At 47.2% G+C, this 144179-nt stretch overlaps 2 protein-coding genes across 4 annotated transcripts; both read right to left on the bottom strand.

Moving 5' to 3' along the window:
• Window positions 1–71400: 71400 nt before the first annotated feature.
• NIT2 (nitrilase family member 2) lies at window positions 71401–109823 on the bottom strand. Of its 3 annotated transcripts, XM_073565214.1 has the most exons (10): window positions 109668–109823; window positions 105206–105324; window positions 97714–97834; window positions 97028–97116; window positions 95738–95831; window positions 90095–90169; window positions 79184–79262; window positions 74144–74242; window positions 73725–73780; window positions 71401–72006 (listed from the first exon to the last, which is right to left on the bottom strand). In XM_073565214.1, exons 1-10 carry the CDS (start codon window positions 109729–109731, stop codon window positions 71921–71923), a joined length of 882 nt encoding a protein of 293 aa, XP_073421315.1. In that variant the 5' UTR covers window positions 109732–109823; the 3' UTR covers window positions 71401–71920. The 3 variants fall into 3 exon arrangements, with proteins under 3 accessions (XP_073421315.1, XP_073421316.1, XP_073421322.1); XM_073565215.1 differs by lacking the exon at window positions 90095–90169; XM_073565221.1 differs by lacking the exons at window positions 71401–72006; window positions 73725–73780; window positions 74144–74242 and adding an exon at window positions 74341–74478.
• Window positions 109824–131274: 21451 nt separating this feature from the next.
• TBC1D23 (TBC1 domain family member 23) lies at window positions 131275–144173 on the bottom strand. Its single transcript, XM_073565213.1, has 14 exons — window positions 144137–144173; window positions 144003–144049; window positions 143131–143234; window positions 142916–143032; window positions 142019–142111; window positions 141763–141933; window positions 140835–140877; window positions 140647–140756; window positions 140356–140498; window positions 136975–137019; window positions 134654–134742; window positions 133517–133652; window positions 133228–133422; window positions 131275–131448 (listed from the first exon to the last, which is right to left on the bottom strand). The coding sequence occupies exons 1-14, from the start codon at window positions 144160–144162 to the stop codon at window positions 131367–131369; spliced, it is 1401 nt and encodes a 466-aa protein (XP_073421314.1). The 5' UTR covers window positions 144163–144173; the 3' UTR covers window positions 131275–131366.
• Between the last annotated feature and the right edge of the window lie 6 nt (window positions 144174–144179).

The following is a 144179-nucleotide window of genomic DNA, read 5'->3' as shown; positions in this document are numbered from 1 at the left end:
ACCAGAAAGAAAGGGCTCCCTACCACTGGCTTTTAAACGCCGATATCCCTTTGAGGACACCTTGGTGAACAGATGGGATAAAGCCCCAAAATTGGACACAACGGTGGCTAAAGCATCCAAAAAATCGGCTATCCCCTTTGACGACATGGCTTCCTTTAAAGATCCACTGGACAAAAAGGCAGATTCCTACCTGAAAGGGATATGGGAAATGTCGGCTGGCGCCCTAAAGCCGGCGGTAGCGACTACCTGCACAGTCAGATCTATAATGGTCTGGCTGGACCAGCTTGAATCACAGTTAGAAGATGGGCCTCGAGAGAGTCCATCCCAAAGACCCTCCCTACCATCCAGAATGCTGCAGCCTTTTTAGCCGATGCATCAGCAGATTCGGCAAGGATGGCGGCCAAAGCCGCAGGCCTATCAAATGCAGCCCGAAGGGCTATATGGCTGAAGTGCTGGCCCGGAGATATCCAGGCCAGATCCCGTCTTTGCTCCATCCCGTGTGAGGGAGAATATCTCTTCGGTCCAGTTCTAGATGAACTTTTGGAGAAAGCCGGGGACGATAAAAAGAAATTCCCTACCCTGCCAACCCCTTCCTATAGGCGTCCCTTCACTAGGAAGAGATTTTTCTGTAGAAGGTCATCCAAAGACCAAGGCAGATGGGAAGATAAGAGGAGGAAAGGTACCGGGTTTATGTTTGGAGGGGGATGCCAGGAAGGATCATCCCGTGAGACCAAAAAGCCTCCCCAATAACTAGCGGCTCCGGTGGGAGGTAGATTATCTGCCTTCTACCCAGCCTGGTCACTGATTTCAAACAGTAACTGGATACTGAGGTTGGTAGCCTCAGGTCTACGGCTAGAATTTTCCTGTACCCCCCGGAACAGTTTTAAGGTCACCCCTCTCAGGTCTTCCATACCGGAACAAGCTGCCCTAGAGACCGAAATCCATGACCTATGCTATAAAAAGGTCCTGAGACTCCTGATAGAGGTACCGGAGGTGGAGAAGGGCAAAGGCTTCTACTCCCCTCTATTCCTGGTCCGTAAGCCGGATGGCTCTTACAGGACCATAATCAATCTGAAGGCACTCAATAAATTCCTGGTCATTCGCCCATTTAAAATGGAAACGATTAATTCCACAATAAAGTTACTGTTTGAAAACTGCTTTATGGTGGTGTTGGATTTAAAGGACACCTATTACCATATACCATCCATGCGTCTCATCAGCGTTTCCTCAGAGTGGCAGTTCATTTGGAGGGGTCGGTACAGCATTTCCAATATGTCGCCCTTCCCTTTGGTATTGCAGTCGCCCCCCGTGTGTTCACTAAAGTTATAGCAGAGGTTATGGCCCATCTGCGCGAAGCAGATATCCTGGTAATCTCCTACCTGGATGACTTCCTTATTGTAGGCAAAACACCAGACGATTGTCTGGATCAATTGCAAAAAGCAAAGTCGGCTCTGGAACGGTTAGGATAGCTACATTAAAAAGTCCCGTCTACAGCCCATGAGAATTCAGCAGTTCTTGCGCCTAATCCTAGATTTGCAAAATCAGGAGTGTCATCTGCCACCCGAAAAATTAATTTGCCTACGTTATCGGGTCTGGAACGTCTCCAATAACCCCAACATGTCCCTCAGGAAAGCAATGTCTCAATGTCTCTCCTAGGTTCCCTCTCGTCCTGCATACCTGTGGTCCAGTGGGCCCAGTTCCATAAAAGGGTTCTACAGGGCGAGGTTTTACTTCATCAAAAAATCCTGGGGGGTTACCTCGAAGGCCAGTTGACTTTGTCCCAACATACTATAAAATCCCTTGGTTGGTGGCTAGAGGAAAACAATTTAGCCAGAGGGGTGCCCTGGGAATATAACATAACCCGTGTACTCACCATGGACGCAAGCCCTACTGGTTGGGGGGCCCACATGGGGGAGGTCTTAGTCCTGGACCTATGAGATCACCATCAGGTGGAAATGTCCTCAAACCTAAAAGAGCTAACAGCCGTAGAGCAGGCGGTTAAAAGCCTTCTTGCGTATCTACAGGGTCACCAAGTTCGAATATTCTCCGACAATCTGGTCACCGTGGCTTACATCAATCACCAAGGTGGGACTCGTTCCAGACCCCTAATGAATGTAGCAGAGCGGCTGTTCCAACTGGCAGAGCAACATCTTCTGTCTTTAACAGCTCTGCACATAAAAGGAAGAGAAAACACAACGGCGGACTTCCAAAGCCACGACCTTCTAAGACAAGGGGAATGGTCCTTAAAGACCTCCATCTTCGACCTGATCCACAAAAATGGGGGCAGCCAGAAGTGGACCTTTTCGCCACAAGGGAGAATAGGAAAGTGTCTCAGTTTTGCTCTCTAAGTCCCACAGAAGGCCCTCTGGCAGTAGATGCTCTTCTGATGGGACTTCCGGCTAGCATATGCCTTCCCTCCCCTGTCTCTACTACCCCTGGTGATGAGGAAAGTCAGGAAGGACAAGGCGAAGGTTATAGTGATCGCCCGGTTTTGGCCCAGGAGGGCATGGTTCTCATGCCTCAGGACCATGTCGGTGTCCGACCCATGGTTCCTTCCAGACATCCCAGATCTCCTATCCCTGGGCCCAGTCTACCATCCTCAGGTGGCTGGCCTACATCTGACGGTGTGGATTTTGAACGGTCACTGCTAAAGGAGAAAGGTTTCTCCCCAGACTTAATGAACACCCTGCTTAAGAGCAGAAAGCCGATCACAACCAAAATCTATGTTAGGATCTGGAAAAGATTTCTTCAGAACTCTGGGATAGTAGCAGGACAGTTCACACCGATAGCGCAGAACCTAGAGTTCTTACAAAGAGGTCTGGACATGGGGCTCTCCACCAGCACCCTTAAAGTACAAGTGTCAGCCTTAGGGGCCCTTTTTAACTGCAACATCACCAGTAACTATTGGATCAGTAGTTTAATTAAGGCAACAGGCAGGTTTATGCCATGGGATCTAAACCTAGTCCTCACGGCCATGACAGTGTGGCGCCCCCAGGAGTATGGTCGCCACAATGGCATTACCTTCCTCCAGGGAGGGTGATGTCATGCTTGGAAGCAATGAAGGATCTCTCTCGCATTTAATCTATACTTGCAACACAGTTCCACTCCAGGCCAGTAGGGGGAACTCTGAACCTGACTTGAGGGGAGGAGTGCCCTCCGAGGGCCAAGAGGAAGGAGTGAGAAGTTAGCGTGAGGAGGGTGAAGAGTGCAGACGTGAGGAAGAGATGCGGACATCGAGCAGCGAGGGGAGGCTCATCTCCATCGAGAGCGCATTATCTGGAGCCTGGTCTCCATGGTTGTATGGATACTAATGGTCCAGCAACAGACACCAGTGGAGTAGTAGGCTGTAAATGCACTACTCCCATCTAAGACTTGAGGGCACCACAGCAACTTGGATAGTGAGCCGGGACTTAGGAGCAAGGATTCCCCGACGCAGGCTACAGCTGTATGCCGTGCAAGTATAGTTCTTGGGAACATGTGACAGGAGGAACTCCAGTGTAACTCGGTACTGGGAGTACTTCACTCAAGTAAGCGCTAGGAAGGAGACTGCACAGCCCATCTGCTGAGAGAGAATCCCTGAGTTGCTTCCAGGTTAACCTGCTCCGGTACCATCTGTAACCAGGACCCTGAACTGCATTTATCAAGTAAAGGTACAGAAATTGCATATCGCTGTGTCTTGTCTGCTTCCTACCCTGCCGGCACTGCTACATCCCCGTGCCAACCACCACTACACTGCCCTGGGACTACAGCTCCACCTGTGGGGAGCTTCAACATCTTTGCTGCACCACATCACCAGTCCCAGAGGATCTGCATGCAGCGTCGGCTTAACATCTCAATTGCCGAACACCACAGGTGGCGTCTCAAACTATTCATTTAATCCACTAAATTCCACCGTTCAATTTCCCCTATTAATTGGGCGCCCAGGGCCACGGACCGGGTCACCGCTGCGGTGACACATCTCGCTGATACCGGCCCGGTACCGAGTACCCCACAGCCCTGGGAGGGCGACCCAACTTGGCGTCACAAACAGGATTACGGAGCCCGGTATCCCCGGGTCCTGTGTACCTTAGACTATGTTTGTGCCTTAGACTATGTTGGCGCCATCGCCGCCATTGCCGCGCTGCTTGGCGCGCGCAGGAAAGCAAAAGAGGCGGGCCTTCATGGGCGGAGCCCCTCAGAGTGCAAAAAGCAGTGAGGTCCCGCGCGGGACGAGGGAAAAGCGCATGAGACGTAGGAGGAGCTGAGGCCTAGAGCCCGGAGCATCGGGCCTGCGAAGCAGCCGCCGGTAAGCTCACACAACCCCCGGCCCTGGCTAACGTTAACTGGGGGGGAAGAGAATGTCTGCGCCACGCAGCAATGCAGCGGCGGATGCCGCCACCAACCGCTCAGCGCCGCAAGATGATGGATCCAATGTGGCTGCGGCTCCGATAGCGCCCACTGCAGCGGTCCCCATAATGCCGCTGTCCATGCCCTACCTTCCAGGAGCAGCCTGGCTGCCGCAGTATTCAGGGGAGTCACATACCCTGAGTGAATTCAAAGAGAGACTGTGTAGCTTGTTTGAAGTACACCCTTTATCTGAAAGTCAGAAAGTGAACATCTTTATTGGACAGCTAACAGGTGCAGCGCAGAGAGAAGTAAAAGCCTGGCAGGACACTGACAAAGAGACTGTTAAGAAAATCCTGGCTAAGCTATGGAGCACCTTTGACACACGCACTGCCGCAGAGATCAAGATGAGGTTCTTTGGATGTAAACAGAAAGCGCAGGACAGTATAAGGGACTATGCTCTTAACCTGCAGGAGGCGCTGCGAGCAGTTAAGCAAATTGATCCTGATAGTGTGAAGGAAGAAGATAAACTGTTAAAGGAGCAGTTCATTGAGGGACTCCTATCCAGTACCCACCGGGGACAACTGCGCATCATAACCCTGCAAAACCCTGATCTGGACTTTGCTGATTTTAAGGACAGGGCTATTCGGGTACTGCAGGAACCCACTGTCAGTCGTCCAGCACTTCCCTGGCGCCCAGCGATCACCTACCACCAGGAAGCAACCTCTTTCCCTTCCATCCCTGTGGAGGCTGATGCCCACACTCTGGATAAAGACCCAGCTGAAGATCTACGTCTACAGGTCCAGGAGTTGACCAAAGGATGGCTGCCCTTACTAAAACTGTGCAGTCCTTGCAGGTATCCTCCAAGGAGAAGATCCAGCTTGCCTCCAGTCCAGAGGATGTCCCGTGGCTCCGAAAGAAGAGGATTCCGCCACTCCGAGGGAGAACCAATGATCGCTATGACCCGGACGGATGTCCCATCTGTCGTAACTGCCGCAGGACAGGCCACATCGCCAGGTTCTGTCATTTAAACGAGCAACCCCTGGGGCAGAGGGCCAACCTGCAGGAATAGGATCACCAGGCCCAAAGAACTCGAGAGCCAAGTATATTGGAGGGAGACCAGTCCTTCCAGTGGTGATTGATGGCATCCCCATGAACGCTTTGCTTGACACTGGCTCCCAGGTGACCACTATGCCCTATATCCATTATAAGAGGTATTGGGCTGATTCTAAACTCACCCGTGGCCCAGCTGATGAACTGACAGTAGTTGCCAGTAATGGTCAGTCTTTACCACAAGTGGGATGTAAAGAAATTACTGTTAAAGTGGGGAGGGTGGAGTTGAAATCTCAAGGTCTGATAGTTGTGGATATTGATCGACGTGAATGTAATTCCATGATGACTCTTGGCACAAATGTAATTGAAAATTGTCTTTCCGAGGTTATTGTCTTGTTGCAACAGGTGGCTGAGACTGCTGGTTCCGGTGAACAACGAGTCCTGCAGAAGAAGATCAAGGCCCTGATGCAAAGGCAACAGGTAGAACTCTCTGGTGGAGAAATTGGCAGTGTCAGAGTGAGTGATGCTTTCCCCATTGAAATACCCCCCAGATGTGAAATGTTGATTTGGTGTCGGGCAGCTATAGGCCTCAGAGGAAAAGATTACCAGGCATTGGTAGAACCAGTATATTCTGACAGCAGGCCCACTGTTCTGACAGCCAGAGGGGTGGTTGATGTACGTAAAGGGAAAGTACCTACAGTTGAGGCCAAAAGTATTGACAACCCTGCAATTTGGTCAGATAATACTCAGTTTCTAACTGAAAATGATTGCAATCACAAATTCTTTGGTATTATTATCTTCATTTAATTTGTCTTAAATGAAAAAAACACAAAAGAGAATGAAGCAAAAAGCAAAGCATTGATCATTTCACACAAAACTCCAAAAATGGGCCAGACAAAAGTATTGGCACCCTCAGCCTAATACTTGGTTGCACAACCTTTAGCTAAAATAACTGCGACCAACCACTTCTGGTAACCATCAATGAGTTTCTTACAATGCTCTGCTGGAATTTTAGAACATTCTTCTTTGGCAAACTGCTCCAGGTCCCTGATTTTAGAAGGGTGCCTTCTCCAAACTGCCATTTTTAGATCTCTCCTCAGGTGTTCTATGGGATTCAGGTCTGGACTCATTGCTGGCCACCTTAGAAGTCTCCAGTGCTTTCTCTCAAACCATTTTCTAGTGCTTTTTGAAGTGTGTTTTGGGTCATTGTCCTGCTGGAAGACCCATGACCTCTGAGGGAGACCCAGCTTTCTCACACTGGGCCCTACATTATGCTGCAAAATTTGTTGGTAGTCTTCAGACTTCATAATGCCATGCACACAGTCAAGCAGAACAGTGCCAGAGGCAGCAAAGCAACCCCAAAACATCAGGGAACCTCCGCCATGTTTGACTGTAGGGACCGTGTTTTTTTCTTTCAATGCCTCTTTTTTCTCCTGTAAACTCTATGTTGATGCCTTTGCCCAAAAAGCTCTACTTTTGTCTCATCTGACCAGAGAACATTCTTCCAAAACGTTTTAGGCTTTTTCAGGTAAGTTTTGGCAAACTCCAGCCTGGCTTTTTTATGTCTCGGGGTAAGAAGTGGGGTCTTCCTGGGTCTCCTACCATACAGTCCCTTTTCATTCAGACGCCAATGGATAGTACGGGTTGACACTGTTGTACCCTCGGACTGCAGGGTAGCTTGAACTTGTTTGGATGTTAGTTGAGGTTCTTTATCCAACATCTGCACAATCTTGCGCTGAAATCTCTTGTCAATTTTTCTTTTCCGTCCACATCTAGGGAGGTTAGCCACAGTGCCATGAGCTTTAAACTTCTTGATGACACTGCGCACGGTAGACACAAGAACATTCAGGTCTTTGGAGATGGACTTGTAGCCTTGAGATTGCTCATGCTTCCTCACAATTTGGTTTCTCAAGTCCTCAGACAGTTCTTTGGTCTTCTTTCTTTTCTCCATGCTCAATGTGGTACACACAAGGACACAGGACAGAGGTTGAGTCAACTTTAATCCATGTCAACTGGCTCCAAGTGTGATTTAGTTATTGCCAACACCTGTTAAGTGCCACAGGTAAGTTAAAGGTGCTGATAATTACACAAATTAGAGAAGCATCACATGATTTTTCAAACAGTGCCAATACTTTTGTCCACCCTCTTTTTTATGTTTGGTGTGGAATTATATCCAATTTGGCTTTAGGACAATTCTTTTTGTGTTTTTTCATTTAAGACAAATTAAATGAAGATAATAATAACAAAGAATTTGTGTTTGCAATCATTTTCAGGAAGAAACTGAGTATTATCTGACAAAATTGCAGGGGTGTCAATACCTTTGGCCACAACTGTATACGCCTTTTGAATTGTGGGGAGGAGGTGGCCACAATACCCCGGTACGCCACAGTTGCTAAGCTGCTCACTGTCAGTAATAATGCAATGCAGGCAGCAGAGCCCTTGGTCTCATCCGTCCAGGTGGAGGACAATGGCTCTGGAAAGCAGCTAGAGGAGTGGTGCCAGCAACTGCAGGTGGGGACTGACTCTACACCTTCATACCAGAAAAATGGGGTTTACAGGGTGACCCAGGAATATGAGTGGGTATTCAGTAAACACCCCCTAGATTTTGAGAAGGCAAAAGGGGTTCAACATCATATCCCCACTGGAGATCTTCCACCCATAAAAGAAAGGTACCGACCTATACCCCCAACACAATACCAATGTGCTAAAGGGATGTTGAGAGAGATGAAGGAAACAGGGGTCATCAGAGACAGTTGTAGCCCCTGGGAACTCCAATAGTTTTTGTAAAAAAAAAGGATGGTACCATGAGAATGTGTGTTGATTACAGGAAAAGTAACAGCATTACACATAAAGATGCCTACCCATTACCCAGAATTGAAGAGTCATTAGCTGCACTTAAAACTGCTAATTACTTTTCCACCTTGGATCTCACCAGTGGGTATTGGCAGGTTCCCGTGGCAGAGACTGACAAGGAGAAAACAGCATTTACCAACCCGATGGGTCTCTGTGAGTTCAACTATATGCCATTCAGGCTCTGCACCGCCCCAGGAACATTTCAATGACTGATGGAGTGCTGCCTGGGACACATGAACTTTGAGACAGTCCTGTTGTACATTGATGATGTCATTGTTTTCTCCAAGACTTATGAAGACCATCTGGAGCACCTGGCTGAGGTGTATGAAGCCTTGTCCAACTTTGGCCTGAAGGTGAAGCCTTCCAAATGCCACCTCCTGAAGCCCAAGGTACAGTACCTCGGTCATGTGGTCAGTGCAGAAGGTGTGGCACCAGATCCTGACAAGGTCACAGTTATCCGGGACTGGCCGAAACCCAGGAACCTCCATGAAGTACGCCAGTTCCTCGGACTGGTAGGCTACTACCGAAGATTCATCAAAGGCTTTACTGAAATAGCCACTCCGATGCAAAATCAGTCCAAGAAAGCCAAACAGAAAAATTCCACCTTTGAATGGACTGAGGAGTTGGAGAAATCCTTCACTCGATTGAAGATGGCTCTCACAGGTGATGAAGTTCTGGCCTACCCAGATTATGACAAACCCTTTGTGTTGTACACTGATGCCAGCAACGTGGGACTAGGAGCAGTGCTGTCACAGGTACAGAATGGAAAAGAAAGAGTGATCTCCTATGCCAGTAGGAAGCTGCGTCCCACTGAAAGGAACCCTGACAACTACAGATCCTTCAGGCTGGAGTTCATTGCCATAGTCTGGGCTGTTACTGAAAGATTCAAGCATTACCTAGCTTCAGCCAAGTTTACTATCTTCACGGACAACAACCCGTTGACTCACTTGGAAACTACCAAGCTACGTGCACTGGAGCAGCGATGGATGGCTCAGCTGTCTAACTATGAATTTACCATCAAGTACCGAGCAGGGCACAAGAATGCCAATGCTGATGCGCTGTCCAGAATGCCTAATCTGCCAGATGCAGGAGAAGACCCAGAGGTTCTTGAAGAAATCGAGTTACCTCCCTTCCACCGGCCAATTGCGGCCCAGCGTGCTCAAGGAGTGAGAAACAGATGGTCTGGCTTGAAAGAGGTCACCCTAAATCCATTGCCCCATCATGATTGGGCAGAAACTCAGGATAATGACCCCACAGTCCGCCTGGTGAAGGAGCTACTGTCACAAGCTGACTCACGCCCAGAGTCGGCTGCTCCTGAAGAAACCCAGCAGTTGTGGAAGGAAAGAGGCCAGCTGTTCATCTATGAAGGAAAGCTGTGTCGGAGGAGTATCAATGCCCGCACTCATGAGCTGGTCTGGCAGGTGATAGTCCCAAAGAGAGAGGCATCAATGGTCTTGGAAGCACACCACAATGGAGCTGGACACTTCGGATGGAAGAAGTTGGAAGCATTGCTCCATGAGAGGTTCTACTGGGCTGGTATGAGGAAAGCCATTGAGTGTGGACAATGTAACCTGCGCAGAAAGGATCGAAACAGACAGAGAGCTCCTCTGCAGCCAATAGTAACCAAACAGCCACTCGGGTTGGTAGCCCTGGACCATGTGAAGCTGGTTCCAAGCTGGTCAGGCTACATCTATGCTCTTACCATTGAGAACCACTACTCAAGATTCCTGGTAGTTGTGCCTGTCAAAAATTCAAACAGCCAGGACAACAGCCAGAGCATTCCAACAGCACTTCTGTAGACCACATGGCTATCCTGAGCAAGTGCTTACAGATCAAGGTCCCGCTTTTGAGGCAGAAGTGTTCCAGGAATTCTGTAACTTGTACGGTTGTAAGAAGATCAGGACAACTCCGTACCATCTACAGACCAATGGCATGTGTGAGAAGATGAACCAGTTGGTGGTCGACCTGCTGAAGACCTTGCCTTCGGAGGAGAGGAATCTGTGGCCAGAAAAGTTGCCAGATCTGGTAGACCTCTACAACCACATTCCTGTGAATTCAACCAGCTGCACTCCAGCCTACCTAATGAGAGCGAGGCCTGGTAAACTGCCTATTGATTTGGACATGGGAGTCCTTACACCTGAGGTGACGTCGCCAGATGCTGACTGGGACACAGAGAGGCAGCAACAGTACAGAAGAATACAAGAGTGTGTGGAGAAGAGTCTAGCTCAGACAAGGCAAAAACAAGAAAGGCACTACAACCAGCATGCACCTGCGGTCCCCTTGTTACCAGGAGATCAAGTCCTCAAGAGGAAAAGAAGGCTGCATAAATTGGATGACCAATGGGAAGCTGAACCCTATACCATTCTACCCTCAAACTTTGACAATACGAAGGTGTGCCTTATTAGTAAAGATGGAGGAGAAACCTCAGCAGCAATATCAAGAGATCATTTGAAATTATGCCCTGACCAATTAAAAGAAAGAATGGAAGAACAAGATAACATCCAACCCATAGAAGAGGAAAAGGTCAGCAGTCAGCACCATACTTGGAGAATTCCCTGCAAATTGGACTAAAATAAATGATGCCATACTGGTGCCAGTGTTGACATTTCCCCAACTGGTAGTACAAGAAGAAGTGAGTCCAGAGAACTCTGAAAATCAGGAAGTTCTAGCAGCAGATGCTGCACCAGCAGTGGAGTCAGAGAACCCTCGCCCTGCCAGTAGTGAATCTGTCGTGCCCACAGTGACTCTAAGAGCTAGTAGACGCATACTACCGAGTTTACACGCAACACCAGTAGCTAGGACTAGACAAACAGTTCAGTCCACAACCACACCAGTATTACACAGATCTACCCGTACCACACAAGGTATACCACCCATTAGATTCCGCATAAAAAGTAATATGACTGTTAAGCAGTTACTTATTTACATACATTTTAAGTTTTGTGCCTACAGGTAATCTGTAAGAGTTTCCTTTGAATTTTCCAGTTTTTTACCTTGTTTCATGGACACTGAACCACAGGACTGTGTGAGTGGTCAAAAACTTTCCATGTAAATAATTCAACGTTTGCCCAGGAATGTACCATGGACATTGATGTTGGACTTATCATCAATGGACTATTTTTGTAGCTCTTGGCTTTTGTTAATTTTTTGTTTTACAAATCTTGTACAATTATAATTGTTCATATTGTGTACATGTTTTTATATGTTTTTTTCATCAGCCCAGGAGTGCTGACTTGCACTAGGGGGGAATGTGGCGCCCCCAGGAGTATGGTCACAACAATGGCATTGCCTTCCTCCAGGGAGGGTGATGTCATGCTTGGAAGCAATGAAGGGTCTCTCTCGCAGTTAATCTATACATGCAACACAGTTCCACTCCAGGCCAGCAGGGGGAACTCTGAACCTGACTTGAGGGGAGGAGTGCCCTCTGAGAGCCAAGAGGAAGGAGTGAGAAGTTAGCATGAGGAGGGTGAAGAGTGCAGACGTGAGGAAAAGGTGCGGACAGCGAGGGAAGGCTCATCTCCATCGAGAGCGCATTATCTGGAGCCTGGTCTCCATGGTTGTATGGATACTAATGGTCCAGCAACAGACACCAGTGGAGTAGTAGGCTGTAAATGCACTACTCCCATCTAAGACTTGAGGGCACCACAGCAACTTGGATAGTGAGCCGGGACTTAGGAGCGAGGAGTCCCCGACGCAGGCTACAGCTGTCTGCCGTGCAAGTATAGTTCTTGGGAACATCTGACAGGAGGAACTCCAGTGTAACTCGGTACTGGGAGTACTTCACTCAAGTAAGCGCTAGGAAGGAGACTGCACAGCCCATCTGCTGAGAGAGAATCCCTGAGTTGCTTCCAGGCTAATCTGCTCCGGTACCATCTGTAACCAGGACCCTGCACTGCATTTATCAAGTAAAGGTACAGAAATTGCATATTGCTGTGTCTTGTCTGCTTCCTACCCTGTCAGCACTGCTACATCCCCGTGTCAACCACCACTACACTGCCCTGGGACTACAGTTCCACCTGTGGAGAGCTGCAACATCTTTGCTGCACCACACCACCAGTCCCAGAGGATCTGCATGCAGCGTCGGCTTAACATCTCAATTGCCGAACACCACAGGTGGTGTCACAAACTATTCATTTAATCCACTACATTCCACCATTCAATTTCCTCTATTGATTGGGCGCCCAGGGCCACGGACTGGGTCACCACTGCCGTGACACATCCCGCTGATACCGGCCCGGTACCGAGTACCCCACAGCCCTGGGAGGGCGACCCAACAGAGGCCCCATTTGAACCTATTTCATCAGCCTCTACAAAAAATCTGTCTCTTAAAGTGGCCTTTCTGGTAGCGCTGACGTCAGCCCGTATAGTAAGTAACATCCAGGCGTTATCTAGACTTCCTCCTTACATACAATTCAGGGACGACAGGGTAATACTTACACTTGATCCAGCATACTTGCCTAAGGTAGCCTCCAGTTTCCGTAGAACACAGGAGATAGTCCTTCCATCCTTCCTCCCTAATCCAATGAACGAAAAGGAAAGAACACTACACACTCTAGACGTTAGGAGATGTCTCCTGGAATACCTGGCAGGTACCGATCCCTGGAAAAAAGATAATGCCTTGTTTATCTCCTATCAGGGCACTAGGAAGGGCCTTAGGGTTTCAAAAAGCTCGCTAGCTAGGTGGATTAGGGAGGCCATTTCGTTAGCATACACCTCAAAGGGCAGGACGGCCCCTGGCAAGCTGAGGGCGCATTATACCAGAGCCATGGCAACCTCATGGGCGGAGAGATCGGAAGTCTCGATCGACCAAATATGTAAGGCAGCTACCTGGTCCTCTCCGAGCACCTTCTACAACCGTTATAGACTAGACCTGGGTGCTTCCTCAGACTTTTCCTTTGGTGTAAGGGTTCTGCAGGCTGTAGTCCCTCCCTAAGTAATTATTACTCTCTGTAATTCTCTCAGGTGGTGCTGTCATGGACGACCGAAAAAAGTCTTAGTTACTCACCGGTTAACGGTATTTTTCGGAGTCCATGACAGCACCCGTAGATTTCCTCCCTTTTATTTAGTTTGGTTGTGCACTTCTTCCTCTTATATGTACACTGGTAGTAAATAGTTGAGTAAAGTATGGTACATAAATTATTCTATTAACCTTGGTGGTCCTCTTGTGCTCTGTAAACCAACTGATGCGTGGGAGAGGTGCCGCCCTCATGTATCTGTAGGATTTCCTGTTCCTGAAGGGCGGATCCCCTCTCTCAGGTGGTGCTGTCATGGACTCCAAAAAATACCGTTAACTGGTGAGTAACTAAGACTTTCACAAGAAATGGTCCTTAAAGGGGTTGTCCGGGCTTTTCACATAATCTCAGTACATATCTGGGCTGCAGAATTATGACAATAAGTAGTTTACTTTCTGTCACTAGTTTGGATGGTTTTCTAGATATTCTGAACAGAACGTCCAAGGGGGAGTGTGTTCTGGCATTGAAATGAGAACTAGTCGTAACCTCCTACTCTACTCCAAACATGCCCTCTATAGCAACAACCCCACCCTCCATAGCTACAGGCCCTCCGTGTCCACATGAAGAAGCCCTCATCACACAGTAACAAATCCTCCCCCTCTAGCAGCCTCACTGCAGAGAGCAGCTGCTCCTCCCCCAGATACATGCTGAACAGTGATCTATGGAAAGTGAAAGTAGTGAGGAGGGAAAATCGTCCTGTATCGTCTTTCTTTAAAGGGAATCTGTCACCCTTTTTTTGGCTTTGCAGCTGCTGGCATAGACATCGGGGGCTTATCTACAGCATTCTGTAATGCTGTAGCTAAGCCTCCGATGAAACCTGAAAGAGAAGAAAAACACGTTATATTATAATCACCGACGTGGGCGGTCCGGTCCGATGGGTGTCGCCGTCCCATCCGGCGCCTCCCTTCTTCATGCGATGACGTCCTCTTCTCCCATCCTGTAATGGCTCCGGCACAGGCGTCGGGAGAGGTCTGGCACCTGCGCACTGCAGAATTCTGCTCTGCCCTCAACAGGGCAGAGCAATGCGCCTGCGCCGGAGCCATTTCAGGACGGGAGAAGAGGACGTCATCGCATGAAGAAGGAAGGCGCCGGACCGGACCGCAACTCCCATCGGACCGGACCGCCCACCTCGGTAAGTATAATATAGCGTGTTTTTCTTCTCTTTCAGGTTACATCGGGGGCTTATCTACAGCATTACAGAATGCTGTAGATAAGCCCCCGATGTCTATGCCGGCAGCTAATAGGGGATAAAAAGGGTGACAGATCCCCTTTAAGGAAAGAAGACCCAGATCTCCAGTGTCAGTGTCTGAGAGTGACTCTTTTAAGATGGTTTCAGATTCATCGCATTCATCTTCGTCATTTTCAGAGGCCCGGTCAGGCCTTCCTGCTTCTCGCTTGACCAATTGGACCGGCTAGTAAAGATGGTCAATAATACTATGGGTATTGTAGACCCCCGGCCAGAGTGGTCCATGCAGGACGTGATGTTTAGGGGTCTGGATCGTAAAGTTTGCAGATCTTTTCCCCTGAACGATAAGATCAGTTCACTGATGGTGCGTGAATGGTAGAAGACTGAGAAGAAAGGTTCTCTGCCTCCAGCCTTCAAGAGAAGATACCCGTTCAAGGAATTAGCCTCATCCTCTTGGGATAAAGCCCCGAAGCTAGACGCAGCAGTTGCTAAGGCATCCAGGAAGGCCTCACTACCATTTGAGGATATGGGGAATTTAAAGGACCCGTTGGACAGGAAAGCAGAAGTCTTTCTAAAGGGCTCCTGGGAAACATCAGTGGGGTCCCTTAGGCCAGCAGTGGTGGCCATCTGCACAGCCAGGTCATTAGTGGTCTGGTTAGACCGGTTGGAGGAGCAACTTAAGGAAAAGGCTTCTAGAGACAGTATCCTATCTTCCCTCCCCATGATTCAGGGGGATGCTGCTTTTTTATTGGACGCATCAGCAGCAAGAGCTGCATCCCTTTCTAATGCTGCACGCAGGGCCCTATGGCTGAAGTGTTGGCCGGGGGACAACCAGGCCAGATCAAAGTTATGCAGTATCCCTTGTGAAGGAGTACATCTGTTTGGGCCAGTATTGGATGAGCTCTTTGAGAAAGCAGGGAACAGCAAGAAGTTGTTCCCTAGCTTAGCGGGTTCTTCAAATAGGCGTGACTTCAGCAGGAGGTGGTCCAGCCATAGGAGGTCAGCTAGGGATAAAATTAAATGGGACAGCAACAAAAACAAAGGTAGAGGATATATGTTCGGTTCCTTCCAGGATCCAGGAAGAAATTTTGGACAGTGCGTGGATTCATGATGTCATCAGCACGGGACTTAAGTTTGAGTTCCAGAAAATACCTCACGGCAGATTTATGTTCACTCGCATTCATTCTTCACCAGCAGAACAACAGGCGTTGGAGTTGGAGGTCCAAGAACTGCAACAGAAGGCAGTCTTGATTAAACGTTCATGCGTCAGAGAGGTAAGGGGTTCTATTCCCCCCCTTCCTGATTAAGAAACCAGACGGTTGCTTTCAGACCATTATTAACTTGAGGAGTCTGAATAGATTCTTGTTGGTCCATTCCTTTAAAATGGAGTTGGTGAGGTCAGCAATAAAACTGCTCTTTAAGGATTGCTTCATGGTAGTATTAGATCTTAAGGATGCTTACTATCACATTCCGATACATGCAGATTACCAGCAGTATCTTAGAATGGCAGTATCACTGGAGGGTGTGATAAATCATTTCCAGTTTAGAGCCCTTCTGTTTGGCCTTGCCATTGCTCCTCGGGTATTTAAGTAATCGCAGAGGTTATGGCGCATCTTCTGGAGCATGACATCCTGGTGGCCCCTAACTGGATGACTTTTTGATTGTGCACCATTCAGTCCAGCACTGCACTACTCAACTGGAGGGGGTAATGTCTGTTCTAGAGAAATCGTTATTTTTATTAATATCAAGAAGTCACGTTTGCAGCCCTTGGAGGTTCCTGGGTCTCGTCCTGGACTCTGGGGTTCAGGAATGTCGGCTACCAGTGTAGGGGGTAGACTGACCTATGGACCTGTCTGATGAAGAAGGAAAATGTAACCTGTGATGTGTACAATGCTTTATTCTGACTTGAATGCATATGTGTGGGACAACAGCTAGAATTGGGGAAAGATGGTGTAGTACCGGGTTTTGGCCACTAGATGGAGACAAAGGACAGTGAGTAAAGGAACCTAACAGCAGCTTAAGGCTAGGATACGCATGGTGAACGGAATTACAGGACTGGAAAGGGGATTTCCAGGATGAGGAGATAAAAGGAAGGAGAGTTCCAGGGGCAGGACAGACACCCAGGAGGAGACAGAAGAGAGAAGAGCTCAGGGGAAGACAGAGGGAGGACGAGCTCAGGAAAGACAGAGGCGAGAGTTGGATACTCAGAGAGGGGGGTAGCCCTGAGAGGACAGCTGCAGGTCAGAAAGGCGCTGACTAAAGGAGGCCTGGTGTACCAGACAGCTGGACACTGAAGGAGCAGTAAGTGTCGCAGCGGGCAGACTTGGTTGGGGGAACACTGTGGCCGTGGGCCTAACAGCAGCCACGGTGGAACAACCCAGGAGTCTTCGCCAAACAAGAGCAGGAGGAGGTGACAGGTACCCGGGCCTAGGAGCAGAGCTGTCGTGTTTGCTGTGGATGTCAAGAGGACACCCAATAAAGTTGGACCTCATTGAACAAATTTCTGCGTCTTTCGTTAGTCTGTCTCGCGGCCAAAAGGGACCACCTCCCAGTTGGCACACGTGCTACAAGTGGCGTAGTCAGCAGTATCATCACCGCCCAATACACCAACGCCAGCGGTGAGACCGCGCTGAAGATTTAAAGGACCTGAGTTGAACAGGTTGAAGATTGTGCCTGAGTGGATTACAATTTAGGACTGTGATTGACCTTGCTGAGAGAAACCCTGAAAGAGACTTTGCGCACCTCCAGAAATGGCGACTGTCGGGATAGAGGAGGTTGACGCTAAATTGAACTACCAGGGGCAGCTATGCCAAATCTGCCCCTGAGGAAGCGTTGTACTACAAGTGACAGCCGCTCCTTCCCACTGAACGCTGGAAAATGGGTCGAGGGGACGGCCAATGCCCCACCCTGGAACAGGAGTGACACCACTTATCAGGCTGGGTGCAGCTGCTTGGCGCCATTGAGCTCCAGAAGAACGGACACGATGAGACGCTGCAGCTGCCGTGGCCGTGGACTGGTGGAGTGGCAATGGCGGCGGGCGGTCGAGGTCCTGGGAGTCACAGCTGGTGTATCGGACACTTACCCGGAAAGAAGATCCCCGGACTGAGCTGGGACTGCCGACACCTGGACCTGCACCGGCCATGCAGAAACGGCCATTGGAGAAGACGTTGTTGATGTGTCCTGCGGAACCCCTGGCCTGGAGGCCGATCCTGCCAGATGGCGGGATGAAGAACAGCAGTGGACACCAGGCGATGGGACCGGAAGCAGCAAAGGACCGGCAGAGCCCTTTCTGTGGGTTATGGCTGGCGACATCAAACCCGTCCAGCGGGAGGAGGCTGGCGGTATCGTGGAAACTCCAGTCACTCCGGGAGCCCGAGTCCCCGGAGGAGCTGCAGAGCAGCTGGAAGGAGGTCGCGGCGCCAGGGAAGGTGAGCGACTCCCCGCCCTAGCCGGCAGCACCACAGGCAGCCCCCACTTTCCCGCCCCGTCTGGACGCTAGGCCCAAAATCACGGATAGTGATTTTCAGCCTCCCCACCCAGCTCCGCCCAGCTCCACCCTGTCATACGTTACCGGCCCAAGGGGGTGCGAGACCTAAGGTCCGCGCTCCTGAGTCTCAGCCTCTCCACCTGGCCTCCCCTTACAGACATCGGCGCCTGACATATCCGCGGCCTATGCTGGGCTGGCTGCCGTCTGCTCGATCGACCCCCCCAGCCTCCTCGCCTGGCTTCTCCCTGTCCCGCGTCTCCGGTGCGGAGCAGGACTGCGGCCTACATGGGGCCGTCGGTCTGGATTGCCGATATCATCGCCCGGAAAAAGAACAAGGAGCGGAAGATCTGGGCAGCCCTCCATGAGAAGGGGGAAGCCGCCATGTCTGTCCCCTGGAGCCATGGGCAGCTCGTATATACCAACATCGAGCGGGGCTACGGGTTTATTAAAGAGGCAGAGACTGGCCACAAAGTCTACCTTAATGTAGCCTCCATTAAACATGGAAGGGCTCTGCAGATGGGGGACTGGGTACCCTTCTATAAGGAGTACTGCCCCCGCAGCTACTATGTGGTAGCTGTAATTGTGTACCCTGAAGAATACAGAACCCCGTGAAGGGGAGGTGGACTCCTGGGTCTCGGGCGCTAAGGACACTCATGACCCAGAGACTGCCAGACATCCCGGGGGCTCCATGGCTGTGGAGTTCCCTTCTGCAGGCAGAGAACATCGGCCGTCAGGAGATGGCCCGGAACACCGTCGATGTTCAGGGACTACCGGGACTGCTGTGCGCCGTTGCGCAGCATGGAGACTGTTCCGTGTCCCCTTAGGGTAAGAAACCCTGTACCTGATGCAGCAGGGATGTGTTAGGGGGGTACTTTCAACAAAGGAGGGGGGCACTCTTGTATTTCAAATGGTTAAAAGGAAAAAATTAATTACTAATGATGGTTAAATAAACATTTAAAGGAAGAGGTAATGAAGCATATTTAACGGAAATAATTTAATTGTTGCTAGAAGAGTTGGTAGAATTGTTATATTGAAAATATATTCAAGACGGAGGTCCAAAATGTGAAGAAGTGGGAAAAAATGCTTGCCAAGTGTTAGGGATGGCGGAACGCACTAAATAAAAATAAAGTGTGTTCGCCGCTCGGGGTCCACCGTGCAGTAGATGTTACACCGCTGCTAGGTAATGACAGACAAGCAATATGGCGGTATAATGCGCATGGGTTAGACTTCACCCGAAGCAAAGTGGGCTCTGTTCACACACAGAGGCGCCGCAACATAAACATACGAAAACGCTGAGCCTGTTAGTATCACAGGCCTCAGGTAAATGCACACACGGTATCAGGTCACAGGAGCAGGACCTAAGACAGAGGAGCTGCGTCCGTCTAGACCTACCGTGTGTGCGGCGTCGCTACTGCGAGCGCCAAGAAGGGCTGCAACTGCAGCGCAGCGTAGGACACTGCCGCAGGACGACACAGCTACAAAGCAGGCGCAATGTCGGACGCTAGCGCAGAGGTGCGGTGTGCACAGTGGCTTAAGGCTTGCCACTGACTGGCGCTGATTGCTGAACTAATTCTCTATCCACATGCGTAATATCAGAGGGAAGGGGTTTCTTAATAAGTCAGTCACTAGAATCATACATCCGTCACCATTCACACATAGCAAGTATAGTTTATACTAGCGCATGGCCGAGCGGCCATGCACGCTTTTTATAGCCGTGCGGGACCTTCCAGATCTCCGAGATGGACCAATGAGATCTGGAGCAGGACCTGGGCACATGACTCCCGATCTCCAATGGGAGATCGTCTCATGAGCATGCCCAGTATGAGCACAGAGGAACTTAGTCTCTGGAGCGGTCTGCTGCAAAGTAATCTTCTCTGCAGTAGATAGACAGCAGGAGACCGCAGAATGTGAGGCTCTAGATTCCTGCAGAGCAGACGCAGAAACCTGACGCCTAACACCAAGACTAATCATAAAAAGAAGTGGTAAGATGGTTTGTAATTTGGAACAGACAGTGGTCCACAGGTCAGGTCCTAGGTGGGAAGGTACCCAAAACGGAGAAGGGGAAGAGGGTGACCTGGTAGGCCAGAGCCTCTGTCATTCCGCCTCTAGAGTGGAGCGCAGTTCTGAAAAGAGAAAAAAGTGGGGGAGAGCACCCGTTGAGGAGTCCGGGTGGTCCGACCCCAATGAATGGAAACTGTCATAGAGGCGTACAAGCCTGCAGGTAGCCGTCTGCTACTCGGAGCTTAATTGCTCCTGGCTCTGCCAAGCATCCCGTGTAGAGCTAAAGAGCTCCGGGCTCTGCTCGGCAACCGGCCACACAGACAAAAAAGGAAGTGGGGAAGACAAAATTAAGGATACGGGAATGTCGGGCATGACAATGTTCAAAGGAAGGGGGTATGTAGGGGTGGACTTACCTATGGACCTGTCTGATGAAGAAGGAAAATGTAACCTGTGATGTGTACAATGCTTTATTCTGACTTGAATGCAAACGTGTGGGACAACAGATAGAATTGGGGAAAGATGGTGTAGTACCGGGTTATGGCCATTAGATGAAGTCAAAGGATAGTGAGTAAAGGAACCTATCAGCAGCTTAAGGCTAGGATACGTAGAGTCATGGTGGGCGGAGTTACGGGACTGTGAAGGGGATTTCCAGGATGTGGAGATAAAAGGAAGGAGAGTCCCAGGGGCAGGGCAGACACCCAGGAGGAGACAGAAGAGAGAAGAGCTCAGGAGAAGATGGAGGGAGGACAAGCTCAGGAAAGACAGAGGAGAGAGACGGATACTCGGAGAGGGGGGGTGGCCCTGAGAGGACAGCTGCAGGTCAGAAAGGCGCTGACTAAAGGAGGCCTGGGGTACCGGATGGCTGGACACTGAAGAAGCAGTAAGTGTCGCAGCGGGCAGACTTGGTTGGGGGAAACGCTGTGGCCGTGGACCTAACGGCAGCCACGGTCCGCCAAACCGGAGCAGGAGAAGGTGACAGGTACCCAGTCCTAGGAGCAGAAGCTGTCGTGTTTGCTGTGGATTATTATTTTTTTATATAGCACCATTGATTCCATGGTGCTGTACATAAGAAGGGGTTACATACAAATTACAGATATCACTTACAGTAAACAAACTTACAATGACAGACTGATACAGTGGGGAGAGGACCCTGCCCTTTTGGGCTTACATGCTACAGGATGGTGGGGAAGGAGACAGTGGGTTGAGGGGTTGCAGCGATATCTCCGGTAGTGGTGAGGAGTTAGTGGGGTCATTGCAGACTGTAGGCTTTCTTGAAGAGGTGGGTTTTCAGGTTCTGTCTGAAGGATCCGAATGTGGTTGATAGTCGGACATGTTGGGGCAAAGAATTCCAGAGGATGGGAGCTATTCGGGAGAAGTCTTGGAGGCGGTTGGGTGAGGAGCGGATAAGTGTGGAGGAGAGAAGGAGGTCTTGGGATGACCGGAGATTACGTGATGGAAGGTATCGGGAGATTAGTTCAGAGACTTATGGGGGAGACAGGTTATAGATGGCCTTGTAGGTCAGTATTAGTAATTTGAACTGGATACGCTGAGGGAATGGAAGCCAGTGAAGAGACTTGCAGAGGGGAGAAGCGAAGGAGTAGCGAGGAGAGAGATGAATTAGTCGGGACAGACTGGAGAGTTGTGAGGGTGTTAGCAGGGAGACCACAAAAAAGGATGTTGTTATTATTATTATTATTTATTATTATAGCGCCATTTATTCCATGGCGCTTTACATGTGAGGAGGGGTATACATAATACATACAAGTACAGTAATCTTAAACAATACAAGTCACGACTGCTACAGAATGAGAGAGGACCCTGGAGGGTCCATCCAAAGGATCCAAAGGATGTTGCAGTAGTTGAGGTGGGAGATGATGAGGGCGTGCACAAGCATTTTATTAGATTGAGGGTTGAGGAAGGGACAGATTCTGGAAATATTTTTGAGCTGGAGGCGACAGGAGGTAGAAAGAGCTTGGATGTGAGGTTTGAAGGACAGGGCAGAGTCAAGGGTTACTCCAAGGCAGCGGACTTCCGGTACTGGGGAAAGCATGATGTCATTAATTGTGATAGATAGGTCAGGTAAGGAAGATCTGTGAGATGGAGGAAAGATGATGAGTTCAGATTTGTCCACATTGAGCTTGAGGAAGCGAGAGGAGAAGAAGGAGGACATGGCTGATAGACACTCTGGGATTCTGGACAGCAGAGAGGTGACGTCTGGGCCAGAGAGGTAGATCTGAGTGTCATCAGCATAAAGGTGGTACTGGAATCCATGGGACTTTGTGTTGACCCAGGCCAAGGGTATAAATTTAGAAGACGAGGGGTCCTAGAACAGAGCCTTGGGGGACTCCAACAGAGAGAGGGTGGGATGAGGAGGTAGTGTGGGAGTGGGAGACGCTGAATGTGCGGTTTGAAAGGTATGAGGAGATCCAGTATAGGGCGAGGTCTTTGATGCCAAAGGAGGCGAGGATCTGTAGTAGGAGGCAGTGGTCAACTGTGTTGAATGCAGAGGACAGGTCTAGAAGCAGGAGTAGAGAGTATTGTCCGTTTGCTTCAGCTGTAAGTAGGTCGTTAGTAATTTTGGTCAGGGCTGTCTCAGTGGAGTGATGGGGGCAGAAACCAGATTGTAGATTGTCAAAGAGCAAGTTAGATGAGAGGTGGGAGGAAAGTTCAGCGTGGACGTGCAGCTCCGGGAGTTTGGAAGCGAATGGGAGCAGTGATATTGGGCGATAGCTGGACATAGCGGTTGGGTCAAGGGTTGGCTTTTTAAGGATAGGCATGATTGTGGCATGTTTAAAAGCAGAAGGGAAGGTATCGGACATTAGCAATAGGTTGAAGAGGTGGGATAGGGATGGGATAAGTGTGGTGGTGAGGTTGGGGAGGAGGTGGGATGGGGTCCAGTGCACAGGTTGTGAGGTGCGATTTGGAGAAGAGGAGATTAAGCTCCCCTTCAGTGATGTTGGAGAGGGAGGTTATGGGGTTTGGGCATTGGTCTGGTATACAAAGGATTGTGGTGGTTGAATAATGAAGACTTGCCTTCGTCGATCTTATTTTTGAAGTGTGTGGCAAAGTCCTCAGCAGAGATGAGGGAGATGGAGGGGGCAGTGGGGGGCAGAGGAGGGAGTTGAAAGTTTTAAATAATTGTTTGGGATTGTAGGATAGGGAAGATAGGAGGGTTATGAAGTAGGCCTGTTTAGCAGAGCTGAGGGCAGACTTGAAAGCGAGTGTTGCCTGTTTGAATGTAGTGAAGTCGTCTTGCGAATCTGTTTTCTTCCAACGCTGCTCTGCAGCCCAGGACACTTGCCGGAGCTTTTTAGTGGTGTTATTGTGCCAGGGTTGTCTGTTGCTACATTGCATTCTGCCATGAACAAGAGGGGCGACCGTGTCAATAGCTGATGCGAGAGTGGAATTGTAGAAAGCAGTGGCACTGTCTGTGTCTTGGAGTGAGCATATGGATGCCAGTGGTAGAATAGAGTCAGAGAGCACGTGGGTGTCTAGGTGTGCAAGGTTTCTGTGGGGGTGCGCATGTTTCTGGACATGGGTGCCAGGAGAGGAGGACAGGGATGAGAAAGTGAGTAGATGGTTGTCAGATAGAGGGAGAGGGGAGGTGGTGAAGTTAGAAAGAGAGCAGAGGCGGGTGAAGATCAGGTCTAATGTATGTCCATCTGTGTGGGTGGCTGAGGAGGACCTCTGAGTAAGTCCAAAGGATGAAGTAAGGGACAGGAGTTTGGAGGCTGCTGACTGAAGGGTATCGGTGGGGATGTTGAAGTCACCCATGATGATAGTGGGGATGTCAGTTGAAAGAAAGTGAAGAAGCCAGGTAGAGAATTGGTCAATGAAGGCAGTGGTCGGGCCTGGAGGTCGGTATATGACGGCCACTTGGAGGTTGGAGGGAGAGTAGATGCAGACAGAGTGGACTTCAAAAGAGGGGAGGATTAGAGAGGGAAGAGGTGGGATTGGGTTAAAGGTGCAGTTGGAAGAAAGGAGAAGATCCACTCCTCCACCGTGTCTGTTGCCAGGGCGAGGAGTGTGGGTGAAGTGGAGGCCGCCATAACACAGCGCAGCAGGGGAGGCGGTGTCAGAGGGTGTCAGCCAGGTTTCTGTGAGGCTGAGAAAGGCAAGATTGCCAGAGAGAAAGTCATGAATCACATGAAGCTTATTGCAGGTGGAGCGGGCATTCCAAAGTGACCCAGAGAGAGGGAGCAGGTGGTTGGGATGTCAATGGGCACGGGTATTAATTTGGAAAGATTGCGGTAGTTTTTATTAGATAGAGAGTGGTAGGAAGGGGTAGTAATGGGGGTTATGAGCTGTGGGGGTCCAGGATTTTGAGATATGTCGCTAGTAGTGAGAAGCAGAGAAAGGGGGAGCAGATGGGAGGAGAGTGGGCAGATTGTTTTAGGTTTCATTAGGTCAGATTTGAGGTTGAGGAGCAGTTCAGCAGAGGAGGTCAGGTGGGGAGGAAAGAGGGAAGGGGAGATGATTATTTCGTTAGAAGGTGCTGGGGTTTGGGGATAGCGAAAGAGAGTGAGAAATAATGGAGCAAACACTGTGAGGGCATATGTAAACATGGTGAAAGGCATAGGAGGGTTAATAGAAAAGCTAGATACAAGTAATAAAAAGTGCTTACTCAGCAGACATACCCAAAAGAGACAGATACATAGTGTGGGGTCCTGCAGGGAGACACGTGCCTGACCCCGCACACGTGCCCCCCTTAGGAGTCATCTAAATATTTAGGACTGAGTAGAGGCTCAGGTGAGAGGGATTGTGGGAACTGATTTGGGATAAATTACCAATTGCCTAGCACACCAGGGGAGGTTACACAATCAAAGGCACAGGGCCTTGCTACATCCATATGCTAGTAACACCTTGCACCTGATAGCATCTCTACTGGCCCCAACATGGATATACAGCAGTAAGTATTGAGTTCAATGCAACAAATGAATTCAGCAAACATTCAGTAGGCACTGTTATATACCATTAAAGGAAATGTTGCAGTAGATGACAGTAAGCAGGGATTGTAGCAGAGATTGTACCTGTGTGAAGAGAGGAGGTGGATGTTAATTCTCAGCCGTTGTAATAACTGCATCTTCACGATACTGTTGCTGCAGTGATACTTATGCTGCAGGGAGACACGTGCCTGACCCCGCACACGTTGACAAGAGGACACCCAATAGGACACCCAAGAGGACTCCCAATAAAGTTGGACTTGATTGAACGAGTTTCTGCGTCTGTCGTCAGTCTGTCTCGCGGCCAAAAGGGACCGCCCCTCCAGTTGGCACATGTACTACACCAGAGTGAAAAGTAGACGGTATTTGTGAACAGGTGCTGAGGGCTGTAAATAATCCATCCATGTCCCTTAGGGGGGGCAATGTCACTTCTGGGCTCACTCATGTCTTGCATTCTGGCGGTTCGCTAGGCCCAATTCCATACTAGGGCCCTGCAGTAGGATGTGTTACATAATGATCGTCAGCTGGGAGGATACCTAGAGAGGAAATGTTTTGTCTCCCTCTACCATACAGTCCCTGCATTGGTGGTTACACTTGTCAAACCATTGTAAAGGAGTTCCCTGGATAAACCACATCTCCCAGGTTGTTACTATGGACGCTATCCCCAGGGGTTGGGGGGCTCATATCGGTGAGGTGAGGGTCCAGGGGGTGTGGACACATTCTGAGCAAGATGCATCATCTAACCTGAAGGAGCTGTTAGCTGTGGAGCTGGCATTAAGAAGGCTCCTTATGTCCCTGCATGGTCGGCATGTCAGAGTGTTCTCAGACAATCAGCTAACTGTGGCCTACATTAACCACCAGGGGTAACCCGATCCAGGTCTTTGATGGAGGTGACAGATCGTCTTTTTCATATGGCCGAAACTCATCTGCTGTCATTAACGTCCCTGAAAGAGAACGTCAAAGCCAATTTTCTAAGCCGCAACATGCTCAGACAGGGGGAATGGGTGTTGAATCAGTCCAATTTCAACCAAATTGTGCAGATGTGGGGGTCCCCGGACATAGATCTTTTCGCAAACAAAAGGAACAGGAAAGTGTGTCAGTTTTGCTCTTTGAACCCCAGAGAAGATCTGCATGCTGTGGATGCTCTCTTAATTCCATAAGACTTCAAGCTTGTCTATGCCTCCCCCCAACAGCCCTGATTCCTGTAGTTCTAAGGAAGATACGGGAAGACAGGGCATGTGTGGTTCTAATAGTTCCATTCTAACCCTGGAGACTGTGGTTTTCCTGGCTAAGAAGGATGTCTGTCACCAACCCGTGGGTGCTTCCGGAGCTCCCAGATCTCCTCTCCCAAGGAGTCAGGCCCAATATTCCATCCATGGCGTGGAACTTGAAAGGGCTCTGCTGAGGGAGAAGGAGTTTTCTCGGGGCCTAGTAGAGACCTTCCTAAAAAGTAGGAAGGCATCCACGACAAGAATATGACCAGAACCGGGAGAAAGTTTGTCAGTCTCGGGGGCGGAGATTGGAGGAAAAGTTAAGATAAACCAGGTGTTGGAGTTACTACACAGGGGTTTGGAGATGGGTCTGGCCAAGAGCATCCTTACAGTTCAGGTGTTGGCATTAGGAGCCCTGTATAATTGTGATCTAGCAGGCTATTACTGGGTATCCAGGTTTATTAGCGCATCGGCTAGATCTAGGCCCATCCCTAAGCAGAAGTTGGTACCGTAGGATTTGAATCTAGTGCTAACAGCATTGACTGAGGCTCCATTCGAACCTATTGAGGTAGCCCCGATAAGAATTCTATCTCTCAAGACAGCCCTTTTAGATGCACTGACATCGGCCCGGAGTGTCAATGACATGCAGGCAATGTCTAGGCAGCCTCCATAAACCCAGTTTAGGGAAGACAGGGTTGTTTTGAAGCCAGATCCCCTGTATCTGCCTAAAGTGGCTTCCAAATTCCACAGACTGCAGGAAATAGTTCTTCCTTCCTTTTGCTCTAACCCTGCCAATCAAAAAGAAAGGAAACTTCATTCATTAGATGTTAGAAGGTGTCGTCTTAGTTACATTTCAGTAACCAACCCTTGGAAGAAGGAAAACTCTGTCTCCTTTCAGGGAGTTAGGAAGTGGCTTAGAGTCTCCAAAAACACCTTAGCTAGGTGGATTAGGAAGGCAATTTCTTTGGCATATTTAAGAAGAAGGATAGGATCGGGGGTACCTCTTTTAAGCCGGGTCCGGAGCTGTTGGGGCCGTCTCCTCAGTTTATCCTTCATCTCCCTGCATGGAGTATATACCTGTTAAAAGTAAACATGTGGCGCCCCCAGGAGTATGGTCGCCACAGTGGCTTTGCCTTCCTCCAGGGGAGGGTAATGCCTGGCTTGGAGGCAATGATGGGTCTCTCTCGCAGTCAATCCTTGCATGCAACACAGTTCCACTCCAGGCCAGCAGGGGGAACTCTGAACCAGGATTGAGGGGAGGAGTGCTCTCTGAGGGCCAAGAGGAAGGAGTGGTCAGTTAGTCTGCGGAGGGTGAAGTGTGCAGACGTGTGGAAGGAGCGCTGAGATCAAGCGGAGAGAACGAGCTCATCTCTGGAGAGAGCGCATGAAATGGAGCCTGGTCTCCACGGTTGTACGGATACTTACGGTCCTGCAACAGATACCAGAGGAGTAGGAGGCTGTAAATGCCCTGCTCCCATCTAAGACTTGAGGGCACAACAGCAGCTTGGATAGTGAGCCAGGACTCAAGAGAGAGGAGTCCCCGAGAAAGGCTACAGCTGTCTGCCGTGCAAGTAAGGTTCTTGGGAACATCTGACAGGAGGAACTTCAGTGTAACTCAGTACTTGGAGTACTTCATTCAAATAAGCACTAGGGAAGGAGACTGCACAGCCCGTCTGCTGAGAGAGAATCCCTGAATTGCTTCCAGGCTAGCCTGCTCCGTTACCATCTGTAATCAGGACCCTGGACTGCAGTTATCAAGTAAAGGTACAGAAATTGCACCCTGCTGTGTCTTGTCTGCTTCCTACCCTTACAGCACTGCTACATCCCCATGCCAACCACCTCTACACTGCCCTGGGACTTTAGCTTCACCTGTGGGGAGCTTTTACATCCTTGCTGCACCCTACCATCAGTCCCAGCAGATCTGCATGCAGCGTCGGCTTAACACCTCCCTTGTCGAGCACCACAGGTGGCGTCACAAACTATTCCATTCCATTAACTACATTCCCCCATTACTTGGGCACCCAGGGCCACGGACCGGGTCACCGCTGCTGTGACACATTCCCCTGACACTGGCCCGGTACCGAGTACCCCACAGCCCTGGGAGGGCGACCCAAATATGTTAACCCTTGCTCTGCCTCCTGTCCGTTACTGCATCCTGCAACTTGCTTACACATACACTGCAAGTGGCACTACAGTTCTGAAGGAAATGAAGACCCACTCTACCCGAGCCGTGGCGACATCCTGGGTGGAAAGGTCGGAGGTATCGATTGAGGACATATGTAAGGCGGTTGCTTGGTCTTCTCAATCCACGTTCTTCAAACATTATAGACTGGATTTGGGTGGCTCCTCCGATATCACATTTGGGAGAAGGGTGCTTGAGGCAGTAGTCCCTCCTTAGATTCTTTACATCTCTGTAATTCACATGTGGTGCTGTCATGGGAGACCGAATAAATGCTTAGCTACTTACCGTTAGCGATGTTTTTCGGAACCCATGACAGCACCCTTATATTCCCTCCCTTTTACGTGTGGGTGAGCACTCTTCTTAGCTTTAAGCTTAAGCATGTATGGAAATGATATTTAGTTTAAAATGTTGTATCTTTTGCTACTATCCTGGGAGGGTCCTCTCATGCTCTGTAATCCAACTGATGCGGGAGAGAGGTGCCATCCTTTTATGTCTGTAGATTTCCTGTCCCTGAAGGGCAGATCCTCTCTCGTGGTGTTGTTATGGGCTCCTAAAAACACCGCTACCGGTAAGTAGCTAAGCATTACCTTTAGTCAGGCCTGTTGTGTAGGTAAATGGTACTTTTCGATTTCATTTATGGTATCGCTAAGTTTGTAATGTGAGGGTGAAAAACATTTGAGACTATCGTTTTAATGGTCAAAATCATTTAATTTTTGTAAACATTCTGACTGTTAAACAATATTAGTTGTATCAATGGTTGTGTAAATTCTTTTATTTTAACACAGAAGCACGCTTTCTATTTTATCATTTGTTGAATGGGTTTTTTTCTTTCAACCCCCCTGACAGTTTTCAAAGCTGCTACGCATATATCTAATTGATATAGGCGAACATTTTTATCTTCAGATTTTGCAATCTATCAGCAGAGCTGGGTAGTTCATCTGGTACCTTTACCCTATACTGATGGCAGGGTTCGAATACTTCTTATAGCCCGGTGATACGGCTCTGGTATCCACCCTGAATTGCACCAGATCTTGGTGGATTGAAGTCCCTGGTCTTTGCTGCTCTAACTGCGCTGCGTGGAGGGCTATAGGTTAGTGTAGTGTCTTTATAAACGCTTCCTAGCTCCCTGCTTGGTGGTGTCTTCTGGCGTAATTGATACTGGTAATGTGTGAGGTCATATGTCTGGCTGAATCAGAGGAGGTAAAATTACCTCAATACATAGGAAGGTAGATAAATAGATAGAGGGTCAGGTAACCAAATGGTTCAATAATTCACAGACATTAAGGGCCAAAAACTACTTCTCCCTAGTGTGCCCTACCAAGACCCTTCCTGACCGCGGAGGTTGGCACCCTAGTTGTTGACGATGTGGCGCCCCCGCTCAACGTCGGCGTCCCTAGTAACGCCCTAGACCTCCCTACATATACAAAAATAGGGGGACACAAAAAATACCCACACTCACACCCACAATGCCGAAAATAGTGGAGAGACAATTATTGTCTCGTGCTAAAAAAAAGTGCTAGGTGCTGTAAACTTATCTGGTAGTATAGGACTGTAAACTTAACTCGTAATAGAGGACTGTAAACTTATCACTGAAAAGGTCCAGAACACAAGTGATTTCAGAATTTGACTCAAATTCCATCTTTTCAAATCTTCCTCAGAGGAGGAAGAAAATTCAGTTAACATGCTGGTGGAAGAGGCTAAAAAAAATTTCTCTACAGAAGATTGGGGGGCACTTCAGTCTTTTATTGGATGCCCCCTGACTGGTGTGCCCCATTGAAAGGGTTAAAAAGCTATAATGTCCCATGTTTTTCCCTATCTCCTCCCTTCCTGCTTGTCACCTATTGGCTCCGCCCTTTTCTCCTCCCTTTGTGCCCCTCTTATAAAGGATGTTCCTGCCTCTCTCCTCACAGCAGTGGGACCTGGAGGCTGCATTGTGCTGCTTGCTGTTGAGAGATGGCTAACAACCTGATGGCGGCAATAAGAGATGGAATCAGGAGGGAAGGTGCTTCCTGGCTTACTAACATCTTGGTTGAGCAGGAAGCCTCCTGTCCTGAGGCACAAGCGACTGTGACCAGCGGTCCACTTGGTGTATCTGTGAGCAGGGTCGGGATGCAGTGACAGACAGGAGGCAGAGCAAGGGCTAACAATTTTAACCGCTTTAATTAAACAGGGGGTTAACTCCTCGCAGGGAGATGAATGGTTAAACGAGGGAATAAACAGTTCAATTGCAAAGGATATGCAGTTAATGAACAAGGTAACTGCAGTTCGTTTGTACCCTTATCGTGTCAGAAGTTCCTCAGACTGCAGATACTACTTGGAAGTCAGTAGCGCCAACAATGGCTGGTGCAGTGCTTCTCCAAGAAGGTCCTGCTGTTAACGGTGGTCCGTCTCAGGCACTTTCCGGTGAGCCTCTAGTCCATAAGCATGTGCGGCCAGAACAAACAAGGCTGCAGCACTATCAGGGTCCAACGTGAGCTGGCAAGTATAAACTGGCAAGGTAGGCTGCAAATGTCTGTCCAGTACTCGGTTTTCTCTACGAGGCACGTTTGCTATACTCACGGTCATGAAGCCCATGGCACCTTGCTCTCAGGCAGTTTCCAAGCACACTGCACTTCTCTCTCTGGAATCCCCACTGGTGACGGCAGGAGTACACGGATGCGGGCCGGTGCAGTCCCGGTGCTCGAAGGATGGAGTACTCCTCTCTCCCTGCTGCGCGCCGCCTGTTCCCGCCAAGACTGACTGCTTCCATGTGCGCTGTGACTGCTGCTGCTTAGCCACACCCCCTGCTTCCAGAGTGCAAAGGTCTATCCGGTCTCTTACACTTTCCCCCGGACAACAGAGGGGACAGCCCCGACAGTTCCAGACGTGGCATAGGACAGGTACCCACATCTTGAGTCTCCTCACATATCATTCCACCAGATTTCATAAGCCCCGCCCGTGACACAGGATAGTTCAGCAGGACCACATTGCGGCTCCATGCTTAGAGGGTAGCAGAGCACCTTTCGTGGGTCCTTGCTTCGTAACACGAGATGTGCTGGGAGGTGGGTGGAGTTGAGATCCATATAAAAGGTTGGGAAGGTTTAGAATTACAGATCAGTCTGGAGGTCAGTCTGACGGGAGGTCAGGCGGGAGAAGGACAGTCAGGAGAGTCTGAGGACGGGTCCGAGAGGAAGGAGATCCCTAGAAGAGGGAGAGAAGAAGGAGTGTTGCAGCTGCCTCAGTGATCTGAGCCTGCTGGCACGGGAAAGAAACAGAAGGAGAAAGGCGTAGAACTGCAACCTAAGCTTCCATAAGAGAAAGAAAGAACAGTACGGAACAGAAGAGTAGGAGAACAGAGAGGAGTTGTGGGTCGGAAGAGGAACCCTGCCTATAGGTTCTCAGCGCAAGGCCGGGGCCCGGTCCCCGAGGTTGTATGGACACTTATGGTTCTGCAGCAGACACCGGTGGAGTAGTTGGCTGTAAATGCACTACTCCCATCTAAGACTTGGGGCACAACAGCAACTGAATAGAGAGCCAGGACTCCGGAGAAGGGAGTCCCCGAGAGAGGCTACAGCTGTCTGCCATACGAGTAGAGTTGTTAGGAACATCTGACAGGAGGAACTTCAGAGTACCATGTGTTGTGAATGGGTCACCGAGGAGGAAAAAAGCAACAAACGCTAAGTCTCAGAAAACCAGAGAGGTTGGTCACTATGCAGACTGCAGAGCCCTCATCTTAACACACAACTAGAAGCAGTAGTGGAGAGAGCCTACGGTGGTCCTAGACGCCTCGTCACAACCGGAGAGCTACATAAGCCTAAAGCAGGAAGAGAGGAAAACTAACTCCCCAGAGCAGACCCCAAAGGAAAGACAGCCCCCCACATGCATTGACGGTGAAGCGAGATGAAAACACAAACAAAGGCAGAAAAATAGGCTGAGCAAACGATGGGGCCAAACTTACTTGAAAGGGCAGGAAAGGAAAGACACTGTCTGCAATCTGCCAAAAACCCTACCAAAAAATAATGTCCAACGCTTCTGATAACAAAATTAACCCTGAAGTCACTAGACTTCTCCCACTATATCAGCACTCTGGAATATTCTGAGACAGAGCAAAAAAGAGGCCAATCTAATAAAGGACAAAAAGGCAAGTTGGCAAATACAGATAAATAAGAGTGGAAATTCAGCACAGCCCAGTCAGGCTGGCTGACCACACAAAAATTGAGATGACCAACAAGAGTAAGTGTGAACATTAGCAAAAAACAAACTTAACTTGAGATGACTGGAGCAGCGCTGAAGTCCAAGACCTGAGAAGCAGACTAATCACCAGCAACAGGATAGGGCATCGGCTGTCTTATATCCAGTCTGATACTCCAGAGATCCAATCACTATCCTCCTCGTCAGGTGGCAGACCATTACCAATTAAACTAACCTCACTACCTCCTGTCACTACCAGAGGGAGAACGGAAGGAGAACTCCCCGCTTGTGGAGCAGAAAATGAGCTCATAACAACCATGGTACTGGAGCTCTTCACACCTTAAGGCACATTAGAGGAGTCCTTCAGGAAAGGTACATGTTGGCTGAGTGTTGGAGAGGAGAATCCTGACTTGCCCGGGAGGTTGATTGAGTCTCTGCCCCGGAGGACACGGCATGGAGGCAGGCACCAGTGTGTACCACGGACTGTGAGTAAAGCTTCGGAACTGCAAGCTCTGGTGTCTTCCATTCATTTGTGCGCTAACACCGTCAGCACCGCTACATCTGGGTACCAGCATTCCTCACACCGCCTGCGCCTATCCTCATCTATTGCAATTAAACTGCCCTGGGGTTACAGCTTCACCTGTGGGGAGCTACACCATCTATGCTGCAACACACCATCAGCCCCAGAGGACCTGCACGCAGCGTTGGCTTAACATCTTGCTTGCCAAACACCACAGGTGGCATTACGAACTATCACATAAACTATATCTCAAACAACCCATTGATTTGGGCGCCCAGGGCCACGGACCGGGTCACCGCCGCTGTGACACCCACATCCCCCTGACACCGGCCCGTTACCGAGTACCCCACAGCCCTGGGAGGGTGACCCAGCTGCAAGCCTCTCGCCTCAAAGGCAAAGCAGCGATGCCCACTCAGTTTAGCCATGCCCCCAGCTCTCACGGCATCTCCCCTCTGACAGACAATGCAGCACTATCATTTTACATCCCCTGCACACCATGTCCCATCTTTCAAACCCCTGCACTCCCTCCCAGCCCTCCTGTTCCAACCTCTACCTGCAATGGGAGGCCAGGCTAGCAGTAGTGCATCCTCTGTTGAGGAGCCTGCCTCTTCTTTGCAGGGACCGGAGATACAGGCACCACACATTTCCCCTGCACACTGTATAACTCCTGCACAGACTGTTTCAGCTAATGCACATGAAATAAACTGCACTGCTGCTATTTCCCCCCCCCCCCACCAACCCCAACACAATTCCTAACCCCTCCTTGCAGGTGCCAATTCTAACACAAAATGTACCTACTATGGGTATAGTGCCTTCTAGTGCTCTCCTTTTGCCAGCTACATCCATGGGCCACATAGTGGCAGGTGCTGGATCCACGGCCCTGACGCCACGCCGTCATGGGTGCTGTAACCGTACTGCCGGGTCCACAGATTTCCTGGAATCTCTTCAGCTCCTGATCATTCTCAGGACATGGCTGTTCCTGCGCAGGCTCCTCTAGCTCATTCCATTCAGTCGGTTCTACAAAGTATCGGTGAGTACCAGTATTCAGGGCTTGGGGTAGGGTGCGGGATTCCTTCCAGCCTTAAAAGTGCTCTTGAGTTAGGGCACTAATTTCCACAAAAAATTTAGGTAACCCCCTTTTGTTAAACCAAAATCCTTGAAAAGATACCCCTACTCATGTTAGCATACATAAGGACGTATTTTTGTGCGGCATCTCCCCACTTGGGTCTCACTTAGATGAAGAGACTTATCAAAATTTGGGCAAACAATTATGTTGATATTTGGTCCCTTGTGTCCTCTGACCAGCACACAGCTGATAAAGAATGCCAACCTGCGGATAGACCTATTTATTGCAAACCGAAAGTCGCTAAAACAATAATTGGTTACAGGTATTTTTCGTCATGGGCCAAAAGCACCCAGAGAGCTGCTCAGAAATGTACATACGAGGGCCGATCCAAAAGTAATCATAATCGGTTATTTCTATTGCACACAGAAATTAAAATAAAATGTTTTCTTCTCTCTTAGGTACCCACTAGTCCAGGAAAAAAAAAATCACTTAAATAGGCCACGATTCCCGGGAGCTACATTCATTTGAATATGAACTGCCAAGGAGTGAACATCAAAATGGAAAAAAACGAGCTCAGAGCTCTCATCAAATACCTCTGCTTGAAAAAATGTCTACCAAAGACATACACAGTGACTTGGTGGAAACATTGGGGGACTCTTCTCCTCCATATTCCACAGTTGCACGCTGGGCCAAGGAATTAAAGCTGGGAAGAACATTGACGGAAGTTGAACATCGCGAAGGACGCCCATCCACGTCCCTCAATGAAGAAAACGTGAAAAAAGTTGAAGAAGTTGTGTTGGCAGATCGAAGAATGACTATCAGGCATGTAGCTGAGGTCACAGGGATCTCATATGGCAGTATTCAAAGAATCCTTGCAAAAGAATTGCATATGAGAAAGGTCTCCACGCGTTAGGTGCCAAAAATGTTAATCGACGAGCAAAAGAAGAAACGAGTTGACATTTCAATAGCAAATCTCGAAAAGTTCCAAGCAGACAAGGAGAATTTTTTGTCACGTTTTTTGACCATGGATGAGACCTGGATCCACCACTTTGATCCCGAAACTAAACAACAATCGATGACATGGGAACGAGCCGACGAACCGACGCCGAAGAAATTCAGTGTCAAGCTCAGCAGGGAAGGTTATGGCGTCCGTTTTTTGGGACGCTGAAGGAATTATTATGGTGGACTATTTGGAGAAGGGAGCCACTATTACGGGCTCCTACTACGCAGAACAAATAAGAAGATTGCGGGAGGCTATCAAGGAGAAAAGGCGTGGCAAACTGCGGGCTGGAGTGCTGTTTCACCAAGATAACGCAGCGGCTCACAAAGCTGCAGTTGCCATGGCTACCATTCAATAAGCGGGCTTTGAACTGGTGGAACACCCCCCCTATTCGCCAGATCTAGCCCCCAGTGACTTCTTTCTCTTTCCTCGGCTCAAGGAACACCTCCGGGGCAAGAAATTTGACGACAATAGCGACGTGATAACCGCCGTTGGGGAGTTTTTTGAGGGTCAAGATCAAGAATTTTTTTCGAAGGGAATTCTAAGTTTAGAAAAGAGATGGACTAAATGTATAGACTTGTTAGGAGACTATGTAGAAGAATAAAAAAATTTTTTGACTATATTCATTGTGTTTATTATTGATTATCATTACTTTTGGATCACCCCTCGTACAGTGGGGGAAGTAAGTATTTGATCCCTTGCTGATTTTGTAAGTTTGCCCACTGACAAACGCATGAACAGTCTATAGTTTTAAGGGTAGGTTAATTTTAACATTGAGAGATAGAATATCAAAAATAAAATCCAGAAAATCACATTGTATAAATTATATAAATTTATTTGCATTTTGCAGTGAAAAATAAGTATTTGATCCCTCTGGCAAACAAGAGATAATGCACAGCAGTCAGATGTTTTTTGTAGCTGATGATGAGGTTTGCGCACATGGTAGGAAGAATTTTGATCCACTCCTCTTTGCAGATCATCTCTAAATCATTAATATTTTGAGGCTGTCACTTGGCAACTCGGAGCTTCATCTCCCTCCATAAGTTTTCTATGGGATTAAGATCTGGAGACTGGCCAGGCAACTCCATGACGTTAATGTGCTTCTTTTTGAGCCACTCCTTTGTTGCCTTGGCTGTATGCATAGGGTCATTGACTTGCTGGAAGTCCCAGCCATGACCCATCTACCATTTTTAGTGTCCTGGCGGAGGGAAAGAAGTTGTCACTCAGGATTTTGTGGTACATAGCTCAATCCATTCTCCCATTTAACAGGTTAACAGCCGCAGGTTAGAGGCATATGTCAGCTGTTCAAAAGAGCTGACACGTGTAGGGAAAGATGTCGGCTCAGCGCCGGAGCCCCCATCAAAGGGAGAGATTCCGACGTGGGTGTATTATTACGCCCAACATCGGAAATGGGTTAATGGTCACTGTACTGAGTGCCACTGTAATAATAGTGCTTCTTAAGTGCCTACTTAACATTTAATATTGTCTCCCAAGTAGTCCCCCATATCATGTTCAGTTCCCTCAAGATACTGTATAATGGGCCCCGCACAGATGTATCTACAATGTATAAGGTCCCCAACCCAATGTATGATGGTCCTCCATTGTTTGATGGCTCTACAGACACACATTTTATATTAAATAAAATAAAAATAAACTGTCATATAATTAACTAATCCAGGATCCTGGCAAGGACCGTGCAGACCAATGTGCCGATACCATAGCTCAGATGCATCCATAGGGTGACAGAGCGCTGGGATTCTGACATCTTGCACGTGCATTGGCACCTTGGCTGTTATGAATGGGTCACCGAGGAGGAGAGCCCAATAGGCTATGCCACCAGAACACCAGAGAGGTTGGTCGCTCAGCGGATTGTAGAGCCCTGATCTTAACAACACAACTAGCAGTAGCCGTGGAGCGTTCCTACATTGCCCTAGACGCCTTGTTACAGCCGGAGGACTAACTAAGCCTAAAAACAGAAAGGTCAAATCTAAACTGCCCCAGAGCAGATCCCCAAAGGAATAGACAGCCCCCAAACATATATTGTCGGTGAGACAAAATAAAGCACAAACACAGAGAGAAAATAGACTGAGTAAATGATGGGGTCCACACTGATGTTATGCGGGGCTTAGGTCGAAGGAGGCTGACAAAACCCGGGCCCCTGCGGAGTCCCTCAAACTAGGGAAAACCCTGTCTGACCCTCAACCCAGGGTTTTTGCTAAAGGTGCAAATGCCTGAGCCTCCAGCCTCTCCTTATCTCCTGCTCAGCCCTAAGCTGAACCCTCCACCCTCCACCCAGTGAGTTGTCAAACCACCAAAACCCACACAGTAATGACAGACAGGGAGAACTCAAACCACACCGCGCCGCAACCACACAGGACAATACTATAATGTGAACAGGGCAAAACAAAGCACAAATATAGGAAGACGAAAAGGTAACAACGGATCATACGACACCAGCTATGAATTTCTCTCTCCAACACCTCCACTCCAGACCGGAACCACTTGGCACAAAACACAAGCTATAATCGGTGACGCCCACAGGCCAGCACGACTATTTAAAGACCGTGGGCGTGACCAAACATCCCACCTGATTTCCAGCTAGATTAACCCCAGATAACCTGAGTAAAATCAAGCCGGCGCCACTGAGGCTATAGTGGACGGAGATGGAACTACCGCTGCCTGCCGGACGCTGTGGTGTGAACAGCGTCCGACATGACAGTACCCCGTCTTCTACGAGGGACCCCAGGGCCCTCAAGACTCATAGGACCCGGCTTGTCCGGATGACGGCGGTGAAAGGAACTGACCAGCCGCTCCGCATGTATGTCTGAGGCTGGAACCCAAGACCTCTCCTCCGGACCATACCCCCGCCAGTGCACCAAATACTGAAGAGTACGGCGCAGTACTCGAGAGTCCACCACTTTGGAGACTTCAAACTCTAAATTGCCATCCACCATGACTGGAGGTGGCATCGGCGTCGTGTCCACAGAGCCTACCACCTTTTTCAATAAAGACCTGTGAAACACGTTGTGTATCTTGTATACCGCAGGAAGCTCCAACCGAAAAGCAACCGGGTTTATGATGGCAGCAATCTTAAAAGGGCCAATAAACCTTGGACCCAATTTCAATGATGGAATTTTGAGTTTTATGTTTTTAGTAGCTAACCACACCCAATCACCCACACACAGGTCCGGACCTGGCACGCGTCTAGAGTCAGCCACACGTTTGTATCTTGCACTCATGCTCAGCAATCGCTGTTTCACCCTCCTCCAGACCGATGATAGTTGAACTCCTAACCGGTCCTCCTCTGGGACGCCCCCAGAGCCCCCCTGATACAAGGTACAAAATTGAGGATGGTGCCCATAAACACAAAAGAACGGAGACTCTCCCGATGATTCTTGGCGGTGATTATTTAATGCGAACTCGGCCAAGGGAAGGAACGTCGACCACTCCTCTTGGTTGTCAGACACAAAACATCGCAAATACTGCTCCAGATTTTGGTTCATGCGCTCAGTTTGACCATTTGACTGCGGATGAAACGCCGACGAATGAGACAACTTGATCCCCAATCGTGAGCAAAAAGCTTTCCAAAACTTCGCCACAAACTGGGTACCCCTATCAGACACTATGTCCGACGGAACTCCGTGCAGTCTGACCACCTCCTGCACAAAGACCTGAGCCAACGTCTTCGCGTTGGGCAAGGAAGGCAACGACACAAAATGCGCCATCTTCGAAAATTGATCAACCACCACCAGGATGACCGTGTTCCCCGCCGAGGCAGGCAAGTCTGTGATAAAGTCCATGGAGATTTCTGTCCATGGCCTACTAGGTATCCCCAGAGGCTGTAGAGTGCCAGCAGGATGGGTTCTGGGCGACTTGGCCCTGGCGCACGTGGTGCAAGCTGTCACGTAGGAAACCACATCCTGCCGGATTTTTGGCCACCAGAAGCGGCGCGATACCAGTTCCAAGGTGCCCCTAACCCCTGGATGACCGGCCAGGACCGAGTCGTGGTGTTCCCCCAACACTTTAAGACGAAGATGAAGGGGTACGAACGACTTATTAGCGGGAAGTCCTGGTGGTACCTCCTCCTGGGCCTCGGCAATCTCCGCCTCTACCTCAGTCGTGAGAGCCGAAACCACTACACCTTCCTGGAGGATGGGTACCGGCTCTTCCCGAGGTTCTCCCCCCCGGAAAACACCTGGACAAGGCATCCGCCTTGGTGTTTTTCGCCCCAGGACGGTAAGTCACCAGAAAGTTAAAACGTGTAAAAAACAATGCCCAGCGAGCCTGCCTGGGAGACAGACGCTTGGCCGACTCCAGATAGAGCAGGTTTTTATGGTCGGTGATGACTGTGACCTGGTGGGCCGCCCCCTCCAAGAAGTGTCACCATTCCTCAAAAGCCAATTTGATGGCCAACAACTCCCTGTTGCCGATGTCGTAATTCCGTTCGGCCGGCGACAGCTTCTTGGAGAAGTAGGCGCATGGACGCAAATTACTCAAGGACGAGCCCTGTGACAGTACTGCCCCCACTCCCACCTCAGACGCATCGACCTCCACCGTAAAAGGTTTAGATACGTCCGGTTGCACCAGAATGGGGGCTGAAGCAAAACGGTTCTTCAGAAGCTCAAATGCACGCACCGCATCCTCAGACCAGATAGCGAGATTGGTACCTTTTTTCGTCATGTCCGTGAGCGGTTTGGCTATAGTAGAGAAATTCTTAATAAACTTCCTATAATAGTTGGTAAACCCAAGGAACCGCTGGAGCGCCTTTAGATTACCAGGCCGTTCCCATCGCAGCACCGCTTGCACCTTCACGGCATCCATTTTAAACCCTGCGGCGGACACAATATATCCCAAAAAAGGCAACTCTTGAACAAAAAACACGCATTTTTCAAGCTTAGCATAGAGCTTATTCTCACGGAGCATCTGTAACACCTGCCTGACATGCTCTAAATGAGTGTCCTGGTCGCTCGAATAAATAAGGATATCATCCAGGTACACAATCACAAATTTCCCCAGCACATGAGCGAATACATCATTTATGAAATGTTGGAACACAGCAGGCGCGGTTGTCAACCCAAATGGCATAACTAGGCTTTCAAAATGACCCTCAGGGGTATTAAATGCCGTCTTCCACTCATCCCCCTGACAGACCCTTATGAGGTTATATGCCCCCCCGAGGTCAAGTTTGGAAAACCACTTCGCACCAGCCACCTGGTTGAACAAATCAGGGATCAGAGGCATCGGGTAGGGATCACGGACCGTAATCTGGTTTAACTCCCGGAAATCCAGACACGGGCGTAACCCCCCCATCTTTCTTCTTAATAAAGAAAAACCCCGCTGCTACAGGTGAGGATGAAGGCCGGATGTGCCCTTTACTTAAACTCTCCGCAATGTAGTCCTTAAGAGCTTGTCTCTCCGGACCAGAAATACTAAACATCCTCGCCTTTGGCAATTTAGCCCCAGGTTTTAACCTAATTTGACAGTCATAGGCTCGATGTGGAGGTAGTTCTGAGCAACCCCTCTCAGAGAATACGTCCGCAAAATCCAGCAATGCCTCCGGAAGGCTGGACTTCACGGCGGACACACATGTGGCCAAGCAATTTTCCTGGCAGAAACTGCTCCACTGGACTATGTCCTGGGTTCTCCAGTCAATCACCGGGTTGTGCTTAGACAACCATGGGAAACCCAGGACTATTTGTGCTGGGAGATTATTGAGTACCTTACATGTAACCCACTCAGAATGTAGGACCCCAATGTGGAGTTTAACCTCAGCTACAAACTCAGTAATCTCCCCCTGTGGGAGGGGAGCGGCATTAATGGTAACCATGCGAATAGGATGAGGGAGTTTTTCGATCTTGAAACCTGCCATGCGTGCAAACTCCTCATCCATGAGATTGGTGGCTGAACCGCTATCCACAAACACTGATATTGGTAGCTCTCTGCCCGCAATAATAACCCTGGCAGGGAGCATACATTGAGATACCATCATGGAGGATATGCATACGCTCAGTTGGGCTTCCTCCATACCCTCTGAGCTTACCAGTTTTCCGCCGGTGCGACTTTCTTTGGTAGCACAGGACAAGCATTTACATAATGATCTCTTTTACCACAGTAAAAACATGCTCCATGCTTCCTGAACCCAGGAACGCGACGCTGCACATGTGATACCCCAGCGATTTGCATAGGTTCCGTGGGCTCATCTGCAGCAACCACACTGGCACCCCTGCTTTCCCCCAGAGGCAGCGTCTCCTGCGCCCCTTGACGCAAACGGCGATCAATACGGATAACCAAACTCATGGCAGATTCTAACGAAGCAGGAGTCTCATACATCAGGAGGGCCTGTTTAACTCTTTCTGAGACCCCATGAATAAACTGACTCCCCAGCGCTGGGTCGTTCCACTGTGTGTCTACTGCCCAACGGCGAAATTCTGAACAATAGTCTTCCGCCATACGTTCCCCCTGACGGAGGGCGCGGATCTTAGATTCTGCTAAAGCCAATCTGTCGGGGTCATCATAAATGAGTCCGAGTGCTGAAAAAACATTCTCAACCGAATGAAATGTAGCAGAGTCGGCTGGTAAGGAAAACGCCCATGCTTGGGGGTCCCCACTCAGTAATGATAACACCAGACCCACCCGCTGAGCCTCATTACCTGAGGAGACCGGGCGCTTGCGAAAGTATAACTTGCAGGCCTCCCGAAAGATGACAAATTTGCTGCGTTCCCCAGAAAATCGTTCAGGCAGCGGAATCTTAGGCTCTGCACCTGCACCAGCAGAAGCCGCTTGTACATTAGCTACAACCAGGCCCTGCTGCTGAACTGCCCCCTTCAACTCGGTGACCTGTACGGACAGCGCCGCCAACTGGCGGTTTATGGAAGTCATGGAATCCATGGAAAAATGTTGGGCCGATTATAATGTTATGCGGGGCTTAGGTCGAAGGAGGCTGACAAAACCCGGGCCCCTGCGGAGTCCCTCAAACTAGGGAAAACCCTGTCTGACCCTCAACCCAGGGTTTTTGCTAAAGGTGCAAATGCCTGAGCCTCCAGCCTCTCCTTATCTCCTGCTCAGCCCTAAGCTGAACCCTCCACCCTCCACCCAGTGAGTTGTCAAACCACCAAAACCCACACAGTAATGACAGACAGGGAGAACTCAAACCACACCGCGCCGCAACCACACAGGACAATACTATAATGTGAACAGGGCAAAACAAAGCACAAATATAGGAAGACGAAAAGGTAACAACGGATCATACGACACCAGCTATGAATTTCTCTCTCCAACACCTCCACTCCAGACCGGAACCACTTGGCACAAAACACAAGCTATAATCGGTGACGCCCACAGGCCAGCACGACTATTTAAAGACCGTGGGCGTGACCAAACATCCCACCTGATTTCCAGCTAGATTAACCCCAGATAACCTGAGTAAAATCAAGCCGGCGCCACTGAGGCTATAGTGGACGGAGATGGAACTACCGCTGCCTGCCGGACGCTGTGGTGTGAACAGCGTCCGACATGACAACTGACTAGATAGGACAGGACAGAAAAGGCACTGTCTACAATCACGCAAAAAACCCTAATAATTCCAACACGACTGATGAACAAAAATACTGAGGTTTAACCCCTTCACCCCCAAGGGTGGTTTGCACGTTCATGACCGGACCAATTTTTACAATTCTGACCACTGTACCTTTATGAGGTCATAACTCTGGAACGCTTCCATGGATCCCGGTGATTCTGACATTGTTTTCTCGTGACATATTGTACTTCATGTTAGTGGTAAAATTTCATTCAAATAACTTGCGTTTATTTGTGAAAAAAACAGAAATTTGGCAAAAATTTTGAAAATTTCGCAATTTTCCAACTTTGAATTTTTATGCCCTTAAATCACAGAGATACGGCACACAAAAAACTTGATAACTAACATTTCCCACATGTTTACTTTACATCAGCACAATTTTGGAACCAAAATTTTTTTTGTTAGGAAGTTATAAGGGTTAAAAGTTGACCAGCGATTTCTCATTTTTACAACACCATTTTATTTTTAGGACCACATCACATTTGAAGCCACTTTGAGGGGTCTATATGATAGAAAATACCCAAAAGTGACACCATTCTAAAAACTGCACCCCTTAAGGTGCTCAAAACCACATTCAAGAAGTTTATTAACCCATTAGGTGCGTCACAGGAATTTTTTTGAATATTTAAAAAGAAACCAGGATGGATGAACACAGAACTTAAGCACATGCTAAAAAGGAAGAAAAAAATGTTTATAAAATGGAAAGAGGGAGGCATATCTAAAGAAGAATATAATGCTGTCTGCAGAACCTGCAGGGCACAAATCAGATTATCTAAAGCTGAAAATGAATTGAGGCTTGCAAGAGATGTCAAAAGCAATAATAAAGGATTTTGGGGATATGTCAAAAGTAAAAGAAAAGTCAAAGATGCTATAGGATTTTTACAGGATGAAAATGATGAAATGGTAAGACAGGATGTTGAGAAGGCTGAACTTTTAAATTCCTATTTTGCATCTGTTTTCTCTCAGAAAGGAAATGTAACATCAACTGTTATTCACTGTCCTATTAAGGGAATAGAAGAATCCAGGATATCTATAAACAGAAAGATAGTGAGGAAACACTTAGCTAGCCTAAATGAATTCAAGTCTCCAGGTCCAGATGAATTACACCCCAGAGTACTGAAGGAGATAGCAGAAGAAATTTTTGAACCCCTCTCTATAATCTTTGAAAATTCTTGGAGAACAGGAGAAGTGCCAGAAGACTGGAGAAGAGCAAATGTTGTTCCTATCTTCAAAAAGGGGAAGAAGGTGGACCCAGGTAACTATAGGCCGGTGAGTCTGACTTCTATACCAGGAAAGATCTTTGAACAAATTATTAAACAACATGTATGTCAATACCTGGATAAGAATGAAGTGATTAAACAGAGTCAGCATGGGTTTGTAACTAATAAGTCATGTCAGACTAACTTAATTTCCTTCTATGACGGTATCACTGATTGGGTGGATCAAGGAAATGCTGTAGATATAGTATATCTTGACTTCAGCAAAGCATTTGACAAAGTCTCTCATACAATCCTTATTGAAAAAATCATTAAGTATGGAATGGACAAGGCAACTGTTAGGTGGATTCATAACTGGCTTAGTGATCGGACCCAAAGAGTGGTCGTAAATGGCTGCACATCCAGTTGGAAGAATGTCTCAAGTGGGGTACCACAGGGCTCTGTCCTGGGCCCTGTATTGTTCAACATCTTTATCAACGATTTAGATGAAGGAATTGAGGGTAAACTGATTAAATTTGCTGATGACACAAAGCTAGGAGGGATAGCTAATACTAGAGAAGAGAGAGAGAGGATTCAAAAAGATTTAAATAAACTGGAGAAGTGGGCAGCAACTAACAGAATGGTTTTTAACAGGGAGAAATGCAAAGTACTACATCTGGGCAATAAAAATGGAAAAAACATATATAGAATGGGAGGAATAGGGCTAAGTGACAGCACATGTGAAAAAGACTTGGGTATACTAATAGATCACAGACTGAATATGAGTCAACAGTGTGATGCAGCAGCAAAAAAGGCAAATGCAATTCTAGGATGTATTAACAGAAGCATACAGTCTAGATCACGTGAAGTCATTATTTCCCTCTACTCCTCTTTGGTCAGACCTCATCTGGAATATTGTGTCCAGTTTTGGGCACCACATTTTAAAAAAGACATCAACAAACTGGAGCAAGTTCAGAAAAGAGCGACCAGAATGGTGACCGGTCTGCAAACCCTGTCTTATGAGGAAAGGTTGCAGGATTTGGGAATGTTTAGTTTGCAAAAGAGAAGACTGAGAGGAGACTTAATAGCTGTCTACAAATATCTAAAGGGCTGTCACATTGTAGAAGGATCAACTTTATTCTCATTTGCACAAGGAAAGACTAGAAGCAATGGGATGAAACTGAATGGGAGGAGACACAGATTAGATATTAGAAAAAACTTTTTGACAGTTAGAGTGATCAATGAGTGGAACAGGCTGCCACGAGAAGTGGTGAGTTCTCCTTCAATGGAAGTCTTCAAACAGAGGCTGGACAGACATCTGACTGGGATGATTTAGCGAATCCTGCTTTGAGCAGGGGGTTGGACCAGATGGCCCAGGAGGTCCCTTCCAACTCTACGATTCTATGATTTTATGATTCTATGATTAAATGAACATCTAACTTTTTTATACAAAAAAATACTTCAGGTTCAATTTTTTTTATTTTACCAAGGGTAACAGGAGAAATTGGACTGCAAAAGTTATTGTGCAATTTGTCCTGAATACGCTGATACCTGATTTGTGGGGGGAACGACTGTTTCGGCGCATGGCAGAGCTCAGAATGGAAGGAGCGCTGTTTGACTTTTTCAATGCAAAATTGGCTGGAATTCAGATCGGACGCCATGTCACGTTTGGAGAGTCCCTGATGTACCTAAACAGTGGAAACCCCCTACAAGTGACCCCATTTTGGAAACTAGACCCCCCAAGGAACTTATCTAGATATGTGGTGAGAACTTTGAACCCACAAGGGCTTTACAGAAGTTTATAACGTACAGCGGTACAATTAAAAAATCATATTTTTTCCACAAAAATGATCTTTTCACCCTCAATTCTTATTTTTCCAAGGGTAACAGCACCCTAAAAGTTATTGTGCAATTTGTCCTGAGTATGCTGATACCCCACATGTGGGGGTAAACCACTATTTGGGCGCATGGCAGAGCTCGGAAGGGAAGCAGCATCATTTGACTTTTTGGCTGGAATTGAGATCGGACATCATGTTGCGATTGGAAAACCCCTGATGTACCAAAACAGTGGAAACCCCCCACAAATGACACCATTTTGGAAACTAGACCCCCTAAGGAACTTATCTAGATGTGTGGTGAGAACTTTGAACCCCCAAGGGCTTCACAGAAGTTTATAACATAAAGCCGTACAATTAAAAAATCATATTTTTTCCACAAAAATGATCTTTTCACCCTCAATTCTTATTTTTCCAAGGGTAACAGCACCCTAAAAGTTATTGTGCAATTTGTCCTGAGTATGCTGATACCCCACATGTGGGGGTAAACCACTATTTGGGCGCATGGCAGAGCTCGGAAGGGAAGCAGCGCCATTTGACGTTTTTGTCTGGAATTGAGATCGGACACCATGTCGCGATTGGAAAACCCCTGATGTACCTAAACAGTGGAAACCCCCCACAAATGACACCATTTTGGAAACTAGACCCCCTAAGGAACTTATCTAGATGTGTGGTGAGAACTTTGAACCCCCAAGGGCTTCACAGAAGTTTATAACATAAAGCCGTACAATTAAAAAATCATATTTTTTCCACAAAAATGATCTTTTCACCCTCAATTCTTATTTTTCCAAGGGTAACAGCACCCTAAAAGTTATTGTGCAATTTGTCCTGAGTACGCTGATACCCCACATGTGGGGGTAAACCACTATTTGGGCGCATGGCAGAGCTCGGAAGGGAAGCAGCGCCATTTGACGTTTTTGGCTGGAATTTGTCATGATCACGTGTGTCAGGACACAGATGTTACCGCAAGGCGGACCCATAACACACGTGACCCTGGATACACCGCCTCCAGTGGGGCGCATTTAAATAATAAAAACGTGCAGGTGGATACGCCGCCTCCACCTGGCGAATTTAGGTATTACACGTTATACATACAATATCTGGAAACACCGCCTCCAGTAAGGCGCATTTAAATAATAAAGGGGGGAACCTGGGTAACTTTAACAATGGTGGGCCCTGCAATAGGGAAAAGGGAATTGGAGACCTCCTGAGCTCCCCTGAGCCAGTGTCCCTGCACTCCTAACGTTCCCTATGCCGGTTTCGCACCGGGCGCCGCACGCGTACCTCAACGCCCTAGCTCGCCCTGACCCTAAACCCTCACTAGGGAATAGGTCGGTGCGGAAACTAATCCCACCACTGCACTAATAACACACATGAGGAAAGAGACAATACAGGGGAAACACCACTTAGCTTTGCTCTGTTGCGTGCGCTCCTAGCAACAGAGCCCTCCACCTGAGTGCATCTTCTCCTCCACCCGGATCCATCACCATAACAGGATCCTTCACCTTAGTGCAACCTTGGAGCAGAGTCCAACACCAGTTGCAGCTGCTTAGAACCAGAGTCCCAAGGATGAGTTCAGCTGCTGACACGAAGTCGAGCATGCTTGAGTCCAGCTCAGCGGCCAAGTCCCACATGGTGAGTGCCACTCTCCATAGTCGCCACTCCACCAGCCCATGCAGATACTTCCCGCTGACACCATCACTGCGACCCCACCACGCCATGCCAGCCCTTCGTCCAGACACCATAGCTGCAACACGTCCCCCCTGGCTAAGCTGCGCAGGACTCCTCACCAGCTCCATCCTTCATCCAGGCTCTCCAAAAACAGAGTGAACACAATCTCACAATATCACAGGCAGTGATTGCACACCTCTTGCACACCTTTATAGGGTGTAACACCTGATACATGATTAAGTGCACAAAACCTAAAGTGCAATATCAAAACCACCACCGGGGACAGTCAAGACACCTTGGAACTTTCCAAAGTAAAAAAAGTTCACCCAGTGATTTAAAACTGTCAGATCACTTCAGATCATGACAGAATTGAGATCGGACACCATGTCGCAATTGGAAAACCCCTGATGTACCTAAACAGTGGAAACCCCCACAAATGACACCATTTTGGAAACTAGACCCCCTAAGGAACTTATCTAGATGTGTGGTGAGAACTTTGAACCCCCAAGGGCTTCACAGAAGTTTATAACATAAAGCCGTACAATTAAAAAATCATATTTTTTCCACAAAAATGATCTTTTCACCCTCAATTCTTATTTTTCCAAGGGTAACAGCACCCTAAAAGTTATTGTGCAATTTGTCCTGAGTATGCTGATACTCCACATGTGGGGGTAAACCACTATTTGGGCGCATGGCAGAGCTCGGAAGGGAAGCAGCGCCATTTGACGTTTTTGTCTGGAATTGAGATCGGACACCATGTCGCGATTGGAAAACCCCTGATGTACCTAAACAGTGGAAACCCCCAACAAATGACCCCATTTTGAAAACTAGACCCCCTAAGGAACTTATCTAGATGTGAGGTGAGCACTTTGAACCCCCCAGTGCTTCACAGAAGTTTATAACGCCCGGGCATGAAAATAAAAAAATCGTATTTTTTCCACAAACATGATCAATTAGTCTCCAATTTTTTCATTTTCCCAAGGGTAACAGGAGAAATTGAACCCCAAAAGTTGTTGTCCAATTTGTCCTGAGTATGCTGACACCCCATATGTGGGAGAAAACTACTGTATGGACACACGTCAGGGCTCGGAAGGGAAGTAGTGACGTTTTGGAATGCAGACATTGATGGAATGGTCTGCGGGTGTCATGTTGCCTTTGGAGAGCCCCTAATGTACCTAAACAGTGGAAACACCCACAAATGACCCCATTTTGGAAACGAGACCCCCTAAGGAACTTATCTAGATGTGTGGTGAGCACTTTGAACCCCCAAGGGCTTCACAGAAGTTTATAATGCCAGGGCATGAAAATAAAAAAATCGTATTTTTTCCACAAACATGATCAATTAGTCCCCAATTTTTTCATTTTCCCAAGGGTAACAGGAGAAATTGGACCCCAAAAGTTGTTGTCCAATTTGTCCTGAGTACGCTGACACCCCATATGTGGGAGAAAACTACTGTATGGACACACGTCAGGGCTCGGAAGGGAAGCAGTGACGTTTTGGAATGCAGACTTTGATGGAATGGTCTGCGGGTGTCATGTGCGTTTGGAGAGCCCCTGATGTACCTAAACTATTGAAACTCCCCACAAGTGACCCCATTTTGGACACTAGACCCCCCCAACGGAACTTATCTAGATGTGTGGTGAGCACTTTGAACCCCCAAGTGCTTCACAGAAGTTTATAACGCTCGGACGTGAAAATAAAAAAATCATTTTTTTCCACAAAAATGATATTTTTGCCCCCAATTTTTTATTTTCCTAAGGGTAACAGGAGAAATTGGACCCCAAAAATTGTTTTGCAATTTGTCCTGAGTAGGCTGATACCCTACATGTGGGGGTAAAGCACTGGTTGGGGGCATGGCAGAGCTTGGAAGGGAAGGAGCACCATATGACTTTTTCAACTCAGAATTGGCTGGAATTGAGATCAGACGCAATGCTGCATTTGGAGAGCCCCTGATGTGCCCAAACAGTGGAAACCCCCAATTCTAACTCCAACCCGAACCCCAACACACCCCTAATCCTAATCTCAGCCCTAACCCTAACCCTAGCCCTAACCCAAACCCTAACCCTAACCCTAACGGAAAAATGGAAATAAATACATTTTTTTTATTTTATTATTTTTCCCTAACTAAGGGGGTGATAACGGGGGGTTTGATTTACTATTTATGGTAGTTTTTATGTTTGGCAGCTGTCGCACGCTAAAAGACGCTTTTTATTTTAAAAATAGTTTTTGCATCACCACATATTGAGAGCTATAATTTTTCCGTATTTTGACCCACCGAGTCATGTGAGGTCTTATTTTTTGCGGGACGAGTTGACGTTTTTATCGGTACCATTTTCGGGCACGTGACATTTTTTGATCGCTTTTTATTCCGATTTTTGGGACGCAGAATGAACAAAAACCAGCGTTTCATGAATTTCTTTTGGGGGAGTGCGTTTACACCGTTCCGCGTGCGGTAAAATTGATAAAGCGGTTTTATTCTTCGGGTCAGTACGGTTACAGCGATACCTCATTTTGTTCGTTTTTTATGTTTTGTCGGTTTTATGCAATGAAAACTATTTTATATAAAAAATAATTATTTTTGCATCGCTTTATTCTGCGAGCTATAACTTTTTTATTTTTTTGCTGATGATGCTGTATGGCAGCTCGTTTTTTGCAGGACAAGATGACGTTTTCAGCGGTACCATGGATATTTATATGCGTCTTTTTGATTGCGCGTTATTACACTTTTTGTTTGGCGGTATGATAATAAATCATTATTTTTTGCTTCGTTTTTTATTTTTATTTTTTAAGGGGTTCGCTAAAGGGGTTAACTAATGGGACAGTTTTATAGGGCGGGCCGTTACGGACGCGGCGATACCTAATATGTGTACTTTTATTGTTTTTTTTTTTATTTTCAAAAAATGAATTTATTGGGGAATATTTTTTTTTTTACTAATTTATTTGGCGATTTTTTTTAAATTATTTTTACACTTTTTTTATTTTTTTTTTACTTTATTACATAGTCCCAGGTGGGACATCCCTGTCCTGTGACAGATCGCTGATCTGTCACATCACAGATCACTGTGACAGATCAGCGATCTGTCACAGGCAGTGCCGAAGGCTTCCTCATGCCTGCGCTTTGCAGGCACTGAGGAAGCCAGCTTCCTGCAGGCCCCCGAAGGCCCCCGTCGCCATCTTGGATCCGGGGGCCTGTAGGGACAGAGCCCCCCGCAGCAGCGCTGCACATTGCGCTGCCGTGGGGGGCTCAGGGAAGCACGGAGGGAGCCCCCTCCCTTCCGATGCTTCCCTTTAACTCCCGGTACACCGCGATCATGTTTGATCACCGTGTGCAAGGGGTTAACGTGTCGGGGTCGGTCCGTGACTGCCCCTGACACATTGTGCCGGGTGTCAGCTGTGATAATCAGCTGACACCCGGCCGCGATCAGCGGCGCGGGTACCGTGGACGGGATAGTACGTCGGATGTCAGGAAGGGGTTAAACAACCTCGCCCCCACTATATCAGCACTCAGGTGTGAACTGGCGGCTAGCAACAGGCTAATACAGCAGGGGACTGAGCAAACAAACACAAGATACAAAAATACAGGACAGGAGCCAGCAGCCCCAGAGGGAGCAAGCTGACCCCTGACAGCAAGGAAAAAACAGATGCAAAGGGTTTAGCAAATGACACTTAGCTGAAAAAATGCAGGATCAGGCAGCAGACAGAAATCCTCAGTAAGCAAAGAAAGGAGTATCACCAGCAGTCACTGAGAGAAGTCTGCTCGCTTATATAGTCCCAGTCACTTCCACTACTCCTCCAATTATCTTCTGCAGCTGTTGGGTTAACATCATGTTGACCAGCACCACTACCAGCAGTATCCACCAGAGGGAGCTCACAACACTCGGCCATGCCATCACCCTGCCATTCTGTAGACCACCACAGGCATAAAGCCACCTGTAGTTTACAGAAAGGAAAGCAGATCATGTCTCCCTGCTCTATCACAGAGCTTAACTATAATGGTGGGCTGTGCAGGCCGATACAGTTGGAGTAGCTCTGGGTGAACCACTCGGTAGCCATGCTACTGACTTAGCCCAACTGTTCTTCCATACACACCCAGAGCAGCGAGCTACTGAACATTTGACCAAGTAAATACATTTGTCATAAAATAAGGCAGCATTTAAATGCTTACCAGTGAGTGGATTTAAAAAATATTTTTTTTAATCAAGATAAACTTAAAATACTACAAGGAACATACAAATATAGGAAATACAACCAGGGGTTTTATGGCAAAGTCCAAAATCTAGTTACAGTGCCTTGTGAAAGTATTCGGCTACCTGGAACTTTTCAACCTTTTCCCACATATGTAAATTTTTGGTGAAGAATCAACAAGTGGAACAAAATTGTGAAGTTGAACGAAATTTATTGGTTATTTTAAATTTTTGTGGAAATTCAAAAACTGAAAAGTGGGGCGTGCAATATCATTCGCCCCTTTACGTTCAGTGCAGGAAACTCACTTCAGAAGTTTATTGTCGATCTCTGAATGATCCAATGTTGTCCTAAATGACTAATGATGATAAATATAATCCACCTGTGTGTAATCAAGTCTCCGTATAAATGCACCTGCTCTGTGATAGTCTCAGCGTTCTGTTTGAAGCACAGAGAGCATCATGAAGAACAAGGAACACAACAGGCAGGTCCGTGATACTGTTGTGGAGAAGTTTAAAGCCGGATTTGGATACAAATTGATTTCCAAAACTTTAAACATCCCAAGGAGCACCGTGCAAGCGATCATATTGAAATGGAAGGAGTATCATACCACTGCAAATCTATCAAGACCCAGCCATCCCTCTAAACTTGACATCTCAAACAAGAAGACTGATCAGAGATGCAGCCGAGAGGTCCATGATCACTCTGGATGAACTGCAGAGATCTACAGCTGAGGTGGAACAGTCTGTCAATAGGATAACAATCAGTCGTACACTGCACAAATCTGGCCTTTATGGAAGAGTGGCAAGAAGAAAGCCATTTCTCATAAATATCCATAAAAAGTGTTGTTTAAAGTTGGCAACAAGCCACCTGGGAGACACACCAAACATGTGGAAGAAGGTGCTCTGGTCAGATAAAACCAAAAATCAAACTTTTTGGCAACAATGCCAATCATGGTTTGGGCCTTTTCTTCAGCAGGGACAGGGAAGATGGTGGTTAAAATTGAGGGGAAGATGGATGGATACAAGTACAGGACTGTTATGATTGAGTCACCGTAGGAGGCAAAAACAGAAATGCAAGCTAAGTCCAGAAAACCAGAGAGGTTGGCAGCTATCGGATTGCAGACCCCTGAACCTATCAACACAACTAGCAGTAGCCGTGGGGGGTTCCTACGATGCCCTAGACCCCTCGATCACAGCCGGAGGACTAGATAGCCTAAAGACAGAAAGGGAAATCTAAACTGCCCCAGAGCAGACCCCAAAGCAAAAGGCAGCCCCCCACATATAATGACAGTGAAGCAAGAAGAAAGAACACAACACAGACAGAAAGATAGACTGAGCAAAGACGGGGTCCAAGCTAACTAGATAGGAAAGGACAGGAAGGCTGCTGTCTGCAATCCGTGAAAAACCCTATGAAAATAAGAGCCAACAGACTGACAGTGAAAAAGGCCCTGAAGACGCTAGGCTTCAAAAAGACTATATCAGTACTCAGGAATATTCTGAAGACAGAGCAACAGGCAAAAGGAGATTCAGCTCACACCAGCAGTGAATGGCAGAATCCAGAAAAGCAAGGCAAACAAAACACAACACAAATGCAAAAAGGCAAAGCAGAAAACTTAGCTTTAGAGGAGCAGGAATCAGACTGGTGTCCTAGAAGTCCACAGAGAAATCACCCGCAGGGCAGAAGGGCGTCGGCAGCCTTATATCCAGTCAGTGACTCCACTCAGCCAGTCATCATCATTAGGCTCAGGTGCCTGATAATCAGGCTCATTACCTTCCTTTACCAGAATAGGGAGTTCACCAGACCTCAGTGACGAAGGGGAAAATGAACTCACAACAGTACCTCCCCCTTGAGGAGGGGTCACCGAACCCTCAACCACGCCACCAGGGCGATCAGGGTGAGCCCGATGAAAGGCACGCACCAATCTTTTGGCATGAATATCAGAGGCAGAGACCCAGGAATTATCCTCCTGACCATAACCCTTCCACTTAACCAAATACTGGAGTCTCCGTCTAGCCAGACGGGAATCCAGTATTTTCTCTACCTCATATTCCATGTTACCTTCAACCAATACAGGGTCCGGAGGTGCCACCCCAGGAACAACTGGTTCAACAAACCTCTTCAACAAGGACTTATGGAACACATTATGGATTTTAAATGTGACAGGAAGAGCCAAACGAAAAGAGACCGGATTAATAATCTCCAAAATCTTGTAAGGTCCAATAAATCTAGGCTTAAACTTAGGAGAAGCCACCTTCATAGCAATATTTTTTGATGATAACCACACCATATCACCAATCTTAAACTGGGGACCAATGGTCCTATGTCGATTGGAAAACCGCTGGGCCTTTTCCTGGGAGAGAGATAACTTATCCACCACTTGGTCCCAGATCTGGTGCATTCTCTCCACCACAGTGTCAGCACCTGGGCAGGCAGAAGGCTCCACCTGCCCTGAAGAAAATGGAGGATGAAACCCAAAGTTACAAAAAAAAGGTGACATCAAAGTGGCAGAACTAGCTCTATTATTTAAAGCAAATTCGGCCAAGGGCAAAAATGAAACCCAATCATCCTGATCAGCGGAAATAAAACATCTCAAATACGACTCCAAGGTCTGGTTTGTTCTCTCTGTCTGCCCATTGGTCTGAGGGTGAAAAGCAGAGGAGAAGGACAACTGAATTCCCAGCTTGGAACAGAAAGTCCTCCAAAATCTAGACACAAACTGAACTCCTCTGTCAGATACAATGTTCTCAGGAATCCCGTGCAAGCGAACCACCTGTTGCAAAAACAGGGGCACCAACTCAGAGGAAGACGGCAACTTAGGGAGTGGTACAAGATGAACCATCTTAGAGAACCTATCACAAATCACCCAAATAACAGTCATTCTTTGAGAGACCGGCATATCAGAGATGAAATCCATTGAAATATGGGTCCATGGCCTCCTGGGGACCGGCAAAGGCATCAACAACCCACTAGAGCGAGAACAAGATTTAGACCGAGAGCCAGTCCCACAGGACTGCACAAAATTCCTGATATCATGAGACAAGGTGGGCCACCAAAAAGAGCGACTCACCAGATCTCTAGTACCAAAAATACCTGGATGACCAGCCAATGCAGAGCAATGAACTTCAGACATCACTCTCTTCTTCCACTGGTCAGGAACATACAACTTCCCACTGGGACAACGCTCAGGTTTGTCCTCCTGGAACTCTTGCAGAGCAAGTCTCAAATCGGGCGAGATGGCAGAAAGAACTACCCCTTCACCTAAGATGGTAGCAGGCTTGGTCACCACAGGAGAATCAGCAAAGAAGCTCCTAGAGAGGGCGTCTGCCTTGACATTCTTAGTTCCAGGAAGAAAAGAGACCACAAAATCAAAACGTGTAAAAAACAAGGCCCACCTAGCCTGTCTAGGGTTCAAGCGTTTAGCCGACTCTAGATAAATCAAATTCTTGTGGTCAGTGAGGACCACAACTTGATGTTTAGCTCCCTCCAACCAATGTCTCCACTCCTCAAATGCCCATTTCATGGCCAACAGTTCCCGATTCCCCACATCATAGTTACGTTCAGATGGAGAGAACTTTCGGGAAAAGAAAGCACAGGGATTCATTTTAGATGTTACAGGATCCTTTTGGGACAAAACAGCTCCTGCACCAATCTCAGAAGCATCCACCTCTACCTGGAACGGGAGTGAGACATCAGGTTGCCGCAAAACCGGGGCGGAGGTAAATCTTCGCTTCAGCTCCTGAAAGGAAGCAACAGCCTCCGGAGACCAATTCAACACATCAGCACCCTTCTTAGTCAGATCAGTCAATGGCTTGGCAATACTAGAAAATTTAGCTATAAATTTCCGATAAAAATTAGCAAAACCCAAAAACTTCTGGAGGGCCTTCAAAGAAGTGGGCTGAACCCAATCATAAATGGCCTGTACCTTGGCCGGATCCATTTCAATAGTTGACGGAGACAAAATAAATCCCAAAAAAGAAATCCTCTGTACTCCAAAAAGGCATTTCGATCCTTTGACATACAGGGAATTCTCCCTCAAGATCCGGAACACAGTCCGAATATGTTCCACATGAGAATCCCAATCCTTGGAGAAGATCAAAATATCATCCAGATAGATAATCAAAAATTTATCGACAAAGTCTCGGAAAATATCGTTCATGAAGCACTGGAAGACAGAAGGGGCATTAGTGAGCCCAAAAGGCATCACCAGGTACTCAAAATGTCCCTCCGGAGTATTAAACGCCGTCTTCCATTCATCCCCCTGCTTAATGCGGATAAGATTATACGCCCCCCTGAGGTCAAGCTTGGTAAACCAGCAAGCACCTCTAACTCTAGAGAATAGATCCGAAATCAGGGGTAACGGATACTGATATTTAATAGTAATTTTGTTGAGGGCACGATAATCAGTACAAGGCCTTAAAGAACCATCCTTTTTGGCCACAAAAAAAAAACCGGCACCTAAGGGTGAAGAGGATGGTCTAATATGACCCTTCTCCAACGCCTCCTTAATATAGGACCGCATAGCCTCGTGCTCGGGTACAGATAAATTGAAGAGCCGACCCTTGGGAAATTTACACCCCGGGCTCAGTTCAATTGCACAGTCATAACTCCTATGAGGAGGCAAGGACGCAGACTCATTCTCACTAAATACATCATAAAAGTCCGCCAAATAGTCAGGAACATCATGCGACTGAGGAGAGGTGGAAAAAACCAGAGCCTCACTAAAGGCACACCGACAACCCCAACTCACCACAGACACAGATTTCCAATCCAAAACTGGATTATGAATTTGCAACCAGGGAAACCCCAGAACAACGGCATCATGCAGACCATGCAACACCAAAAATCTGCAATTTTCTTGATGGTCTGGGGCGACCCGCATGACCACCTGGGTCCAAAACTGAGGTTTATTTTTCGCCAAAGGAGTAGCATCAATCCCCCTCAAAGGGATAGGCGTCTGCAGAGGTGTCATCGGAAATCCACAACGTTTAGCAAAATCAAAGTCCATTAGGTTTAGCGCTGCTCCCGAATCCACAAAAGCCTTGGCGGAAAATGTGGACAGGGAGCAGATCAGAGTAATTGCCAGAAGAAACTTAGGTTGAACACCACCAACAGAAAACGTGTGTGCAAAGCGTTTCTCTCGTTTAGGACAAACAGAAATAATATTCGAGGCATCTCCACAGAAAAAGCACAGCTTATTACGCCTTCTGAACTCCTGACGTTGCGCCTTAGACAAAACTCTATCTCATTGCATAGGTTCAGACGTCTGTTCAACCGGTGGCAACACCTCTCATGCAATCCTGCGTTCACGTAAACGCCGATCAACCTGAATGGCTAATGACATAGAATCGTCCAGACCAGAGGGAACAGGAAATCCCACCATAGTATCTTTTACAGCTTCTGACAAACCGTTCCGAAAGAGAGCAGCCAAGGCATTATCATTCCAGGTAGTAAGGACCGCCCACTTTCGGAACTTTTGACAGTACAACTCTGCAGAATCTCGACCCTGGTTCAATGCCAACAGGGTCTTTTCAGCCTGATCAACAGCATTAGGTTCGTCATACAACAACCCCAAGGCTTGAAAGAATGCGTTCACATTAGTCAGAATAGGATCATCTGGTTTCAAAGAAAACGCCCAATCCTGGGGATCGCCACGCAGCAAAGAGATGACAATTTTAACCTGCTGCGCGGAGGTCCCTGACGAGTTAGGCTTCAAGGCAAAAAATAATTTACAATTATTTTTGAAACTCAAAAATTTAGATCGATCCCCAAAAAATACATCAGGTATAGGGATCTTTGGTTCAACAGCATGTGAACGAGCAAGGTAGGCGGAAATTCCCCGCACTTCCGCAGCGAGCTGCTCCACACGATCAGACAATTGTTTTATCTCTATTGAGAGGAAAAAAAAAATTCCCCCTACGGCCTCAGAGATATAGAGGAAAGAATATACACACTCTTTTTTTTTTTTTTTTTTTTTTAAACACAATTCTTTCCTGCTATTGAGTACCCTAGGATCTGCGGTATGGCGGGTGATTCTGTTATGATTGAGTCACCGTAGGAGGCAAAAACAGAAATGCAAGCTAAGTCCAGAAAACCAGAGAGGTTGGCAGCTATCGGATTGCAGACCCCTGAACCTATCAACACAACTAGCAGTAGCCGTGGGGGGTTCCTACGATGCCCTAGACCCCTCGATCACAGCCGGAGGACTAGATAGCCTAAAGACAGAAAGGGAAATCTAAACTGCCCCAGAGCAGACCCCAAAGCAAAAGGCAGCCCCCCACATATAATGACAGTGAAGCAAGAAGAAAGAACACAACACAGACAGAAAGATAGACTGAGCAAAGACGGGGCCCAAGCTAACTAGATAGGAAAGGACAGGAAGGCTGCTGTCTGCAATCCGTGAAAAACCCTATGAAAATAAGAGCCAACAGACTGACAGTGAAAAAGGCCCTGAAGACGCTAGGCTTCAAAAAGACTATATCAGTACTCAGGAATATTCTGAAGACAGAGCAACAGGCAAAAGGAGATTCAGCTCACCCCAGCAGGGAATGGCAGAATCCAGAAAAGCAAGGCAAACAAAACACAACACAAATGCAAAAAGGCAAAGCAGAAAACTTAGCTTTAGAGGAGCAGGAATCAGACTGGTGTCCTAGAAGTCCACAGAGAAATCACCCGCAGGGCAGAAGGGCGTCGGCAGCCTTATATCCAGTCAGTGACTCCACTCAGCCAGTCATCATCATTAGGCTCAGGTGCCTGATAATCAGGCTCATTACCTTCCTTTACCAGAATAGGGAGTTCACCAGACCTCAGTGACGAAGGGGAAAATGAACTCACAACACAGGACCATTCTTGAAGAAAACCTGTTGGAGTCTGCAAAAGACCAGAGACTGGGACGGAGATTTGTCTTCCAACAAGACAATGATCCCAAACATAAAGCAAAATCTACAATGGAATGGTTTACAAATAAACGTATCCAGGTGATAGAATGGCCAAGTCAAAGTCCAGACCTGAATCCAATCGAGAATCTGTGGAAAGAGCTGAAAACTGGTGTTCACAAACGATCTCCATCAAACTTCACTGAGCTCGAGCTGTTTGCCAAGGAAGAATGGGCAAGAATTTTAGTTTCTCGATGTACAAAACTGATAGAGACATTCCCCAAGCGACTTGCAGCTGTTATCGCAGCAAAAGGTGGCGCAACAAAGTATTAAGTTAAAGGGGCCAAATAATATTGCACGCTCCTTCTTGTCGCGACTAGACATGATCAGAAGAACTAAAGGGGAAGGGTGCAAGAGAAGAAATCAATTTTATTTACCATGTAGTGAAGGAAGCAAACACTTGTACCTGATGGAACCCCAACAATTCAGCCGATACAGAGGACAGCAGCGCTCAAACCAGCAATATTAAACTTGAGGACAATCTCCTTAATTAAAGGCATTTCGGAACGACAATGTTATTAACTATGTTAGAAAGGAATATGCACCTTAATAATCTAATATATAAAGCTCAATGTGGGTGTGTATGTATGTATGTCCGGGATTGGCATCCGCACCGTCGCAGCTACAGCCACAAAATTTGGCACAATCACACGTCTGGACCCCGAGAGCGTCCTAGGCTATGTTGTGAGGCAAAATTTTAACCCCACGTGTTCCAATTCACCAAACAATTTTGCCCCTATCTACATAATGGGGAAAAAGTGAAAGGAAACGTGTTGGAGGCAAATTGACAGCTGCCAGATGTGAACAAGGGGGACTTAAAGAATGAGAGCGATGGCGCCAAAGAGTATATACCGTACAGTTGCTAAGGTGGGGCCCTGACATGGGATACTCACCACACACGGGGATATGTACACACACACAAAATGCGCCACACACTACCACGTGCTTCAACACATATACCACCCTCAGCACCAGTGGCGAATTAAGTGGACCATGGGCCCGGGGCTGTTCATAAAACCTGGGCCCCAGTACCCCCCTTCCCAGGAAAACATTTTCTGTTAAAATTTTGTGGCTCTTCTCACAAAAACACTGCATATGCTGATTTTTAGGTATACAAATTGTAACATTTATTAGACCATAAAAACAAAGAAAAATTACTTAATTCTCACAAGAAATTGTATTGTATGGTCAAACAATATAAATAGTATTAAATATTCCTCAAAATCAACAGTCAAAATATATAATGTGGTATATACTGGCCTGTATTTCTTAAGTGCAATGAGCACAGGCAACAATTTCTTAATGGACTAGAAACTCGGATTTTTTTTGACACTGAAGATCATAAACTGCTCACAGACTTTTTCGGCGACATTTTTTGGTGCTAAAGTCGTTGATGATTTCTGAGAGGTCTAGACTCTTCAAAAGCTCTTATTCAATGCTCATTAAAGAGAGATGATTGAGTCTGTCTTGTCCCATTTGACTCCTCAACTCATTTTTAATTCGTTTAAGTTTTGAAAAGGATCTCTCACCTGTGCAGTTTGAAACCATCATGCATAAATACAGCTAGCTGAGCGCTGCGGTCCCCGTGCGGGAATTGACAGCCGTACTGACCGCAGCACTTGGTTTGCTGCTGGTCCGTACGGAAAACCCGCCACCATTCCGCCACGTGTGGACATGGCCTAAAAAGACGTTGCACATAAGCTGTAGGCCTACGGCCAATACGCACAAAATCGCCCAACGTGAACCTGGCCATAGGGGACGTGATGTGAGGACCTGAATGGGTTACGTTACATAATGCGTGCAGTGCACTGCTCACTGGTCCGAGGCTGTTCCTAAAGTCTGGGCACCCGGCACCCCTCTTGACCAAGGCCCCCCCTGCCCACCCCCCCATGCCCCCCACATCCACATAAAGTAGGTGAGAGAAAGATGTGGTAGGCAACTAAGGGCTAAAACACGTGTGCCGGCGATCAAGGACGGAGGCCCAGATGTTATGCGGTGTACTCTTAGAGGGTAATCATCAATAGGCAGGAAATGTACATTCAGTTTATAATATTTAATGAGCAATCAACATAGGGCTAAAATACATGTATAACAAAGAGTGTTTTTCCCCACATCCACGAGTCAGTCATGACATACCTCCGCCCCACCCTGCTGCGACTTACCCCCAAGTTCAGAGAGGTGAGGAACAGGCAGTGCTGCTGCTGCTGCAACACTATCCACCAGGCACCAGAGAGTTCTTCTTCCTCCTGTGATACACGGCGTCGGCTGGGCTGTCGCTGTATCTATGGACACCAACGAAGGGGAGGGAACAGAGGAGTCGCTGCCAGAGTGTGAGTGGCCAGTGTCACTCTGATGCAGCCACGTGATGCCAGTTGCTGGCCGGAATGAGCGCGGACGCTGCGGAGAGGGGAGGAGGATCAGGTGACTGAGCTAGCCATTCAGCGCAGCGCAGCCGCCGACAATTGCCGCGACACGCGACTACTGGGGGAAGCCAAAATTGCGCTGCGGGGCACCTGGGCCCCAAAAAAACCTTGTGCCCCGGGGCGACCGCCCCATCCGCCCCTATTAAGATCCGCACTGCTCAGCACACATTTCACCACACATACACCAACCTCGCCACATAAAAGTTGAAACTCAAAAGTCGCCACTCAAAACTCGCCACGCTGTCCCAGAGCTGTTTAAAAGATGAAAAATGAGCTGTGAGTTTTCTTTGTAGCCAGTTGTGGTAACTGAGGCCTATTATTCTTATAATTTCTATGGTGTTATTGTCCTTCTGTAAAGCTGGAAATAACGCAATTTATTACCGTGCCAACACAGACCACCCTCTGACACAGACTGCAGGGGGAGCCCCGTATCACACAGGATAGGATTAGATACACGGCTCAGCAGTCAGTATCACACAGGATAGGATTAGATACACAGCTCAGCAGTCAGTATCACGCAGGAGAGGATTAGACACATGGTTCAGCGGGCAGTATCACACAGGATAGGATTAGATATGCAGCTCAGCACACAGTATCACACAGAATAGTATTAGGTACATGGCTCAGCAGTCAGTATCACACAGGATAGGGATAGATACACAGCTCTGCAGACGGTATCACACAGGATAGGATTAGATATGCAGCTCAGCACACAGTATCACACAGAATAGGATTAGATACACAGCTCAGCAGTCAGTAACACACAGGATAGGATTAGATGCACGGTTTTTATGTGCAATATAATCATTATAATTTGTTATAACTAACCACAGTGGGTTACTATGCCCAGGCAACGCCGGGCTCTTCAGCTAGTAATAAATAAATTGGATTTTCCGTGATGCATTTACACAATACAGTACATCCTAATAGAAGGGATGAATGTCTACTGTGTGTCGTCTTCTCACTGTCTTCTCTATTCTGTGACCAACAGGACTTATGATGAAGACCTGATGTAAGTATATCAATGCAACATATTGCTCACATACACAGAATTGGTGCATATATGTAATATATACATGTCCACAGTACTGTGCAAAAGTCTTAGGCAGGTGTAAATATAATGCTGTAAAGTATGAATGCTTTCAAAACATCAAAGTGTTAAAACTTAATTTTTATCAATTAGCAGAATGACTGAACAAAGAGAAATCTAAGTCCATTATCTGCTGCCACCGCCTTATGTCTTTAAAAACAGCTTCAATTCTTCTCGGTACGCTTGCATGGTTTTTGAAGGAATTTGGCAGGGAGGTTGTTCCAAATATCTTTGAGAACTAACCACAGATCTGTGGACAAAGTTCTGGCATTATTTTTCTTTTTTTTAAGAGATCCAATATCATATTTATTGTGCCCACACTTCCATAGTAATACTTCCAGATGTAACAGATGGTTCCCTTTATTTGGTCCATACTTCACATCAGCATTTCTAAGCCAAAACCAGGAGACGGTGATAAATCCAGAAGTGGTGACGTTTTCCTATATATCAGACAACCACTGGCCAATGTTTGGTTCTTTCTCTGAAGCCCATATGTACAGTGTTTCCCAGCGACATATAATCACCTACTAAAATCTATTTTTCCATTGAAGATAAATTAATATGATAAACACATCAGAATATTCATTATTCAGAATTATGAGTCTGATTGATCAGATATATCTTGTGACCATATTATGGCTCTGTCTTAGATGGAGAAAGAAGGTGATGGCAGCTCCACGGGCATTCAGGCAATTATCTCACAATACAGACGCCTTCTTGGCAGCAGGATATAGGAATAATCTGTGATAGGTGCCATTATGATCCACGGGGGAGAGAAGAGCAATAGTCGTGTGTTTTACTTTATGATTTTTTTTTTATAAGAACAGCAATATTAAGAAGATTTTCTATGAGTTTCAGACAAAGTGTCAGTAATCCTAAGCTGTGATGTGTTCTTTATTATAGACCTTTTAAATTTCCCCCTTATGAATGGTGGCCAAAATTGAAGACTATCTTGCAAGTATGAAGAAGAAACTGCACTATATATATATATATATATATATATATATATATATATCCCAGCCTACTGTCTCCTTCCCCACCATCCTGTAGAATATAGGCCCTCTCCCCTCTGTATCAGTCTGTCATTTTTAGTTAGTTAGTCTGCTACAATAAGTCCATATTTATGTATGAGCTGTATTATGTTCTTATACAGGGCGGTTGCTATAGAGGAGGATGAGGAAGAACCCGTAGTGATCCCCAGGTGAGGAGTCCAAACTTCTAACTTTGTGAACGCAGCCTGCATGGTGAAGAGTAGTTAGAGGATGGGACAGCAGAAGCAATTGTTAAGGATATTTCTTGATGTTTTTGCATCCCAGCATTTTAGTAATGAGATATTTTAACTATATTTTAAAACAAAAATTTAGTCTAAGGCTAGTTTCACACTAGCGTTTATGAGCGCAGCGACGGCCTGCGCACGGCCGCCGCTAAGCCCCGCCCCCTGCCGCACCCCCGCCGGTAGCTCCGCCCACCGGCGCATGATGCTGCATGCGCCCTGCGTCCCCTATCTTTATCACAGGGGGCGCAGGCCGTGCGCAATATGCGTTTGGCGGCGCATGCGCCTTTTTGACGGTGCGCCGACGCAACCAAACTGCAGCAGGTTGCGTTTGGCGCAGGTCAGCGCACCGTCAAAAGGACGCATGCGCCGCCAAACGCATACTGCGCACGGCCTGCGCCCCCTGTGATAAAGATAGGGGACGCAGGGCGCATGCAGCGTCATGCGCCGGTGGGCGGAGCTACCGGCGGGGGCGCGGCAGGGGCGGGGCTTAGCGGCGGCCGTGCGCAGGCCGTCGCTGCGCTCATAAACGCTAGTGTGAAACTAGCCTAAGCGGGTTGTCCAGTTCACATCTATGATAAATCAGGGTCAACACCTTTACCTCATTGTACATCATTTCTTATCTTACTACTACGATGTCTTATTGAAAATAATGAAAAACACTGACTGTGTAATATAATAATTTGTTACCAGAAAGCCATGGTCCCGAATCTCCCGATTCATCCAGCGCTTCAAAAACTTATGAGCAACTCATAAATACTCAACTTTTGGCATTTTTGCCCCAGGCCCGGTCAGCTATAATAACTTTTTGACATTTTAGCCTAGAGGGGGTATGATTAAGCAGAGCTGACAAATTCATCATTGCTAACACCAAAAAAAGGGGCATAGAATTTATGACAAAAATGTACTTTAGTCCCCGAATAGAGTAAGAATTCTAGTGGTGGCGCAGCTGAAAGATCCTCCAAATTCATTAAGAGGAGAGTCCCTTTTAAAGAACATGGAGCACCTTACGCCTGTGCACCCTTAATCGAGATGGTAATTTGGGGCCGTACAGTTTTTCTCTCAGATCCTATTGGACAGAAATGATGTTATATAAGTCATTCCTGCAGATCTGCTGGTTATACAGTGGACACTATGTTACTGCAGGAAAGATCAGCGCTGGGTATTAATGCTGCATCGATGGAAGTAAAATCAGAATGATAAAATGTATCTGCAGGTGCTGATGACCTGACTACAGGAATACAGTATGTTTTATTTCTATGTTATGTAATCATTTATTTTGTTTTTTTCTTCAGGAAGAAGAGCAGGAACACCAGCTTCCTATCCAGGTAATTACATTAGACCGCCAGTCGCATAATTTCAGCTGAGCCGCCAGTTAAGCTGGAGTCACACATAGCGACTTACCAGCGATCCCGACAACGATATCAACGTGTCAGGATCGCTGGTGAGCTGTCAAACAGGCAGCTTCACCAGCGATTAGCACAGCGACGCCGAGCGCGCGGCATCGCTGTGTTCGTTAGCACTGATGCCATATTCATGTCAAAAATAGAATTAAAATAAAAAATATTGTTATTCTCACCTTCCGACGTCTCGCGCAGCCTTCCCGCCTCTCTGCATGCTCCAGTCCCAGTAATTCTTTGCGAGAATGACCGCGAGAATGTCACGGTCTGGCGGGAGCGCGACGTCTCGCAGTCATTCTTGCAAAGGATCACTGGGACCGGGAGCGTGGAGAGAGGCAGGATGACTGCGCGGGACGTCGGAAGGTGAGAATAACAATATTTTTAATTTTTTTTATTATTTTTACAGCTGATCGCTGGTCTCCCGCCTGTCACACGCAGCGATGCGTGCTGGCCAGCGGGAGACCAGCGGCGAAAAATATGTCCAGAGGTTTCTTGCAGCGATTGGCGATACCGGCAGGGGGGCCGGTCGCTGATCGCTGTCACACACAGCGATCTCACTGGTGAGATCGCTGTTGTGTCACAAAAGTTGTGACTCAGCAGCGATCTCACTAGCGAGATTGCTATGTGTGACTCCCGCTTTACCCTAGAATTTTGGTGTAAAAGCTTGGATGAATCCGACCCATGCTGTTTGTTTTCTTTTGTTTTATTTTTTAGACTAAGATTTCTGTTCTTCAGCTGCTGGGGCAGAAACCATCACTAAAATGTGAGTACCTAAAATTCTTTAAATCGATCTTTCCAAGAAATAAACCATTTTTATACTCCATTCAAAAATACACAAACAAACCAGACCTATATATTCTGTGATAGCAATTGGTGGGTGCTGGGGATCAGTTTTCCTGTTTATTTTGATATGGAGTCTTTCTTAATGATTTACTTACAAATTAAAAAGATCTCGTAGTAATAGTTTTATAAACTGTTTTCAGTACCATCAGTGGAGGAGAAGACTCCCATAACATCAGGGAGTCTGTAGGCGGTGGTGGCGCCCAAAACATCTTGAGATAAATGAGGCGCCGTTACCATCTGGAGGAGACATTTATCTCACAAGGGGCAATGACCCCCTTTACCATCATGAATTGGAGGAAAAGACTCATATTATCTGGAGTCTGGAATTGGAGATGGCGCCCAAAACATCTTTAGACAAATGAGGCGCCATTACCATCTGGAGGAGTCATTTGTTTCACAGGGGGAAGGAGAAGGCCCCCTTCACCATCAAGAATTGGAGGAAAAGACTCCCTTAATATCGAGTCCAGAGGAGGAGGTCCCTTTACCATGAAGAATCAGAGGAAGCTTAGTGTCTGGAAGAACTCCCAAAGCATTTAAAGGCAAGGGAGTCACCATAACCACCTTGACCACCAGTCACCATCTGAGCTTTAAAAGGGAGAGGCCACAACTATCTTGAGGCAGTGGAGCCTTACAATCTAGGCAGGAAGTCATTCACCTTAAATTGGTGGAAAAAAATTGCCCATATTGAATCTTGAGGAGGAAGAATCCTTGAGGCAGCGTAGGTGCTGTTATCCTGAGAAGTAGTCATCCACCTTATCTATGAAGACAATATGCCTTTACCATCAGGAGGAGCAGACATGCCTATAATTACAAGGAGGAACGTATACAATCAGGTACTTATAGCAAACTCTGCACTACTTAATGACATGAAATTTCAATGTATTCCTCTGATATAGAGACATATAAAGCTTACTTTTTCTGCCACTGATCCCTGTGAAGAGGGTAAAGGTCTTGTTGTTTGTTTAATGCTAAAATATCTATGTGATAACCAGTGTCTGCTCTTCTGCTTTAATGTGTATTCTTAAGTTGTCTCTTGAGCAGTTCAGAGCAATGCAGTTTCCTTACTTCCTGGTGTCTAGAAGGGCAGGTTCACCTCCTTGAGTGATGGCTCTGGTGAACAGAGCTTGACTATTAGTAGAGCTATAAACCCAGCACAAGTTCTGCTATAACACATTCAGCTTTATTGTTATCACTATATGTATGCTGAGAGATAATAAGGCAATTTGAACAAGCACACACATCCAGAGAGCCAAGATTAGCAGACTTGCTCTAATATATGCCGGGCTGGTGATTTATAACTGCATCTCTTCAGAAGATGAGAGGGAGAGGAGGTGAGCTGGTAATTGCTGTATAGACTTAACTACTCTTTTGGAATGTAACTCCTGTGAATTCCCAGCCAGGCACTAGAGGGATATACAGAAACAAGCTGTATATTATAAAAGATAACAGCTCTCACAACAGGAGAATAATAGCTGTTAGGCCGGTTTCACATTAGCGCATTTTCAGCGCGCGCACGGCCGGGGGTAGCTCCGCCCCCGAGCCGGCTCTCTGCCCGGCGTGCCCGCCCCTTCCTTGTAGTGCCGCCTACTAGCGGACAGCGGCGCCTGCGATCGGCGCACCCTATCTTTAGCATAGGGTGCGCCGATCGTGCGCAGGCCGTGCGCTAGTTGCACTTTGACCTGCGCTGCACACTTTTGACGGTGCGCCGTGCGCGCCAAAATCCGAAAAGTTTGATTTTGGCGCGCACGGCGCACCGTCAAAAGTGCGCAGCGCAGGTCAAAGCGCAACTAGCGCACGGCCTGCGCACCCTATGCTAAAGATAGGGTGCGCCGATCGCAGGCGCCGCTGTCCGCTAGGAGGCGGCGCTACAAGGAAGGGGCGGGCACGCCGGGCAGAGAGCCGGCTCGGGGGCGGAGCTACCCCCGGCCGTGCGCGCGCTGAAAATGCGCTAATGTGAAACCAGCCTTAGAAAAAGCAAGTCAATTGCAAACTTGCTTATTTCCATGCTGGCTAAGTAATAAAGAAATTTAAGAACTTGAGAACACCTCCTTAACAACCCTGTACTCTGTGGGGTCAGAGTCTCTCTTTTCCACCTGTTAACCATATAGCTGGAACATGATATGTGTCAGCTTTTAAGACTCTACAATATAAAATCTGTTTTCTCCCCATTTTAAGACTGGCTCTGAAGCAGAACTGCTCTTGCCATATTAAAGAATAAAACACCAGCCTTGATGAATCAGGGCTATAGAGTTTTTGTCTCACCTTCTATTGTGCAGAAATGTTATAAATTACATCCGTCATTCCTGCAGATCTGCTGGTGACACAGTGAACACTCTACTACTGCAGGAGAGATCAGCTCTAATAATAATTGCTGCAAGGATGGAAGTAGAATCAGAGTGAGCATAAACCATCACTTAAGAGTAAGTACCCAGAATCCTTCTCAGAACACAAGAGGCCGTTCTGCTTCTGAGGCTGAATGAAAAACCTATCTCTCGTGTTAGTGTCAGTCAATCTAAGTGATGAACTATTTTCATATTCTAAATAAAGGAGAACTTGAACAACAATCATGACCTGTATATTCTGTGATAGTAATTAAGGGATGCTGGGAATCACAGTTTTCCTATTTTTATTTTGATATGGGTCTTATAAATTAAGATTTACTTACAATTCTAAAAAGTTGTCAATGTAATAGTTTGCTAACATATCGGTATACCTCCTATTTAGGTCAAACAGCACCATGAGCAGTGGCGAAGTCTTCCATAATATATGGAGTCTGTAGGTGACGCCAGAAAATCTTTAGACAAATAAGGTGCCGTTATCATCCGGAGAAGTCACTTGTCTCACAGGGGAAGGAGGAGTCCCCCTTCACCATTAGGAATTGCAGGAAAAGACTCCCATAATATTGAGTCTGGATGAGGAGGCATCTCTACCATCAAGAATCAGAGGAAGCACACTCACTTTCTAAAAATGCACCCAATCCTGTGCAGGCACATGAGGCGCCGTAACCACCTTAAGGAGCAGTTATCTTATGTTTACAGAGGAGAAGCCACAGCCATCTTGAAACAGTGGAATCTTCGGCTAAGTGCACACGTACCGGAACTCTTGCGGAAATTACCGCGAGAATTCCGGAATTCCAGTCCGCGGGAAAATTGCATTTTAAATTCCCGCGGAAAAACTAGCATTTTGCAAGCGTAATTAGCTTGCAAAATGCTAGCGTTCTCCAAGCGATCTGTAGCATCGCTTGGAGAACTGATTGACAGGTTGGTCACACTCGTCAAACATAGTGTTTGACAAGTGTGACCAACTTTTTACTATTGAGGCCACCTATGCGGCATCAATAGTAAAAGATAGAATGTAAAAAAAAAATAAAAAAAATAGTGTTATTCTTACCTTCCGACGTCCCGCGCAGGCGTTCCCAGTAATCCTTTGCGAAAATGCCCGCGATGACGTCAGTTCTCGCGGGATCGCGACGTCTCGCGGTAATTCGCGATGACGTCGCGCGAATGACCGCGAGACTTCGCGATCCCGCGAGAACGGACGCCATCGCGGGCATTTTCGCAAAGGACTACTGGGAACGAGACCGTGAAAAGAAGCAGGAAGACTGCGCGGGACGTCGGAAGGTAAGAATAACAATATTTTTTATTTTTAAATTCTATTTTTTGCAGGGATATGGTACCCAAAGCCCGGAGGACAGTCTCCTCTCCTCCGGACCGTGGGTACCATCCGCAAATGTTCTGCTTACTTTCCGCATGGTGGGCACAGCCACATGCGGGAAGTAAGCGGAACAATGCATTCCTATGGGTGCGGGATCGCCGCGATTCCGCAAATTAATGAGCATGCTGCGGTTTTTACCGCGAAGCGATTCCGCCGCGGTAAAAAACGCAGCATTAGTACAGCATTGCGGAATCCCATAGGAATGCATGGGATGCTTATTTTTCGCGGCAAAATCGCGCGGTTAAAACCGCCGCGGAAACGCAAAAAAAACGCCACGTGTGAACTCAGCCTTCCAGTCTATACATAGAGTCATTCACCCTAACTTGGCGGGAAAAAATGACCACTATTCGATCTTGAGGAGGAAGAATCCTTGAGGTAGAAGAGGGAACATCGTGAGAAATAGTCATCCACCTTATTTACGAAGACAATATTACTAAACCCCCAAGAGTGCCTATAATTACACGGAGGAGCTTATACAATCAGGTACACATAGCACATTCTGCAGTATATGAAACTTCACTTTATCCCTCTGATATAGTCGCACACACGAGGCTTCCTCTTTCTGCCGCTGATCTGTCATTGGCACAGGAAGAAGAGAGTAAGGCTGTGTACCCACGTAAGCGGTTTTTTTGCGTTTTTACCGGCAAAAACACTTAAACGATTACAAGAAGCATCCCATTCATTTTAATGAATTCCGCACTTTTTGTGCATATTGATGCATTTTTTTTGTGGTAAAAAATGCAGCATGCTCATTAATTTTGCGGAAAAATCCGCATTTCTAACTATTTTCTATGAGGCTGGGGACGCTCCGGAAAAGAACGCATAAAAAACGAGCAAAAATCGCGCGTTTCCTGGGAAGGAGTCCGGTTTTCAGTCAGGAATTTTCTGCATATGTGGGTACATAGCCTAAATGTTCTGTTTGTTGACAGCTGAATTTTCTATGGGGTAATCCAGGGCCAGACATCTCAATGATGCAAAGAGTACAGCCACACAGGGGCCCAAGAGGAAATGGGGAGACTTGCAAAACAGGTGGAATTGTGCAATATAATGAGCTATTGGACTACAAAAGGCCCGTATATTGTTCTTGCACAGGGGCCCTCTTCTGTCTGTTTCCGCTCCTGGAATAACCAGTGTCTGATCCTTTAACAACCCAGTACTCTGCTCTCTGGGGTGTAATTTAGCTCTTAGGACTCTATAATATAAAGTCGGGCTCTCTCCATTTGAAGGTTGGCTCTGGAGTTGAACTTGCCATTTGGTGAATATAAAAATGTTCTTCTAGTTAAAGTTAGTGGTATCCTGTCCTTTTATAGGAAAAATTAATAGTTTACAAGAGAGACATTTATTAAAACATACAGTAAATCTATAAAAATAATCTTTTTGATAATTGTCTGATTTGTTGCCAGCAGATACCGCAAGAAGAACACGTAGACAGAGAATATCAGAGAAGATGGAAATGAATGTGACAAACGTGATCTTCATACATGAAAATACCATCAAGAGCGAGACTTATTTCTGCCTCAGCAGTCCCCCTCACCCACAAGCCCAGTCACACACCCTGCGACTGCAATTGTTACGCCCCTGGTAATATTTTAATATCAAATATTAATTTTATTAATAAAAGCCAGATTATAATTTATTGCGCCATGTATTCTTTCTACATTTCTATATCGGGCTTCATGTATTCCATGGGTAACAGATACATGACTGTAGGGCCTCAAGAGAAGATCACCCAATTTGGTGTCTCTCACTCCTTCACAGTTTTATTTTAGCACCATTTAAAAAAAAAAAAATTAATTAAAAATTCGTTAAAAATATTTTTTTTCTTTTTGTATTCAGGGTCTGAGTTAGTGTACTACTGCTAATGTCCATGTGAAGTGGAAGAAATTCCTGTTCACATGACATTTTCTGATGACGCGTTCCCTTTAATCCCAGTGAACTTGTTAGAAAATAAGTGTAAGAATTAATTCATTGAACCACACACAGATTTATGTTGGAGCTCCACTACATGTAATGGCGACAATCTAAGTACTTTATTCCTAGCACCATAAATAACTCTTCAGGGATCATAAGAAATATGCCTGCTCTTTCCCAGCAATCAGTTTTTCCATGTTTGGCAACATTGTCGACATGGAAGGGATGAATTATAATAAATGCTGAGAGATACAAACCATGGGACACCTCATGTGAGGCGGCTGTAAGATATCTACCCGTCACACTGACAGCAATACCTCATAATATAATGACAGATTACAGCTAAAGATTTTTAGGATTTATTAAAAATAATTCTGTGCTGGATTTCCATAAGATATTGTAACAGGCAGGTGTAGAGACTGCAAGGATTCCACCATCCCAGATTCTTCCTCAGCACTACATGAGATGGAGATCTTCTTGAAAGAAGATTCGGAGTAAATCTTTTGTGCACCAGATTTCGACAAGTTAATGTCTAGATCAGGCATCACCTATTGATCTAGTCCCTTCCCAAAGGCACTTCAGACCCAATGCTCTGCCATACACGTGCCTCATAAGGAAACACAGCCAAATGTAGAACTCCATTGGATATCTGGATGTGGGCCCCAAACAACCGGCACAGATCCCGATTACCCTCATATTGTATCTCGTCCACAAGAAATGCAAGACTGTAACATAGAAGAAAAATGCAATCATGTGAATGTGCCCTTCATTTCAGGAAAATTGTCCTTTTCATCAGAAGCAATTTATTAGATCTTCCCAGTGACTCTTGATGATGAGAACTTCCCTCATGGTGGATACACTGTTCACTTCTCCTCCACGCCGTAGAGATCATGGCGACGTTGCGTGTGAATAGGTATTTGCTGGCGAATCTCTGACAGGTACTGCAAATCTAAAAAAGAGGTTTATTACCATAACAGATAATGAGGCTTGTCAGAAATATATATAGAAATATACATATCAGCTGCACAGCACCAGATAGAGATGTGCAATATCTATTCATATAATTGCCTTGCAATGTTTTCATTTCCTGTTCTGTCCAGATGTCACCGTATCCCAGAATTCCAAGAGGAGCAAGTTCACCGACCGCCATATTGGGACACCCAAGTGATGGATGTCTCAATATGGAAACTGCTGCTGGTACCAACCTATTGCACGGTACCGCCAGCGGAATATCGTCGCACTGCGCCTGCGCGAATTCCGCGCAGGCGCAGTGAATAATTCGGCCGATCCCAGCGGCAGATGTGCGACGTGTCTACAGGCAGAGGAACGAAAGTTCATTTTAAAAATTGTCTGTGTCTGACCGTGTATGGAGCATACCACATCTCCTGGGCAGGGGGAGGAAGCAAAATACAATACTGACACTACAGCATGGGATCACAGAGGATTCATTTTGTGAGGTATCCTCTGCGATCTCCTGTTGTAATGTCAGTATTGTCTTTTGCTTCCTCCCCTGCCCAGGAGCTGTGGTATGCTCCGTACACAGTCAGACACAGGGGTGAGAGAGCTCAAACGGGACAGCACATGAAGGGAGAACACAGCACAGGAAGGAGAGAGACAGCAGACAAGAGGGATAGCGCACGGGGTAGACAGGTTAAAGAAGATAGCACAGACAGAGAAGTCAGGACATGGGGAAAGAGAGAGTAGATAGGTAGGCGAGCACATGGGCGGGGGGGATTCTCAATGCTGCAATGCCTGCCCCCAACGTGACAATACTGCCCTCCCGATGCGATAGCAGTATATACATTGTATAAAGTGTGTATATGTGTATATATATATATATATATATATATATATATATATATATATATATATATATATATATATATATTTTTTTTTTTTTTATTTTTTTTTTAAAACCACACATTTACACACACACACACTTTATTCATATAAAGAAGATTAAAGCTGGTTTTGGACATCTGTGTTTTACGGTCTGAGCTCAGTCTGACATACAGAAAACACTAGTGCACTTTGCGCTTTTTTTTTTGTTCATGTGAAGATTGGGCCAGTGGGGGAAAAATGCTCATCTGTGCTGTCTCTCGGAAAATACGATCATGAAAACTTAGCCTCAGGCTGTTGAGTTTGGGTCAAGAAACCCACAGCCAGTCTGTACTCACAGTGCCAAACATGGATGTTTGAATTCAACCTTAGGGAAAACACATGAAAAAATGCCGTACATGGAGCAACATATGCAAAGAATGCCCGTGACAAAAAAACAAAATACAAACATTTATTTCACGTTTTCCTAATGACTCACAGAACACATTTGGCCACAGTGTTTTTGTCCTAAAGAGAAAAGGTGAAAAAGCTTTAGGAAAAAAGTGCTGTGAAAAGATGCATTTCCAAAAAAAAAATGCACCATTTGGTTTCTAGTGTTACATTTTTTTTAAAGAAACTTTGGGCTTTTATTTTTTTTTTTTTTAAATCGGTGACTTTTTTCAACCAGCAGCAAAGTCTGTGTGTGTCATTTTTGTACACTTTTGACTCTAAGTGAAAAACTCCAAATAAAACAGCTGAAAATCTTTACAAGTGAAATGAAAAACAGAACAAAAAAAATTGTATGTGAAGAATGCCACAGAGAGCCACTAAAAAAAACATTTTATTTACCGATATCTGCAGAAATGACGGCCTCCTCTGCTCCGGCCTTTACAATGACCGCTCCCCTGCAAAACAAAAATCATCATGAGCCCCACAAGTAATCTTTATAATATCCTGAATTGTTTTTCTGCTTCTATATATTATACTGTATTAAAACACTTTATGAATGTAAGGGTGTCGTGTATTTAGGGCTCAGTCTATCAACTAAAATGGAGAGCTGTGTACAGCGTGGCCGCCGCCAACAGTGACCTGCAGAAAGCTGAAATCAATAAATGTGATGAGCACAGACTGACTTCAGTGGGCTGCTCTCCATGCTCTCTCTCTTTCTCTGTGTAAGGTTCTTAATACTTGTATCTTATTATTGTGAAATAATTGTTCCCCCTTAGAAAATAAGAATGATGCATGACATAATTCAAAGAAGTACTTGCCATGGGCTGACCACCGTGCTGTGTCCCCAGGCTACATATGAGGCTTTATCGTCTCGAGCCGGCGACGCTGTGGCTACATAGACTTGATTATCTATAGCCCTAAAAAGACAGAACAAGTCATTCATTAATAGAAAGTCCCACAATTCATCCACTAGGGATACAACTGCATAAAACGGCTCAACTCAACACTTCAGGATCCTATGGTGCCCATACCTTAAGTCTTGGTATCCCAAGATCGGCAGCATTACTGTAGTTTTGCAGTGAAATTAGACTGTAAATTGGGCATAAGATGAGAGAGTATGGTGGTTGGGATAACGGTCCATCGAACTAAGGACCTGAAACAATCATTTTGAATAAAAAAAACTTCTGGAAACTCTGCATATACTTAGCGGTTACAGGGAGGAAATCATGAGCTGCCCCCTACATGTCAGATGTACATATAGGTTTAATAATAATAATAATAATACATTTTATTTTTATAGCGCCGACATATTCCGCAGCACTTTACATTTCAGAGGGGATTTGTACAGACAATAGACATTACAGCATAACAATAATCACATACAGTAGATTATAACAAATACCAAGAAGAGTGAGGGCCCTGCTCGCAAGCTTACAGTCTATGAGGAAAGAGGTAGACACGAAAGGTGGGTGGTAACAGTTGCCCTGATTGTATGGACCAGCCATAATGTTAAGTGTGTAACAGTACAGACACAGAGGGCTAATGGATGCATAAAGCATGTGGGAACATGATGCTGGGTACCTGGTTATGGTAAAACTTTTGCCTCTGCCACACAGGGATAGGTTAGGTTAATGTGTTGAGGCGATAGGCCAGTCTGAATAAATGCGTTTTCAGGACACGCTTAAAATTGTGGGGATTGGGGACTAATCGTATTGACCTGGGAAGTGCATTCCAAAGAATTGGCGCGGCACGTGTAAAGTCTTGGAGACGGGAGTGGGAGGTTCTGACTATTGAGGATACTAACCTCAGGTAATCAGCAGAACGGAGGGCGCGGGTAGGGTGGTATACTGAAACAAGGGAGGAGATGTAGGGTGGTGCTGAGCCATGGAGGGCTTTGTGGGTGAGGGTAATAAGTTTATACTGAATTCTGGAGTGGATGGGTAGCCAGTGTAATGACTGGCACAAGGTAGAGGCATCGGTGTAACGATTGGTGAGGAATATGATCCTGGCTGCAGCATTCAAGACAGATTGGAGAGGGGAGAGTTTGGTAAGAGGGAGACCGATTAGAAGAGAGTTACAATAGTCGAGACGAGAATGAATAAGAGAAACAGTAAGAGTTTTTGCAGAGTCAAAAGTAAGAAAAGGTCGAATTCTAGAAATGTTTTTGAGGTGCAGATGACAAGAGCGAGCCAGTGATCGAATGTGGGGGGCAAAGGAAAGCTCGGAATCAAGTATGACCCCAAGACAGCGGGCATGTTGCTGGGGAGTAATAGTGGAACCACACACAGAAATAGCAATGTCGGGTATAGGTACATTAGTAGCGGGAGGAAACACCAGGAGTTCAGTCTTTGACAGGTTCAGTTTCAGATATAGTGAGGACATGATATTAGACACAGCGTTTAGACAATCGCCAGTGTTTTCTAGAAAGGCTGGCGTGATGTCAGGAGAAGAAGCGTATAATTGGGTGTCATCAGCATAGAGATGGTACTGGAAACCAAATCTGATTGTTTGACCAATAGGGGCAGTGTACAAGGAGAAGAGGAGGGGGCCTAGAACCGATCCTTGAGGAACCCCAACAGTAAGGGGAAGGTGAGAGGAGGAGGAACCGGCAAAAGAAAAAGTAAAGGAGCGGTCGGAGAGATAGGAGGAGAACCAGGAGAGAACGGTGTCCTTGAGGCCAATGGAACGGAGCATAGTGAGGAGGAGCTGATGATCCACAGTGTCGAATGCTGCAGAGAGATCCAAGAGAATTAGCATGGAGTAATGACCATTTGATTTAGCTGTTAGCAGATCATTAGAGACTTTAGTGAGGGCAGTTTCAGTGGAGTGTAAAGAGCGGAAACCGGATTGGAGAGGGTCAAGAACAGAGTTTTCTGAGAGATAGCGGATAAGACGGGAGTGGACCAGGCGTTCCAGGAGTTTAGAGATGAAGGGAAGATTAGAGATAGGTCTATAGTTAGCGGCACAGTTTTGGTCGAGGGATGGTTTTTTAAGTAGTGGATGTATGATGGCATGCTTAAATGAGGAGGGAAAAATACCAGAAGAGAGAGAGAGGTTAAATATTTTAGTTAGGTGAGGGGTGACAGCAGGGGAAAGGGACTGGAGGAGATGTGACGGAAATGGGTCACTGGTGCAAGTAGTTGGGCGAGAAGATGCAAGGAGCCTGCTTACTACTTCTTCTGTGACTGGTTCAAAATCAGAGAGTGAGTTAGATGCAGTGGGGGAGGGAGGACAGTGCATGGTATGAGGGGATTTGGAGATAATTTCCTGTCGGATCTGGTCAATTTTTTCTTTGAAGTAATTGGCCAGATCGTCAGCTCGGAGCTCCGTGGTTGGGGCCTGTACTCTTGAATTGAGTAGAGAATGAAAAGTGTCAAAGAGACGTTTCGGGTTATTGGACAGTGAGGTGATGAGGGTGTTGAAATAGGTTTGTTTGGAGAGGTGAAGGGCAGTGTTGTATGTTCTAAGCATAAACTTAAAATGGATGAAATCTTCGTGTAGATTGGATTTTCTCCACAGACGTTCGGCGCACCTGGAGCACCGCTGCAGGAAACATGTTTGCACCGTGTGCCAGGGTTGTCGCCGTCTGTGTTGTGGTGTTCTATTTATAGGGGGTGCAAATTCATCCAGGGCACTTTGAAGTGTTTCATTGTAATGCTTCAATGCAGAATCAGGACATGAGAGGGAGGAGATAGGGGCCAATGAAGACTGCAAGTTCTTCAGAAGTTTCTGGGTGTTAATGGCCTGTATGTTTCTATAAGTCTGGACAGTGGGGGTGACCTGAGCAGCCTGGCAGTTCTTTATAGAGAATGAAAGAAGATTGTGGTCAGAGAGCGGGAGAGGGGAGTTTGCAAAATCATCCACTGCACAAAGCCGAGAGAAGACCAAGTCAAGGGAGTTTCCGTCTTCATGCGTTGGAGAATTAGTAAGCTGCGAAAGGCCAAATGAGGAGGTTAGAGATAAAAGGTGAGTAGCAGATGGGGAGAGGGGAAGAGCAATGGGGATGTTGAAATCTCCCATGATGAGGGTAGGGATGTCACAGGAGAGAAAATGTGGAAGCCAAGTGGCAAAATGATCCAGGAACTGAAGGGAGGGGCCGGGAGGACGATACACCACCGCCACTTGCATGGAGAAGGGGGTGTAGAGTCTGACGGCATGGACCTCAAAAGAAGGGAAGACAAGTGAGGGTACTTGAGGGATAACCTGAAAGGTACATTTTGGTGATAGGAGCAGACCAACGCCTCCACCAGCTCTATTGTCTGATCTTGGGGTATGAGAGAAGTGTAGCCCCCCGTATGAAAGAGCAGCAGCAGCGGTAGTATCTGACTGCTGGATCCAAGTTTCAGTAAGAGCCAGGAGGTTAAGAGAATTAGAAAGGAAGAAGTCATGGATGAAGGAAAGTTTGTTACACACTGAGCGAGAATTCCAAAGTGCACAATTAAGAGAGACAGATGGCATGCAGGGAATATTAATAAGATTAGAGGGGTTTCTGAGTGTAGCAGTGGGGGGGTTTGACTTTCTATAACATGGGGGACCAGGGTTGGGAGCAATGTCTCCTGCGACTAGGAGAAGGAGGATAGAAAGAGTGAGCAGATGGTTAAGTGATTTGTGAGAGCGTCTCTGGTGTTGAATGGTGGGACTGCCTGGATCTGTGCAATTTAACAATGTGAAAAGAGCGTGAGTGCTATACATAGGAGAGGAAAGAAGCGAGGGGCCAATATGGATGGAGTGTGGAGAGTTAATGCCGGGGCGGTGGATGTGTGTGAATGCAGCGGCCAGGATATAAATTACACAAATGCATATGGTATATATTTGTTGTACTTCAAATGTACAGGGAGTAGATGTATATAAATGTCTTACCTGTCTCCTGCCATGTTATAACTGCCAGAAGTACTTTGATACATGTACTTCGATTACATGTGCATAAATGCCACCCCTGCATAAATGCTCCCCCTAGCTATGTCTGAATATATAGGAGGTTAAGGCTAAGTTTTTTTTTTTTTGTTTTTTTTTTTGGCTCTCTCTTCTCGTTAATCAATCACACTAAATTGAGACACCAGGACCCAATAAAATGTTGTGGTCAAATAAACACATGTCCAGCACTACATGGATCATAAAGCACTTTGAAAAGTTTCTTGACCTCACAACATAAGAGGACAAGCAGAGTAAGTTGAAAAAAACTATATACCAGATATAAGTTTGCAGAGTTGAAAACACATAGATAGCATTCAGGATTAACTGCTTGCTGACACTGAATGGAGACACAGGAGTGGATTCAGAGCAGAGATTGGAAAAGCTGGTTACCAGATATAAGTTTGCAGAGTTGAAAACACATAGATAGCATTCAGGATTAACTGCTTGCTGACATTGAATGGAGACACAGGAGTGGATTCAGACAGGTTTACTATGGGAAATTATAAAAGAAAAAAAAAAAAAGGAGAGCGGCAATTCCGGTGGCTCAATAAAACAAGGATTTTATTTAACAAGCCATGAAAAAAGAAACAGGGTTCAAAAAACTGACGCATTTTTGACGTCCAGGATGCCCTTAGTTGACTACGATTAAGGGCGTCCTGGATGCCAGAAACGCGACAGTTTTTCATTCTTGTGTGTCTTTATCGCATGTTAAATTAAATCCTTGCTTTATTGAGCTTCTGGAAGTGCCCCTCTCCCTCTTTTTTCCTTCTGTTGTTGCTGTGCCACACCAGCTGTTGACATGGCACCCACCGGTTTTGCCTCCCTTGGACTCTTTTCTTACAAGCATGGCAAGCTCCAACCACCCACTTTTTCTCTATGGGAAATTATACTTTGCCTACAGTATAGATCTAACACTAGTCTACATCCATTTCCTTCATACTTACCGAGCTCTTTGTAGTAATTCCCAATGTGCCGGACCAGTCGTCATATTAAATGCCCCCGGGTACACCAACAACTGACACCCTAAACAAAATAATAAGCGGTCAAGCTAGACCTCACAGTCTCACAAAAAAAACGGGTGATATACTTGTATTTAAGTTAGGTGCCCTGAAATTTTAGGAAGAGACCACATTGTGAGGCCAAAACTGTGCTCACCTGCCATGGCCTAATGGATGCACAATCTTCAGTCAAAATCATGTGGCCTCTGGCCAAGGTGGCTGAGCAGAGTTTTGTCCGCATGGTCCGCCGCACCGTGTGCACTCATCGTTAAATGTAATCACAATTAAAAATAAAGTCTTTAAAAAAAAGAAAGAAAAAAGAAGTGACTACTTATGACCAAATCATCCCCTTGTGCCAGTAGGATTATACTACCAGTGCCGTTATAATACGGAGAGCACTTCTGGTAGGAGTCATTTTCTACAGGGTCAACAGGAGAAGATGGAGCTAAACATTACATTCTCCAATGTGACATCCTAATTAAGGTAATCATCTGATCGCCGCAGATCAGTCTTCTCTCACCACATCTAGGCAAATATTTCCACTATGGGGCAATGTAGTATTACATGCATGGACGTCACAGATTTATACCCATAGAGCTGCTCTCTATTAGGGCTCAAGGGGGTGACCAGTCTTTATAATGTCCATTTGCACCAACAGGGCAAATAGCCAGTGCTTGATAGCAGGGGACAAGGCCTTGAAAAGGTTGTGCAACAATGACAACTTACTACAAATCCACCGGATAGGTGATACATTTCTGATTGCTGTGGGTCCCACCACCAATGTTCACAAGAAATGGGGTCCCGAGTCTCCTTTCTGAATGAATCGGCGATCGAACATGCACTCTGCCTGCCCCTTTAAAGTTTAAGGGACTTATGGAGAGTGATGTGCTCAGCGATCTGGTTCTGTCTGATAGAAAACAGACAAGAGTTGTAATGTAAGTGTTCGACCACCACTTTTTTTCAGAGAATCAGAACCCCAAATTCTCATGAACGCTAGGGGTCCTGGCACGTGGGACCCAGAGATCAGAAACCCATCACCTATCCTGTGGAGAAGTGATCAGTTGTGACGTAACCACTACAAACATTTGTTATAGTAAATGACATGTCAGATCTACTAACATTCAAAAATAAAAGGATAAATAACCTAAAAACAGGATTTTTGGGTTGCTTACCGTAAAATTTGTTTCTCGGAGCCTTCATTGGGGGACACAGAAACCATGGGTGTATGCTGCTGCCACTAGGAGGCTGACACTATGTATAGAAAAAGGTTAGCTCCTCCTCCGCAGTATACACCCCACCGACCGGCACTAATTTCCTCAGTTAGTGAGAAAGCAGTAGGAGAAGTAACAAAATAGAGTAAGAACAGAACAGACAACTCAACTGTAACCAACAATCAACAAAAGAACAGGAGTTGCAAAACATGGGAGAGTGCTGTTTCCCCCAATGAAGGCTCCGAGAAACAGATTTTATGGTAAGCAACCCAAAAATCCTGTTTTCTCTATCGCTTCATTGGGGGACACAGAAACCATAGGACGTCCCAAAGCAGTCCCTGGGGAGGGAGAAGCAAACTTCCATTAGGTCTGAGAACTCACCACCGCCGCCTGCAAGATCCTTCTGCCTAGGCTGACGTCCACCGAAGCATAGGTGTGGACCTTGTAAAATTTGGCAAACGTGTGGATCGAAGACCAGGTTGCAGCTTTGCAAAGCTGCAGCGCGGAGGCTCTGTGGCGCACCGCCCAGGAGGCACCCACTGCCCGGGTAGAGTGAGCTCTAATTCCAGGAGGGGGCACTCGATGCTTGACCCGGTAGGCTTCCAAAATTGCCGATCTGATCCAGCGAGCAATAGTAGCCTTGGAGGCCGGGTGACCTTTACGCGCACCGTCTGGAATGATGAAAAGTGAGTCTGTCTTCCGCAAGAGTCGTCCTAGCCAGGTAGACCTTCATCGCCCTGACCAGACAAAAGGACGGGAGAACAATGTCCTCATTTAGGTGGAAAGTGGACACCACCTTATGAAGGAAGGTGGGGGCCAGAGGACCACCTTATCCTGGTGGAGCACCAAGAAAGGAGGGCGACAAGAAAGGGCCGCCAATTCCGACATGCGGCGGATGGAGGTGATGGCCACCAGAAAAGCTACTTTCCAGGAGAGAAGAGATAGGGAAACTTCCTTGAGAGGTTCAAAGGGCGAACCTTGTAGAGCCTCCAGGAACAGATTGAGATCCCATGGATCCACGGGAGCGCGGTACGGAGGTGCCGCATGAGCCACTCCCTGAAGAAAGGTCTTGACCTGCAGACGGGAGGACAACGTCTTCTGGAAAAGAATGGAAATCGCCAATACTTGACCCTTTAAAGAGCTGAGGGCAAGGCCCGCATCTAGGCCTGCCCGGAAGAATGCTAGGATGGAAGGGAGTGAAAAGGACATGGGCGGAATGTCATTGGCCTCGCACCAAGTGAAATAGGCCTTCCACGTACGATAAATTCTGGAAGACGATGGCTTTCTAGCCCGGATCATGGTGTGAATAACCCGATCAGAAAAACCTGACCGTTTCAGAACCGCGGTCTCAACAGCCACGCCGTTAAATTAAGCAGCAGAGAATTGGGGTAGCAGATTGGACCCTGAGATAGCAGATTTGCTCTGTCTGGAAGCTTCCAGGGGGCGTCCGCGAGAAGGTTGACGATGTCCGCGAACCAAGACCTTCTGGGCCAACAGCTTGGGAAGAAGTGGGAGGAAACAGATAGGGGAGCTTGAACTGAGACCAGGGAATGCTCAGAGCATCAGCGCCCACTGCGAGAGATTCTCGGGCCCTGGATACGAACTGTGGGACCTTCCTGTTCAGGCGAGACGTCAGCACATCTACGTCCGGATTCCCCCAATGACGGCAAAGTTGATGAAAGAAGTCCGGATGTAAGGACCACTCTTCCGCCGCGAGACCCTCGCGGCTGAGAAAATCGGCGGCCCAGTTGTCCACGATTGTGCTCGGCGGATATCGCTGGGACTGATGCCTCTGCCCAGTGGAGAATCTTGGACACTTCCGCTAGAGTCGATGAGCTCCGTGTCCCCCCTTGGTGGTTGACATATGCCACCGCTGTGGCATTGTCTGTCTGAATCCGGATCGGTAGATCCCCGAGAAGCCTTTCCCAGTGAATGAGAGACAGAAAAATTGCCCGTATCTCAAGGACGTTGATCGGCAGAGTTGTCTCGAGTTGACCACCGGCCTTGAACAGTCTGATTGCAAAACACTGCATCCCAGCCGAAAAGACTGGCGCCCGTTGTCACAATCTGCCAGTGAATCGGAAAGAATGATCGGCCTAGAGAAATGAGAGGTGATGTCAGCCACCAATTGAGGGACTGTTTGACCCGGGCCGAAAGGCGAATTGGACGATCCAGGAAAAGAACAGACCTGTTCCACCGAGACAGGATGGCCTGTTGAAGCGGTCTCGAATGAAACTGTGCAAAGGGAATTGCTTCGGCCGTCGCCACCATCTTTCCCAAGACTCTGATGGCAGATCGGAAGGAAGGATGCTTTGGGCTCTGCAGCGCTCGTACATCTCGCCGCAGAGAGATCATCTTCTCTTCTGGGAGAAAGACCCTTGATCGACGGGTGTCGAACAATAAGCCTAGAAACACAAGACGTTGAGTCGGAACAAGGCAGGACTTCCTTTTATGAGCCACCCGAAACTGGACAGGGTGTCGAGAACGATGGTGAGACTTTGGAGAGTCTGGTGAAAAGACAGAGCTTTGATTAGAATGTCGTCGAGGTACGGAAAGAGGACGAGACCTCTGATCCTCAACAGGGCCATCAACGCCGCCATGATCTTTGTAAAAACTCTGGGCGCTTTGGCAAGACCGAACGGCAGGGCGACAAACTGGTAGTGGTCCTGATGAATAGCGATACGCAGGAATTTCTGATGCCCGGGAAAAATGGGGACATGCAGGTAGGCATCCTGAATGTCTATTGAGCTCTTGAACTCCTACGATTACATGGAAGCGATTACTGAACGAAGGGACTCCATCCTGAAATGTCGCAGGCGGACCCTTTTGTTCAGTAGTTTGAGGTCCAGAAGTTGTATCCTGAGGATACAACTTCCCTGACCCAAGCGTCTTCCACCGAGGCAAGCCAGACGTCCCTGAAGAAAAGGAGTCGACCGACCAGTTGGGAAGGCGCCTCGGAACTTTGTTGATAGTCATGCCGATGTGGACCGTCCAGTTCTGGACCTGGAGGATCTGCCCTGGGAGGAGTGAGAACGCCAGGAGGAAGTGGGCCTAAATGAGACCTTCCTATCCTGGCGTGTTTGCGGCCTTTGTTGGCTGGAAAAAGGTTCTGCGGTAGCAAGGCGGCGGAAAGATTGAAAGGGCCGAAACTGACGCCTTGGAGGGGGTCTACAAGGCTTGGACTGAGGGAGAAGAGAGCTTGTGCCCCCAGTGGCGTCCTTAATAATTTGGTCCAGCTGGGAACCGAAGAGACGCGCTCCCTGAAAAGACAGATTGGTAAGGGACTTTTTTGATGACAAATACACCTGACAAGCCTTGAGCCAAAAATTGTACGTCGGATTGCAACAACGTTGCTGGACGCATGGGCTGCGCAAGATGCGGCATCTAACGAGGCAGATACTAAATATTCCCCTGCATGGGAAATCTGGTTAGCTAGCTCGGCCAGTCGCTCTGGTTGGGCTCCATCAAGAATGCCTTGGCGGAGATCCTCCGCCCAAGTAGCTATGGCCTTTGCTACCCAAGTGGAAGCAAAGGCCGGGCTTAGCGCTGTCGCAGCCACTTCGAATGCTGACTTTGCTAAGGATTCTATGATCCTGTCGTTAGAATCCTTCAGAGACGCCACACCTGAAATCGGAAGGACCGTGTTGCTAGATAGTCTGGACACAGGAGCGTCTACAGAGGGGGAAGCCGACCAGTTGTTGGTGAGCTCTTGAGAAAATGGATACAGCACGCCGAAACGCTTCCCTCTTTGAAAGCGCCTGGTTGGATTTTCTCTTTCCCTGGTGAGGAGCTTGTCAAATTCAGAGTGAGAAGCGAAAACTCTTGAAGGTGCTTCTGCCCATCTGAACGAAACCTCCTGATCTGAGGGTTTCGCAGGGGAGTCTGTGATCTTGAAAGCGTGGTTAATCGCTGCAATGAGGTTCAGTACCGTAACCTTCATGTCCGTGGCATGCTCCGAATCCAGCTCTAAAATCGCTTCGGATGACACATCCGAGAACGCTTCGCCTGACTCGGGTGAGGAGACACGGGAAGGAGACTGCTGGGAAGAACTATGTGGTGAGATGGGGTGAGGAGAGGATTCCGGCCGGAGATCCTGCCTGGGCCTTTTGCGGCTCATGCTAGCTGGCTCAGATGGAGCCTCTTGTGACCTGCTGGATCCTGCAGAAGTGTCCAGGGGCAACTTATCAAGAATGGCCACTAGGGACTGAGACACCCTGGTGAGATCCGCCACTGATTGAGATAGAGAAGAAGCCCAGTCAGGAATGGGGGATTCATTCTCACGTGGAGGAATAGGGGGCTCCTGGGCGGCAGGCTAAATGGGAGTGCTGCAGTCAAGGCAGAGGGGAGTGGACTGACCTGAGGGAAGTTTGCGTTTGCAAGAAGAACATGCAAAGAACTTGACTAAAGTGCAAGTGGAAGAAGGGGGACGAGCACGATCAGGCTTAGAGTTAGACATAATGAGGGATCAGTCACTGGAGGAGTGCCGGAAGGTTGGGGGAAGAAGATGGGGGGCTTGGCCGCGACCCTGAGCTAGGCCCAAACTGAAGGCGGGGCCTGGAGTAGATGCGGTGGCCACTGGAAGGCACGGGGCGGCGCGGAGACAGCGCTGCACTGCCACAGCTCCTCAAGGGAGCCATGCCTGCAGCATGGCTGCTAAGAAATACTGAGATAAGTGCAGCCAGGGGGGGGTGGAGGTGAGGGGAATCAGGGAGAGGAAGGGGCTGCTGAGGGGAGCCAAGATACCGGGAGGGAAATGCCACTCAGGGGTCCCATACTTACCCTGTACCTGTCTTCTGAACATGGCAAAAACCTGTGGAGGAAGATGTACCTCTATCATCTAGTGCCGAAGGATGTCTGCGTCTCTTCCAGATCGACAGGCTCTGGTGGGCGAGTGGGCGGGAGACGGGGAACGAGGACCAGTTGGATCGCCTGACACGCATCCGTGCTCGGGACTCTTGGTCCTGCCGTGGAGAGCTATGAGGATACGGGGTGGCAGTACACGCCGTACTCCGTCTCTTTGTGGGACTACAGATGTGACCAATCACTCTGTATCCCTCCGAAAAACCTGAAAAGAAAACGACGCACACTGAGGTAGATATGGGTCTAATGAAAGACCTGTGTTCACCTCCTACTGACACTAAGCTAAACTGAGGAAATTAGTGCCGGTCGGTGGGATGTATACTGCGGAGGAGGAGCTAACCTTTTTCTGTACATAGTGTCAGCAGCATACACCCATGGTTTCTGTGTCCCCCAATGAAGCGATAAGAGAAATAATCTTTAACCCCTTTCTGCCATCCGACGTACTATCCCGTCCATGGGACCTGGGCCCCTATGCCCATGGACGGGATAGTACGTCGGCGCGATCAGCGGCGCCCACGTGGTGAGCGCCGCTGATCGCGGCCGGGTGTCAGCCGATTATCACAGCTGACACCTGGCACAATGTGTCAGGGGCGGTCACGGACCGCCCCCGACACGTTAACCCCTTGCACACCGCGATCAAACATGATCGCGGTGTACCGGGGGTTAAAGGGAAGCATCGGCAGGGAGGGGGCTCCCTCCGTCCTTCCCTGAGCCCCCCACGGCAGCGCAATGTGCAGCGCTGCTGCGGGGGGCTCCTTTCCTCCAGGCCCCCGAATCCAAGATGGCGACGGGGGCCTTCGGGGGTCTGAGGAAGCCTTCTGCAGTGCCTGTGTCAGATTGCTGATCTGTCACAGTGATCTGTGATGTGACAGATCAGCGATCTGTCACAGGACAGTGATGTCCCACCTGGGACTATTTAATAAAGTAAAAAAAAAAATAAAAAAAAAGTGTTAAAATAATTTAAAAAAAAAAAAAAAAAAAAAAAAAAAAAAAAAAATCGCCAAATAAATTAGAAGAAAAAAAATAAAATATTCCCCCAATAAATCCATTTTTTGGAAATAAAAAAAATCAAAAAACAAAACAATAAAAGTACACATATTAGGTATCGCCGCGTCCGTAATGACCCGCCCTATAAAACTGTCCCATTAGTTAACCCCTTTAGCGAACCCCCTTAAAAAATAAAAATAAAAAACAAAGCAAAAAATAATGATTTATTATCATACCGCCAAACAAAAAGTGTAATAACGCGCGATCAAAAAGACGCATATAAATATCCATGGTACCGCTGAAAACGGCATCTTGTCCCGCAAAAAACGAGCTGCCACACAGCATCATCAGCGAAAAAATAAAAAAGTTATAGCTCGCAGAATAAAGCGATGCAAAAATAATTATTTTTTATATAAAATAGTTTTCATTGCATAAAACCGACAAAAACATAAAAAAACGACCTAAATGAGGTATCGCTGTAACCGTACTGACCCGAAGAATAAAACCGCTTTATCAATTTTACCGCACGCGGAACGATGTAAACGCACCCCCCCAAAAGAAATTCATGAAACGCTGGTTTTTGTTCATTCTGCATCCCAAAAATAGGAATAAAAAGCGATCAAAAAATGTCACGTGCCCGAAAATGGTACCAATAAAAACGTCAACTCGTCCCGCAAAAAATAAGACCTCACATGACTCGGTGGGTCAAAATACGGAAAAATTATAGCTCTTAATATGTGGTGATGCAAAAACTATTTTTACAATAAAAACCGTCTTTTAGCGTGCGACAGCCGCCAAATATAAAAACCGCCATAAATAGTAAATCAAACCCCCCGATATCACCCCCTTAGTTAGGGAAAAATAATAAAATTAAAAAAAAAGTATTTATCTCCATTTTCCCATTAGGGTTAGGCTTAGGGCTCAGATTAGGGTTAGGGGTGTGTTGGGGTTAGGGTTGGAGTTATAATTGGGGGGTTTCCACTGTTTGGGCACATCAGGGGCTCTCCAAATGCAACATGGCGTCTGATCTCAATTCCAGCCAATTCTGAGTTGAAAAAGTCAAATGGTGCTCCTTCCCTTCCAAGCTCTGCCATGCGCCCAAACAGTGTTTTACCCCCACATGTAGGGTATCAGCCTACTCAGGACAAATTGCAAAACAATTTTTGGGGTCCAATTTCTCCTGTTACCCTTAGGAAAATAAAAAATTGGGGGCAAAAATATCATTTTTGTGGAAAAAAATGATTTTTTTATTTTCACGTCCGAGTGTTATAAACTTCTGTGAAGCAGTGGGGGTTTAAAGTGCTCACCACACATCTAGATAAGTTCCGTGGGGGGTCTAGTGTCCAAAATGGGGTCACTTGTGGGGAGTTTCAATAGTTTAGGTACATCAGGGGCTCTCCAAACGCACATGACACCCGCAGACCATTCCATCAAAGTCTGCATTCCAAAACGTCACCGCTTCCCTTCCGAGCCCCGACGTGTGTCCATACAGTAGTTTTCTCCCACATATGGGGTGTCAGCGTACTCAGGCCAAATTGGACAACAACTTTTGGGGGTCCAGTTTCTCCTGTTACCATAGGGAAAATGAAAAAATTGGGGACTAATTGATCATGTTTCTGGAAAAAATACGATTTTTTTATTTTCATGCCCTGGCATTATAAACTTCTGTGAAGCCCTTGGGGGTTCAAAGTGCTCACCTCACATCTAGATAAGTTCCTTAGTGGGTCTAGTTTTCAAAAGGGGGTCATTTGTGGGGGGTTTCCACTGTTTAGGTACATTAGGGGCTCTCCAAAGGCAACATGACACCCGCAGACCATTCCATCAAAGTCTGCATTCCAAAACGTCACTACTTCCCTTCCGAGCCCCGACGTGTGCCCATACAGTAGTTTTCTCCCACATATGGGGTATCAGCATACTCAGGACAAAATGGACAACAACTTTTGGGGTCCAATTTCTCCTGGTACCCTTGGGAAAATAAAAAAATGGTGACTAAAAGATCATGTTTGTGGAAAAAATACGAATTTTTTATTTTCACGCCCGGGCATTATAAACTTCTGTGAAGCACTGGGGGGGTCAAAGTGCTCACCACACATCTAGATAAGTTCCTTAGGGGGTCTAGTTTCCAAAATGGTGTCATTTGTGGGGGGTTTCCACTGTTTTGGTACATCAGGAGTTTTCCAAACGCGACATGGTGTCCGATCTCAATTCCAGCCAAAAACGTCAAATGGCGCTGCTTCCCTTCCGAGCTCTGCCATGCGCCCAAATAGTGGTTTACCCCACATGTGGGGGTATCAGCGTACTCAGGACAAATTGCACAATAACTTTTACGGTCCTGTTACCCTTGGAAAAATAAGAATTGAGGGTGAAAAGATCATTTTTGTGGAAAAAATATGATTTTTTAATTGTATGGCTTTATGTTATAAACTTCTGTGAAGCCCATGGGGGTTCAAAGTTCTCACCACACATCTAGATAAGTTCCTTAGGGGGTCTAGTTTCCAAAATGGTGTCATTTGTGGGGGGTTTCCACTGTTTTGGTACATCAGGGGTTTTCCAAACGCGACATGGTGTCCGATCTCAATTCCAGCCAAAAACGTCAAATGGCGCTGCTTCCCTTCCGAGCTCTGCCATGCGCCCAAATAGTGGTTTACCCCCACATGTGGGGTATCAGCGTACTCAGGACAAATTGCACAATAACTTTTAGGGTCCTGTTACCCTTGGGAAAATAAAAATTGGGGTGAAAAGATCATTTTTGTGGAAAAAATATGATTTTTTAATTGTACCGCTGTACGTTATAAACTTCTGTAAAGCCCTTGTGGGTTCAAAGTTCTCACCACATATCTAGATAAGTTCCTTGGGGGGTCTAGTTTCCAAAATGGGGTCACTTGTACGGGGTTTCCACTGTTTAGGTACATCAGGGACTCTCCAAACGTGACATGGCGTCCAATCTGAATTCCAGCCAATTTTGCATTGAAAAAGTCAAACGGCGCTCCTTCCATTCTGAGCTCTGCCATGCACCGAAACAGTGGTTCCCCCCCACATATCAGGTATCTGCGTACTCAGGACAAATTGCACAATAACTTTTGCAGTCCAATTTCTCCTGTTACCCTTGGTAAAATAAAAAAAATTGAACCTGAAGTATTTTTTTTATGAAAAAAAGTTAGATGTTCATTTTTTTTTAAATATTCAAAAAAATTCCTGTGACGCACCTAAAGGGTTAATAAACTTCTTGAATGTGGTTTTGAGCACTTTAAGGGGTGCAGTTTTTAGAATGGTGTCACTTTTGGATATTTTCTATCATATAGACCCCTCAAAGTGGCTTCAAATGTGATGTGGTCCTAAAAATAAAATGGTGTTGTAAAAATGAGAAATCGCTGGTCAACTTTTAACCCTTATAACTTCCTAACAAAAAAAATTTTGGTTCCAAAATTGTGCTGATGTAAAGTAAACATGTGGGAAATGTTAGTTATCAAGTTTTTTGTGTGCCGTATCTCTGTGATTTAAGGGCATAAAAATTCAAAGTTGGAAAATTGCGAAATTTTCAAATTTTTCGCCAAATTTCCGTTTTTCTCACAAATAAACGCAAGTTACTTGAATGAAATTTTACCACTAACATGAAGTACAATATGTCACGAGAAAACAGTGTCAGAATCACCGGGATCCATGGAAGCGTTCCAGAGTTATGACCTCATAAAGGTACAGTGGTCAGAATTGTAAAAATTGGCCCGGTCATGAACGTGCAAACCACCCTTGAGGGTGAAGGGGTTAAACAAAAGAAAAATATTGTGAATTCTAGTCTCACCTTTCTTGGTATATATTTGGGCTAGTTCTGCAAATCGCATGTCATAGCAGATCCCAATTCCAATTTTGCAAAATGCTGTTAAAAATATTAAAAATTAATGTTAATTCACCGCTGATGAGGCACAGCCCAACTTTACTGCAGATCCACACTGGCACTGCTGAACCTCACCAATGGATACAACATGCCAAACAGCAAATACCAGTGACTTGTGGCATCACTGACATCTTCTGTTAGGGTGTGTGCACACGCTGCGGATTCTGCGGATCCGATGCAGTTTTTGCTGCGGTGTACAGTACCATTATAACCTACCTAAAATGAAAACCGCAGGGCAGACACTGTGGAATTTTCCGAGTGGTTTTTCTGCGGTTTCAAATCCGCAGCATGTCAATTCTTTGTGCGGATTCCGCTGCGGTTCGGCACCTGCTTCATGGCAGGTGCTAAACCGCAGAAAAACTGCAGATAAACCGCAGGTCTTTTTACCTGTAGATTTACCTGCGGTTTTCATCAAATCCGCGCGGAAAATTTCGCAGAGCAATCCGCAGCGTGTGCACACACCCTTAGACATGGACATTGTGTATTATACATTACTGCTGGTCCAAGAAATCTTTGGCTTCACTAGAGCTACACAGCACCGTGATATGACAGATCCTGTATGGGCGCTGTTCACTAGGGTGACCGCAAAAAATCGATGTCGGAATTTTGTCCGTCTGGACCCCACAAAACGATTCCCCTTTCCAGATATTGAGAGAGCCAAAATTTGAGCTCGATCAAACGACGTTAACCCGTGCCGCTCGTCGCTCAAAGTTTGAAAAAATCCAAATTGAGGTATTTTAAGATTTAGGTATTTTGCATAGTCTGTTAGACTACAAAGAATGTGACAACAACATTGCAGAAATAGCCCTGACCAAATTTTCGAACCATTTGTGGTATTTGAATGCAGAGTTGGTGGGATTATCGTTTTTTGATCCCACCATTACAGACAATGAAAAGTTGTTAATGGCTAATAAATTGCTCAGTAGCACAGATGAACCATCAGAGCACGCTAGGGTTGTAAATCCAAAAGTTAGGAAAGAAAAATTAAAAGAGGTAGGAAGTAACCGACTTTAACGACCTTCTGACAAAAGATGAAGACCAAAAGCAATATGTCCTGCAAGTTGTAAGCAAATGCCGAGCATTATATTCTGACGTTTCAAAAACTACTTTAACAAAAGCTCTAGAATAGATTAGATAACTATGTAAAATTATCAACTCATGTAGGTTAGCGTGCTCTGATGGTTCATCTGTGCTACTGAGCAATTTATTAGCCATTAACAACTTTTCATTGTCTGTAATGGTGGGATCAAAAAACGATAATCCCACCAACTCTGCATTCAAATACCACAAATGGTTCGAAAATTTGGTCAGGGCTATTTCTGCAATGTTGTTGTCACATTCTTTATAGTCTAACAGACTATGCAAAACACCTAAATCTTAAAATACCTCAATTTGGATTTTTTCAAACTTTGAGCGACGAGCGGCACGGGTTAACGTCGTTTGATCGAGCTCAAATTTTGGCTCTCTCAATATCTGGAAAGGGGAATCGTTTTGTGGGGTCCAGACGAACAAGATTCTGACATTTTTTCCCCCCCATATGAGATCCGGTCACCCTACTGTTCACATCTCACTTTTTATTTCTATTGGAGGTACACATCAGGAAAACTTAATCTATCCCATGGTACAGCCACCAGCTACCGAAGGTTATCGTAAAACGTATACAAGTGTGGTTCACATTTCTAGTATATCCCTTGGGGCTTCTTGGATTATGCTGGGTACATAGGGTCTATGAATACATTAGCTGTTTCCAGCCAGCTAACGCTCGGCACGCTCATTGCTATCTAATTAACGCTGCTGGTGATTAAACTAAAGTAAATAATGACAACATTCAATAGCGCTTACGCAGGTGGTAAATTAAAATGAAGTTAATAATAATCATTAAAAATCTGAATAATACTAATGATACATTTTATTCACAGTGTAAAATCAAAAACAAACTGGATTCAGTAAGATGTGCGTTTTTTATTCATTCCAGCATCTAAACAAATTTCTTAACGAAACATAAATTAAGTTAAAATTTCTCTGTAAACACAATTATATGTACATTTACCTTGGCTGAAGTGGTTGAATTACATAGAAAGTGCTGCGTGTGGTAATGTGTCGGGACGGAGCCTCGTGTGGTAATGTGTCGGGACGGAGCCTCGTGTGGTAATGTGTCGGGACGGAGCCTCGTGTGGTAATGTGTCGGGACGGAGCCTCGTGTGGTAATGTGTCGGGACGGAGCCTCGTGTGGTAATGTGTCGGGACGGAGCCTCGTGTGGTAATGTGTCGGGACGGAGCCTCGTGTGGTAATGTGTCGGGACGGAGCCTCGTGTGGTAATGTGTCGGGACGGAGCCTCGTGTGGTAATGTGTCGGGACGGAGCCTCGTGTGGTAATGTGTCGGGACGGAGCCTCGTGTGGTAATGTGTCGGGACGGAGCCTCGTGTGGTAATGTGTCGGGACGGAGCCTCGTGTGGTAATGTGTCGGGACGGAGCCTCGTGTGGTAATGTGTCGGGACGGAGCCTCGTGTGGTAATGTGTCGGGACGGAGCCTCGTGTGGTAATGTGTCGGGACGGAGCCTCGTGTGGTAATGTGTCGGGACGGAGCCTCGTGTGGTAATGTGTCGGGACGGAGCCTCGTGTGGTAATGTGTCGGGACGGAGCCTCGTGTGGTAATGTCGGGACGGGATTATGTGTGGTAATGTGGTAGGGGGGCGGGATTGTGTGTGGTAATGCGGTGGGGGGGCGGGATTATGTGTGGTAATGTGGTGGGGGGGCAGGATTGTGTGTGGTAATGTGGTGGGGGCGGAGCTACTGTGCAGTGGGCGGGATTAGCGAGTAATCACGATACCTCATATATATAGATTTAGTGTTTGCACCAGTAGCTTTCCTGGTACATAAGCTGAATGAACAGTAACAGTCAAAATTTCGGATGCACCAGTTAAAGGGAATCTGTCAACCCTTTATTGAGATATCATATAATGATATCATTCAATTGTGTGTCACATAAGGATTTTCTTAGTACTTTTGCTTCCCCCTGACCCCGCACCTTTCATGCATAAATACCTTGTTTATATAGGTTCAGATATATGTAATCTGCCGCCGTCCGGTCCGCTGAGCGGGGCTTATTCACCTGCTCCCCCCTCCCTGTCTTGCTCTACACAAGAAGAAATGCGTAGAGCAAGACAGGGAGGGGGGAGCAGGTGAATAAGCCCCGCCCAGCGGACCGGACAGCGGCAGGTTACATACATCTGAACCGATATAAAAAAGGTATTTATGCATGAAAGGTGCGGGGTCAGGGGGAAGCAAAAGTACTAAGAGAATCCTTATGTGACACACAATTGAATGATATCATTATATGATATCTCAAAAAAGGGGTGACAGATTCCCTTTAATGCAATGTTTTTCCTGGTTCTCCTTAAGCACATAGTAGATTCAGTCACAAATGGAAACAAGGAATAAAAAAAACAGGTGTGAAACAAACCAAAATACGTGTTAAACCTTAGAATCATCACAGTAACCCCCTTCTATGTCGATGACAGCTTTACCCCCCCACCCATAGCATTCTCCCAAGCAGCTTCATCATGTAGTCACTTAAAATGGCTTCCAATGAATAGGTCTGCCTCATCAAGAGTTCATTTGTCAAATCACCGGTCTACAGAAAGTGTTTGTGACTGTCAGGTGTGTTTTGCAGAGACAGTGCTGAGCCCTATTACACAACATGGCAAGAAGCCCTCAACTAAGTAAAGCTAAATGACAGTCCATCATTACTGTAAGACTTGAAGGTCAGTCAATCCAGAAAATTGATAGTATCTCGGAGGTGTCCTCAGTCGTGAAAACCCATTACTCGCTATGATGAAACTGACTAATGAGAACTGCCCCAGGAAAGGAAGACCAAGAAAGGTCATCAAAGTTACCAGACTGAGAAACTGCAATTTGACAGAACCTCAGCCAAGAGCTCCGATAAACCATACACAGACTTCAAGTACCAAACACATCTCAACAACTCTCCAGAGAAGACTGCAAGAAGCAGGGGTTTATGGTGTCACAGCTGCAAAAAAGCCACTACTGAACAAGAGACTTGTCTGGGTCAAGCAGCACAAAGATTAGACGTTAGATCAGAGGAAATCTGTACTTTGAGATTTTTGGTACTAATCCCTGTATTGGTGCGATGCAGTAAAGGCGAGCAAATGGTTTCTACGTGTGTGTTACCCACCGTGAAGCATGAAGGGAGAAGTGCGATGTGGGGGTGCTCTGGACACTGTTGGTTATTTATTCCAAATTCAAAGCATACTACCACAGCTTTCTGCAAATACATGCCATCACAACTGGTCTGCACTTAGGGACCATCATTTAAGTTGGAACAGGTCAATGACCCAAAACAGATTTCCGTGTTATAAAAGGGCTATGTGACCAAAAAGAAGAGGGATGGAGGCTGCATCTTGTCCTTGGAGGCTTGTCCTCCACAATCATCCGACCCCAACTCATTTGAGATGGTTTGGAATGAGTCGGACAAAAATTGAAGCAAAGCAGCCAACAAGTACTCAATACCTCGAGGAACGCCTTCAAGACTGTCGGAAGCCATTCCAGGTGACAACCTAATGAAGATGCTTCAGAGATTGCAATGAGGAGTAAAGCCATCATCGAAGAATCTGTAGTTTTACAAATGTTCTGGTTCACATGTTTTCTACACTACTTGTCTCCATATGTGTTCGCTTTTGCTGCCTTCAGTCTGAATTTACAATGTGCACCTTCCGATAAGAACAAGGAAAACAGTGCATGAACAGGGGTATCCAAACTTTTGAATAGTGCTGCAAAGAATAAAACAAAATCTGAATAGACCATAAGTTTGGGAAGCTTTAAAGCCCTCTTATATTGATGACATCCAGCTACATAACTTTCAGCAAGTGTTTGTAGAGAAGCTTTGCACTGGTTACATTATACCTATACATCAAGGACAATGGGGGAAATGTTTCATAGATCAACATAAAGTTACCAGCTGGGTAGAAAGACTGACGAGAGGATAGCAGCCTATTAGGGTACCGTTACACTTAGCGATGAACCAGCGATCCCGACCACGATATGACCCGGTCAGGATCGCTGGTGCTTCGCTACATGATCGCTGGTGAGCTGCCAAACAGGCAGATCTCATCAGCGACATAGCAGCGGTCGGCGGTCGCTACTTACCTGTCAGACGAGGCAATGAAGATGTCCTCCCGCCCGCGTCCACGCGTCACTCGTCGCCACAGCAGGAAGCCCAGCAGGAAGTGGCCGATGAGAAACGGCCCAGGACGTTCTCGCGCGATCAGCGATAACCAGAGGGGGAGCCGGTCGGAGGTAAGTATCAGACATAGCGATATCGCTAGCAATATCGCTATAACGTCACAAAACCAGTGACGTTATAACGATATTGCTAGCGATATCGCTTAGTGTAACGGGCCCTTTAGGAGTAGCCATGAATTCTTGAACAATCAGGGTCATTAATTGTCCTATGATGCAAAATGTTTGGGACCCGGAATCTATGAATCAGTGATGGTTCTACAATGCATTACTCCACTGTGCTCACGTACGTGTGTCAAATACAGAAAGACTGTCTCCAGGACTTAGTGTTTCTGACTCTTGAAAACGGATTTTCCCAGGTACGTCAATGTCAAATAAGTGGATCTGTTGACACCAAAAAAAAAAGAAATGCAGGAGAAAGTAAGATTTCATGGAGTCTAACTACAAACGGAAAAAATAAAAAGAAATCAGACTTGTTACATTGGCTACAAGCGTAATACTCTGAGCTGCATGAACTATAAAGGCAGTCACTAGGCTTTCACACATAATGACTGCCATATTATGGATGGCTCCTCTGCATTTTTCTCATCTGCTTCCAGCTTCACCTGCAGCCCTCGCCAAGCGCACGTGCAGACCAGTCTCCATGTGAAGCGTTATGGCTCTGCACTGCAGGTCGCAGGGTGTACAGTGCAGAATCTGGGACACAGGAGAGGCCTGGAAAGTGCACATCATCCAGCAGCTGCATCACTAATTCGAGTTTTGAGAACTGCTCATCATGTAGCGACAGGAGTTTGTGGATGTACAATGTGGCCCAAATGGACATTTTCAGAAATTCCCGAGTCCTGTGGGCCATTTCCACAAAGAATACATGCCACATACAATATACAATTTTTATTGCTTTTTACTGGCTTATATTTAGAGAGTTTAATATTTTTATTTTATTAAAAGATTTTTTGATGGGTGACCTATAACTGACAAAAACAATGCTGAATGCAGCTGCCAAGGGGAGGCACATTGCATATAGACTTATACAGATCAGACTGAACTTAAGTCAGTGAGCTCTGGACTACTCCAAGGCTGGGACTCTACAGAAAATCTGGTGACAACACAGGCAGTGTGGAATAAGATCGCTATGTGCCGGCGCTAGATCGCAGCACAATGCAGGTGAATGAGGTCGCATTGCAACCCCTAGTGTACCGCGAGAAGCAGGTCACAAAAACTCCAAGTGTATCTGACTTTATGCCTTGCTTGTCGCAGCACCCTGATGGCTGCAATGCGACCTCATTCACCTGCATAACGCTGCGATGACACACTGGCAAACAGCGATCGTAGGCTGCGCGACCTGTGTTGCGACCAATGTTCCCATATAATCCCAGACTAATGGTGGTTGTGAATTCACAAGAGCAAAGCTGCGACCACTATAAAGTTGCTAAAATACTGCCAGATTCTGTGTTAATTATATTAAGCTTCCAAAAAAAAAAAAAAAAAAAAAGGGAAATTAAGTAGATTCTGTGACCGGATCATTTATAGTGCACAACCAATGAGGTCGCTGCTATATGTACAAGGTGACACGTCATTACCTTTCTGTGCTTGATCAGCAATGTACCATCTGGGCCAAAAACTGTGCAAGTGTTGTACAACTTCCCACAATCCTCTTCTGGAATTGAGCCTACAGAAGAAAAACATAGTTAGACATACCCTTATTAATGACACGTACAGGACAGTATGGAGACCAGTAGGATATGGAACAAATAGGATGTGGACGCTGCAACATCCCACGTCCTAATACACATGTCAGGAAAAGGCACAACCAACACTAAGTGTCCACATCTCAGTTCCACCCCTTATCTGCCACATTACCCCATTCTCATCCTTTCCATGAGCCTGGGACCAAATCCCTACCACTTCTTGATTAAAGGTGTATTAGTTGCCACCCAGAGCTGCTGACTTCCTCATCCGAAGGGAGCACTGCCAATGGCGTTACGACCCCACACAGCTGCCGAGGGGGTAGCCCGACCGGCAGAAAACAGCATGATGCTTGCTGACTCGTAAGCCCAACCAACTACATCATATCAGCTAGATCGTAATTAGCTTTCTTACAAGGAGGAATCACAGCCACTACTAGTACAGAATGCCAAGCAAACCCATTCCACATTCTTGCCAAAGCACGGATTTTCCGTTTTTGACTATTTAATTCGTGATGGGCTGATGACAGATTCTCCCCACAAATAACATCCCCATATCTGGGTTTTACATTGCGTCTAACCTCCAATAAGATAGATCCCGCACTCCTTGGCGATGTCTGACAGCATCTGCGTGGACTGGCCAGGAATCTTCTCCGCATACTCAGGGAAGAATGTGGTACCGTAAGGAGAATTGAAGCACTCCTGGGAACAGACACCATGCTGGATTATTATCCCATGCTTTCACTATTGGGGAGATATCTGGGGTGCTCAGCTCCGGTTGCCTCTGTAACATGGCTGACTGTGCCATTCCGCTAGTAGTCCTCCTAGAATTTAGGAATAAATTGACAACTGGGCCTTACCAGTTGGGGGGGCGTGTCTATGCACCTTATAAAGACTGTCCAATCAGTGATGACAGAGCCAAACTGTAGAGACACACCCCCTTTTCAGAAAGGGAATGATACCACCCTTTTGTCCATTGACTCATACAATGGATTTTCATTTTCAAGAAGGAATAAACAGCAAAATACACAGGTTACATTCACATGTCCAGCAATCATCCATTAGAACAGATCCAGCAGCAATCCGTTGATAAAGTTGTGCAGACTCAACTTTTTTTGTCCACCTGAATAATCTGATATTAACTGGATTGTTTGTTGTTGTTTGTTTGCTTTTTAACATAGAAGTCTATTGAAAACAGATCCATTAATTATCCATCTGTTTTTCTTCCATTTGAAACTCCTGTGTTTTCTCTTTACTAGAGGTGGAAGAATAAATATTTCGCAGATACAACTGGACATGTGAATCTTCAAGCAATCATTCATTCGAAACTGATCCAGCAAGAAAAAAATAGGATAAAACGAATAACTACTGAACCAGTTTGCCATAGACTTCAACATTAAAAAAAGAGTTTCCAGTTTGAAATCAGGTTTTTTCAGGACAAAAAAAAAAAAAAGCTGTGCGCACGACTTTTTTTTGTCAACGGATTGCTGCTGGTTCCGTTCTGATGGTCGATTACTGGACCTGTGAATATGCATTTAAATTAATTAAATAAAGGTTTCAAAATTGCTCTTTTATGCTGAATGCCAGTATTTAATAACAGATTTCAGAGAGAAAAAAAAAAATAAAAAAATCAGTATGGTGTTTATTTTAACTCCGCTCGGCAGCAAGACATACAATCGTCAAACGATTGATGGTCGGGTCAAGACAGGCAGAGATGACGGAGCTTATTGGTCGGCAGTTTGATCTGCCCAATAAGATAAAACATGAGAAACCAGAAACAGAGATTCCAGTTCGCCTCCAAAAAACAGGATTTTTGGGTTGCTTACCGTAAAATCTGTTTCTCGGAGCCTTCGTTGGGGGACACAGAGACCATGGGTGTATGCTGCTGCCACTAGGAGGCTGACACTACGCACAAAAAAAGGTTAGCTCCTCCTCCGCAGTGTACACCCCACCGACCGGCAGGGAATTCCTCAGTTAGGCCGGTTTCACATTAGCGCTTTTTCAGCGCACGCACGGCCGGGGGTAGCTCCGCCCCCGAGCCGGCTCTCTGCCCGGCGTGCCCGCCCCTTGCTTGTAGCGCCGCCTACTAGCGGACAGCGGCGCCTGCGATCGGCGCACCCTATCTTTAGCATAGGGTGCGCAGATCGTGCGCAGGCCGTGCGCTAGTTGCGCTTTGACCTGCGCTGCGCACTTTTGACGGTGCGCCGTGCGCGCCAAAATCAAACTTTTCGGATTTTGGCGCGCACGGCGCACCGTCAAAAGTGCGCAGCGCAGGTCAAAGCGCAACTAGCGCACGGCCTGCGCATGATCTGCGCACCCTATGCTAAAGATAGGGTGAGCCGATCGCAGGCGCCGCTGTGCGCTAGTAGGCGGCGCTACACGCAAGGGGCGGGCACGCCGGGCAGAGAGCCGGCTCAGGGGCGGAGCTACCCCCGGCCATGCGTGCGCTGAAAAAGCGCTAATGTGAAACCGGCCTTAGTGAGAAAGCAGTACGAGAAGTAACAGAATAGATTGAAAACAGAACAAAACTCAACTGTAACCAATCAACCAAAGTAAGAACAGGAGTTGTAGAACATGGGAGGGTGCTGTGTCCCCCAATGAAGGCTTCGAGAAACAGATTTTACGGTAAGCAACCCAAAAATCCTGTTTTCTCGTTCGCCTTATTGGGGGACACAGAGACCATGGGACGTCCCAAAGCAGTCCCTGGGGTGGGAAACAAACTTCCATCAGGCCAGTGGACTCACCACCGCTGCCTGCAGGATCCTTCTACCTAGGCTGGCGTCCGCCGAAGCGTAGGTGTGGACCTTGTAGAATTTCACAAACGTGTTAACCGAAGACCAGGTTGCAGCTTTGCAAAGCTGCAGCGCGGAGGCTCTGTGGCGTACCGCCCAGGAAGCGCCCACTGCCCGGTTACAGTGCGCTCTGATCCCCGGAGGGGCCACTCGATGCTTAACCCGGTAGGCCTCCAAAATTGCCGATCTGATCCAGCGAGCAATAGTAGCTTTGGAAGCCGGGTGACCTTTCCGCGCCCCATCTGGAATGACGAAAAGAGTCTGTCTTTCGCAAGGAAGTCGTCCTAGACAGATGAGAGTATCTCCCTGACCAGATTCAGCTTGTTCAGGGACCGCTCCCGAGGGCGAGTTGGATTCGGACAGAAGGACGGCAGAACAATATCCTCACTGAGGTGAAAGGAGGACACCACCTTCGGAAGAAAAGAGGGCGGAGGCCGCAGAACTACCTTGTCCTGGTGAAGTACCAAGAAAGGAGAGCGGCAAAAAAGAGGCGCCAATTCTGACACGCGCCGGAAGGAAGTGATGGCCACCAGAAAAGCTACCTTCCAAGAAAGGAGAGAAAGGGAAACATCCCTGAGAGGTTCAAAAGGAGAACCTTGCAGAACCTCAAGAACCAGATTAAGATCCCATGGATCCACGGGCGCTCGATACGGAGGAGCCGTGTGAGCCACGCCCTGAAGAAAGGTTTTGACCTGAGGGCGGGAGGCCAACGTCTTCTGAAACAAAATGGACAGCGCCGAAACTTGACCCTTCAAGGAACTGAGAGCAAGCCCCGCATCCAACCCTGCCTGAAGAAACGCCAGAACGGAAGGGAGCGAAAAGCACATGGGCGCGATGTTATTGGCCTCACACCAAGTGAAATAGGCCTTCCAAGTACGGTAGTAAATTTTGGAAGATGATGGCTTCCTGGCTCGGATCATGGTATGAATTACTCGACCGGAGAATCCTGCTCGTTTCAAAACCTCGGTCTCAACAGCCACGCCGTTAAATTGAGCGGCCGAGAATTGGGGTGGCAAATCGGGACTTGAGACAGCAGATCTGCCCTGTCTGGAAGCTTCCAGGGGGTGTCCGCGAGAAGGTTGACAATGTCCGCGAACCAAGACCTTCTGGGGCAATTCGGGGCGATGAGTGACTGGAATTCCTTCTGCTTTAATCTTCTTCAACAGCTTGGGAAGAAGAGGCAGGGGAGGAAACAGGTAGGGGAGCTCGAACTGCGACCAAGGAATGGCCAGAGCGTCGGCGCCCACTGCGAGAGGATCTCGAGCCCTGGATACAAACTGTGGGACTTTCCTGTTGAGGCGAGAAGCTAGCAGATCTACGTCCAGGGTTCCCCAACGACGGCAGAGCTGAAGAAATACCTCTGGATGTAGGGACTACTCTCCTGCCGCGAGACCCTCGCGGCTGAGAAAATCGGCGGCCCAGTTGTCTACGCTGGGAATGTGTACCACGGAGATTGTCGGTACCGAAATCTCTGCCCACTGAAGGATCTTGGACACTTCTGCCAGGGCTGAGACACTCCGTGTCCCTCCTTGGCAGTTGACATATGCCACCACTGCGGCATTGTCTGTCTGAATCCGGACAGGCAGGCCCCCGAGGAGCCTCACCCAGTGGACGAGAGCCAAATGGATCGCTCGTATCTCTAGGACGTTGATCGGCAGAGCAGATTCCTGAGTCGACCAATGACCCTGAACAGTGTGATGGCGGAACACTGCACCCCAGCTGAGAAGGCTGGCATCCGTTGTTACAATCTGCCAGTGAACGGGAAGAAAAGACCGCCCCAAGAGGATGGGAGGTGACGTCAGCCACCAGTTGAGTGACTGCTTGATCCGGCATGAAAGACGAACAGGGTGATCCAGGGACAGAGCCGACCTGTTCCACCTCGACAAAATGGCGTGTTGGAGAGGTCTGGCGAGAAATTGGGCAAAGGGAACTGCCTCTATCGCCGCCCTAGACCGACGAGTGTCGAACAGGAGGCCCAGAAACACAAGACGTTGAGTAGGAACCAGACAGGAATTTTTCCTGTTGACGATCCACCTGAAATTGGAAAGAGTGTCTAGGACGATCGTCAAACTTAGGCGTGCCTGTTGGAAAGAGGGAGCTTTGATCAGAAAATCGTCGAGGTACGGAAAAAGAACGAGACCTCTAAGGCCATCAATGCAGCCATGATCTTCGTGAAGACTCTGGGAGCGGTGGCGAGACCGAAGGGCAGCGCGACGAACTGGTAATGTTCCTGGCGAACCGCAAAACGCAGGAACTTCTGATGTCCGTGCAGCTTGAGATCCAAGATGGGTCAGACTGCCCCGTCTTTTTTCGGCACGACAAATAGGTTTGAATAAAACCCTGTAAACCGCTCCGATTCGGGAACGTGCACAATTACCCCGGAACTGAGGAGAGAGTCGATGGCCGTAAAGAACCCCGGGATCAAAGCTGGATCTTTTGGGGGACGGGAGTCGAAGAAACGATCCCCTGGAAGAGAGACGAACTCTATCTTGTATCCTGACGATACAACCTCTCTGACCCAAGCGTCCTCTACTGAGGCCAGCCAGACGTCCTTGAAGAACAGGAGTCGACTTCCCAATTGGAAGGGACCCTCGGGAGTCCGAGGATAGTCATGCTGATGTGGACCGTCCAGATCCGGATCTGGATGGCCTGCCCTGCGAAGAGTGGGAACGCCAGGAGGGAGTGGGTCTGAAGGAAACTTTCTTCCTATCTTGGCGTGCCTGCGGTTTTTGTTGGTTGGAGGAGGTCTCCTCCGTATTGAAACGGCGGTAAGCCCGAAAGGGTCGAAACTGACGCCTTAGTGGAGGTCTGCGAGGCTTGGACTGAGGTAGGAGAGAACTCGTGCCTCCGGTGACGTCCTTAATAATCTGGTCCAATTGGGATCCAAAGAGGCGCCCTCCCTGAAAAGGCAGATTAGTAAGAGACTTTTTAGAAGACAGGTCCGCCTGCCAGGCATTGAGCTAAATTGGACGTCGGATTGCCACAACGTTACTGGACGCCTGAACTGCGCAGGATGCGGCATCCAAAGAAGCAGAAAGCAGATAATCCCCCGCATGGGAAATCTGATTGACGAGATCGGCCAATCGATCTGGTTGTGCTTTCTCTAGGATGCCCTGACGAAGATCCTCTGCCCAAGTAGCTATGGCCTTTGCTGCCCAAGATGAAGCAAAAATTGGGCATACCGCCGTCGAAGCCGCTTCGAAGGCAGACTTCGCTAGGGATTCTATAATCCTATCATTAAAATCCTTTAGAGACGCCACGCCTGAAAGCGTGAGAACCGTGTTAGTAGAAAGCCTGGACACGGGCGGGTCGACCGAGGGGTAGGCAGACCAGTTGTCCGTGAGCTCTTTAGCAAACGGGTACAGAACGCCGAGACGCTTTCCTCTTTGAAAGCGTCTGGTCAGATCTCCTCTTTCCCTGGTAAAAATCTTTCCAAACTCGGAATGTAGAGGGAATATCCTGGAGGGTGTTTCCTCCCGTCTGAACGAAACCTCCTGATCTGAGGATTTCGCAGGGGGGTCAGCAATGTCGAAGGTCTGATGGATCGCAGCAATGAGGTTCTGTACAGTAACCCTCATGTTCGCATCCTGGTCCAAATCCAGCTCTAAGATCCCCTCAGATGACCTGTCCGAGAGCGCATCACCTGACTCGGGAGAGGAGGCCCGGGAGGGAGGCTGCCGAGAAGGACTATGTGGTGACATGGGGCGAGGAGAGGATTCCGGCTGGAGATCCTGCCTGGGTCTTTTGCGACTAACGCTGGCCGACTCAGATGGAACCTCTTGAGGCCTGCTGGACCCTGTAGAGGTGTCCAGGGGTAACTTATCCAGAACGGCTACTAGGGACTGAGACACCCTGGTGAGGTCTGCCACTGACTGTGATAGAGACGAGGCCCAGCCGGGCATGGGGGGTTCACTCTCGCCTGGGGCCCTAGATGGCTCCTGGGCGGCGTCAGGTTGAATAAGATTGCTACAATCCAGGCAGAGGGAAGTGGACTGACCTGAGGGAAGTTTGCGATTGCAAGAAGAGCATGCAAAGAACTTGACAGAGTGCAGGGGGGAGCCGCAGGGCGGTTACGGTCAGATTTGGAGTTAGACATAGTGAAACCTGAGGTAGCGCCGGAAGGTTGGGGGACAGGGTGCAGAGAAGGGTGTCAGCCTGCAGATGCAGAGCTACTCACGGTCCGGTGACCCCAGAGACGAAGGTATCCACCTCTCTGCAGATGCAAGACAGCGCGATATCCGGCTGACAGGCCCAGGGAGCGATATCTGGCTGACAGGGGCATCCGGCTGTGCGGCTGCAAAGATGGCGACCGTCTGAGAGGAAACAGGGAAAAACGCGCTCCCAGGGGGAAGGAGGGCGGAGCTAACCACCTGCTGAATCCGGCACCGCCCCTGGCCAGGAACAGGCTGAGAAGGGCGGTGGGGGGGCCTGGAACGGGCGGGAGAAAAGCCCGCTCAGAAGAAAGGGGCGGGGGGCGTGGCCGCGACGCTAAGGTAGGCCCGACAGAAGCCGGGGCCTAAATTACTAGCGGCGGCCGCCTGTCAGCACGGGGTCGGCGCGGAGGTGCCGCAATGTGAGCGCCGCCGCGAGAGGACCCTGGAATACCCGAAGTGTCGGGGAGAAGAGGACGGTGAAGGGGCTGGCTGTAAGAGCAGGATGGGCGCAGGAGTTCGCAGCGCCACCACATCCCTGCTCCAGGGAAGACGCTGCAAACGTGCCCTCGGGGAGGAATGCTGCAGGCCAAAGGGTCCCAATACTTACCCGTCCCGTGCCCGAATCCTCGAAGAAAGTACCTGTACATGAAGAGTCTGCGTCTCATCCAACCGACAGGCTCTGGTAGGCGAGTGGGTGAGAGACTGGCGACGAGGACCCTCTAGATCGCTGACACATCTTCGTGTTGATGTCCGCCTGGAAGGCTGGTGGTCCTGCTACGGAGAACTGTGAGGATACGGGGTGGCAGTACACGCCGTACTCACAGACTCCTTGTGGGAGTACAGATGTGACCATTCACACTGTATCCCTCCGGGAAAACCTGAAAAGGAACGACGCACATCAAGGTAGATATGGGTCTAATTAAAGACCCGTGTCCACCTCCTACTGACACTAAGCTAAACTGAGGAATTCCCTGCCGGTCGGTGGGGTGTACACTGCGGAGGAGGAGCTAACCTTTTTTTGTGCATAGTGTCAGCCTCCTAGTGGCAGCAGCATACACCCATGGTCTCTGTGTCCCCCAATAAGGCGAACGAGAAAACGATTCTATCGAGTCCACAAACATACTTACCGGCAGAGCCACGATTTGCGCTCCTTGCTGTGCCGCCTTTTTGATCAGCTCAGAGGCTTTTTTCAAGTTGTCAGATTTCACCGGAGACACCAGGAGCTGCACCAAGGCCAGCTTAAACTCTGGGGAAAGAAGTGGAGAGCTGAGGGTCAACATTATCTGCCAATACTTTACTGGGTCTGCTGACTTTACTAGCGGTACGTTCCCGCACATGGAACTTTCAGCCGTAAATCTGGGAAAGCCGCATGGAGAGCAAATCTGCATCAAAGTGGGAAGGGTTCTTGGTCCAGATGTTCCTGCTGATTACCTAAACTAACATTATACTCAATACATTCGGCTCTCGGGGGGGGGGGGATGCCTCCTTGGTTGCCCACTCGGCCTCCAGCAATGACACCGACACATATGACCTCATCACCGGAGGCTGGGAGTACAGAGACTGGAAGGGGGGCAGAGGTTTGCTACAGAAGGGTATAGAGCATTTGTTTGTACTTCTGAACAAAGTTTTTTTTATTATAAACTTATCTGGACTTGAAGATTTGGCTTCTGATTCATAGGTAATCTGTAGCAAAATGCACAACAATTGGGTTTAATGCAGAGTTGAATTCTCCAATGGGGAATTTCTGCAATAAATCCACAATATAAATTGGCAAGCTGCAACTAAAATCCAAACCACAGGTCGATTTCTGTAGCATGCTTGCAGATTTTTTTTTTTTTTTTTTGGAACAGTGTTTGACCCAATTTCCAAATCAAACGCACACATTCAACTGAACAGTCTAAAAAAACAAAAAGAAAACAGATGGCACTCAGACGCCATCCATGTGTCCTTCAATTGCTGTTTTTACTGTTTAATGGATAGGAGAATCTTAGTTTTTGCATACGAGAAAAACACGGATGCCACGCTGATGGAGAAAACTGACACGTGGACCAAAAATGGATGACAATTGGATCCAGCACACTGATGGACTGTGGCCCATTAACTCTCGTACTAAAAAAAAAAACCCTGAAAGGAGACATTCTGTGACCCTTTATGTTTTTTTTTTGTTTTTTTTAACAGCCATACGGCTCTTGCTTATTTGCATTCCCAAATATTGACGGATGCACCTACTAGCGCCTTATCAATAGCAACACCCGAATATAATGTTCTTACTCAAATCTTACATGAACCTTTTTTTTTCTACTCTGCTGTAATCAGTTCGTCTTTTGCCAAAAAAATGAATAGATGAAGACGGGAAAAAAAAAAAAAACAACAACTATGTAAGGCCTCATTTACACGTCAGTGTTTAAACACGTACATGAAAAAATGGCACCGGTGTCATCAGTGTTTTTGTCCCTTTTTTTACCATCCGTGTTTTCCACGAATGGATAAAGAGATATAATTACAAAGCTTTTCCCGGACGCATAGACTGGTATTGGCCCTTATCTGTGCTGCTAGAAAAAAACGGAACGTGTAAAAATATAGTGGATAGTTATAATGCGTACGTGCTGTATTCGTAAAAAAAGAAAAAAAATGGATATCGCACGTACTGGAAATATGGACGTCTGAATGAGGCCTTCAAAAAAAATTAAATAAATTATGGCTCCAAGAAACTGCACAATTTAATAGAATATACACTATCCCTACAGTACAGCGTTAATCTTCACCCGACCGCAATCATCTATTAACCAACTGCAGACGGTCAAAGTTTGCAAGGCGGACATTTCACCACAGTGTATGGAGTTCTTCTCCGTCACCAGGAACGTGTATAAGTGCCGAACGTCCTGACCCGGAGGATTTATTATACGGATTTAGCTTGGATTCCACACCAGGAGGATTTAATACACGATAGTACAATGCAAGTGAATGAAGGAATTAGAAAATGTGACAAATTCAGACATTTATTGGTAAAGGTACTGTCACACTTAGCGATGTACCAGCGATCCCGACCAGCGATATGACGCGGTCAGGATCGCTGGTGCATCGCTAAGTGGTCGCTCATGAGCTGCCACACAGGCAGATCTCACCAGCGACATCGCTGGGGTCGGGGATCGCTACTTACCTGTCACACTAGGCGATCCTGCGTCCTCCCGCCCGGCTCCACGCTCGTCGCTCCGCAGGAAGCTGACGACGAGAAATGGTCCTGGACGTTCTCGCGCGATCAGCGATAATCAGCGGGGGAGTCGGTCGGAGGTAAGTATCAGACACAGCGATATCGCTATAACGTCACAAGTTATAGCGATAATGCTAGCGATATCGCTTAGTGTGACAGGCCCTTAACATCTGCACTTTCCTTGTAAAGTGGATGTGACGATCGTTGCGTTTAATGCGTCATTCAGACGTCAGTGATTCTTCTATGTAAAAAATAAAAAAAAACCTGACAGATTTCTATCAGTGTTTTGGATCAGATTTTCATCAGTGTTTGGTCAGTATCAGTTTTCCTTATACAATGGATGGCACCCCGATGGCATTCGACTTTATGGATCCAAAGACTTGGATTAGCGAGTTTGATTAATATCGGACTAGCCGCCGTGGCTTTGCGCACAGCACTGATGGAGCAGATTTCATTTGGCTCGGCCATGGATGTAATCAATAGTCAGTTAAAGGGGTTGTCCGGTCCAAATCAATAATTCTGCCGTCACTGTGTCTGACTGCAGACTTACGAATCCCCCTCAGCGCACAGAGGGTCTGCAGTCTTATCGATTTGGACAGGTCAACCCCTTGTTTCCGTAGGGGGTGGCCCGAAGTCAAACTAAATATTCTAACTTCCTATTTTGTGCCGTAATCTAAGCTATTTCGCAATATACTTGTATTCAAGATTCCCTACCGTCCCCTAACTACACTAACTTCTGTTATAGTATATTAGAAAACAACTTAGATTGCGGCACTATATACACGGGGGCTTAGAATGAAAATTAGCTTGCCTTCGGACCACCGCTTTTAGCCTAGGGCTACATTGTGACTCTGGCCATCACACAAGTCAGATCAGAGCATAATGCAGATGAATGGGGTCACACTAGCACCGGTGAGGTACTGCGATAAGCAAGTTGCCAAAAATCTTACTTGTTCGGACTTTTTGCGACTTTCAGGGCACAATGTGACCCCATTCACTCGCATTATGCTGCGATGTAGCCGCGGCATTGAGCAATCTTTGGCCGTGTGACCTGTGTCGCGACTAAAGTCTTCATGTGACCCCAGACTCATGTGCCCTGTTTGATAAATAGATGATATAAGAGAACCCCCCCCCCCCGCTATTATACAAAAGGAGAAACCCAGGCCGACTAAGGATAAATCATCACATGCAGAAAACCAGAGCTGCAGGGAAATCCGCATCAAAAAGTGCAGATTCTGCTGATTTACCTTTTACAAAGACTAAAAATATATAAGACCCTCAATCCTGCCCTGGGGGTCCCTATAACCTCACTCCAGCAATGACATAGTGACCAGGCTCAGACTGGCCCTCAGGAGGCCCGGTGTATCCCTGGGTGGGCCCCTGGACAGGAGTGGTCCACACACCCCTACATGAGCCGTGCTCGGCACACTCCATCGTGTGGTTCTTGCTGCCCGTGGCCGCCGGTCACCCTCAGGCCCTGGCACTACAAGGGGTCAGCGTAAGGCCACAACCCACACATGGACAGAGGAGACCTCCTGACCCAAAATAAGTCTCCTAGGCATATAGCGGTCTATTAGGCTGTGTTCACACACAGCATTTTTTTAGCGTTTTTTACCGTGGTTTTCACTATAAAACCACTAAAAATAAGTTGCACAGTCATTTCTATGCATTTTGCTCTTTTTCTGCACATTGATGCGTATTTTACAACGAAAAAAAATGCATCACGGTAAAAACCGCAGCATGCTCATTAATTTTGCGGATTTTTCCACGGTTTTGGCTTCTTCCATGCGGTTTGAAACCGCTGCGCAAAAAATGCGCAAAAACCGCCGCGGAAAAATAGGTGCGGTTTCTGGGAAGGGATTCAGGTTTTTGAGCAGAAATTTTCTGCAACGTGTGCACTTAGCCTTAGGGGAACCGGTCACTGCAGACGGAGGAGCCCTCAGCACCCTGGTCTGCACGGATGGCGACAGTCTGTGATTAGCTGCAGCGGTCACAGTAAAATGTTTGTGGGGGCTTTTACTTTTGCTGAGCAGAGGTCCTCTGTTATTTCTCTTGGAAAGTTTTGTAATTCTCACCTTCTGCTGAATACACGTATTTCCCAGCACTGACAGACCTGCTACACAGGCCAGGGGATCACAACTCCCAGCATGTCCCGACTATCGGGAGTAGTACTGCACAAGCTGCAGCCCCTGCTACTCACCATGTAACCTAGTATGTCGGCTGTACTATTACCTCACCGGAGACACAGGAGGGAGCCCAGCACTGTGCGCCGTGTGGTGCAGCGCCTCCATGTCCCCCCTTATCTCCCCCTGGCAGTGCCACGCTGCAGAGGAGAGGGCGCTCCTATACCGTCACCCCGCACTGACATCGGTACTCACTCGCCATAGCTCGAGCAGCTGTCTGCATACCGCGACCTGCAGCAGCGACACACCTGTCAATCATTCACCAAACCCGGAAGTGGGCGTGGAACGTCGTCCTGTCTGCCCCCGGAGCATTGTGGGAGATGTAGTTCTTGCTACACGAGTACTGCCGGATGGCGGCGGCAGCGGCGCAGCGCTGCACTCACAGACTCCCCTCACACACGGGCCGAGTGTAGAAGTGATGGCACCGAATGCCGCCACATTGCTCACACTGCCATGTTGTCATTTTTTTTCTAAATGGTTTTCAAGGCAAGGAGCAGGAATGGTGACCACAGGCAGGGCTGTATGTACGTGGCAGCAACCCTAGTGTTAGTAATACAGCTACACTCCACTTCAGGAATGTTCACATGTTTATAAAAATCACTGGAAAATATGACTGTGTTGTCTCAGCCTGTGTTCACACTAGTACGGTTTCCTCACTTGAGCGCGCGTTCTTTGGGTCGGAGCGGTCAGCAGGGTCACCACGGGGTCCATCTCTGTTTTGTGTTTCCGTTTTTTCCGCCCCTTATTTCTAAGGGTATGTGCACACGCGGATCCGCAGCGGATTTGGCTCTGCGGGTCTGCAGCAGATTCTGCTGCGATGTACAGTACCTTTATTTCCTATGGGAAAAAAAACGCAGTGCATGTGCTGCGGATCTTTCCGCGGGTTACAATCCGCAGCATGTCAATTCTTTGTGCAGTTTCACACCTTATCATTAAGAGGTGTGAAACCGCAGGCTAATCCGCAGATAAACCATTGGACTTTTGTCCTGCAGATTTACCAAGAAAATCCGCACAACCAAAACACTCCGTGTGCACATAGTCTCAGTCCTCGCAGACACATGACGGCGTGATTCCCGAGACGCGTTGTACTTCTGAGTGACACCATTTTCCCACGTTGTTATTTTTACGGTGATCATATTGTGGGGAAAAAAATGATCTTTCGCTATGATCCTGCTGATCACAGCGATGCCAGTGTCATTTTCGCGTTCTTCATCTCTTTTCGTTTACGCTGTTTACCAATCGGGTTAATTATTTTTATGTTTTGCTAGATCGGACTTTTCTGACAGCAGAGATACCACCTATGTGTATTTTTTAATATCTTTATTTTTAATGCGGGAAAAGGGAGTTGATTTGAATTAACATTTTTTAAAACATTTTTTATTTTTACTTTTCACTGTAATAGTCCCCTTAGGCCGGTTTCACATTAGCGCTTTTTCAGCGCACGCACGGCCGGGGGTAGCTCCGCCCCCGAGCCGGCTCTCTGCCCGGCGTGCCCGCCCCTTGCTTGTAGCGCCGCCTACTAGCGCACAGCGGCGCCTGCGATCGGCGCACCCTATCTTTAGCATAGGGTGCGCAGATCGTGCGCAGGCCGTGCGCTAGTTGCGCTTTGACCTGTGCTGCGCACTTTTGACGGTGCGCCGTGCGCGCCAAAATCAAACTTTTCGGATTTTGGCGCGCACAGCGCACCGTCAAAAGTGCGCAGCGCAGGTCAAAGCGCAACTAGCGCACGGCCTGCGCACGATCTGCGCACCCTATGCTAAAGATAGGGTGCGCCGATCGCAGGCGCCGCTGTCCGCTAGTAGGCGGCGCTACAAGCAAGGGGCGGGCACGCCGGGCAGAGAGCCGGCTCGGGGGCGGAGCTACCCCCGGCCGTGCGTGCGCTGAAAAAGCGCTAATGTGAAACCGGCCTTAGGGTGTGTGCACACGGTCAGGAATGACTCAGGATTTGACGCAGGTGAAATCTGCACCAAATCTGTATCTGAGGTCACTGGTAGTAGGTCACCTGCGTTTTTTCTGCATTTTTTTTTTGTCACTTGAAATAAAGCTAATTGAAAGTTCACTTCTGGGAAGCAAAAATAAGTGATTTCTTGTTTGCAGATATGTTGGGGTACGTGCACACGGTCAGTAAACGATGCGGGTTGGATTCTGCGTACATCGTCAGCGTCCATATGTTACATCATAGTGGATGGGATTTCAATAAATCGCATGCCTACTATGCTTGCATCCAGGGGTGGGATTCAGTGGGTTCTCCCCGGTTCGGTGGAACCGGTTGTTAAAAAAGCAGCCGGTTCCCCGAACCGGGGAGATCCAGAGCCACGATCCGGTCCTCTGATGTTGCTGGCGGCGCTGCCTGCAGGCAAGGAGCAGAGGAGGACTCTTGCTCTGCTTCCTGCCGGATACCGCACGCGCATTGATACTTGACGTGCTGCTCTCTGCCTGCTGACTACTGGACAGAGCAGCACAGCACACCCCGGCGGCCCCCGCACTGATTCCTGCGGCGCAGTGCGGCTATAATTGGCGGGTAACTTGACTCTGGAGCTCGCTGGACTGGACTCAGGAGTTACCCGCCGCTGCGGCTGCCCAGTGAGCTGAGCGCCTGAGCCTGGACAGGAGGACACTAGTCTGTGTGTGGTGACCGTGGCCCGCCTGCCTCACCATGGGATTATTTACTTCAGTCTTCAGTTCAACTTCAGCCTGTGATACACACAGACCAACACCAGGTCAGTTGTATATGTGCAGTGCTGCTGCTTATTGGGGACCTGTGCTGTGCAGTGCTGCCTATTGGGGGCCTGTTCTGTGCTGCCTACTAGGGACCTGTGCAGCCTTTTGGGGACGTGTGCTGCCTATTGGGGACGTGTGCTGCCTATAGGGAACAATGCTGCCTATTGGGGACCTGTGCTGCCTATTGGGGACGTGTGCTGCCTATAGGGAACAATGCTGCCTGTTGGGGACCTGTGCTGCCTATTGGGGACGTGTGCTGCCTATAGGGAACAATGCTGCCTATTGTGGACGTGTGCTGCCTATTAGGGAACGATGCTGCCTATTGGGGACCTGTGCTGCCTATAGGGAACAATGCTGCCTATTGGGGACCTGTGCTGCCTATTGGGAACCTGTGCTGCCTATTGGGAACCTGTGCTGCCTATAGGGAACAATGCTGCCTATTGGGGACCTGTGCTGCCTATAAGGAACAATGCTGCCTATTGGGGACCTGTGCCTGCCTATTAGGGAACAATGCTGCCTATTGGGGACCTGTGCTGCCTATTATGGACCTGTGCTGCCTATTAGGGAACAATGCTGCCTATTGGGGACCTGTGCTGCCTATTGGGGACCTGTGCTGCCTATAGGGAACAATGCTGCCTATTGGGAACCTGTGCTGCCTATAGGGAACAATGCTGCCTATTGGGGACCTGTGCTGCCTACTAGGGAACAATGCTGCCTATTGGGGACCTGTGCTGCCTATTGGGAACAATGCTGCCTATTTGGGACCTGTGCTGCCTATTGGGAACCTGTGCTGCCTATAGGGAACAATGCTGCCTATTGGGGACCTGTGCTGCCTATTGGGGACCTGTGCTGCCTATAGGGAACAATGCTGCCTATTGGGGACCTGTGCTGCCTATTGGGAACCTGTGCTGCCTATAGGGAACAATGCTGCCTATTGGGGATTTGGCACTTTGTAGTTCTGATGTGATTTTATAAGTACTATACAATAATAAATTATTATTACTCTGTCGATTATACTTGTGGTTGTGATATTTTCATGAACCATTCTTTTTGCGGTGTTCTAGTTGTGGAAATATGCCAAGTTAACCCTGCAATTAAAATCATCATTGTTTGACATAGATGGGACTTGAGTAACACCAGTTTGCAGGAAGGGTATGGTGATTTTTACTTTTAATTTCCATTAGGACGCAGACATGTAGTGCACAGCCTGGCCAGCCGGACAGTCAAGTGAGACAGCTGTCACACTCGGGTCAGGAGAGCCGCTGGCCAGAATGTGCACTGTTCTGATCTCATTCCAATTTATTTTTTTTTTTCAACTGTTTGACTGCACCCCTACTTGTATATGTTTGAGGAAAAGGTGCGTGTAAATGGGTGTGGCTTAAAATGGGTGTGGTTTTCCTACACACAAACACAGAACCTGTTGTTAAAAATTTGAATCCCACCACTGCGTGCATCGATGTCCGCGGCTCACCCCTGGAGACAGACATGTGGTGCATCTTTCGAGATCGCAGCATGTCTATGTAGCTGTGTACATTTCCCATACACTCTAATCAGATGTGGTAAAATCGCGTCATCTTCCTAGTCACATGCGTATTAAGTGCGGGAACGCAGCTTACTACACGTGTACTAATTTACATAATGATGAATCTTGTGACACAGCCGGAAGTACACGACACAAGACGTGGAGGAAAGCAGAGAGGCCCCCTTCTTTTTAATAAATACGGTAAATAATTAAAAAAAAAATAGCTTTGGGTCCCCCTATATTTGTTAACCAGCCAGAGTAAAGCAGACTACTGGGACTGGTATTTCGGGCTGGTGAGGATCCAATATCTATGAACCTTACCAGCCTGATAATACCAGGCCGCAACAGTCTGCTTACCTTGGTTAGCAAAAATAGCGGAATCCCCTCTCAAAAAAAAAATTAACGTGGGGTCCCCCTATTTTTGTTAACCCACCAAGGAAATAGCAGACAGCTGTGGCTTGGCATTCTCAGGCTGGCAAGGTCCATGGATTTTGGCGCTCACCAGCCTAAAAATAGCAGCCCGCAGCCGCCCCACAATTGGCGCATACAAAGATGTGCCAATTGTGGCACTTTACCCAACTCTTCCCACTTGCCCTGAAGCGGTGGCAAGTGGGGTTCATATTTGTGGGGTTGATGTCACCTTTGTCTTGTCAGGTGACATCAAGCCCATGGCTTAGTAATAGGCGTCTATAAGACACCTATCCGTTACTAATCCTATAGTTGTATGGTAAATAAAGACACAGCCAGAATAAAGTATTTTAATTGAAATAATCACAGACTCCTTTAATAGCTCTTAATTAAACCATTCTTACTGCATCGCCTATTCCACCGAAGCCCTTGTGCTCCTGGAAGTGAACTAAAATAAAAATGCAACAATATCCTTACCTGTCCGCCGCGAAGATATATGTACTGTCCCACAGCAAGTCCAGCTCCGCTACATCTGGATGCCTTTGGCTGAACGGTGGCATTATGAGTAGCGGCAGGGACAAAGCATTTGTGTAGCTGCACTGGGGCCCAAGAGGTAAGGGGGCTCACTCCCACAGCCAAAGTCGCATCTGTCACAGATGCATTGTAGGACGTCCAAGGGCTCATATACTGTTCTTGAGCAGGGGCCCTTTTTGGCTGTGTTCATTCCTCAATTTAACATTTTTGTGTCACTAGACCACCGCACACAATCTGCTGTCATCAGTCGGCTGCAGCCTTCACTATTTCATCAGAGAGGACATCTGCTCTGTTGGAATATTAATGATCAGCAGACGACTGATTGGCTGTAGCGGTCCTGTGACACAACGCTGTGCCACCCTCCCGAAAACAGCAGCACCTACATGGCAGGAGGTGAGTATCTATTGTTTTTATCAGACACGGGACCTGAAGTGACAGTGATTGATGAGTATTGAAAATCCCTTTAAGGGCGATGCCTGTGTGTACGGCTGAGGCCAGTGATCGACTTTAGTGATCTAATAGATGGAAGTGACAATGACATCACCATTAGAGCAAAGTAAACAGTGACCCACTGTTTTCAGATATTCAATTAATTATCTGTCTGCACCACTTTAAGGGGTTATCGAGGACTACTTATTTATATTACTACAGGTCTAAGAACTAACAGGCACATAGTTGCTAAGTACCTGCCTGTTCTGTCCGGCACCGAACGGTCACTGACAGCAATTCAGCGGCTTCCGCTGACGTTACGCCGACACAGCAGCAGTTTCTTTTCTGCTGTTGACGGTGCATCACTGCGGACCTCATGCAGATTGACATCTGGCTTCTCGCTGCCTAACTGCGAGAAATCAGCTGTCAGTGTTGGAAGCCAACATGGACAATGTCTACAATATGTGTAATATGAATCACTGAACTCACAATTTCATCCACAAACTCTGGCTAGCACCAAAGGTTATGAAAAGGCCTACATCAAAGAGATAGACCATGCGCTGTGGGGTCACAAAGTCTGAGAGGCGGGAAGGCAATTGTGTGTCCTGTGGTGTATTGCCCTTTGTTCTGGTGGTATATTAAAAAGCGTGCGCCAATACTTGAGATGGACATCTTGTCTTTGGCCTCTTGTAAGGTACATCTGTACACAACCCCTGTGGCTTTGAAATATCATCTATTGTTCTTGAGATGGACATCTTGTCTACAAACCTAAAGGAGTTTGAACCTCTTCTCACGTCTTTTGAAATGAAGACCTTTTCCTTAATGCAAGGATGCCACCCACATGAAGAGGAAGACCAGTGCAACCACCCTTGTAAAGAACCTTGATCCTCTAATCCATTCTGGACCTTCAGGAGTGTGGACATCAGCAGGCATGTGCAGGTTCCTGAAGAACTCAATATACTGTAACCCAATTGGATGGTATTAGCATGTGGTGGTTACATGGATGGGCAACATATGGCCTAGGACTATGTCAGTGATTTAAAGGTAGCACACCAAGCTAGTTAGGCACTTCCCATCTTTCACCACCACCCCTAGTACCTGTTCATTTAACTTGTACCTTAGTTCCTTAATGAAGGTTTTTCTCATGTATGTCATTGACCAAAACCCACTTTGTTATAAATCCACTTTAAAAGATCCAGTAGCTCTTGTTAATTATTAGCTGACACCACAAAACTTAGCGGATTCTACAAGCAGCATGGTGCCAGCAGCAACGCCCAGTCGACAGAGCAGCCTGGAAGAAGAGCTGCTCTGCTGATGAGAAGCAGCTGAACCGCCAGCAGGAGTGGTCGGTGATTGCTCTGAGCCAGCGCTGGGTAGAACAGGACGGTTGTTGCCTCTGTTAGCATACACTTGCCTGGTTTTTTATATATATATATATATATATATATAAATATCCAACAATGTAGACCAGCTCACTCCTGTGAACCACCTGGAACCTCAGCTGACCTGGTTAACTCCGTTGTGTGAGATTCTGGACCGTGAAGAAGGCGGGTTCTACCGCTGAGACGCGTAGTCCTATCTGCACGACTTTCCTGCGTTATTGCTGTTTTGAACTGCTTGGACCATTGCATTTTAATGGATTTATGAATAAAAAGGAAAAAAATTTTAACAGCATCCTGGATTGCTCACGTTATTGCTGGACTTTGCTTTGTCGTTGTGTGTGTGTATATATATATATATATATATATATATATATATATACACATACATATATACATACATATACACACACAGTATATATGTATATATATATATATATATATATATATATATATATATACACACATACACATACATACACACACACACACTATACTAAAACTACGATATATTTCAGACTATAAGATGCATTTATTTAACAAGAAAAACTGACTGATCACGACTTTAAAGATGGTCGAGGTAATCAAGTGGAAGACCATGCAAATGCTCTGCTACAACCAGGGCCGGATTGGGACAAAAATGCAGCCCTGCCACACAAATCCCACCAGCCCACAAACTATAGCACTCATCGCCCCGATCAGTGAATTTTTGCTATACTTTGTCTTCCCCTCATCACCAGGGCCGGACTGGGACTAAAATTCAGCCCTGGCATTTGAAGTTACACAGGCCCACTAGTCACATGGTGACTATATAATATCTTTGTACAGTTGTAGTTTACAAGAAGTGAGAGGAGATTAACACAACTATATAACATGTAGTCAGAGCTGTGCCCAGTATTTCAGCTCAGTCCTATTTATTGCTTTTAGGTACAGTACTCCTCCCAAATCTCTGTCCCATTTTGTATGCATGATTACAGAATTCCTGGCAGAACTGCTCTCTATTGGGCAACCAGACCCCCTGGTCATAGCTGCCCGCTGCAAATTTTGGCCACGCCCAACCACACCCATTTCACAGCTAGTCACACCCATGTCCACACCTAATCGCACCCATTTAGCACTGCTGATCACACTGACTGGTACTGAGGGTACAGTGGCTGGCATTATGGGCACAATGACTGGCACAAAGGAAGAGAGAAAACAGAGAGAGAGAGAAAAAAGAAAACAGAGAGCGAGAAAGAAAGGGGAAAGAAAGAACAGTGAGAGACAAAGAAAGAACAGTGAGAGACAGAGAAAGAACAGAGAGAGAAAGAAAGAGGGGAAAGAAAAAAAGAACAGAGAGAGACAGAGAAAGAACAGAGAGAGAAAGAAGTAAAGAAAAGAAAGAACAGAAAGAGAGGAAAGAAAAAGAAAGAAAGAGGGGAAGAAAGAACAGAGAGAGAAAAAAGAAAGATTAGAGAGAGAAAGAAAGAACAGAGAGAATGAAAGAACAGAGAAAGAAAGAAAAAGAAAAAAATAAAGAAAGATTCTACAAAGATACTATAGCAGCCCGGCTCCCATTGTAGTGCCCACCTGAGCCTCCCGGTGCAGGACCTATCATGATCCGCTCACATGGCCGGCATCCCCGATTCCAAGGCGATCCTGCTGTCTGCGCTGTCGGAGGAGGACACGGTGATGGATCTGAAGCATTCCTGGTTCTGTCACAATCTCCTCAAGAAATTCTCATTTCCGGTCAGCTTCCAGCACATCACTTCAGGTGGAACGTCATGTGTGTGTTTTAAAATGCTCCTCGGGGCTCCGCCGTGTACTCCTGTGTCCGTGGGAAAAGCCCGCTTTGTATGCTTTGTACACATTTGGCTTCGCTCCGTACATCCCGTACACATATGGCTCCACTCCATACACGCGTGGCTCCTCTCCGTACACCTCGTACACGCGCGGCTCCGCTCCGTACACCTCGTACACGCGCGGCTCCGCACACCTCGTACACGCGCGGCTCCGCTCCGTACACCTCGTACACGCGCGGCTCCTCTCCGTACACCTCGTACACGCGCGGCTCCTCTCCGTACACCTCGAACACGCGCGGCTCCTCTCCGTACACCTCGTACACGCGCGGCTCCTCTCCGTACACGCGTGGCTCTGCTCCGTACACCTTATACACGCGGCTCCTCTCCGTACACCTCATACACACGCGGCTCCTCTCCGTACACCTCGTACACACGCGGCTCCGCTCCGTACACCTCGTACACACGGCTCCGCTCCGTACACCTCGTACACACGGCTCCGCTCCGTACACCTCGTACACACGGCTCCGCTCCGTACACGCGTGGCTCCACTCCGTACACCTCATACAAACGGCTCCGCTCCGTACACACACGGCTCCTCTCCGTACACCTCATACACACGGCTCCGCTCCGTACACCTCGTACACACACGGCTCCGCTCCGTACACCTCGTACACACGCGGCTCCTCTCCGTACACCTCGTACACACGCGGCTCCTCTCCGTACACCTCGTACACACGCGGCTCCTCTCCGTACACCTCGTACACACGCGGCTCCTCTCCGTACACCTCGTACACACGCGGCTCCTCTCCGTACACCTCGTACACACGCGGCTCCGCTCCGTACAACTCGTACACACGCGGCTCCGCTCCGTACAACTCGTACACACGCGGCTCCGCTCCGTACACCTCGTACACACGGCTCCGCTCCGTACACGCGTGGCTCTGCTCCGTACACCTCATACACACGCGGCTCCTCTCCGTACACCTCGTACACACGCGGCTCCTCTCCGTACACCTCGTACACACGCGGCTCCTCTCCGTACACCTCGTACACACGCGGCTCCGCTCCGTACACCTCGTACACACGGCTACGCTCCGTACACGCGTGGCTCCACTCCGTACACCTCATACAAACGGCTCCGCTCCGTACACACACGGCTCCTCTCCGTACACCTCATACACACGGCTCCGCTCCGTACACCTCGTACACACACGGCTCCGCTCTGTACACCTTGTACACACGGCTCCGCTCCGTACACCTCGTACACACACGGCTCCGCTCTGTACACCTTGTACACACGGCTCCGCTCCGTACACACGGCTCCGCTCCGTACACCTCGTACACACACGGCTCCGCTCCGTACACCTCGTACACACGGCTCCGCTCCGTACACGCGTGGCTCTGCTCCGTACACCTCATACACACGGCTCCGCTCCGTACACCTCATACACACGGCTCCGCTCCGTACACACGCGGCTCCTCTCCGTACACCTCGTACACACGCGGCTCCTCTCCGTACACCTCGTACACACGCGGCTCCGCTCCGTACACCTCGTACACACGGCTCCGCTCCGTACACCTCGTACACACGGCTACGCTCCGTACACGCGTGGCTCCACTCCGTACACCTCATACAAACGGCTCCGCTCCGTACACACACGGCTCCTCTCCGTACACCTCATACACACGGCTCCGCTCCGTACACCTCGTACACACACGGCTCCTCTCCGTACACCTCGTACACACGGCTCTGCTCTGTACACCTTGTACACACGGCTCCGCTCCGTACACCTCGTACACACACGGCTCCGCTCCGTACACCTTGTACACACGGCTCCGTACACCTCGTACACACTCGGCTCCGCTCCGTACACCTCGTACACACTCGGCTCCGCTCCGTACACCTCGTACACACTCGGCTCCGCTCCGTACACCTCGTACACACTCGGCTCCGCTCCGTACACCTCGTACACACTCGGCTCCGCTCCGTACACCTCGTACACACTCGGCTCCGCTCCGTACACCTCGTACACACTCGGCTCCGCTCCGTACACCTCGTACACACTCGGCTCCGCTCCGTACACCTCGTACACACTCGGCTCCGCTCCGTACACCTCGTACACACTCGGCTCCGCTCCGTACACCTCGTACACACTCGGCTCCGCTCCGTACACCTCGTACACACTCGGCTCCGCTCCGTACACCTCGTACACACTCGGCTCCGCTCCGTACACCTCGTACACACTCGGCTCCGCTCCGTACACCTCGTACACACTCGGCTCCGCTCCGTACACCTCGTACACACTCGGCTCCGCTCCGTACACCTCGTACACACGCGGCTCCGCTCCGTACACCTCGTACACACGCGGCTCCGCTCCGTACACCTCGTACACACGCGGCTCCGCTCCGTACACCTCGTACACGCGGCTCTGCTCCGTACATCTCATACACACACAGCTCTGCTACATCCACACTGTAAATCCTGACCCCACACATACTTACCTCAACCAACACCATGACAACAGCAAAGCAGAGTCTTGCAGACGGTAGAGGCAAGGCTGAGCGCACAGGACCTGTGATGAGGTCACAGGAGGGGCGGAGTCAGGGGTGATATGATCGGGGGTCTGGACAAAGGCTCCTGATCATGTGACCCCCTGACTCCTCCCCTCCCGTGACCTCATCACAGGTCCTGTGAACAGAGCGAGCAGGCAAGCGAGTGCGACGCTGTGAGTGGCTGCGGGGGTCTCATGCTACGGCGAGGATGGGGTGCGTGGGGGGGCGTGGCGGCTTATCTCCCTGCAGTGCGGGAGGAACTTGAATCTATCACCGCCATGCCCGCAGAGGGCCGGTGGCAGGAGCAACAGTGGCCGCAGCAGCTGGCAAGCGGCCAGATGTTCGGGCGCTGCCGCCCGCGGCCCACGTGACAGCGGCCCAGCGGGAAAATGCCCGGTTGGTTATATTGCCAATCCGGGCCTGGCTACAACCTCCATACAGGTCCTGAACAGGAAGTGTGTGTAAGGAGGTGGAAAAGAGAGGAGACTAGTACAGTTGATGTCTGAGTAACTGCAAGTGAACACCGCCATCTGCTGGTCAAAGATGAAAGTAAAGAAGGAATTATAGTAGTAGGAACCCCAAGAGTGGAAGCGCATGTTCACAAGGAAGCGTTTGAAGACTACGCCAGGTCAGGTGACACGTGTCACTGTGACAAAATATAAAAGGCCAAGCTGAGAAGGGGAGAGTAGGCGCCAAAACATGTACCAGGGAGGTCGTGTGGCCGCAAAGTGGGCTTACAGCCACCAGCGCCCCAGAAGTGTCTGAGCGGGCAAATGCCGGTGAAGGCCTGAGCTATGAGGAAGATGGTGACCCGAGCCAGTAGAAGACCGTAAGCAGCACCAGTAAAGACAGTTGCCAGATCTGACCCCGGGCTCAGGAGCTGATCCGGCTGTAGGAGAGGACCATTCCTGTGGGCTGTTACTTCCAGACATACGGTACAGGGTGTGGGCTGGGGCTGTGCTTTTGGGAACAGAGATGGCCAGGGCGATGAGCATACTGTAAACTCAGTGACTCGCATATTTAGGACTTGTGCCCCAGGGAGAAATACCAGTTGACCTCCACTAGGGCCAGTGTAACGATCAGAGGAGCTAATAGAGACTAGAGTTGAGTGAAATTGTTTTGGTCCCTGCTTATTCAGCAAGCTATAGCACTTACCGAATAAGCTAGAGGGAACCCGGATACCTGGATCGCTCCTGCTGATCAGTGCCGCAGCTGCACGTGTCGCTGCAGTGTCATAGTCACAGCACATGCATGTAGAGCCTGTGTGTTGAGCTCTCCCTGCATGTGCTGTGACGTCGATCAGCTGGTGCGATCCAGTGGCACCCATTAAGCTGAGACATAGGCATTAATAGCTGTTTAAGTGCTAGATAATGAGAACATTTTAAGAACAGTGTATATAATAGAACGTTGCAGAGATATTATAGTCGCATCTCTGTGATTGGATAGTGTCATTACATACTGTATTGACATTGCTACTGTTACCCATAATATACCATCAACATTCCTTAAAGCAACCTATATATACACAGTTGAATCCAGAAGTTTATATACACACACTATATAAAAAATATCTGGCATGAAATCAGAATAAACCTTTCCCGTTTTAAGTCAATTAGGATTACCATAATTAATATTTGCCAAATGCCAGAGAAGAGAAAGAAGGTTTTAAGGGATTTTTAATACTTACTGGAAAGTCAAAAGTTTTCATACACTACGATTACTATGGTTTTAACCCCTTAACTGCCATTAAAAGGCGCATTGATGGTTGTTAAGGGGCCTTATTCCTCAGCGACGCTTCTTAATGGCGCCAAGAAAAATGATTATTACTTACCGGTAATTTGATTTTCCAGAGCCATGACAAACCGCACATGAGAAGGTACCCGCCCCCAGGAAACAGGAAACCTGTAGCAGAGACATAAGAAGGGGGGCGGCACCTCTCCCCTCAGTTTGTTTCAGAGTATGCAAGGTTACCGCCTTATTAGTTTACATACATGTTATATGACAGCGCTACTAATATTCCCCTTTCCTTTTAAATACATGTCTATATACACTCACTGGCCACTTTATTAGGTACACCTGTCCAACTGTGTGTTAAGACTTAATTTCTAATCAGCCAATCACATGGCGGCAACTCAGTGCATTTAGGCATGTAGACATGGTCAAGACAATCTCCTGCAGTTCAAACCGAGCATCAGTATGGGGAAGAAAGGTGATTTGAGTGCCTTTGAACGTGGCATGATTGTTGGTGCCAGAAGGGCTGGTCTGAGTATTTCAGAAACTGCTGATCTACTGGGATTTTCACGCACAACCATCTCTAGGGTTTACAGAGGATAGTCCGAAAAAGAAAAAAAATCCAGTGAGCGGCAGTTCTGTGGCCGGAAATGCCTTGTTGATGCCAGAGGTCAGAGGAGAATGGGCAGACTGGTTCGAGCTGATAGAAAGGCAACAGTGACTCAAATTGCCACCCGTTACAACCAAGGTAGGCAGAAGAGCATCTCTGAACGCACAGTGCGTCGAACTTTGAGGCAGATGGGCTACAGCAGCAGAAGACCACACTGGGTACCACTCCTCTCAGCTAAGAACAGGAAACTGAGGCTACAATTTGCACAAGCTCATCGAAATTGGACAGTAGAAGATTGGAAAAACGTTGCCTGGTCTGATGAGTCTCGATTTCTGCTGCGACATTCGGATGGTAGGGTCAGAATTTGGCGTAAACAACATGAAAGCATGGATCCATCCTGCCTTGTATCAACGGTTCAGGCTGGTGGTGGTGGTGTCATGGTGTGGGGAATTTTTTCTTGGCACTCTTTGGGCCCCTTGGTACCAATTGAGCATCGTTGCAACGCCACAGCCTACCTGAGTATTGTTGCTGACCATGTCCATCTCTTTATGACCACAATGTACCCAACATCTGATGGCTACTTTCAGCAGGATAATGCGCCATGTCATAAAGCTCGAATCATCTCAGATTGGTTTCTTGAACATGACAATGAGTTCACTGTACTCAAATGGCCTCCTCAGTCACCAGATCTCAATCCAATAGAGCATCTTTGGGATGTGGTGGAACGGGAGATTCGCATCAGGGATGTGCAGCCGACAAATCTGCGCCAACTGTGTGATGCCATCATGTCAATATGGTCCAAAATCTCTGAGGAATGCTTCCAGCACCTTGTTGAATCTCTGCCACGAAGAATTGAGGCAGTTCTGAAGGCAAAAGGGGGTCCAACCCGTTACTAGCATGGTGTACCTAATAAAGTGGCCAGTGAGTGTACATATATCTACACATCCAGATATGATTTTTAAAAACCTCTGGTGCACCACACAACCATCACCAAGATAGGGCGGGAACAATGCGGTGCTGTCATGGCTCTGGAAAATCAAATTACCGGTAAGAAATTATCATTTTTTCCCTTCCCCATGACAGCACCGCACGAGGAAAGATAGAATAGACTCCTAGGGTGGGACAACAGCAGGCAACACTTTTCTCCCAAAGGCCAGATTTGAGGGCCCTAGGTCTAGTCTATAGTGTCGGAAGAAAGTGGATGGTGATGACTATACTGCTGCCTTACAGATCTGCTCAACTGAAGCATTTGCCCTTTCAGCCCAGGACGTGGCTATGGCTCTTGTAGAGTGAGCCGTTACACCCAGTGGGGGAGTCTGGTTTGAAGAAGAGTAAGCTAGTGCAATACCCATACGAAGCCATCGTGCAATCGTTGACTTTGAAGCTTTTTTACCCGTTTGTCCCCTGAAAGGAGACAAAAAGGGCTGAAGACTGTCGCCATGGTTTTGAGGCTTCTATATATTGAAGCAGGCAACGTCTGACATCTAAACAATGGAAGGTTTCCTTTCCCTGGGATTTGGGTTTCGAACAAAACGAGGGCAAAATTATCTCCTGCTCCCTGTGGAATTTGGAATTTACCTTTGGTAGGAAGGCTGGATCAGTTTTTATGATCACTCTATCATCCAAAAAGGTGGTATATGGTGGATTTACAGATATCGCCTGCAGCTCGCAAACACGACAAGCTGAGGTTAGGGCCACCAGGAGTACTGTTTTTAGTGTCAGCGCCTTTATTGGGATGGAAGCAATCGGTTCGAATGGAGATGCTGTCAGTGCCCTTAATACTAAATTTAGATCCCAGGGAGCTACCTTAGGTGTTAATTTTGTGGGCCTGGATGTGAAGGAGGCCCGAATGAATCTATAGATCCATGGGTGATCTGCCAGTTTTTGATCAAACAATGCACCCAGGGCCGATACCTGCACTTTTAAGGTGCTTGTGGATAGTCCTTTTTCCAGCCCTTTCTGGAGGAACTCTAGGATCTCCTTTATTGGTATTTTCTGGGCTGTTCTAGTCAATTGTCTGTAAGAATCTTTCCCAAATTTTTTGGTATTTTCGTGAAGATACCTCCTTCCTGCTAGCGAGCAGGGTGGTTACTAACGGGACTGAGAACCCTTTTGCTAGAAGGAGTCCCCTCTCAAGTTCCACGCAGTGAGGTGCAGCCCGTGAACCCTGGGGTGTTCCACTGGGCCCTGGTATAGCGGATTCGGGGTATCTGGGAGGATCCATGGGTCCGAGATAGACATGCATCTGAGCCATGTGAACCATGCCCTTTTCGGCCAGAAGGGCGCAATCAGGATTATTTGAGCTTTTTCATGCCGGATCTTTTTTAAGACTACTGGAATCAATGCCAACGGGGGGGGGAAACGCATATGCCAGGTGAAATTTCCACCGGTGTAGTAGCGAATCCACCCCCTCTGGCCGCTCTCTTGGATTTAGGGAGTAGAACCTGTCCACTTTCCGATTTTCCCTGGTGGCAAACAAGTCTACTTCTGGTGTGCCCCAGGCAGCGCAGATTTCCCCAAATATTTTTTGACTTAGGGACCATTCTCCCTGGTGTAGTACATGACGGCTTAAATAATCGGCCAGATAATTGTCTGCCCCCTTTAAATGTGTACCCGATAAGGATAGAATATTGTTTTCTGCCCAAGCGAATAATTCCCTGGCCTCTGCCATCAGGGTTGCCGACCTTGTACCCCCTTGTCTGTTTATGTATGCTATGACCGTGCTGTTGTCGGATAATATGGTGACATGTTTCCCTTGTACTTTTTGCTTTACCAGGGGAAGGGCTCGCCTTACGGCCGCCAGTTCTTTTAGATTTGAGGATGCCTCCCTCATTCCAGGTTCCCACTGGCCCTGTAGGGTTTGTTTCCCTATGTGTGCCCCCCAACCACTCGGACTTGCATCCGTGGTCAATACCACCGAGTTTTGAGTCGTCCAGGGCACTGCTCTGTTTAGGTTTTCGGTGCTCAGCCACCATTTTAGGGACTCCTGCACTTGAGGGGAGAGGATAATCTCCCGATCTAAATTGGAAGGACTCTTCTCCTGCTCGGACAGGATCTGCCATTGTAGTTCTCTCGTATGGCTTTGTGCCCACCGGACCGCTGGAATTGTCGCTGTTAACGTGCCCAGGAGCGACATTGCCTCTCTTACTGGTATGGCTCGACCAGACTGTATCCGTTGTATTTTTTTGTGGATAGCTCCAATTTTCCTTCCTGGAAGGCTGCACTGTTGTTTTAATGAGTCCAACTGAATTCCCAGGAATTCTTGTGACTGTACTAGAGTTAATTTGGATTTTTTCAGATTGATCATCCAGCCTATCCTGGTTAATATCTCCAGGACCCTTGTAACTGCATCTTCGCAGTTTTCCCTGCTGTTTGCTATAACCAGGAAATCGTCTAGATAAGGTACTAACAGGATATTTTCCCTTCTTATAAAGGACGCTACTTCCCCGATGATTTTCGTAAATATACGCGGGGCTACTGATACCCCGAAGGGTAGGCACCGGTACTGTAGATGAGTGGGGATTTGAGCAATCTCTACTACCAGTCTCAGATATTGTTGGTGTTCTTCCCATATTGGGACATGGTAATAGGCATCGGTAAGATCTATTACTGCCATGTAGCAACCTGGGTCGAGTAGTTTTACTGCTGACCCCAAGGTCCCCATTTTGAATTTTTCTGTTCTGATATATTGGTTCAGGGCTTTGAGATTGAATATTGTTCTTAGTGACCCATCTGGTTTTGGCGTGAGGAACAGTACTGTAAAACCCTTTCCCTTTCTGATGACATGGTACTTTTATAAGTACCTCTTTTTGAATGAGGAGCTGGATCTCCTTTTCTAATGTAGCCTGATTCTTCTTGGCTACCCGGGTCACTTTTAGTCTTTGAGGAGGAAGGGTTAGAAAACTGAGTCGTAGGCCCTCGGCCAACAGGTTGGTTACCCACTTTGAGGTGGGCAATGCTACCCACTGATGGACAAAGAATCGAAGCCTTCCCCCAACCGCCCTGGCGTCATTGCTTGGTATCGGGTCTCGGGGTGGTTCTACTAAAGAGGAAACCTCTCTCCTTCCTTCCCCTCCAGGGCCTACCCCGCGTGGTTCTATCGTCTGGCCGCCCTCGGCTCCCTCTATTCCCTGTTCCACGAAAGGACGAGTGAGCCTCAGTCCACCGACGCCTAGGGAAGGGGGTTGGAAACCGTTTTTTATCTGATGCTTTTTCCAAAATTTCGTCCAGTGCTTTTCCAAATAAGTATTGGCCCGCACAGGGGACGGCACAGAGTTTAACCTTTGACTGGAAATCTGCCGACCAGTTTTTTAACCAAAGTGCTCTGCGGCCTGAATTAGAAAGGGCGCATGCACAGGCGGCACCTCGGACGGAATCTACTGCGGCGTCAGCCAGGAATCCTGCTGCTTTCTGTAGGAAAGGTATTGCCTCCAGCAGTGTCTCCCTTGGGCATTTATTCTTAATTTGGTCACTTAATTCGTCTAACCACTTGACCATAGCACGTGCCGTACAAGTGGCAGCCACCCCTGGTTTAAACGACCAAGCTGATGCTTCCCAAGCAGCTTTTAGAAAAGCGTCTGCTTTCTTGTCAAGGGGGTCTTTTAGGGCGCCCATATCTTCAAATGGCAATGCTATCCCTTTGGATGTACTAGCAATGGCGGCATCTAGTCTGGGCGCCTTTTCCCATTTATCGCATACCTCCTCATCAAACGGGTATTTTCGTTTGAGCGCCTGCGGTATGGACATTTTTTTTATTGGGTTTTTTCCACTCTCTCTTGATTAAATTTAGCAGGTTATCATGGAAGGAAAAAACCTTTCGCTTTTTCCCCTCAAGATTGCTAAACATAGCATCTTGAATTGATTTAGGCTCTTTTGGTGTCTCAAGTCCCATTGTGGACCTTACAAGTTTTAACAATTTCCCAATGTCCTCAGATAGAAAATATGGACGCCCCTTTTCCTCGTCCGAGTCTAGGTCTGAATCCGAGGCCCCTATCTCCCCTTGCTCTTCCTCAGACTCAATATCAGTAGTTATCTCTGTGGGAGGCAGTGGGGGCGGGGGTGAGGCAGGCGTTATATCGGTGCTATGTGTGGCCTGCTCTTTTATTTCCTCTTTCATCGTCGACTTTACTTGATCCCGGATCATAGCTTTAATGCTTTGGAGCATAGATGGTGACTCTTCGGCCACTGTCTTTTTAATGCACGAGCGACAGAGTCGCTTGTCATACGTTTTAGCTAGGGCCTTTTTACATAACGCACATTCTTTGTTCTTTTGTTTGGATGTGGCCTTTCCCTACAGAAAACATACACAGGGCCTTTGTTAATATATTGTGCTGCCTTACAAAGGCACTCACCCGGCCCCCTGGGTACCCCGGCAGCTGGTGGCTTTTCCGCCTGTACTTGCTCTCCAACTTCAGGATCCATTCCGTTCTGCTGCTGGCTATACGTGGAGCCTGTGTGCAGCCTCTCTGGGACCAGTGGCGTCTGCCGCGACTCCCTTCTTATGGAGGAGCGGTGCGCTCTTCTGGGACTGCTCCCGCCCGGAAGTGCCCAGTACACCGCTCCCCCGGCGTGCGACGTCACTTCCGGTGCGACTCCGGAAGCCGTCGCCACTCAATCGGCGCCAGCGTCATGGTGGCCACGCCTCCCCCGGCCCTGCCTCCCACTGGAGCGGCCGCCGGGGAGTCACAGGAGGAGGACGCCATTTGCAGCGCCTACAAGCTGGGCTGACAGGCGCGCGCGACCACGCCCCTGCCGCTCTCTCCCCCCGGACCTCGGCCTCCCGACCGGATCATCAGAGGGGGATCCCTCCAAGGTACCGCTCTGCCCCAAGCACCCGCCTGCAAGAAACAGGAAACCAAACTGAGGGGAGAGGTGCCGCCCCCCTTCTTATGTCTCTGCTACAGGTTTCCTGGGGGCGGGTACCTTCTCTCATGTGCAGTGCTGTCATGGGGAAGGGAAAATAAGGGTATAGTGCCCCCCCCCCCCCGTGTCGGAAAATCTACGGGGACTTAGCTACTGGAAGGTAGCAGAGACCCTGGAGAACATGATTCGGGTTGGCTTTTACCGTTCCCCAGTCTTGTGATCGCCATTATTGACCAAATAACGGCAATCGCAAAAAAAAAAAATTCCATTCATTTGTCTCTCCTCTGATATGATCTAGCATACCAGAGGAGAGAGAAATGTCCCCCCCTCACCCCTTGGTACCCTCCATCATCCCCGGATCCTCCTGCTCAGAGCCCCGGCCCTCCGTGTCATCTTCCTGGAAGAAAATGGAGGGTGCATGCGCAGTGCACGCACCGAGATCTGCCGGCAACAATGCAAGATTTTTCCTATTGGTTCATTTTGATCACTGCTATTCATGAGATGAATGGATAGAAGACCCCTGCGAATTTCACACTGGGTCAATATCATATATACTGCAGCTTCCTGAGAAGTGGTGTGTAAGAATAGACACTGTCCTCAAATGTATGCTCTCAGGATAAACTATGTGATATTTGGGGCCTGACATGGGGGTCTTCTACTTTTTGTTAAGATATTAGACGCATGATATTTTAAGGGCAAGGCTAACTGTGCCAGGCAGTATTAATGAGTAATGGGAAATGCTGTTTGTGCAATGTTATAACCTTGTTATGTCGTATAACCCTCAATTAAAAGTGTTTAGACGAAAAAAATTTAATTGGCCCCTACTTTCATGCTCACTGCAGATCTTCAACTTTTAGAAAGGAAAGTAATGGATGGTGCAAAGCAATACTGTGCCAGGACCCAGAAAGGCAGAGTAACAAAATCAAAGTCGTCCATTTAAGTGAATGACGCCACTAAAAAAACAAAAATATTTTCCTTAAGATGTTTTATTGTTCATTTAAAGATAATCATCTTAAAAGCAGAATGCACAGACACGATTTGCCATCATTTAATATGAGGTCTCATCACTTGTAGAAGTCGCATTGGTCTTGATGTCACCAATAATTCAGAATCACCCTTATGTGATTAAAAAAAACCAAAAAACTTTTCTTTAACCAGCCATCCGGTAAAGCTGTAGTAGCCATCTGTGTGCATCACCATACACTCACAGCTTCTAATTACTGCCTCTTAGCAGTATGGTGGAAGATGACCATTAATGAGATTTTCAAGGAATTTCCAAAATCTGTGCTAAAAAGTGATGACGTCCCATCCATCGGTCACCTGATTGCTTCAGCCGATCACTAACCTCAGAGGTGGCACGTGCATTGACAGGACAGCTGGAGCAACAAGAGATTCAAAAACATTCGGAAAAGTTCCTGAAAGCTTTTCTTTAAAGGAATCATCCAGAAATGGAAAAAAAAAAACAAAACAGAACAGATGCCTGTCGGCATGTGAGGTCGGAAGCTCTGATGCCGTGACCCCGACAGCTTGAGTGTAGGTTATGCCCGGGTCCCAGCAGCAGAGCTTCGTAACGCACATTGCTCACAGACACCCGTCCTATTAATATTCTAGGACAGGTGTCAGTCAAGGTAAGAAAATGATGGCCATTTTAGTGTACTAGATCAATTGCTATTTGTCAATTAAGGGTATTTTGGAATTTACTTATGACATCCCCTCTCACTCTTTTTTTTTTGGATCCCCGGAAAATCCCTTTAAATGTCCATTTTCGATCAGTTTGCTTCAAAAACACATTGCACAAGAGCCCCATGTATAACTTGCAAATATACCAACTATAATAAAGTGAACATCGTTAGCTCAGCATGCAATGCTTGCCCCGTCTTAAGTTAGAAACAGTTTGTTTTATGTAGAAAACGGCGCCGCTTACAGCTTGGTATAACATTATTAGTGCACTGCGGTCATTAGGATTTTGGTATAGGTGAGAATCGGCTTCTGGTGTGTAATGCAGTCCTCCCTCTACACCGTCAGCGCTAAATACTGATGCATCAGGGCAGGAATGCTGACCTTATTCCCAACGTCTGATCGCGGGAAGCAACACGTCTTCTAGCAATTCCTCAGAGTGTCATTCATCGTCACTCCCGACAGTGGAGCGATGGCCGACGCCGTCCGTGTATCTCCACACTCCTCTGCGCTCACTTCCAATAATGTTCAGTAATTGTATACAAAAAAACCCAAAATGAATGCAAAAAGGGAGTGCTATGAAAGAGAATCCGGAGAAAATTAAATAAAGTATTTTATTATCTTGCCATCAATTAGAAAACGTCTTTTGTTGCCCAGACATGGGGCCCGTGTGATGTCAGGAAGGTGTTAGCTCTCCAGAGCATCCAGGACTTTAATGATCTGTTGCTTAATGGCTTTGGTTGCGTCTCCTGCATTTGGAATTAAGTATCTGGGTGGGAAAAAAAAACGCATAAAGGTGAGCGAGAAAAGAATACGAGGGCTCAAACACATGGCTGTACTATTGATAGGCTTTTACAAAGTCATAACCTGGCTGCCATAGAGGTGGAACGAAGACCTCCAATTTCATGGTCAAGTTTTGCTTGGTATGCCGTAGGTATGGAGGCATCTTCCTCTAGATGTACAGCAATGTAACCTGTACAGATTGTATGGCTCCATACTTGATAGCAGACAAGCCCCTCATGACAGATTTTGGCATGTGAATGATCCCTAGTAAAGGTACTGTCACACTTAGCGATGTACCAGCGATCCCGACCAGCGATATGACGCGGTCAGGATCGCTGGTGCATCGCTAAGTGGTCGCTAGTGAGCTGCCACACAGGCAGATCTCACCAGCGACATCGCTGGGGTCGGGGGTCGCTACTTACCTGTCACACTAGGCGATCCTGACGTCCTCCCGCCCGGCTCCACGCTCGTCGCTCGTCGTCACAGCAGGAAGCTGACGACGAGAAACAGTCCAGCCTGTTCTCGCGCGATCAGCGATAAACAGCGGGGGAGCGGGTTGTAGGTAAGTATCACACACAGCGATATCGCTAGCAATATCGCTATAACGCCACAAGTTATAGCGATATTGCTAGCGATATCTCTTAGTGTGACAGGCCCTTAAAGGGTCGCCCACTATCAGATAATCCCTTATTACTGGCCCCAGGGTGCTCATCTGGGAAGTAGCTTATTCCTCCCTCATGTAAACTCTGGGGGAATCACGCATCCTTGTTATGGGGGGGCTGGGAATAGCCATCCGCCATCTGCAATGAAGCACGGTTCTAGTCCCCCCCGGATGCTGCAGCCAAAGACCTCTGCCTTCAAGGCTTTCTGTGCAATTGGAGCGGCTTGTGCTGGATCCAAGCAGGTGACAACAGGTTAATTTGGCAGAGTTTGTTATTTTCACCCCATCTATGCCCCCAGGAAGATTAAAATTTAGGCCAGACGGCACCTTTGGGTTATGTTCAAATGTTGCGTTTTTTATGCTTTTTTTTCCCTCGCAGGCAAAAAACTTGATTCAAAAAAGCAGGTTTTGCTTAGTTTTGGCTGTGTTTTTGACAGGGTACATTGGTCTCTTGTGCATGCTGATAAACATATCTGATTCTACTTCATCACCAAAAACTGATATTTGCGGTGTTTTTTCAGCATTTTTTCAGCATTTTTCACCCATAGAAAGCAATGGGTGGTGCAAAAAAAACCTGAAAAAATGCTGAAAAAACACCGCAGGTATCAGTTTTTGGTGATGAAGTAGAATCAGGTTTTTTTTTTTTGAGAAAACGCTGAAAGAAGAGATATGCTGCATTTTGCAAAAAACAAGGTACTGCATAAAATACGGAGGACAAAAAAAAAAAAAAAACTAAAGCTGTGTGCACGAGATTTCTAAAATCTCAGACTTTGCTGGTACTGTGAAATGCAGCTGAAAATTGGCATTAAAAAAACGCTGAAAAAAAGGCAACGTGTGAACAAAGCCTTAATGCGATGAGAAGACCCTGAAATGTCAGGAGGACATTTCAGTTTCTTCTCGTCGCATTAAGGGTTTGTCCACACGTTGCCTTTTTTTCAGCGTTTTTTTAATGCCAATTTTCAGCTGCATTATGGTGGAGTTCTCTTTTAACCAATCAACCAATAATGTCCGTAACTCGGGTAAAAGCCGAATCTACCCATAGAAGGTTACCAGATACGGTGGAAAAGATCCTCTCTGGCCATTAGGAGATGATGTAACACTTACCTCTCCACTGCTAATATTTCCACGCCTGAGGCACTGCTATTTCCATACTTAAATGTGATCAGCTCGGGGTGCTTCTTTTTTGACGTGATCTTGACGACGGAGCTGAGCGCCTGTCGTGACTGTATGTAAGCAAATCCCTTTCTAGACTGGATTTCCCGCAAACAATACATATGGGTTGCAGTTATCAAAAGGTGGCTATAAAAAGAAACATGGAAAAAGAAAAGAAAGAAAGAAAAGGTCATTACGTTACCGAAACAGAGGATTAACTTGCCGAGGCTTAGTGACAGACCTGAGGAACATATGTCCATTTTCTTTAACTTCTTGACAGGGGAAATGATGTTTGATGTCAGGCTTGTTTATCCAGGTCTGAATGTTAACGATTTCCTTTCGGTCGTCATCAGATATGGAGGCGCTGTCAATCTCATCTGAAAGCATGAATTAAGTCTTATAAATTATTAAAAAATGTAAATAAAAGTAACCAGCGCCGACCATTTTCATTCATCCATCCCAGGATTTGGCTAGTTCACAGTGATATGGACATGTTTTGACTACTGAAAGGGAATCGGACACCAGGTTTTTGCCACCTAATCTGAGAGCAGCGTAATGTGAAGACAGAGACCCTGATTCCAGCGATGTGTCTCTTCTATAAAAACAACTGCAAATAAAACAGCAAAAAATAAAAAATAAATAACTACCATTCCCCTCATCTTTTGTAGGTGGTCCTGTGCTCACACTTCAGTGGTTCTCTTGGTTTTTCTTTACAAGCAGACAGCAATTGACCACTGCAGTCAATCACAAGCTGTTAATGACATACTACTGCTTTCATGATCACTTGTAAACACTGGTCCCAATTCATCGCGACCGGTCTCTCTCGGGAGAAGTCCATGTTTGAAGTTTAGCACCGGACACCAACTGTCTCGTACATACCCTGAACTTTTATGTTCGTGTTCACTCAACTCTACTCTTTGTGAATCTGGAGCGTCTGAAGGGGGGGGGGGGGGGGGGAGAAAAAAAAATAAAAAAATCACTCCAGGCAGGTGATGGAGTGAGAATTCTGGCATAGGGAATGCTACATGCTACATCATTAATTTGATAAGATATGGCGTCCCATCCTCGCCACGTCCTCATACCAAAGAATACTGGTGTGAAAACAATAAAAGTGACAAAATTCTGCCACAACTCTGAGTTGCACCAAAATGCTGCGACTTTCCAAAGCTTTTACCCCAGTTTTCTAGCGTGAAAGCTTTGATGAATCGCGCCGATAGAACGGCAGAACAGATGGAAACGCGCGGTAGAGTTTCTTTTTTGTGTTTGCGGAGACACCAACTCTAATTTCCCCTTTAAAAAGCTACACATGACAGACGACACAAACATATTTTAGGTAAAAAAAAAAAAAAAAAAAAAAAATGCTGTAAATATTTACTACCTGTGTCATATTCTTCTTCATCCCCAATACTAAACACTGGTTTCACACCCCGGTATGGCTTCCCCACTCTGTCGCTGCTGCTCACGTGACTGCAGGATTCAGACAAGAAAAGATGATTTCATGAAGACTAAAATAAAATAAACAACAACGACTCATGCAGGAGATACGAGTTGTGTGTCATGGGCGAGGCACCACAGAGAAGACTTCTGTTAGGCAGCGGTCATATAAAAGCATTAAACTGCAGGAAACGTCACTAGAAAAAGGTCCGTGCAAGCGCAGATGCATGCCTGAACATTACCAGCAAAACATCTCTAATTGTAAGTGATGGGAAAGCTACTTATAACATCCCGACAAGCAGATGCTGTATTTTCTGTCTCTTCTATACATAATATGTCAAAATGTAAAGAAAAAAAAAAAAAAAAAAAAAAAAAATCGGATTCATGCAGAGTGAAGTTTCCCAAGGATGGAGCAATAGATTGATCACTACTGGACGAGGAGCTGCATGGAAGGAAAGTCCAGGAATGAGATCTGCATTATACAGACAAAAGTATCGCAACACACCTCTCAATTTTGTCCATATAATGTACGTAGTCCATAAAGCCCATATACAGTACGCATCAACCAGGACCCACTGGCCGGTCGGTATATTACAACTATACGGTGTTTGACAACCTTACCCTTTCTGTGATACGTCAGAGAGTGATGGACAACCACTGGGTCCTCCAAAGAACGGGGACCTCTCCAGGGGTAATGGGGTAAGGAACAACATCGTTCCTGGAGCTGGTGGGTGTCCCTTCAGCTAGATTTCTAGATTTCCTACCAGTCACTCTTTCACAAACCATAAAATGGTTGTAGGAGTCATCTAGGATTAAGGCCCCGTCACACTAAGCGACTTACCAGCGATCCCGACACCGATATGAAGGTGTCAGGATCGCTGGTAAGTCGCTATGTGATCGCTGGTGAGCTGTCACACAGACAGCTTCACCAGCGATCAGCACAGCGATGCCAAGCGCCCGGCATCGCTGCCATCGCTGTAAAAAATAGAATCAAAATAAAAAATATAGTTATTCTCACCTTCCGATGTCCCGTTCAGCCATCCTGCCTCTCTCCACGCTCCGGTCCCAGTGAGCCTTTGCACGAATGACCGCGAGATGTCACGGTCTCGAGGAATAACAAAGTCTCGCGGTCATTCGTGCAAAGGATCACTGGGACCGGAGCGTGGAGAGAGGCAGGATGGCTGAACGGGACGTTGGAAGGTGAGAATAACTATATTTTTAATTTTTTTTTATTATTTTTTACACCTGATCGCTGGTCTCCCGCCTGTCACACACAGCGATGCGTGCTGGCCAGCGGGAGACCAGCGACCAAAGAAATGTCCAGAGGTTTCTTCCAGCGATCAGCGATACCGGCAGGGGGGCCGCTCGCTGATTGCTGTCACACACAGCGATCTCGCTGGTGAGATCGCTGTTACGTCACAAAAGTTGTGACTCAGCAGCGATCTCGCTACCGAGATCGCTTAGTGAGACGGGGCCTTTAGGACCAGTCTGGTCCTGGGGTTGGGTCTAATCCTGCGGCTCCGTCCTATTCACCTCAATGGGGATTTACTACAAGACCAGTCATCAGCTAGCAGATCCTTTCTCTAATCCTAAACAAGTCCTTGAGCAACTTGATGACAAAAAACAAACCTCCGCAAACAGTGCTCTGAAAGAAAAAAGAACTGGCATAAATGAGCTCCTTATGAGGACGACATGGAGATCAGCAAACAACATGGCTACCGGATGACAGATTCATCGACAAGTGAGGAAACTGCAGCAGGCAGGAAGCTTACAATATATTGATGCACACAGCGATCGTCAAATATTTTGCAGCATTTAATGGGCACTAATGGGAAAAAAAAACAGTAATGTGTCTCTAATGGGGATGCCTACTGGAGAAATGTCAGAGGAAATGGTTAGCAATAATAATTTACTGTTCTAGAGTGAAATGTTATGAACAGAGAGCAGATCAGCTGCAGATGGAAGAGGACATTAGTGCTTTTGTGCGGTTAGCAGAAAAGTGGCGAGTGCGTCCCTCTACGCATCCAGTAATGGAGAGAGAGAAGCATCAGTGACACTGACCGGCCACAAGGGGGCAACACAATAAGGACAAGACACAAATGGCTTTATCTGCCAATAGTTGTAGGTCATAGACTGTGTAGTCAAGGCGGCGGCCGGGGAGACGTGGCTTGTGGCACGTGTAAGCGTGACTGATGCTTCCAGAGAGTGAGGCGCTGTGTTAGAAGTACAGAAGAGGTGGTGGAATCGCAGCTCACAACAGCTTACCGCTCCAAACTCGCCCTCTCTGGCCAGGGAAGATTGAAAGTCATTCTACAGTAAATTGAGGCACACAAACCGAAAAAGGGTTACATCAATAACAGTCATGTGACACATTACCTGACACTTCAACATGTCCGATGATCAACCCCAACTAAGGCCACAGACATACGTGGGACAACCACACCGTGTACGAGCACAGAACACCATCACATGTGCAGGTTTACTCTGGGACGTCATAAAGGTGGATTCCCATCTCAGCAAGTGAAGGCATTATAGCTGGGATAAACCATCACTTAGTGATCGCTGGGGGACCAGGATCGGAGGGGGCCGCAGCAGTCCTTCATTCTTAGGATCGGTGGGGGGCTACAGAGGTAGGGAACAGATTGCAAATTGCTGGCCGTCTGATCGCTGGGACCCCGGTAGATCTCTGGCAGTGCCATGAAATCTGAATAAGGGCGCATTCACACATCCGTGCTGATGTTGGTGTGCATGCAGACACTATGAGCATACCCTAATCCACTACATCGCATCAGAATAGGACATGCTCGGAATTTCACTGATCTTTCTCGGATCCGTAATTTGCACAGATGTGTGAATGGATCTGTGAGACTAATGTGTCGGACTGCTGTCCGATAAGAAAGAAAACAAAAATCAGACAGCATTTGGAAAATTTAAAAAATGGTGACTGCACCCTTACAAGGGTTATCCGGGACCAATTTAATTTTTTACTATGAACCAACAGGCAGGTAGTTACCAATTACCTGCCTGTTCTGCTCAGTGCCACTGATATCTGCGGACTCAGAGAGGTCACAGACGGCTCCTTCCAGAGATTCTGCGGTTTCCGATGACAAGTCGAGAGAACAGCTCTTTCTCTTCCGCTCTGCTGAAGTGACGTGACTGCTGAAGGCATGCTGATTGACAGTCAGCTCCCCATTGCCTACCTGCGTGAAGCCAGCTGTCAATCAGCATGTTGCCGGTAAGTCCCGCCCCTTCAACAGAGCAACCCATAAGAGGAAAAGCTGCTCTGCTGATGTGTAGCAGCAGAATCGCCGGCAAGAGCGGTCAGTAACTGCTCTCAGCTAATGCCAGAGAGAACAGGCAGGTAGTTCTTAGGCCCAAAATACAAAAAAAATAAAAATAAAGGGGCTTTCCGGGACAATTTTAAGTGGCTGACAAATACTTGTCCACGGCTATATTTAAAAAAGATTATTATTGCCAAAAATATGTATTTTTTATCTGGTGTAAATGCCGCTGTTCTCCTCAATCTGCTGCTGTTTTTCTTTTGTCTCTGAGCCCCTCATTGCTAAGATACGGTCCCTCTTCTTCCCAGTATATAAATACTTGTGAGACAACTGGGTGGGATTCCCATCTCCTCTTTGTGGGCATCAATATTATTGTGACTGATGCCCAATTGTCTAAAAGACTGTATGTATATACAGAGAAGGAGGGTACCATATCCCATGAATGGAGAGGCGCTAGAAAAGACGGGGGTCACCTGTTCTCAATCCCCCGCAGACAGCAGCTGTACAAGACCAGACCCAAGTCTATAACTGCATTACAAGAAGTTAGAGAAGCCGGATCCTCAGCCACCAGATGATCGCTGAGTCCCGCTCTAACTATAGTTATTACTCTATGATTAAGGAATATAATGTAATATACAGTCATATGTAAAAGTTTGGGCACCCCTATTAATGTTAACCTTTTTTCTTTATAACAATTTTGGTTTTTGCAACAGCTATTTCAGTTTCATATATCTAATAACTGATGGACTCAGTTATATTTCTGGAGTCAAATGAGGTTTATTGTACTAACAGAAAATGTTTAATCTGCATTTAAACAAAATTTGACCGGTGCAAAAGTATGGGCACCCTTATCATTTTCTTGATTTGAACACTCCTAACTACTTTTTACTGACTTCCTGAAGCACTAAATTGGTTTTGTAACCTCATTGAGCTTTGAACTTCATAGCCAGGTGTATCAAATCATGAGAAAAGGTATTTAAGGTGGCCACTTGCAATTAGTTCTCCTATTTGATTCTCCCATGAAGAGTGGCATCATGGGCTCCTCAAAACAACTCTCAAATGATCTGAAAACAAAGATTATTTAACATAGCTTTTCAGGGGAAGGATACAAAAAGTTGTCTCAGAGATTTAACCTGTCAGTTTCCACTGTGAGGAACATAGTAAGGAAATGGAAGAACACAGGTACAGTTCTTGTTAAGCCCAGAAGTGGCAGGCCAAGAAAAATATCAGAAAGGCAGAGAAGAAGAATGGTGAGAACAGTCAAGGACAATCCACAGACCACCTCCAAAGACCTGCAGCATCATCTTGCTGCAGATGGTGTTACTGTGCATCGGTCAACAATACAGCGCACTTTGCACAAGGAGAAGCTGTATGGGAGAGAGATGCGAAAGAAGCCGTTTCTGCAAGCACGCCACAAACAGTCGCCTGAGGTATGCAAAAGCACATTTGGACAAGTCAGTTACATTTTGGAAGAAGGTCCTGTGGACTGATGGAACAAAGATTGAGTTGTTTGGTCATACAAAAAGGCGTTATGCATGCGCTGTATTGTTGACCGATGCACAGTGACACCATCTGCAGCAAGATGATGCTGCAGGTCTTTGGAGGTGGTCTGTGGATTGTCCTTGACTGTTCTCACCATTCTTCTTCTCTGCCTTTCTGATATTTTTCTTGGCCTGCCACTTCTGGGCTTAACAAGAACTGTACCTGTGTTCTTCCATTTCCTTACTATGTTCCTCACAGTGGAAACTGACAGGTTAAATCTCTGAGACAACTTTTTGTATCCTTCCCCTGAAAAGCTATGTTGAATAATCTTTGTTTTCAGATCATTTGAGAGTTGTTTTGAGGAGCCCATGATGCCACTCTTCATAGGAGAACTACTTGCAAGTGGCCACCTTAAATACCTTTTCTCATGATTTGATACACCTGGCTATGAAGTTCAAAGCTCAATGAGGTTACAAAACCAATTTAGTGCTTCAGGAAGTCAGTAAAAAGTAGTTAGGAGTGTTCAAATCAAGAAAATGATAAGGGTGCCCATACTTTTGCACCGGTCAAATTTTGTTTAAATGCAGATTGCACATTTTCTGTTAGTACAATAAACCTCATTTGAATCCAGAAATATAACTGAGTCCATCAGTTATTAGATATATGAAACTGAAATAGCTGTTGCAAAAACCAAAATTGTTATAAAGAAAAAAGGTTAACATTAATAGGGGTGCCCAAACTTTTACATATGACTGTATATAACATGGCTTCAATAGATGAGAAGCGAATAATATCTGATACAGAACATCAAGAAACAATGTTGAATTCAAGTGTAATAAAACAAGGATCAGTCCACTGAAAATATATAATATAAAACACTCACCGATCTACTGGGGTGGAGGTATTCTCGATGAAGCTGATAACCTTCTCCTTCACGTTCACCGACTTGGTTTTTAATGCCACAGTCATTTTATTAACTAAAGACTTCACCCCTTTTCCATCACTATAGCCATTGGAAGCATCACCCTGCAAAACCAGAGGCAAAACCTGATTACATGGAAAACATTCAGTCATCAGCTCTTTACAATGAGCTCGTAACGAAGGAATACAGGTCTTCATGAATAGATTCCTATGGAAGATTCAGCGAATGGAGTCTGGTCTGGGCAGTACTCACATCTGTATAAGAGCTCACACTGCTCCGAGACCCTGATGTACTAACAATCCAATGTCCATAGCCGGAGTCCGGTCCTTCTGCATTAATGTCTGCCAGGTGCTGCTGCAACACTAAAGAGCGAAGCACAAAGTGACACCCAAACATCTACCACCGCACAGACGGAAACACTACAGCAGAAAGCTACTTACCCATAAATCCTCCTTTGGCAATACTTATATATTCCTTGTTTTTCTATTAAACAAGAAAAAAAATAACTCAATTTTATACATCTTTTATTCGATTTGTATTTTCAAGCAACTTACGGTAAACTATCTGTCACTTCAGGTAAGTGCTCACAATAACACCACCATTCCTGGCCATTATAAGACTTGTATCCTGTCCATCGCCTTGCCAGCTTTCGTATCTGCAGACGCTCTCACCCTAATATTGGGTGGACAGTAGCACTCTCTAGTCTATTGGATGGACTCTAGCTGCTATGATGTCTCCTACAGACAGTTCACACACACATACACAGGAAATCCTGGTCTCCTTTCTGTATGTAGTGCATGATCAGATGGAGCAGAAACAGGGATGCAGGTAATTATGCAGCAGTACTGAGCAGTGTAGCTGTGAATCAAAGTCTGGTGTGAGAGAAAAACTTACTAAAAAGTAGCAGAACGGTTTTGATGGTGTCTGTGTCTATCACTTTACTCTCCAATCGCCTCCTTCCCCTTCTATAGAACTTCAATAAGCAGCTGTAATCTGATACCTCACTGTGCTGGAAGTCCATACTAATTAACCATGTTGGATTTCTATTGTTTTTCAGAGTGTATGGTGAATTCAAAATGGAGGGGGTAGTGAAGAAATGGCTTGTAAGTGGAGAAAGAATTAACTTTCTCTGTTACAATGTTTCTTATATTGGACTGCACTATTGATTTATGCAAAGTCATGATAATCATAGTACACAAGTAAGAGTAACTGTACTTTAAGAAGACTTGATGCGTCATAAAAACAAAATCATAAGTTTTAATTTGTGGGGTCTAGGTGCTGAGGCCCCCCATAAATTGCTCGGGAAAAAAAAGAAGCAGAAACGGTCAACCAATTTTGCTTACATCATAAAACGTAAAGATGTCAAACCTGTAAGAAATGGGCAAGAACCATATTCATGTACATGTCTTCTTCTTCCCTGCCACTGCCCATGAAGCACAAGTGTTCTCCTCCGGCCACTGAGCCGGACTCGATGGACTGCTTCTGCGCTTCCAAAAGAGACTTCACAGATAGTGCAAACTCTCCGGGATTCTGCAGCATCTGTAACACAAAGGTCTGTATCACTCCCTACTACAGATATAACTGCAATAACAACAGCGACTCGTAATCTGTATTTTCTACATACCAAGTCAGAGTCTAAATGAAACGCTGTGGAGAGATGCCCAGAATTGTACTGCTCCGCAGGCCGGCAGTCTACCACAAAGAACCGCACTCCATCCTACAAGAGCGAGAGAAGGCAAGTCATGGAAAAGTGCAGACGACAGGGGTTAGGTCACATTCACCGATTAAGAAAATGCGCCACTGGGGATTTCCTTAAATCAGTTTCATTTATTATTGATGCCCACATCACTTCAATAATATATTTATTAATTTTAGAATGAAAAAAAACAAAAAACTTGAATATATCTGGAGTATTCTCTTTAAAAGTTTCTGTATGGTTGAGCAAAACAGAAAATCAATTAAAAACTAGAAGCCACAGAGACAAAGAACCCTTCAATATGTCAGCATTACATGGTCATCTTATGGATCATTGGGAGTCTGACTACTGGGACCCTCCAACACCATGAGAATTGTCATCTAAAACCAGATCTGCAGCCCTGAGTTGTATGGAGCAGAGGTACACATGCTCCATCTGAGCGTCAGTCATTGACTACGGGACTGCAGCAAATAGTGAAGTGCTGTGGTCACCTCTCTCTGGCATTCCCATGCACAACGAATGGAGCAGAGGTCAAGCAGGCGCATCTTCTGTACATTTAAGAGGAGAGTTTTCAAAGCTTGGTTCCAAGGTCTGGAGTTCCCCGTTCTTGGGGGCCCCTGCGATCTGTAAGTTATCATCTATGGATAGTATTCTTGTATCTTTGCATTATAAATACTTCTTTCTAGAGCTGGAGTCTTGGCCAATCTGCATTTGTAAACCAGACAGGTCTCTTCTCCTTACAACATACTGACAGAGTTTTCTTTTGCTTGAAGCCCCCACTGCGGATGTACATCCTATATGCAGGAATCAATAGCACTTACTCACCTCTTGCTGATTCGCTTGCAGAATTTCTGATACAGAAATTGCCAAACAAAGCGCCTGACTGAGATCAGAGTCGTCCTTAAGTGCAATCAAGCTGCTGCCGAACAAGTTCTGGTTGTCCTGAGATATATAGCAGAGTAATAGCACAAGCATTGTTAAAGATTGGCACTTACGATTACTAGATAGTCCATGTGAAGAAATAAAAAGCATGCATCTACCTTGCGGAAAGAAGCTGGAGTCTTGCTATAGTAATGATGGGCTAAGCTGAACAGATCTTCAATGTCTGCTACTTCAAGATTTGTGGGTGGACTTTCCAGAAACTCTACAACATGGATTTAAAAGGAAACTTCTAGTTATTACACGTCACAGTAAATATCTCCGATGCAAGACTATTTCACAAGACTATTTCAGACCCCTTTGCTAAACTGATGATGACGACGACGATGTTTTCAAATGACAGAAAAAAATCCACGCACAAACAATAAATTTAAGACATCAACAGTCTAAAGTGCACGGGGCACCGGCCGACTGACGATGGGGAGGGATGGCGATCGTGGAAATCTGGTTTCAGACTGTAAATCACATTGTTCTCCCTAAAAAAAGTCGCTGGCCGACGTGTCAAATGCGGTTTCCTCATAGAGAACACGAGCACTTGGCCAAACAATCACATGTATTGGAGAGTCAGTTCAGACGGTTGTCTGTGAAATGAATGGCCGACAGCCATCTAATGTGGATGGCCGGCTTTAGGGTCTGCATCAGATTCCACTGTAGGATATGACAGCTTGGTCCCGATATACTAGAATAGGCCGTAGTCAAAATGATCTGCAGCACCAGGCGCAGGCACTACGTGACGCCTGAAGCTGAAGTGGACGAGGTGCTGGCTGCAGCACCCTCAGACAGCGGAGGTGCCGAGAATCCATCCCCCATTAATAAATTATATGGCCTACCCAGAAATCCCTCTCAGCTTACTATCCTAGCATCTATAGTGTTTTATTTCTCTTTTACATCTTCTGACTGTATTAGCCTTTGGATTTTGACCACGTGAATCAACAAAATAATATGATCTTTTCCAACACGCTCACAGTCTTACTTATAAGTTCTTCTTTAGACTCCATTTCTTCTGACAGCACAGCCTCTCTGAAAATAGAGATAAAAGCCATTAGTGTAAGATCAATAGTGATACGGAGCTGGAGCCGCTGGGTTTACTCTCCCCCATGTACTCACTTTACATTGACGAGCATGATCAGCATCAAGAAGTATATGAAGA

This window comes from Dendrobates tinctorius, unplaced genomic scaffold (genome assembly GCF_039654945.1).
Source record: "Dendrobates tinctorius isolate UK_male_01 unplaced genomic scaffold, ASM3965494v1 ptg000016l, whole genome shotgun sequence".
NCBI lineage: Eukaryota > Metazoa > Chordata > Amphibia > Anura > Dendrobatidae > Dendrobates > Dendrobates tinctorius.
This window is presented reverse-complemented; position numbering and strand designations above follow the sequence as displayed.

Bases quoted from the DNA above. Each gene is read 5' to 3' on its own strand.
- NIT2 (XM_073565214.1), bottom strand. From the start codon at position 109,731: ATGATTGACAGGTGTGTCGCTGCTGCAGGTCGCGGTATGCAGACAGCT. The intron at 79,263-90,094 runs GTGAGACTAGAA...TATTTTGTTTAG, and splicing joins CCAAATATATACCAAGAAAG to GGTGTCAGTTGTTGGTGTAC. The intron at 74,243-79,183 runs GTAAGTATGAAG...CTGTCTTTTTAG, and splicing joins GAATTACTACAAAGAGCTCG to GGCTATAGATAATCAAGTCT.
- TBC1D23 (XM_073565213.1), bottom strand. From the start codon at position 144,162: ATGCTGATCATGCTCGTCAATGTAAA. The intron at 140,878-141,762 runs GTTTGACATCTT...CTTGTTTAATAG, and splicing joins TTCTTGCCCATTTCTTACAG to AAAAACAAGGAATATATAAG. The intron at 131,449-133,227 runs GTAAGTGTTACA...TTTCCCACCCAG, and splicing joins GAAATATTAGCAGTGGAGAG to ATACTTAATTCCAAATGCAG.